Source organism: Homo sapiens (genome assembly GCF_000001405.40).
Source record: "Homo sapiens chromosome 15 unlocalized genomic scaffold, GRCh38.p14 Primary Assembly HSCHR15_RANDOM_CTG1".
NCBI classification, from domain to species: domain Eukaryota; kingdom Metazoa; phylum Chordata; class Mammalia; order Primates; family Hominidae; genus Homo; species Homo sapiens.
In genome coordinates, this window is record NT_187382.1 from 79,663 (window position 1) to 185,420 (window position 105,758).

At 41.4% G+C, this 105,758-nt stretch overlaps 1 protein-coding gene, 1 non-coding gene and 1 pseudogene across 5 annotated transcripts; all 3 read right to left on the reverse strand.

Annotated features, from left to right (window-relative positions):
- Positions 1-20,178: 20,178 nt before the first annotated feature.
- Positions 20,179-52,356, reverse strand: LOC102723478 (coxsackievirus and adenovirus receptor-like; annotated as a pseudogene).
- Positions 52,357-52,934: 578 nt separating this feature from the next.
- LOC102723502 (POTE ankyrin domain family member B-like) lies at positions 52,935-87,685 on the reverse strand. 4 transcript variants are annotated; one of them, NM_001395469.1, is made up of 11 exons: positions 87,018-87,685; positions 82,535-82,649; positions 82,202-82,375; positions 79,287-79,393; positions 77,812-77,949; positions 75,233-75,303; positions 69,668-69,738; positions 68,220-68,264; positions 67,008-67,174; positions 58,414-58,537; positions 52,935-56,729 (listed from the first exon to the last, which is right to left on the reverse strand). In NM_001395469.1, the coding sequence occupies exons 1-11, from the start codon at positions 87,536-87,538 to the stop codon at positions 56,517-56,519; spliced, it is 1,746 nt and encodes a 581-aa protein (NP_001382398.1). In that variant the 5' UTR covers positions 87,539-87,685; the 3' UTR covers positions 52,935-56,516. The 4 variants fall into 4 exon arrangements, with proteins under 4 accessions (NP_001382398.1, XP_006724964.1, XP_011544502.1 ...); XM_006724901.3 differs by lacking the exons at positions 52,935-56,729; positions 58,414-58,537; positions 69,668-69,738 and having other exon boundaries at positions 67,087-67,174; XM_011546200.2 differs by lacking the exons at positions 52,935-56,729; positions 58,414-58,537; positions 68,220-68,264; positions 69,668-69,738 and having other exon boundaries at positions 67,092-67,174.
- Positions 76,427-76,533, reverse strand: LOC124905327 (U6 spliceosomal RNA). Its single transcript, XR_007068542.1, has one exon. It is a non-coding gene; the product is annotated as a U6 spliceosomal RNA (small nuclear RNA).
- Positions 87,686-105,758: the final 18,073 nt, after the last annotated feature.

A 105,758-nucleotide genomic window follows, 5' to 3' on the forward strand; every position in this document is an offset into this window, starting at 1 on the left:
TGGGAGCAGCCCCAACAGCCTCAGTTGTGGGCTCAGCTGCAACTGCCACCTGCCGATGGTGCACGGGAGCAGCAGCGGCAACCCTCGACCCTGTCCCCGCCACCAGCAGCACGGACAGCAGGGCCAGATAGCACCGCGGCGCCTAAGACCTTAGGCCACGCAGCTGCAGGAGGACGTGAAACGGGCGCTGACCGCCCCCCAGAAGCTATGCAATCCCCAGCGCAGGCGAGTCCTCACTCTGGGCGCGGGCCAAAGATCAGACACTACGATGAAAGGACGGTGAACTTGGTGACCCTGAGGCTCGCAATGGGTTTAGCAGCAGCTGCCAACTGCAACCAACCCTGACCCTGCCCGCGTCACCAGCAGCAGTAACCCAGGGCCAGATGCCGCCTCAGCGGCTAATTCAGGTAATCGTCCTCCAGCTGCAGCAGGGCGGAAATCCGCTGCTCAGCCCCACCTCGGCGGCTGCACAGAGCCCAGCGCCCGCACAACCCGCTCTTGGTAAGGGCAAAGGAAGAGCGGACCTAGGGTGGGAGGACCCTGCACTCCCTGACCCTCAGGCCGTCTGGGGCCAGCCCTGCCAGCCTCTGTCTAAAGCTACGCTGCAACTGCTACCTGCTCATGGCGCGCAGCGGTGGCAAACCCGGACTCCGCCCGCCGACACCAGCGGCCTCGAAACCCTAGAGACAGACTCCACCTAGTGGCCAAAATCAGGCAGTCGGCCCACAGCTGTAGGAGAGCGGGAACCTGCCCTTCAGCGGATTCCTGGAGGCTGCACAGTGCCCAGCGCCAGCCACCCGGATCTGGGCGCGGGCAAATGACCCTCAGGCCGTCTGAGACCGGACCAGCCCTGCAGCCTCAGCGGTGGGCTCAGGGGCGACTGCCACGTGCACATGGTGAACTATAGCAGCTGTGGCAGCCCCCGACCCTGTGCAAGCCACCGGCAGTGCGGACCCCATGACCAAAAGCCGCCGCGGCGCATAACTCAGGCGGTCGGCCCCCCAGCAGCCAGAGGGCGGAAACTTGCAGCTTAGCCCATCCCAGCGCCTGCACTGTGCTCAGCGCCTGCAATCCCACTCTCTGGGAGCGGGCAAGGAAGACTGGACCTTAGGGTGGGAGGGCGGTGCATTCGGGGACCCTCAAGGCTTCTGGAATAAGCCCTTCCAGCCTCCGCTGCGGGTTCAGCTGCAGCTGCCAGCTGCACACTCCTGGAAGCAGCAGCGGTGGCAGCTCTGGTCTCTGCCAGCTCCAGCAGCAGCGCGGACCGCCGAGCCAGAGGTCACTGCGGCGCCTGTTAGGAGGTTGGCCTCTCAGCTGCAGGAGGGCGGGAATCTGCACCCAACCAGATCCTCATGGCTGCACAGTGTCCAACGCCCACGACCCTGCAATTTGGGCGCCGGCCTAGGAATAACGGACCCTGGGGTGGAAGGGCGGTGCACTCAGCCACCCTTAGGCAACCTCAGACCAGCCCTGACAGCATCTGCCTGGGACTCAGCTGCAGCTGGCACCTGCGCATGGCGCACGGCAGTAGTAGTGGCAGCCCTGACCCTGCCCTCAGACACCAGCAGCAAAGACCCTAGGGCCGGATGCCTCCAAGGCATCTAAGTCAGGTGGTCGGTCCCATAGCGCTGGGGATTGCAGCGGTCGCCCGCTGCAGCGGGGCGGAAATCGGCTGCTCAGCCCCATAGCAGCTGTGGCAGCCCTCATCTCTGTCCATGCCACCAGTAGCACGTACCCCAGGGTCAGATACTGCGGTGGCGCCTAATTCAGACTGTAGCTGCAGCAGGGCAGGACTCCGCCGCTCAGCCCCATCCTGGAGGCTGCTCAGAGTCTAGCGCTCGTACACCGCGTCCTGGGAGCAGGCTAAGGAAGAGCAGACCCTAGGGTGGTAGGGCGATGCACCCAGAGACCCTCAGGGTGTCTGGGACCAGCCCTGCCGGTCTCTGCCACGCGCTCAGCTGCAGCTACCACCGCCAGGTGGCTCCCGGCAGCAGCGGTGGAAACCCCGCTGACCTTGCCCGCCGCCAACAGCAGTGAGGATACCACGGCTGGATCCCTTGCCAGGGCGGGAACCTGCCGCTCAGCATATTCTGGGCAGCTGCACAGGGCCCAGCGCCTGAAACCCCGGGCTCTGGGCTCGGGCCAAGGAAGAGTGGACCCTAGGCTGGGAGGGCGGTGCACTCGGCGATCCTCACGCTTTCTAGGACCAACCCTGCCGGCGTCTACTGAGAACTCAGCTACAGCTGCCACCTGTACAAGGGCGCCGCAGCAGCAGAGCAACCGGGCACTTTGCCTGCACCACTAAGAGCCAGGACACCGGGGACAACGCCGCCTCAGCGCCTAATTCAGGCACTCAGCCCAGCAGCTGCAGCAGGGCAGCAACCTTTGCCCTCGGCCGAAGCACCTTGGCTGCACAGTTCCCGGTGCCCGCGACCCGGAACTCTGGGCGCAGGCAAAAGAAGAGCGTACACTAGGCTGGGACAGTGGTCCACTCCATGACCCTGAGGCTGTCTGGGCAACTCCTTGTCAGGTGATGGGCCCAGCTGCAGCAGCCAGCTGCACATGGCGCGCGCAGCAGCCTTGGAGGCAACCCCAGACCAGGCTCCTACACCAGCCAGGCGGATCCCAGGGCCAGACGCCGCCCACCGGCTAATTCAGCTGGTCAGACCCCAGCTGCAGGAGGGCGGGAGCCGGCCGCTCAGCCATTTCCTGGCTGCTGCCCTGTACCCAGCGCTTGCACACCCCGCTGTGGGCTCCGGCAAGAAAGAGCTGACTCTAGGGTGAAAGGGCCCTGCACTCAGAGACCCCCAGGCTGTCTGGGACCAGCCCTGCCTGCCTCTGATGTAGGTTCAGCTGCAGTGGTAACCTGCACAAGGCGCGCAGCAGCAGCTGTGGCAAACTCCGACCCTGCCAGTGCCACCAGCAGTGCGGACCCTTGGGCCAGAAGCCTCCACAGCGCCTAAGTCAGGGTGTTGGTCCCCAGCTGCAGGAGGGCAGGAACTGGCACTCAGCCCCACCTCAGAGGCTGCATGATGCCCAGAGCCAGGGCCCAGCTCTTCTAGCGCAGGTTGTGGAGGGGCCAGGGGCCACCCAGACTGGAGGGCAGTGTCATGATCACAGCTCACTGAAGCCTCAACCTCCCAGTTTCAAGCTATCGTCTCACCTCAGCCTCCTGAGTAGCTGGTAGCTGGGACTGCAGGCGGGTGCCATCATGTCTGGCTATTATATTTTATATACATTTTGGAGAGACAGTGTCTCACCATGTTGCCCAGCAGGTCTTGAACGCCTGGAGTTCAAGCGATCCTCCCAACTTGACCTTCCTCAGTGGTGGTGGTGGGATTATATGTGTGAGCCACTGTGCCCTACCTGCCGCTTTTCTTATAAGGATACTTGTCATTGGATTTAGGGCCCATCTTAATCCAAGATGAGATGCCCTCATCTCGAGGTGCTGGATTTAATTACATCTGCAGATTGTTTTCCAAATAAAGGTACATTCACATGTTCCAGGTAGACATATCTTTTGATAGACCACCATGCAATCCACTCTAGGAGTATTAAAGTGCCAGTGTGGACCGAGGCACCAAAGAATCACATTATTATGTCATATAACTTGCCTTATTTGTAGTGACCCGTGGGCTTGGAAACAGAACCATTTGCAGCTGTCAGGGAAGTGCACAGTGCCTGACCTTTCCCGCAGCCTCCTCCCCACTGGGCTTCCATGAGAGGATCACCCCTTGGAGTGTCCAGAGATTCCTGTTAAATGCTAAAGACCACAGGAGAGTTTGGGCGGGGGAAGATGTTTGGGGAGCAACTTAGTTGTCCTGAGGTGCCCATCACCCTTCACCGTTTCAGCAATATGGATCTTCCAAGGATCTGGGAATGGGAACCAGGCATAAGACAGATACATGTGAGTGAGAAGAGGCCAGAGTCTTTCTCTGTGTAGGCACCATCCAGCCCAAGATGAGCATTGTTCCAGAAACACATGCACTCATGATGCTAAACCCAATCTATTGAGGACTTAATACAAACTGTGATTTTTTTAAGCATTTAATTCTTACCACAGTCCTTTGTCATCTTATTATCTCCATTTTACAGATAAAGAAACAGGCACAGAGGGTTTAAGTAACATGTACAAGGTCACACAATCACAACTAGTAAAGCCAGGATTAAAGTCCAGTCAGTCTGCATTCAAAGCCTGTGCTCCTGCCCCAAAATGACAAGTAATGACTTAAAGGCAAGAAAAACACACTCTCCTCTACCCACCATCCTCATACAGACTTCCAGCCCAGGATCTAAACCATTCATTCATTTGCTCTCATATTCATTCATTCATTCATTCAGTTCTTCATCACACATTTAGTGAAGCTCTGTCATGGAATGTCCAAACAGAAGGTACAAAAATGAGGCAGGTATATTTTCTCCCATCTAAAGGGGGATGACCACGTGAAGAGAACCGATGGGCTGTGTGTCCCATGGCCTTACAGGGCAGTGGTGGAGGGTGGCCCAGGTCATCCACTCTCTGGGGAGGCAGAACCAGAAGCACCAGTTGGACAACTGCTAAAGAGATGTTTGTGCAGCCTCATATGTTAAGTCCTATATTTTGAAAGCTTTTTAAATTTTTTCTTTAAGATTTTAGATGCTTACCACTGAGTACCAGAGGGATGTAGCCTGATGCCCTTATCAACAAAGTCAGGGATGGTGGCACACAAGGTTTGACTACTGCATACACGGTCACAGTGCTACCCCCAGATAGCCTGATTTCCCCTGCCTTCTCTGGTGGGGAGAAGGGCTGGCAGAGCCATTAGCATGGGCTTCAGCCAATCCTGGCCACTTTGATGCTCCTGGTGCTGACCCAGGGTCCTGGAGGATGGGCTGAGGCGGCGGGGTAGAGATGTTCAGGGCAGTGGCCCCTTTCCATCCACACTGGAACTATTTCAGTATTTTACCACCAATTCGGCTATTCCCTTATCGGCTGGCTGAACATCGGCCCTGCTCCAGGTCTCAGTTTCCCCTTTGTAAAGGGAAAGCCCTGGATTCAGGGGTGACTAGGTCATCATGGTCTTGAGATTCCAGGCCTGTAGGCAGGGGGAGAGAGGTTCACTAGGAGTGCAGAAGACCAAGGTTGGGGAGAGGCAGAGGAGAGAGTGGCCTCCCTTTGGCCCAGGTGGGAGATTCACAGAGACAACCTTCCTTCTTCTCCAAGGCAGGACTTGTTAACAGTGAGCTTCAGGCAGTCTGGCACTTGGGACTAACTAGGATGTCACCCTCCCTGCAGCCTCCACTCCATAGACAACATGAGAGGAGTGTGTAAGTATAACTAGGAACAGGCTAGTGTCCTGATATTCTCTGTGATAGAGGGGACAGCCCTCCTCAGAGACCCGGGGGAGCCCAGAACCATGGACAGCCTGAACACACTTTACTTTCTCAGCAGTGGCAACCAGAACCCTAGCCTACTAAAGCCGAAATTAAAAGGAGAAAAACCTAAATTCCTGCCTGTACCAGGCTGACTCACATCAAGGCCCTGCTAGGACTAAGCTAACTTTATATACAAGGCCAAGCAGAGCCCAGAAGGAATGGACTCCAGGAACAGGGATGAGAAGAACAAGTTCTTCTTATCAGCTTCCCCCTTTGAGATTCTTTCCTAGGCCAGTATGTCTTTGCTCTGCTCTCATAACTATTTTTGTAACTATTTCTGTAAGTTTGTAAGGATTTTGTAAGTTCCTGTTTTCCATCTGTGCAACACTGAGAAGGTCACAAGACATGTCTGAGCAAGCCTAAAATAGTAACCATCTGCTGAGGGCCTGCTGGACGGCCCAGCAGAGGTCACCAGGCATGTTTGAGTCATACACCTGTCACTGTTTGATTAACTGCCTTTGTTCTGCTTCTGTAAGCTTGCTAAGCCCACCCTGTGAGTTTCACGCAGCTGCATGCTTAAAAACCAGGCCCCATCTTTGTTCCAGGCTCAGCCTTTTGGATGCGAATCTACTAGGCCAGTGGCCACTTTAATAAAATCCTCCTGTCTCATCCATTGGTCTCTCCAGTCTCTTGAATCCCGCAACACTACAATGGCTCCAAGACAGCATGTGGGATCTAAGTAATAACTTTTTATTTTTTTTATTTTTTTTATTTTTGTACAAGACTGGGTCTGGCTTTTTCACCCAGGCTGGAGTGCAGTGGTGCAATCACAGCTCACTGCAGCCACCTCCTGGTCTCAAGCCACCCTCCCACCTTAGCCTCCTAAGTAACTTAGGACTACAGTTGTATACCACTATGGTTGGCTAATTTTTGTATTTTTTGCAGAGACAAGGTCTCACTGTATTGCTCAGGCTGGTTTCAAATTCTTGAGCTCAAGAGATTTACTAGTCTCAGCCTTCCAAAGTGCTAGGATTACAGGCACGAGACACCGTTCCTGGCCAGTAATTTTGTTTTATTATATTAAGGTGAGGTTTATACCACATTCTTCTGGTTACAGAAGTAATACGTGCTCATTGTATACACTGAAAAATGTAAGCAGTATAAAGAAGAAAATAAAAAAGGATATGAAAATCACTAGTGGTCCCATTGCCTACCGTAACATTATGTGCTGCTTCTTAATCTTTACTTCCTCTCCCTCCGTGTGTGTCTTTGTGTGTGTGTGTCTGTCTGTGTGGTTTTTTGTTTGTTTTTTTGGCACATAGTACAATAGCTGACATTTATATCTTCCCGACCAGTGTTGAGCATGGTGTTAAGCAATTGACAAAGTGTATTGTATTTAACTCCTACAGAAAACCTAAAAAGGGGAAGGGCAGTATAATTAATAGAATTTTCCAGATGAAAAGACTGGGGCCTGAGTTGAGGTTACATTTTATATATGGCATTATATTGTACTTCAGACATGTAACATAGTAAGTGTCCTGGAGAATCTTGGTCTGTTAGTCTGTATAATAACATAAGCATCTTTTGTGGGATTAATAGTTTTTCCAAAGCATGCCTGGGATGTTTGCATAATATTCTAGTGTTTAAATATGTTGCTTATTGCCAGGTGTGGTGGCTCATGCCTGTAATCCCAGCATTTTGGGAGTTCGAGACAGATGGATTGCCTGAGCTCAGGAGTTTGAGTCCAGCCTAGGCAACACGGTGAAACCCCATCTCTACTAAAATACAAAAAAATAGTGAGGCGTGGTTGGTGTGCCTGTATTCCCAGCTACTTGGGAGGCTGAAACAGGAGCATTGCTTGAACCTGGGAGAAGGATTTTGCAGTGAGCTGAGATCGTGGCACTGCACCCCAGTCTGAGCAACAGAGTGAGACCCCATCTAAAAAAAATGTTGTTTATCAAACCATTTTCATCTTTGAAACATTTCAGGTCTCTTCTTTGGCTTTTTCGCATTATTAATAATACTGTGATAAACATCCTTCAGCAGAAACCTTCATAGGCTAGCTTCCTAGAAGTAGAGGTATTAGGTCCAAGGTTTTGAATTGTTTTAAAGCTATTGATTTATCTGGATAAAATTGCTTCCAGAGATATTGTCCCATTTTGCTTTCCAATCAGTGGATCTCACCTTCAGTATTTTGTGCAATTAAAAAAAATAATGTTTCTCCTTTTAAAGATTATATTTAAAATAGCTTTTAAATATGAAAAATTTGTATCTACAAATAAGAGATAGTGACAAAAAATAAATAATAAAATAAACACAAGAGCAGAAAGTAGATTGAAACATTAAAATTCAAATCACAGGCCTCTGTTATGGAGAAGACAGCTGCAATAGCTTTTCTGTTCTTTTATCTACATTGGTAGGTTCTTCTTTTAATTAATTTTTACCCCAACTTAAGTGCTGGCTGGTTTGGCAATTTGTTGCTGGGATGGAAAGAAGAAATGTGCACCTTGTCTTTTGCAGGTTATGAGAGCCTTGTCTGTCCTTGTGGTTGTGTGGGTGTCTGTTAGATTATTGTGAATACTGAGCTTTGAAAATAACCTAACAGTCAATCAATTGCTGAGCTTCTATTACCAGTAGTGGGACATAATGTACATCATGTAGATAGGCAGGCTTGTCACTGACAAGGGGGCTGACCCCTGGAAAACCAGCACAGAGCCAGCTCTTCTGTGTGAATCCACTCTCTCCAGAATATACCATAAGTCATGGAAAGAAATAAGAGTCTCAGGAAATGAGACTCTTACCGCGATGAGAGGTGAACCTTGAAATCTATTTTAGCAATTAGGAAGAGAAGTCCCATTTCGCATCCCAAATCAAGTAGAGGCCTGCTAGTCCAAACATAGTTTCTGAATAACCTGAGTCACCTGGGCCCTGAGGAATCCTGGCCTCTTAGTCCACATTTGCAGAAATATCAGGAGGTCAATCAGGAAGCTGGTTAGGCAGCTCAACACAGGGTCAGAAAGCTCCTAGGTATGCAAATAAATGTGCACACTGGAAATTGAGTTCTGTAATTTTTCCATGACCTAGAAAATTACGATGATGAAAATGTTCTACATTCATGCTGCCTAGTTCAGTAGCCACTAGCCACATGTGGCTATTGAGTAATTGAGATGTGGCTAGTACAACTGACCAGCTAATGTTAAATTTTGTTTTATTTGAATTAATTTTAATTTTAATAGTCACCTGTGGCTATTGGCTACTGCACTGGATAGCACAGAGATGAGAAATAATAGAAACCTTTTTTGTTGTTGTTTCAATGGCTAACATTGTCAAAAGTTGAATTCCTGTTTTATGTAAAATTTTGGTTTATATTTTCTCAAAGAAGGGAAGTACAAAAAACAAAACAAAACAAAACAAAACAAAAGGATGATCAAGCAGAACTTTGGTAAGGAAGGGTGAAGCAGAGACACTTAACTCAGAGTGGGGAAAACAGCAATGACCTTGTTTGAAATGCAGCTCCTGTCTATGTGGCTCTCTGTGCTCTGTTGGGGTGTCAGTTCTTTACTTCTTAGTTAAAGCAGTTATTTCGGCGGTGCAATGCTTTTTTGTTCAATAAGCATGACTTTTTACACAGCTGGTTTATCTCCAGTATGGAAACTCTCTGCTTAATCATCTTGATTTCTCTGGGCTTGTTCCTACTCTGCAGATTTAAGCATGACACTTGTATCTCTCTCTCCAGGCTCTGATCTAGGATGACAGCTTCTATGATGTGCCCATCTACAGAAATATGCAAATTGCAACTTTAGGAAGATTAAAAGAGGGCCCTGCAAAAGGCATCTACAGGCCCCATGTGCTGTTCACCTTTCTTATTTATTGGTGAAGTGAGTCCTCATCCATTTATTGGGCAGTTGCAAGCAAAGGAATTAACTATGACAATTCACCTTGATGTACAACAATTTAGTCTGTTTGGAGTTTCCACTGTTGGAAAAAACCTAGTTATCCTAATTAAGAACAGTTACAGATAGTATAGTGATAGCTTTTTTTTTTTTTTTTTTTTGAGACAGGGTCTTGCTCTGTCACTCAGATTGGAGTGGAGTAGCATGATCATGGCTCACTGCAGCCTCAACCTCCCTGGGCTCAGTGATTCTCCCACCTCAGTCTCCTGAGTAACTGGGAATACAAGCACATGCCACCATGCCTGAATATTTTTTCTATTTTGTTTTGTTTTATTTGTTTTGTTTCGTTTTGTAGAGATGGGGTTTTGCCATGTCACCTAGGCTGGTATTGAACTTCTGGACTCAGGTGATCCTCTCTCCTCAGCCTCCCAAAGTACTGGGATTACAGGTGTGAACCAGCATGCCATGCCTATAGTGATACCTTTAAGTAACCCTCTCTTTTCTTCTTTTGGGCAATTTTTCAAAGCAACAGGCACTTTATTAAATAAGAAAGTTGATGTGCTTTCCTAATGCCTGCTAATAAAGTAAAGAACCAAGGAACCTCTGTGATTTCAATGAAATCCCTCCAGATGTTATAGGCTACTTGTTACAGACAGGTATGATAGGAAGTGTGGTCAAGCTGTGATAGGCAAATAGATCTTGCTGAAGAGGAAGAATGATTGGCTAAGATAATGTCCCAGGACAGCTGGCATACCTTTAGACACAGCTAAATTGAATGCTTTCTGAGGATGAGTGTATTAGTCTGTCTCACATGCTATAAAGACATACCTGAGAATGGGTAATTGAAAAAGAAAAGAGATTGAATTGGCTCACAGTTCTGTGGGCTGTACAGACTTATGCTTATAGGGAAGCCTCAGGAAACTTACAATCATGGCAGAAGGTGAAAAGGAAGCAAGCACATATTCACATGGCTGAAACGAGTCAGGGGAGGTGCTTTTTAACTTTTTAAACAAGCAGATCTTAGGATAACTTTATCATCAGACAGCACTAGGGGGATGAGGCTAAACCATTAGAAACCACCTCCATGATGCAAACACCTTCTACTAAGCCTCTCCTCCAACACTGGCAATTACAATTCCACATCAGATTGGGGATGCGGGGGTGCACAAATCCAAACCATATCAAGAAGCATGTTAAAAATTGAGGGAAGTTCTAATCAAATGGCAAGTCAGGACATGGCATTCCATCAACATAACACTCCTCTCAATACATTCCAAAATGGGAGAAAGGAAAAAGTGCAAGGATGAAGAAGGGACACAGCAAAGTGACAAGATGACTAACAAGATGACCCCTGTGGAAAGCATTTACTGATTCAACAACCAAATAATGAAGAAAATAAGAGCAAATTTGCTGAGTTTCTATGCTCTTTATGTTTATTAGGGAAGGGCAAAAGCCAGTCCCTCGACATTGTTACTGTTAATTAACATCATCACTGCCTGCTCTTAAGTGTCTAGATACTTTCAAGAATCTAGTATTATCCTCACTTAAATGTTTTTTGGATGTGCCCTGTCATGCATGTGATATTGCAAAAAGATTCTACATTAACCACAGCAAGATGGCTATGTAATAATTGGGATCACTTTAGGGGAGCATATTTCTACCACATTTTGAGATGGAAAATGAAGTAAAGATATCCATTTGTCAATTTCTTCTACATTATGCCAAACATTCAAAGAGATTATTTTATTTATTTCAAAGATGTACACATGTTGAAATTAAAATTTAAATTAAGAAAATTTATAAACTGAGTCAAAAGAAAAGTAAGCGAGGCAGTTCTGCACGCCCTGAAGTGTCAGGCATATATGACTAAAGTATTCGGCATTTGGCCAGGTGTGGTAGCTCATGCTGTCATTCCAGGATGTTGAGAGGCTGAGGCAGGTGGATTGCTTGAGCTCAGAACTTTGAGACCAAGCAAGGCAACATGGTGGAACCCTATCTCTACGAAAAATATGAAAATTAGCCAAGCATGGTGGTGCTCGCCTTTTTATACCACCTACTGGAAAAGCTAAGGTGAGAGGATCATTTGAACCCAGGAGGTCAAGGCTGCAGTAAGCTCTGGTTGCACCACTGCACTCCAACCTGGGTGCAAGAGGGGGACCCTCTGCCCAGGACTCTTGGGATATGACTATACCCATAGGGACTGCCCGCAGTAACCTCACATTTGAGTGGAAGTGGAGATCATATGTACCTGTACCAATATGTAGTGAAAAAGGAAAACATAAGAAATCATGGCAGAAATGGCACAAAGTATAAAAGAGGCTTGGTGTAATTGAGAGAGGCATTCTGGTGATAAAATTTGAACTGATTTCTGGAGAATGGGTTGAATTCCAATAGAGGGAGATGGACCAAAGTTAATTCTGATGAGGGAAATGTCTTGAGCAAAATCTAGAAAAGGGAAACATGCCCATTTTAAGTGTTAATGAGGGTCCAGTTGGGGTACAGTGCAGGAAGAGAGTTCTAGTGAAAAGGTAGTTGGTCTGATAGGACAGGGTCTTGCAGGCAGAGGCAGATACTATCATTATTCCATTGTTCAGATTGGAAAACAGACACAGAGAGCCCAAGGTCACAAAGCCAGAAAGTGAATCTGGGCAGTCTAGCGGTAGCACCCTCTTCTTAAATGATCTATTAAAGGGCCTCTTCTCCAGGCACTCTAAAACTCTTCTCCATCTTTAGCTCCCCCAGAGTACAGTGAGGCCCCCTGTCTACCTCACATGATGGGGTCTCAGAAAAGCAACAGATCCCAACTCATACTAGCTTTTAAATAAAAAAAAAAAAACCTTGCAAAACAAGAAGTGCAGAGGTTGGGAGAGAGCCAGCACTGGTTAATTCAGCAGCTCAACAATAAATCCAAGACCTGGGTATTGGTTCACCTCTCCACACCACCATCCTCATGGGCCAGCTTCTACCTCCTCCTGAATGCTGTGTCTTTGCCTAGTTTTCTCCCTGATTTTAGCTCAAGTGCTGCTTCCTGGGGGCAACCTTTCCTGCCTCCCTCTTGGGGTCAGTCCACCTTCCCAGGCTCTTGCAGCACCCCTGGGTCTGCTGAACTTTCCCTTGTTACATAATTCTGTGACTAACATCACCTCTTTCTGTTAGACTCTCAGCTCCACTAGAGAAGAAATTCTGTGCATTTTTGCTCACTATTGAACCCTGGAGTCTACTACTCAAATATTTGTCAAATGAGTAAATGGTAGCTCTGTGCAGGGCCGAGGAACACAAGAACCACAAGAAACATGCAATCTGCCAAAATACTCATTACAGCTCACTCTCCTCTGGTGACATTTCCCTGAGGCACATTCCTGTTGGTTTCTTCCCCTCAAGAAGCATTCTTCTTTCTCCTTCCTATAAAAGCCAGGATTTTCTCAGATAGCCACACCATGCCCCATGCAAAGAGATTTGGATTATTCTATCATCTTGAGGCATTTCTGTGGAAACTGCTGTCAGTCCAGGTGGCCCATGACCTAAGCTGACCCAAGCCGACTGAAGGGAGGACGTATTCTATGCACTCTATGCAGTTCCACAAGGTGCTGGTTGTCCCGGCTGCTGCTGGTGGTCTTCATGTAGCCAAGGTATCACTAGTGCATATGGAGAAAACAGAGCAACTGGAGAGAAACCGAGTAGGTAAAAGTGGGCAGGGCTTGGTGATGTTTGGGGATATGATATGAGCGATAAGACAGAGGATGGTCTTAGGAAAATCTCCTGTATTTTCCTTTTGGACAATGGTATAAATGAATAAAAGTTCCAATCACTGGGATAGAAAACACTTGGAAAATATGAGATTCATTCAGGCAAGCCTTTCATACACTATTCCATAATCAGTTTCATAAGTGAAAGGGAGTCAGAACTCATTTCTACCTTGTTTGCTTCTATCATACTGTGTTGTACCCTGTTGGATCTACTTATCACATTCCTCCTGCTAGTGGACTTACCTGCTAATGTTTGCACTTCTGCCTTGCCAGCATGGAACCTCTGAGACAGCAGGAGCAGTGTGTGTGCATGCATGTGTGTGTGCACTTTTGTGTGTGTGTGTGTGTGTGTGTGTAATTGGATTCCCCACAGCACATTATTGTTTTATCCATAGTAAATGGTGGATGAATATTTGCAGGATTTAGCTGGACTGCAGCATTGTGGAGGTCAGATAACCACATTTTGACAGACAAGTTGCATTCTAACCTTGAAGCAGACAAAATGCCCATCTTATCAGCCTCGCTCACATCAGCTGTGCCTTTCCTTTGTGGTTGTATGTTTATGAAGCTCATCCAACAAGCTTCTTAAAAAGGGGATTGGACCTTCGCCAGCCTCAGGCTGCATGGCAGGGTGACTGTGTCTTTGAATATCCCAGATGGAGGCTGGTCACCCTTTTGTCTTTGGGTGAATAGACTACTCAGGAAGGCAGGGATGCAGGCACCCCCATTTCTTGTTAATGAGTTTGCAATTTATTTTGGCAGATCTAAAATAATAATTCAAAGGCAGTGTAGAAGAAGATGGGGACATTACTTTTAATTGTTTAATATTGTTATGACATGACATGTGCTTACAGAAAGAGAGGCAAGCCACCATCTTCAAGGGAGGGCATAGTCATCGACTGTGATCCTGGTGTCCATGTTGGAATATCATGGCAACTGTCTCCCAGCACTGAACTCGATGACTTCTGCTGCATTCCCAGTGTTAGCTGAGTTGCTTAATTTACTTTCTTCAACGCCATGTGTGAAAGGGAAGCTAGAAAACTGCACTATGTATGGCTTCGTGCACTGAAAATTTGACATTATCAAAGGAGGCATGATCTTGTTTCTCTCCATCCCTCTCCAAATGTTTTCTATAATTATATTCAGAGGCTCATGGGTCTTACCATGGGTGATCAAGGAAGGGCTGGTAACTCTTTCAACCACAGGTAAAATATTACAAACATCTGAAATATGCATTTTTACAGGTGAGAGAAATGAGGCCAGAAAAGTTAAGTGCATCATGTTGAGTACAATTTTATTTGGTGATCAGGCAGCCCTGGGTTCAAATCCTGGCTCTATTGCTACCAATTAAGCCACTTAACTCCATCTGAGCCTCAGGTTGCCCATCTGCATAATAAGCAGTAATAGCAGCTGTCCTGCAGGACTACTGTGAGAATTACAACTCAGGCAATGATCATGATATTTCTTGGCACAGAGGTGTTCACTACCTAGGTAGTGTTATTATTATTAGGCCTAAAGTCACAAAGGGAGTTTTTGAGAACGCTGGAATGAAAACTTGTTCCTCTCAGCTCTGAGCTTATTAGAGCCCACCGTTTTGCATGAATAAAGCAGCCCTGGAGTCTCTCAGGGGAGGGTGTTTGTAACATCTGTTCAGGCACGGTTTCATTTGCTATATACCCAGAGACTAGCACGGTACAAGTTGTGGGGAGATACTCATGTGAGTTGGCGGACTTTGGGTCAAATATTTTCCCTAAACCCAGGTCTCTATGGCATTCTACAGTACACTCTGCATCCTTCTAAGGGACACTGGAAGAGCAAATGGATTGTACAGTGAGTTACAAATAAAATGGCCAATCTCAGCATGAAAGGCTGGGGGTGTTACCTGAATGAGGATGCAGACCACTCCATCTACATACAAGCAAACCTAAGTGACCATGAGCCTGCCGGAAAGAAATCACATGCTATGTAAAGGCTTAGTAACAGTGATGAATATTTGAACTTGAACTCCAGCTCCAGAGCAGTTCAGTGGCCTCTCTTCCAGGAACAGAAGCCAAAGCAGCTCAGGATTCTTGAAGGCTCTGAAAGGTCAATGACAATCCTGGTATATGTCAAGACTTTCCCACCAAAGAAGGGCTCCATGTGTAGAGACTTAGAAAGGATTCCCAACTTCCGCCCCTTCAAAACCAGAAACAAAGGTGGGGGACAGCCCAATTAAGTGGCCCTAGAGATTTGCCCAGGAGCTGGAGCCCTCCGGAGAAGTCCAGTTTTCCTATGCAGGGAGAGGACTGGGAGTTCTCTGGTCACAAGCGTTCTGCCTTTGTTTTCATGAAGCTATGTCTCTTACCTGGTAAGAAAAATGGAACTTCATGCAGCTGCTGAAAACTTTAACCAAAACCCAAAGATGCTGGCACAAAGAAAGGAGGCCTGAAGAAAACAAGTGACCATGGAAACACATTTAGCTCTTAATCTGACCAATTTCTCATGGGCCAGGCCTGGTGCCAGGAATGCTGTGATGAATAAGGCCTGAGCTGAGATTGTGAGGATGAGACGGAGTCCACCCTGTGGGGATCTGGGATGATAGAAGGGCTCCGCAGATAGAGGACCCGGTGGCCAGAAGTTCTGCTGAGTGGAAAAGGGCTCGGAGTAACTGAGGTCAGCTGGATTCCTTAAACATTGCCCAGAGCCCTTGAAGCCATCTAAGGGCACACTTCTCAGGCCTGCTCCGAACCACACTCAACTGGGAATCTTTTAAGGACAGCTGCTCTGTTAGGCTTGCCTGAGATGGTGCAGTTTTCCCCCGCGGCGGCAGAGGCACAGACAGTTAAGAATGCAGGAGCGGGGCCTCACAATGCCTTGGACTAGGGCAAAGGAGGACCCCCGCCTCTCCCCTCCCGGGGCTAAGACATGGGAGGACCCCGACCGGTGGATCCATTGACTCTGGCACCAGAGGATCCCCGCTCTCCAGCGCCCTAGACTGAGGCAACAGAAGACCTCAGACCTGCTCCATCCTGAACTAGAGCACAGTGGGACCCGCGACCTGCCGTGGTCTCAGGCACTGGAGGACACCTGCAACGCCGTGCGCTAGACTATGCTACTGAAGGACCTCTACCGCGGCTCAGCCCTGGACTAAGGCACCGGAGGATCCCCGCCCTGCCCCGCCCCGCGGTGTCCTGGACTGTGCACTGCAGAACCCCCACCCTTCCACACCCTGGACTCTGGCTCCCGAGGACCTTGGCCCCGGCTCGCCCTGAACTACTCCTGCCCCTCAGCGCCCTGGACTGTGGTTCCAGAGGACCTGGTCCTGGGGCAACTTGTGCTACCGCGTGGACTCCAGGACCCCAGTCCTTCCACGCCCTAGACCAAGACACGGGAGAACCTCTGACTCGCCGCCCCCGAACTAGGGCACCAGAGGACCCACACCTTGCCGTGCCCCGGACTACAGCACGGAAGGACCCCCGATCCGCCGGGCACTGGGCTCCTGCACAGAGGGACCCCCGCCATGGAGGTCTGGACTACCCCTGCCCCACCGCACCCTGGACTACTGCACGCCAAGACCCTCGCCTGAACACGCCCTACACTCTGGCATGGGGGAACCCGGCCCCGCAGAGCCCTGGACTCTGGCATTGGAGGACTCCTCGGCTAGGTTCTGGACTCCTGCACCAGAGGACTCCTGCCCTGCCACACCCTGGACACCTGCACTAGAGAACCCTGCCCCGTCGCCCCCTAGACTATGGCACGGGAGGACCCCTGCCACCGACTTCGGCACGGTAAGACCCCTGACCCGCCTTGCACTGGATTCCAGCACTGGAGGACCCCCTGCCACGGCGCTCTCTGGACTACCCCTGCGCCACCGCGTCCTGCACTACAGCACAGCAGGACCGCCGTCCCACCGCGCACTGGACTGAGGCACAGCAGCACCCGGGCCTCGTGGTTGGTGGACCGCAGGACGAGGTGACCCCCCGCCCCGCTGCGCGTTGGACTATGGCACAGGAGGACCACCATTCCCGCATGCCCTGGACCACTGCAGGACAGGTCCCCCACTCCGCAGCGGCCTGGAATATGGCACTGCAGGACCCCCGCCCTGCTGCTCCACGGACTCCACCACTGAAGACCCTCGCCCCCCTGCACCCTGGACAAAGGCACGGGAGGACCCGGCTTCACCGCCCAGTGGGCTATCGCATAGGAAAACCCCCAGCCCACCCCCATCGCGCCAGAGACTCTGACAAGAGAGAACCCCTGCCCCCTGCTCCCCGGACTACAGCAAGGCAGGAACCACCCTCCTCCAGGATCCTCACTATGGCAACTGTGGAACCCCGCCCTGGTACGCCCTGGACTAAGTCACCGAAGGACCCCGACCCCACCACACCGTGAACTCCAGCACTGGAGGACCATTGCCTTACTGCGGACTCAAGCACTGGACTATCGCAGGGCTGGATCCCTGTCCCGCCATGCCCTACACTATGGCACGGGAGGACCCAGCCTCACTGAGCTCTGGACTCCAGCACCGGAGGACACCTACACGGAGGACTCCTGCTCCGCCACGTCCTGGACTCCTGCACAAGAGAACCCCCGCCCCGCGGCACCCTGGATATAGCAAGGCAGGAATCCCGCCCTGCAGTGTTCTGGACTGCGGCACCTGAGAATCCATGCCCCACCGCGCCCTGGACTGCTGCTCCACAGGACTCCTGTTCCACTGCACCCTGGACTATGGCACCAGAGGACCCAGCTCCCGGCAGCCTGGACTATGGCACCAGAGGACCCAGCCCCTCGCATCCTGGACTATGGCACCAGAGGACCCAGCCCCCTGGCGTCTTGGACTAAGGCACAGTAGGACCCCGCAGCATCGTGTACTCCTGCACAGGAGGACCCTCGCAGGGCTGCGTCCTGGACTGAGCTACTGAAGGAGCCTCACCCCTGCCTCACCCTGGTCTAAGGCACTGGAGAACTCTTGCTCCGCAGAGCTGCGGACTCTTGCACGAGAGAACCTGCGCCCAGCCGTGCCCTGGACTGTGGCACAGTAGGGCCCACACCGGGCCATGGACTCCTGTACTGGAGGAAGAGTGGTGATAAATGTCCAGGTTTACAAGTTGAAAAGTAGCAGTCAATGTGCTACAATGGATGGATTTGATGTAAAATTACAAATGCTGAAAACATTATGTGTAATTGCCTAGCCAGATCAACTACACAAGACAAAGAAATAAAAGAAATCCATATAGGGAAGGAAGAGGTAAGATTGTTTCTGTTTTCTGAAAATATAATCTTAAGATACAGAAAATCTTTTTTTATTATTAATGTTCTATTTACTTATTTTTATAATATTTTATAAATAAACTTTATTCATATAAAACAGGCCAAACATCTGACATTCAAAAATGGCTACTGTTATAAAATCAGAAACATAGTCAGAGTGTTGGGAATATTGAAATTTCTAAATCTTTATGAATAACACAATCACTTAAGTTATATCCACAAAGAACAGAAAAGAGGCAAGCTTGAAAATATGAGGATAGAAAGATGTCACAGTGATGTGTTTTTAGAAACAGTACCTTCACCTCTAAGCAACTTTCAGGTAGGTGATAGCTAGCTCATAGGCACCAGAAATTCATAACAGAAATTAAATTACCCAAAAGGCACAGAAGAAAATGTTAACACAAGTATAAAAGTAATTTTATGTAAGGTTAAAACCTATTTTTAAAATGCTTCCAAATATGTAAAACTATACACAAGTCCATTACACATTCAGCTTAAGTTTACCATTAAAAAGTGTACACACAATACTGTAACTGTAAATACATGCCACCGTTTATAATGTAGCATTTACCACCACAGCACCCAAAGATATTAACAGAAACCAACTCCCCACTAAAATCTAGGGAAAGGTTTTAGAGCTAGTGAAATAATTTATTGCAGACCGTATTTATTATAAAGAAACTATTGGCTCATTCTACTGTATCCACACTCCCTCACAATCTTAAGGGAGATACAATAAGTCCACTCTCTTCTCCTAAAATGATATTTAGCACATTTGACAAGGAGGAGTGGTTGCTTTATTCCTTTTTCTTATCTTTTTTTCTTTTTCTTTTTTTCTTTCTTTCTTTTTTTTTTTTTTTAAGAATAAATCACTTTCACAAAACTGAGACTCAAACTTTTTTGAAGCTCAGCTTGATTTGCTGGAACTACACAGAGACATGTTTGATCACACAACAGCAACTGTACATCCTCCCAAGTCTGGAATACGGAATTGATGGAGGACACTTACTTGCTTAAAATGTATTTGATTATTCTGCATTTATGATAAAAATATCATCCAGGGATCATATTCAAGAGGGTAAATTTAGGATTACATGTTTCTAGAACATATAACATGTAATGCCATCCAAAACCAACAACAAACAACATAGAGCACTGAAACCGAAGAGCCACTTAAAATTTAGAATTAGGAAATTTCAATCTATAATTGCCAAACAATAAGTGAGTTATAATATTTTTCTAATTAGAAAAATATCACCTAAAGTGGAAAGCCAGCATTTAGTTGGGGACTATGAGATACTACATCCTTGGTCTGGCTGGCCACCATTTTAAAGACCACCACAGATCTCAAGGCATGAGACCTCTCACCAACAAAATCTATCCCTGCTATTGCACCTAGTGCCATCTCAATATGTGGCAGACAGCAAATGTTCTAACTTAATCTGATAGATGCTCCTTTAGCATATAAAAGAGCTTGCTAAGTCCCTATTACCTGTAGCAGTCTATCAACTAAATATTTAAGAAGTCATTTCATAGGCAAGGTTTATGAATGACTTAGAAGTAAAATTAGTAATTTCTAAACCACTGTAGTGTTTTCTATGTTTTTAGAGATATTCCTAACACAGAGTTTTCCGAGGAGCTGTGAAAACAAGTACAAACGTACATAAGTAATTTTGTCAGGGATGTTTCTGTACTAATTTGGGGGAGACTTGTGGGCCATAAATAAATGAGATACACATCCTAAAAATAATGGTAAAAATTATCAAGTACCACTTTCAGATGGTTACTCAAGTATCAACTTGGTATGCAAGTAAGTTCACGGATTTCTTCACCTATGATTTCATACTCAAAGTGCTACATCTTACTTAGGTACTGATAACATTTAGAAACCTTTATAATCAGCCTCTTAAAGAAAATCCAGCCTTTTCAGATGGTAAACTTGTCTTTACTAACTTTAATGCCCGTAACTATTTCGATATAACCAAACAAAAATTTTTAAAAATATATTCCTTACAGCTCCTGATTAACTTATTTTTTGATACATTCTGAGGCTAGTAACAAAATTTAGACCAGAATAGGTTTTCATATATCAAAAAAAGGAAAGGAACACGGAGAGCACAGATGAGACGTATGGAGGCTCTATACTATAGACCCATCCTTGCTCTGTGCGGGAATCATCACAGGAATCGCGCCCATTCGACTTAGATTAGGGGCAGCTACCTTAGCAGGTGGGAGAGTCGGACTCTGAGGAGTGCGTTCAAAGTCTTCACTTGGTACTTGTTTATACTGAGTCTTGGAATATCCTTCCATGTTGGAAGGAGATATGGATCCCAGGGATGAATGATTACTGCCTATGTAGCTTCTGGCAGTGGACGTGCGGCTCTTTGGAGGCGGCACATCTTCCTTGATATCGTGATGAACTTCCTTTTCATATTTTTCTTCTCTGCACTTTTTACGACAGCAAAAGATGATAAGACCAATGAGCACTAGAGCAAGCAAAGTTCCTATAATGGCTCCTGCAATTAGTCCAGCTTTATTTGAAGGAGGGACAACGTTTACACGCAACAGGCACTGATCAGAGCCCACTCTGTTTCTGATGTACAGCTGTATGTCCCAGAGTACTCAGAAGAAGCATTTTTATAGATATAACAGATGAAGTCATTTCTGCTAACCATGAAGTGGGCATTTTCTGTGAGTCAGACAATTTTTGCCACTCATACTGTAATGGAAGTGAACCTTCTTTTGGTTCACATTTTAATTTAAAGTCACTTCCAATTTCTTCTGATCCATCAACGTAACATCTTGTACCTGAAGGCTTACCAAGAACTACCAGCTGAATCTTCCTATTTGCAACACCAGGAGCTCTTTTCACTTTGCACTGATCTGTGCCAATATCTGACAGCTGAAAATTCGTTACATTTATTGATGCATCACCAGATTTGAGATCATTACTCTTAAAATGTACTCGGCCTTTCAGATCTGGATAGTAGTCATCATAAATTTTGTCTCCAGAATATAAAATAATCACTTGATCCACCTTCTGATTATCAGCTGGTGATATCAGCCACTCGATGTCCAGTGGTCCCTGGTCTTCAGGACTAAGCGTAAATTTGCATGGCAGATAGGCAGTTTCCCCTTTGGCTTTTTCAATCATCTGCTCAGGAGTAGTGATACTCCAACCTCTGATGAAATCCGCGACTCTGCACAGGAGCACGAAGCGCAGCAGGAGCGCCATGGTGGCTGCCGTGCCGTGGGCGGCGGCTGCAGGTAGGCGGCTCTCGCTCCAGGTCCTAGGCTCCCCGCGCCTGGCGCACTCAAGGTAGAGAAAATCTTAAAGACTCCACCACAATAAACGGTTAAAGCTGATAAAGAAATTCAATAAAGTTAATAGTTACAAAATCATACAGATAGCATTATTGTTTCTATACATTAATGACAAACTATTACCTGAAAAATAAATTAATAAGGCAATTCAATTTATAATAGAATCAAAACAGATATAAAAATATGTAAAAGACTTAGGAGTAAATTTAATCAAGAATGTGAAAGATTTGCACACTGAAAACTATAGCACATTGATGAAAAAAGTTAAAATGGCATAAATAAATGGAGAAACATCCTTTATTGATTGATTCAAAAATTAGTATTGTAAAAGTGTCAATGCTACCCAAAGCAATCTACAGATTAAATGCAACCACTATCAAATTCCCAGAAATAGAAAAATTACTGCTAAAATTTGTATGAAACCACAAAAGACCCTGACTAACCAAAGCAATCTTGAACAAAAAGAATAAAGCTGGAGGCATCAGACTACCCGATTCCAAACTATATTACAAAGCTATAGTAATTAAAACAACATAGCAGTGGCATAAAAACAGACATGTAGAACAGTGCAAAGGGATATAGAACCCGTAAATAAATCCGTATGTCTGTGGTCAATTGACTTTTTGATAAAATAACTAAAAATACACAATGAAGAAAGAAAATTATTTTCAATAAATGGTGTAGAAAAAACTGACTATCCACATACAGAAGAATAAAATTTGACTTTTCTTTTGCTCTTTATACAAGCATGAAATCAAAATTAAAGACTTAAATGTAAAACTACTACAAGGAAATACAGAAGAAGACTGTATGACATTGGCCTGAGCTATGATTTTCTGTAGATTATTCCAAAAGCACAGGCAACAAAAGCAAAAACACATGAATGAGATTGCATAAAACTAAAAAGCTTTTCCACAGGAAAAGAAGTGATAATAGAATGAAGAGAACCCACAAATGGGATAACATTTTTAAACCATACATCAGATAAGGGGCTCATATAATAATATATAAGTAACTCAACCTACTCAAACATAAGAATAAAACTATGCTTATTAAAAAAAATAAGCAAAGAACCAGAATAGACATTTCGTAAGGCATACAAAAGGCCAACAGGTACATGAAAAAATCATAAACATTTCTAATTATCAGAGAAATGCAAATCAAAGCCACAATGAGATATCACCTCACACATTTTACTAGGGCTATTATAAAAAAAGATGGAAGATAAGTGTTGATGAGGATGTGGAGAAAAAGAAACCCTGTGCACTGTTGGTAAGAATGGAAATTAGCACAGCCATCTTGGAAAACAGTATGAAGCTTCCTCAAGAAATTATAAATATATTTACCCTATGATCCATCAATCCCACTTCTGGATACGTGTCCAAAGGAATTTTAATCAGTATGTCAAAAACAGACATCTGCAATTTCATGTTCATTGCAGCATTATTCATAATACCCATGAATTAGAAACAACCTAAGTGCTTATCAACTGAAGACTAGATAAAAATATGTGGAAAAATTGGAACCCTTCTACACCACTGGTGAGACTTTAAAATGTAAAGCAGTCTCGCAGTTCTTCAAATGGTTAAACATAGAGTTATCACGTGACCCAGCAATTCCACTCCTATGTGTTTACCAAAAAGAAAATAAAACAAATGCTACACAAACAGTAGTACACAAATGTTTATAGCAACACAAAGTAGAAAACAACAGAAATGTTCATCAGCTGAGGAGTGGATAAATAAAATGTGGTGTGTCCATAAAATAGAATCTTATTTAGCAAGAAAAGGTAAAAAACTGTTAATGCATGCTCCAAAATGGATGAACATTAAAAATATGTTAGGTGAAAGATGTGAGTAAAAAGTGACTATGTGTTATTATAATTCCATTTATGTGAAATGTCCAGAATAGGCAAATTCATAGTCAGAAAGTAGACGAGTGGTTGCCTAGACTAGGAGGGGTTTAAAAAAGACTGGAGAAAATGGGGAAAGATTGCTAATGGGCGCAAGTCTCTTTTAAGGAAAATAAAATGTTCTAAAATTATATTATGATGATTATTTGTCCATCCAGTTAATATACTAAAAGAATTTGAAGTTTGTACTTTAAATGAGTGAATTACACAATGTATAAATTATATCTCAATAAAGCTGTGGAAAGTTAAAAGTATATGTAGGATGCATACAAAAATACTACTTATCTTTATAAATGAATGAAAATCTGTCATTTGCAAAAACATGGATGAATTTAGAGGACATTATGCTAAGTAAAATAAGCCAGACACAGAAAGACAAATATCTCATAGTATCACTTATATGTGAAATCCAAAACTGTGCACTCATAGAAGTTAAGAATAGAATGGTGGTTTATCAGAGGCTGAGCAGGGTGGGGAGCAGGGGTGGAAAAAGGGGAAATATTGAATGGGATAATGCTTCAGTTAGGAGAAAGACATTCTGGTGATATGGTGCACAGCAAAGTGACTGCAGTTACTCATAATGTAGTGCATATCTTAAAAGTGCTAAAATAGTACATTTTAAATGTTTCACCATAATGTAATACATATCTGAGGTGAAGGATACGTTATTTAGCCTAATTAGTCCATTTCACAATATCTACATGTATCGTACCACATTGTACCCTATATATATTTATTTATCAATAAAATCAACATTTTAAAAAGTGAGGAACACAGATGTGCTAGATCTTCATCTAAAGACATTTCTGAGAAAAGTGTATCTGTTTTCTTTCAGAAGAAATTTACACTTAATAGATATTATGGTAACTAAAGTAAGGCAGATAATTTTGGCCATCAGCTTTTATTGTGGGATAATCTCTTTTTGCTGACCTTGTAAAAGCTGTGGCATATTAACAAGTAGGAACATTTTTTTTATCATGATCAGGTAAAGATTCTGCAAGTTTCTATTTTGAATATTTCCCCAGGAATCACAAAGTGTGAATGCCTTTTATTTCAGAGGTCTAGCCCTAAATGGTTTAGTCAATTACATCATGCATTCTGAAATAAGTACTGGTGCATTTGGGAAGGTACTATATATAATTGTGTTTTAAATTTAACTATCATATAAATCTACTTTTCTAGTTAACAGTTTATATTTTATAGAGGCCCTCCATATACATAAGAGCTTTTCTGATAGTATATCCATTAGATTTCAAAGATAAGTAAAGGAACAATTTTGCTTTTATTTATTATTATTATTATTTTTTAAGGCTAGTCAAGTGAAGCAGTGGGAGTGGAGAAGGAACTGCTTTAATTTTTATATGTTGGTGTTACAGGCTATATGTGACAGGCTGTATATTTTTCTGCTGAATTTTAGAAACAAAATGAAATATTTATTTCCTATTTCATTAGATTTAGGGATGATGATTACATTGAGGGGTTGGGACTAGACTGAAGGCACCACATCATCAATCACTTGGAAACAATATTTTGCCTATGTGTTATGTTATATTGACAAAAACTTTTATTGTGGCAGGCAATATAGCTCCCTATTGAAATATGTGAAAAATGTAGAGAAAAAAGGACAATATTAGTTATCAAGGGATATTTAGGCCTGAGATGCATGATGCTAATATTCAAAACATACACTTTTTAAAAATTAGATTTAAAATGTAAATTGAAGCAGAACATTTAGAAAAAGACATAATATCTACTATAAAAGTCCTGGGTTAGAAAAGTTAAAATGCTAAATGAAAAAATAATGCTTCTTGGGTGGCTTAAAATCGAATATGAGACAAAAGATTACTCAGAAATTTTTCTAAGATTAAAAACGTGTATACAGTTTCTTTGATATAAAATGAAATAAATGTCTGGATATAACTTTAACAGAATAGAATAGGGAGACAAGGGCAACGAGCAGGTGTATGTAGAATAAAGTGAACATATTATTGTAATAATGAGAGGGACAGAGTTGAATGATTGCTCTTGGAGACAAGGGATTTTGATGTCTAAGTTAATGACAAATCTTTTGTTTGCAAGTTTAAAAATGTAACTTAAACCTGGTGAAGGAATAAAGGGTGGTTGGAGGGATGATTCTTTGTACACTAAACTTATTTTAATGACTAATGAATTAATCATAAGTTCAAATGATTTTATGGAGGCCCTTTCTTTATTTGATATTTCTGGACTCCTTTTTTCTTTGTGTGTGCTCCATTTTTACCTACTTGAACAATTTTTACCCCCAAAGTTTAGGAAACACTGTAACCAAATGTTCCAACATGATATAATCCCTGAAGGCATTTGCAGCTGGGGGAGTAGGGGAAAAGGGGTTTCTCTTTCAACAAATGCATGTTAACCTCGGTGAAAACTCAGAAGTTTAAACATGGTCCCCCTTGCGTCATGTGGCTACCCCAGGACCAATCATTGCACCAGACATAGGAGATAATCTCAAAAGCCAGGTTGGAGTCAAGGTTCTCCAGTGGAATTTCCACTTTAGAAATCAGTTTTGTCAGGCTTTGTGTTTGCATATTACAGACATGATAGCCATATAGCTATCTATTCCAGTAGAGATGAAAACCTAAGAGCATATGCCCATTCAAAGGATTTTACATGAATCTTCATAGCAGCTTTACTTGCAACAGCCAAAACCTGAAAATAGTCCAAATATCCATGGACAGGTGAATTTGTGACTTATAAACTTACTATGGTATCTGTATATAATGAAATAATACTCCCTAGTAAGAACAGAACAATTGATAGATGTAGCAACATGAATAAATCTCAAAAATAGTGATGCTGAGTGATCAGAAAGTATACATACCCTATGATTTTATGTATTTGGAAATAAAAACTCACGGATAGTGACTAGAAGTGGATCAGTGGTTGCCTGTGGATGGAATGGGGATAGGCAGGAAAAAGTGAGTAGAAAAAGCACAAGGAAACTTTGGTGGTAAAGGTAATGGATATGTTTGCTATTTTCATATGTTGTTGGTTTTGTAGAGCTACAAATGCCAAGAATTATCAAAATGTACAATTGAAGTATGTGCAGTTTATTGCATGTAAATAAACCTTTTAAAAATTAACCGATACAAATTGACTTACATGACCAGAAAGCTCTTGAAAAACTCTCCTGTTTTCTCCCCTATTTTTATTCTTGCATGCCCTTATAGCCTGTGTTAACACATTTCTCATCTTACCGTTATTTTGTGTCTACATTTCACCAAGTCAATATAACTATCACCATAATTTCTTGGTTTCTCTTTAGTTCATTAGTAATTATGAGTAATGTATTGAAATGTTAAAGATATGTTCATGCATTCAGAATGCTCTGCTCTCTGATCCACATAATAGTGAATTATGCTCTCAATAATTACACAGTATAGTACTTTTTTTTTTTTTTTTTTTTTTGAGACGGAGTCACACTTGGTTACCCAGGCTGAAGTGCAATGGTGCATTCTGGGCTCACTGCAACCTCCACCTCACGGGTTCAAGTGATTTTCCTGCCTCAGCCTCCTGAGTAGCTGGGATTACAGGCATCTGCCTTCATCCCCGGCTAATTTTTGTATTTTTATTGGAGACAGGGTTTCACCATGTTGGCCAGGCTGGTCTTGAACCTCTGACCTCAGGTGACCTGCCTGTCTTGGCCTCCCAAAGTGCTGGGATTATAGGCATGAGCCACCACCCCTGGCCAGAATATTGCTACTTTTGCAAATAGCTACAATTGACCCTGATCTGGACTTTGAGTTGATCACAGCTTTGTAAAAGAGGATAGCATTGTAAAACTGCAAAATTAGACTAATAATAACATAGAATGCTTTCAGTATAAGAAATAATACTATCCTAAGCAAAAATAAATAAATAAATAAAACTGGAGGAATTATATTATCTAACTTCATATTATACTACAGAATTACAGTAACCAAAAGAGTAGGGTACTGGCATAAAAAGAGGCCCATAGATCAATGAAACACAATAGAGAACCCAGTAACAAATCTACATACCTACAGTGAACTCATTTTTGACAAAGGTGCCAAGAACATACACTGGTGGGAAATGGTGTTGAAAAAACTGGATATCCATATGCAGAAGAATGAAAACAGACTAGTATCTATCACTGAATACAAAAGTAAAATCAAAGTTGATTAAAGATGTAAAGCTAAGACCTCAAACTATAAAACTAGTACAAAAAAACTTTGGGGGAAATCTCCAGGATATTGGTCTGGGCAAAAATATCTTGAGCAATACCCCACAAGCACAGGCAACCAAAGCAAAAATGGACAAATGGATCACATTAAGTTAAAAGCTTCTGCACGGAAAATGATACAAGCAACAAAGTTAAGAGATAATCCACAGAATGAGAGAAAATATTTGCAAACTACTCATCCAACAAAGGATTAATAATCAGAATATATAAAAAGCTCAAACAACTCTTTAAGAAACAATCTAATAACCTGGCTAAAAAAAAGGGGGCAAAAGATTCGAATAGATATTTCTCAAAAGAAGACCTACAAATGGCAAACAGGTATAAGAAAAGGTGCTCAATATCACTGATCATCAGAGAAATGCAAATCAAAACTACAATGAGATATCATCTCACCACAGTTTATATGACTTGTATGCAAAAGACAGGCAGTAACAAATGCTAGCAGGGAAGCAGAGAAAAGGGAACACTTGTACATTGCTCCTGGGAATGTAAATTAATAAAACCACCAAGGTGAACAGTTTGGATGTTTCTCAATAAACTAAAAGTTGAGCTAGCATATGATCTAGCAATCCTACTGCTGGGTCTCTACCAAAAATAAAGGAAATCAGTATGTCAAATACATATCTGCACTCCCATATTTGTTGCAGCACTGTTTACAAAACTAAGATTTGGAAGAAACCTTAGTGTCCATCAACAGATGAATGGATAAAGAAAATGTGGTACATATACACAATGGAGGACTATTCAGCCGTAACAAAGAACAAGATCCAGTCATTGTCAGTAACACTGATGGAACATTATGGATCATTATATTAAGTGAAATAAGCCAGGTGCAGAAAGACAAATGTTACATGTTCTTACTTATTTGTGGGATCTAAAATCAAAACAAACTCATGGACATAGAGAGTATAAGGATGGTTATCAGAGGCTGGGAAAGGTAGTTGGGGGGGGATTTTGTGGGAAGGTGGGGATGGTTAATGGGTATAAAAATAGAGAGTTAATAAGACCTACTATTTTATAGCACAATAGGGTGACTATATCCAATAATAATTTCATTGTACATTTTGAAATAACTAAGACTGTAATTGAATTTTTTATAACTTGAAGGATAAATGCTTGAGGGGAGGGATACCCCATTCCCCAAGATGTGCTTATTTCACCTTGCATGCCTGTATCAAAACATCTCAGGGACCCCACAGATACATACACATACTATGTACCCACAACATTTTTAAACAATCTAATACAATTTTTTAAATGGCTCTTATTTTTTGTTACCTTCAATTATTGTAAAATATATTCTATTATTTATGATTTGCCTTGTTTGAAAACAAATTTTAAAAACACTATTTAAGACCAGATAAATGGACTAGGAGTAACTTGCATAAAAATGACAGAAATTGCTGCTACTTCTTCTAATTATTGAGATGGTATTTCTATATTTGTGAAATTATCTGATAGAAAATTGAATTGTTTCCAACATTATTTTTCATAATTAAACATGTTATATTGCTACTTCTTTAAAAGTAGCCTTTAAAATATTACCAATCTATTTTAAAGTCTACTTGCCAAAACATTAAACTATTCTTAAAAAAAGTAATTTATTTAATTACCTAACATCCTCAAGCAATGTCCTAATTTTCTCAAGCAATTATCTGATTTTCTCAAGCAATTGATATTAGCAAGTTGTGCTAGCTAACTGCTGAGAATCATTGTCTACATATGAGATAAATCATCTATCAATCCTTTAAAGAAGACTTTATGAGCCATAGAGATTGTAGTCCAATCTGTATCACTGACTTTAAACATTGGATAATTGACACTCCGTGTTGTCTGTAAGCCTATTTCACAGCAGCTGAGTGATGTCAATAGGTACCTCTTGGAGTGCCATTTTCCTTGTAACCCTTAGATTAATTCAGATTGACTGAGTTCTGTGTCAGTGGAAATTGCCAGAATTATATCATGCTGCTTTGCATCTAGTTTCACTTTTCCAAAAGCCTACACAGATTTCAGATGTTTAGAAAATAGCTCTTGTTTTCCTTCTGGGTAATCTTTTTCATGTCACCACTCTTGTCAGCATCTGCATTGGGCAAATTTCCTAGGACCTCCCTTCTGCGTCTTTTAAAATATGAAAACAAAATCAATGTAGCGCAGCAAGCCAGGGAAAGTCTGCTTTGATTGACTTACGGCCATAGTCACCCAGCAGTTCCTTCAGATGTGGCTTCCCAGGTCAGCCACTGAGCCCACCGCTGTTCTCCTGCCTGCAGAAGTGGCTCTGTGAGCCGTTTGAGGAGAAAATGGGGGACTTTGGGCTTCAGCCCGAGGAGAACACGGTGGAGATGGAGGAGCCCCTGGGCGTCCGCAGGTTAACTGAAAACATGAGAGGACACAAGCACGGGACCAAGTCTGTCACTAACCTGTAAAGTACTCTCACCAAGCCGACCGGGCACTTTGTCTGAGCGCCTGCCTTTGCCACCACTGTGTGCAGGAATGCCTGGGGCATGACTGGGCCATCCCAGTGTTCTTATTTCTATACATTCCGAGGTTACCCCTCAGCAAAACGCCAGAGGCTGGCAGACACAGCGGAGCATCCTGCAGTAGGGATCCGAAGCCGTGGAATCTCCAAAGGACCACTTGACCGCGTCCCAGAAGCTCCAGCTCAGGCTGGACATTGCCCAGAAAGCCCACATCGTCTTTGGCAAGACCTCCCGGATTGTGGTTTTGATTTGCATTTCTCTGATGGCCAGTGATGATGAACATTTTTTCATGTGTCTGTTGGCTGCATAAATGTCTTCTTTTGAGAAGTGTCTGTTCATATCCTTCGCCCACTTTTTGATGGGATTGTTTGATTTTTTCTGGTACATTTGTTTAAGTTCTTTGTAGATTCTGGATATTAGCCCTTTGTCAGATGGGTAGATTGCAAAATTTTTCTGCCATTCTGTAAGTTGCCTGTTCACTCTGATGGTAGTTTCTTTTGCTGTGCAGAAGGTCTTTAGTTTAGTTAGATCCCATTTGTCAATTTTGGCTTTTGTTGCCATTGTTTTTGGTGATTTAGACATGAAGTCCTTGCCCATGCCTATGTTCTGAATGGTATTGCCTAGGTTTTCTTCTAGGGTTTTTATGGTTTTAGGTCTAACATTTAAGTCTTTAATCCATCTTGAAAAGTTAATAATAATAAAAATAATAATATGGAAGAAATTTAAAAAAAACCTCCCAGAGACCAGGAACTTGGGGCGCGCGGCCTGAGATCACCCCAAGCTCTGGGTGCCTTCCTGTCCTTCTGCTTCTTCCTTGGCCGCTTTAGGGGGCGCGCCTTGCCATGCGTCTCCCTGCGGGCGGCGCGGTGGTGCTCCTGGATGTCACCTCCAGGCGCTTTTGAGACTGCGACCGGCACTGGGCACCAGGCACCTGCGGATTGGCCTCCCCACGCCGGGTTCAGGGACCTCCAGCGCTCCGCGGTGCAGGCTGCAGGCGACCTCAACGTGGAGCTGCTGCCAGCGCCACAGGCCCCAGGGGAGGCCCAGGATGCTGCTTCCCCGCCCCAAGAAGGGCAGTTTGGAGGAAAGTCTTTGGCCTGATGGAAGGCGGCGCCCATCGGGGGCGGGGCTGAGAACTAGGCCGGCGCCGCTGCCTGGTAAGCGGGGACCAAGAGGCCCACGGCCTCCATCAGGAACCAGGTGCTTCTCCAAATCCCGGACGTCCAGGAGGAACAACGGCGTCAAGCTGGCTGACACCAGGAACACCCAGAAGTCCCCGCTCCTGTCTGTCCTTCCGCACTCAGGAGCGGGGATGGCCACAGGGACACCATCTGCCCACAAACCGCTGGCGTTTGCTGCCATGGTGCGCGGAGATGCGGTCCCCGAGGAGGCCACTTTCGGCCAGGACGCCGGGATCGTATCAGCGGCAGCATCCCGCGCTGACACTCAGTATTGACTTTCCCCGGACATTGCTGGATTTTTTCCTTTTTAAAACAATTTTGCAGTGGGAGAACAAAAAAGGGCATCCTCAGAGCTTTTACAAAATTCTCCTGGACCTGTTGTTCTATGGTGTTCACCTCTGCGTTTTACGCACCACTAATGGGCCAGAGCTCCTAAGGCCTATAAAGGCCCCACCCAGCGCTTTAGACACCCCTGAGGGACACTCGCGGCTCAGGAGGATAAATGTTCTCAGGGGCCTGCTGTGAGGAGGACATGCAGCCCCTCAGCCACCACATCTTCCTCCATTCCAGCCTGGAAAGAGAGACCTTGCCCTCCACCTTACAGGCCTTCCTGACCTTGGGACCCACTCTAGAGGCCACGCGCATTTCCACTGCCAAAGCAATGACACAGGAGATGGAAAGAAATTCTTGGCCAGGCGCGGTGGCTCACGCCTGTAGTCCCAGCACTTTGGGAGGCCAAGGCGGGCAGATCACGAGGTCAGGAGATCGAGACCATCCTGGCTAGCAAGGTGAAACCCCGTCTGTATTAAAAACACCCAAAAGGTGGCCGGGCTTGGTGGCGGGCTCCTGTAGTCCCAGCTACTCGGGAGGCTGAGGCGGGAGAGTGGCGTGAACCCGGGAGGCGGAGCTTACAGTGAGCCGAGATTGCACCACTGCAGTCCAGCCTGGGGGACAGAGCGAGACTACGCCTCAGGAAAAAAAAAATTATTTTGCCTTCACTATATGCCTAAGTAATTTCTCTATTAGAGCCCAGAGTCATGGGGCCCACACCGCCAGCTGACACATGAAAGTGTGGCAACGATGTGGTGGTGTCTCTGTGTGGCAGCGTGGTGGTGTGTCTGTGTGGTGGTGTGTCCGCATTTCTGTGTGGTGGTGTGTCCGTGTGGCAGAGTGTCTGTGTGGTGCTATGTCCATGTGGTGGTGTGTTCATGTATCTGCATGGTGATGTCTCCGTGTGACAGTGTGTTTGTGTATCCGTGTGACAGTGTCTGTGTGTCCTTGTTTCCACATGGCAGTGTCTGTGTGGTGGTGTCTGACAGTGTGGAGGTGTGTCCATGTGACAGTGAGGCGGTGTGTGTGTGTGTGGCAGTGTCCATGTGGCAGTGTGTTTTTGTGTTCGTGTGAGTGTGATGGTGTGTCCATGTGACAGTGTAGTGATGTCTCTTGTGTGTGTCCCTGTGATAGTGTGGTGGTGTGTCCATGTGGTGACGTCTCCGTGTGTCTGTGTGTCCCTGTGATAGTGTGGTGGTGTGTCCGTGTGGATTTCTCCGTATGTCTGTGTGTCCGTCCATGTGAATGTGCCAGTGTGTCCATGTGACGGTGTCTCCGTGTGGTAATGTCTCCGTGTGTCTGTACATGTGACAGTGTGGTGGTGTGTGCGTGTAACAATGTGGCGGTGTTCCCTTCCCGGCTTGCGGAGCTGGCGTCTTTCCCTCTCAGCCCAGGACGCCCCAGGAGACCCCCAGCTTGGAGGGCAGGAGGTGGCTTCTGTGGAGGGAGGCGCAGGGAGCCCCAACAGCCGAGTTTTGGGGTCCCCTGCATTGGGTGGGAGTGAGGAGAAAGGTGCCCGGGCAGCCAGGACAAGCCTGGGCCTGCCCTAAGGAGGTGACCCACTCCGGGCCTGCATTTTGGGGCGAGCACTCCAGCTCGGTCATCTTGTCCTAAGTCCTTTGTGTGCCGTGGAGATTGCTGAGTTTTGAAGAAGGGAAGGTCATCTTTGTCGCGGAAAGCCTGATGTGTTTCTCTATTGCTGTCACTTTTCAGCCTCATGGCTGGCGAAACATCAAACATTGGGCACCTTCTGCCAAGAAAACTCCCGGAAGAAAATGTGGGGACTGGCAGTATCCAACCAGAGGAGTCACACACAGATTTCTGTTTGGTTGGAGATCGGCCGTTTTTCCCTGTGGGTGGGGGAAGCGCAGCAGCTCTGCAGCGGGAAGGAAGGGGGGTTCTGTGTGGCCAGGAAGGTCCTGGCCCGGGGCGGAGGGGCCAGAGGTGATGTGCGGCGAAAGGCTGTGCAGGGCAGCGGGCAGTGTGCATCGCCCCTACTGCCGGGCGCCCAGGAGGAGGACAGGTCCCGGCCTGGCAGGAGCAGAGGCGACGGGGCTGGAGTCCCCGCACCAGGCTTGAGGGCCGGCGGAGCCGCAGGCTGTGGCGGAGGGGGACTCCCGGGCACCTGGTGGGTGTCCCCATGACCAGGATGCACACCGGGCTCCGGAGGCCAGGCGGACCAAGCTAGGGGTGCCAGGGGAGGCTCGAGGTTCCCTCGGTGGGAGGTGGGTCCCTGGACCCTGGTCTCCTGCTGCTGTCCCCCCTTCGCTCAGGGGCGCCCCGCCAGGGTCGCCTATCTGGGACCTCAGCGCAGCTCCTAGTGGGCGGGAGGCTGAGGCAGAGGCCTCCGGGCCCAGCTGGGTCTGCAGTTTCCACCACTCGTGATGCAGGGCGAGCTCAAGCTGTGCCACCCAGGCAGGAAACCCTCCGACCTTGCCAGCTTTGGCGCCAGCCTTGGTGACTCTCTCCAGCTCAGCTTCAACACCTTTCAACAGTTCTGTGTTCTCTATTATCACAAGAATTCTTTCTGTATTTCCTATCCTTTATCAAATAGGAATTTAAATATGCATATGGAGTGATTATCACAGTTGAAACATTAAACAATATACAATTTCATGTGTCTTTTTTGTTTAATGTATAATTTTCTAAGAAGTAAAATTATGACTCTACTGCAAATATAAGATAAACACATATCAACAATGTTTTTCAACTCAATAAGCGATGAGGGTTCCAGTAACAGGTTCAAATCATTGCAAGGAACATTAAAGGAGCTTTACAGCCAATGTTAACGTCAGATCGCTGGGTACTTACAGTACTGGTTAGTATCCAACATAGCCAGAAGCTGTCATCTTTGTGAGTTCTCTCTTCCATGGCACAGAAATGATGCGTTTTTCTACTGTACAAAATATTTATCTTTTCTACTACTTCTGCACATAAAAATATTGCTAGTCAGAAAAGACCAGAATTGCACTGAAAGAAAATCTCAGTAATATCTCTCACCTGTATTCTTACTTTTTCTTCCTTTATGAAATATCTTTCAACTGCATTTTCTATCTGAAAGTTTATAGAGAGATGAAAATGAATAAAAGCATAGTAAGTGAATATTTTGATAACATTTTGCAGCTTTATTCATGTCTAACGAACATAAAACACACTTCCAATATTTAAAGTGTAAATGAGATGAATTTGATATGTACATGTGCCCATTAATCACCATGAAGGGGACAATGAGCATATCCAATACTCTCAAAGCTTCCCAGTTCTCTTTTGTAATGCACACTCATACCTCTCAGGTGTGAAGTATTGAGCTTCACACACACACACACACAAATATATACTGGGATATCTAATTGTTTCAGAAGCATTTGTTGAAAATGTTATGTCCATGAATGGTCTAAGAACTTTATCAAAAATTAGCTGATAGATGATATACATGTGTATATCTATATTTGTACTACATTGTCTTAAGTATTACTGTAATGTTATAAGTCTTGAATCCAGGTGCTGTTAATTCTCCAGCAGCACCTGGTTTCAAAGTAACTGTTTCCTTTCAAAGTAATTTGCCATTATAGGTCCTCTACCCATCGATGTACATTTCAGAATTTTAGTTTCTCAATTTCTAAAATAAGAAATCCAGCTGTGATTTGATTGGAATTGTTATAGATCAATGTGGAAAGAGTAGACATCTTAACAATATTGAGATTTATGACTCATAAATTCCATTTATTTAGGTCTCGTTTATTTTAGCAATATTTTGTAGTTTTGTAGTTTTCAAATGTTTCTCTTTTTTGCTGGTTTATCTCTAAGTACTACATATTTTGATATTTACAATAATATCAAAATTATGGTAATATTAATGCAAATGTTGTTTTATTTTTTCCTCCATTAATTGTCAGGTAGTTTTAAATCATAATTTAATTGTATGATAAAACTGAATTTTGCGAGAAATGTATACATATTGTATATATACTTTTTTTCAGTTTGGCAGATTGACTGCATTATCATATCATAATTTAAAATTGCACTAATTACCACTCAGCCTCCTCTCAAGGACAATATATCAAAATATATAGCATGTTTCAGTTTACTTAGCATCATGAAACTCTCATATTGCACTTACTTTTGGAAACCTGGAATAATAAAATAATGTAAATGTCAGTTCACAGGCGACATATGAGTACATGCGACAATTTTCTAAATATCGACCTATCGCTCTTTAATTCTATGTTAATATTGTCAATTTTTTCCTCCTCTTGCAACTCTCTTATGCAGCTTATTGACTTTTGGTTCAATTCCTTCCCTGTTTTCCCCCCAATCTACTTTCTAATATTTTACTGATGTTGTGCTCCTTTTTATTTGGACACTTTTAAAAAGCTGTGTAATTTCTCCTTTGTATTAAAATGCAAATCCATATCCAAAATAAATGAGCGGAGGGACCAAAAAGATGTTTGTGCAGCGTGTCCGTTAGCAATATTATTCACAATAATCAAAGGGAGGGAGCAGCCCATGTGAATATTGATGGATGAGTGGTTAAACAAAATGTGGTATATACGGCAACATAATAATATTCAGCCTTAAAATATATTCTCACACATGCTACAAAATAGATGAAACTTGAAGACATGCTAAGTGAAATAAGCCAGTCAGAAAAATTCAAACATTCTATCATGCCACTTCTATGAGTTACTTAGTGAAATTTGTAGAGACAGAAAGTAGAATGGTGATTGCTAGGGGGAAGGAGAGGGAGAGGAATGGGAAGTTGGTGTTCAATGAGTAAAGCATTTTAGTTGGAGAAGAAGACAAGTTTTGGAGGTCTATGGTGGTGACTGTTGCACAATAGTGCAAATATACTTAATGCCACAAAACTGTGCACTTAAAGTGATTAAAAAGGTAAATTTTATGTTGTGTATATCTTTCCAGAATTATAAACCTGCCATCACAGTATAGAAATAGAATATATTATATAGCGTTAGGTGATGATATTTTACACATTTGCACATAATTAGAATTTCAAAGCCTTAATTTCAGATACGGTAGTCTAAGACATAACAATATTGATGTAAGAAAGCCGTAAGAAATGTTTATTTTCAATCAGATTTACTAAAAAAATTTATTGAACTGGTCAATTTTCTTTGCCAATATTACTGTATTCTTATTTCTAGTAATAGAGGTGTGAGAAAGCATCAAGGAAACTAAAATTGCATTCTCATACTGACTGCATACAATAATTCTGAAAACAGCAGAAGTTATGTATATCCCCCATAAGTAAAACATGAGTAACACAACAGAACAAAAATTAATAGGAGACAATTCAAACAATGGTGACCTGTTATTCTTATCTAGTTAAGTACTATTCTTTTCTAACAGGAATTTGCTATTTCAAATATATTATCTGAGATGTCTATATTTATATTTTGAGATGCCATACAAACTTGAGTCAATGACATAGAATTTTACAAATCAAGAAGCTTATTCTGGGGTCATTTCTTTTGACATTAAACTACTAAAGAGGCATTAATGATCCATAAATTATATTATCTACATTTACAGCATTTAAAATGTGTTCAGCATGAAATATTAGTTACAGGATAAGTGAAATAAATTAAACATGGAATAAAGATTTATCCTTAAATATAAATTACAAGAAGACTTGGTATTAGTTTTTCACAAGTGAAGCATTCTTATAAAATGTCATAACCTTTTTGGGGAAACTCTGGGAAAAATGGAGAAACTCTGAAGGGTTTTAAGTATCTTTCCTGAAGCTACAGACTCCATAATCTCTCTTTACAGGGAGCTCCTGCAGCTCCAACAGAAATGAGTGGCTGAGATTCCTGGTTGCAGAGCAGAGCTTCTCATCCAAACCCTTTCCCTTTTTAGTGTCTGTGTATCAGTATAAAAGTTCTATAAACTGTAGTTACTTATTTTAATCCCAAAGCACAGTAACAATATATTTCATCCAAGGGTTGGCAGTTTCTGTGAGTGTTTTGTCTAATTCTCCAAAACTCTATCTACAGGATTCCAAACAGCCTAAAAAGTAAAATATTTTAAAAAGGGGAAAGGGAGAAAGGGAAAGAAAATAAAATTAATAGCCCATTCTGTCACTGTTATTAAACACCAGAATACCTTTCTGTTAATCTAATTAAAATTAGTGACATCATTTAACATTTATGTCTTCAACAAAAGTTTGGAATCCTGAAAAAGACATTTAATTTCCTAATAAATATATTTGAATTGAATTGAAATCCTTACATATTACTTTAAATAAAGAACACAAGATGATTTATGATGTAGAAAATTCTATCCCTCATTGTCCAAAATCTAATAGTTAAATTGAACTTGTTAAATAATATTTTTGGCCAGGCATGTGGCTTACATCTGGAATCCCAATACTTTGGGAGGCAAAGGCAGGTGGATTGCTTGAGCTGAGTAGTTGCAGACCAGGCTCGGCAACATGGTGAAACCCAATCTTTACCAAAAAAAAAAAAAAATTTTAGCCAGGCGTAGTGGATTGCCTGCCTGTAGTCCCAGCTACTCAGGAGGATGAGGTGGGAGGATCACCGGAGCCTGGGGAAGCTGGGGCTGCAGTGAGCCATGATTGTGCCACTGCACTCCAGCTTGGGCAACAGACTGAGACCCTGTCTCAAAGAAAGACAGAAAGAAAGACAAGAAAGACAAGAAAGACAAGAAAGACAAGAAAGAAAAGAAAGAAAGAAAGAAAGAAAGAAAAGAAAGAAAGAAAGAAAGATAAAGAGAGAAAGGAAGGAAGGAAAATTAATAGTTTTGGTGGCAATAATCTTTATGGAATTTTGCTTTAATGAAATAGATTTAACTAAGTAGTGACATGATCTGCTTAAGTGTATTGACCCTAGCAATCAGAGGCCTCCGTATCCCCACAATGACTTAACAGTTACATTTGACAAGCCTTGATTCTCCTATCCTACGCACAGCATAGTCAGAATTTCAGAATTCCAACTTTCCCCATGCTATTTGGGCACGTTGCTTAACATCTCTAAGACTCGATATTTATACTCTTAAGATACTACTAATAATAGTACCTAGTTTTTATGATATAATGTGCATCAAAAGCATTATACTTTCAGGCAGATGGCAATTCCTCAATAAATATTTGCTAATGTTTTAGTACAAACAGGAAAATTGGATTATGATATTTATGACACTGTTGATTCTCCTTCTAGAAACATTTGTTTCTAAAACTTGTTTTCAAATTAGAGCACTATTTTGTATTCAGATTGAAAATACTATATGTTCAGATTTTTTAAAAAACAGTATTGCATGAATGTTTTAATTAAAATATTCCTAAATGAGCTTGAGCAAGGAGGACAGGGGAGATAAGTAAAATAAGGCTTTGTGGCATAGGAGACATTTGGTGGAAATCTTTCAGCTCAACTAAGATTTGAAAAAAAAAGAGAATTTTTATAAAAAATGTAAAGGCAGGATTTACACTGATGAGCTTGTGGAGAAAATACAGAGTCTAACATAATTCAAAAGAGACTAATCAGTCAAAGTGGTTTTGAAGGAATATCTTGAAGAGAGAGAACATAAAATGAAGATCAGGTATGTAGTTATTTTAATAATCTATCCATGAGATAAAAAGCATTGGGTTTTATTTGTCAAAATGGGACAATAGTTCCAAGAACCATTATTTGCTCAGCCTAAAGAGGTTTTTACATTTTGAACCAGCGACATATTGTGCTAAGTAGGATAATATCCAAATTTGTGTCTATATCAATAATTTTGTTCTCAATTAAAAACACTTTATTCACACAACTGATGATTATCTGCATTTGATTTAGTGCTGAACTGTCAAAGGGGGACTAACAAAAACAAAATATTAGAGTTGCAAGCAGTGTAAGTGGAAAATAATGATCATATTGAACTCATCATTACTGAAATAAGAAAACAAAGCAAAAAATAAATAAGAAAAAAATTGACTACGTGAACATTTGCTTCTCTCCTAAGAATCAAAACCCTTAATTTGCTGTGGCAAAAAAGCATCTGGGTCCATGAACCCATGCAAAAGTCTACTGTTTCTGGGAGATAAGAAGAAGCAAAACACATCAGCTTCCAGAGAAGGTTAAGAAACCTCTCATACCCTACCCTACCCCACCTGACACCAGGCAAAGGATCACTGCTTCTGGGAGAGGGATGCAAGAAAAATACTCCTCCATCAGGAGAGGAACAAGGATTGTTTTGGGGCCCAGGATTTTGCACTAATGCAGAGTCGTGCTACTGTGGTAAAGGTTTGGAAAGTCTCCATCCAGTGACCACAGACAAAGGTACATTGTTCCTATGGAAGGAGAAATAAAAGAGTTTGCCCTTATTGTGGGGTTGAAAACTTGCAATGATATAAATCAGGGGTTTTCTACTACTGAGGTGGGAGGAGGGTAAGGTATTATTTCTTCTGCAAAAAACAACACAGGTAAGTGACAGTTTGACTCCCACTAGAAAAAGAGTCAAGAAGTGTTAAAAATACCCCATCTCTGAGTGTCCAATGATGAAACTGGCTCAAAAACAACACAAACCATCCCTCTGTCCCCAACCTGAATTTTTTGCCTAGTCACACACACACACACACAAAATGATGTTCTACAGTTAGAGAAGAACAAGAAAGTGGAGAGAGACCCTCTCTATAACATAGGTTGTAAGGACTACCGAAAGCTAACTGTGGAACAGGATCATTGGCATATGCTCTCCAGAGTCTAAGGCCCCACACAAGGCACATCATATAGCAGTCTACTGCTGGAGAAATCTGAGTTACATTGTTCACTGAATGTTTCAGACACCGCAGCAAAAAGCAACCTTTGTTCCTGCCCACACTAATAGCACGACACAAACAAAAATGAAACAGAAATATAAAACAATCTCGACATAAATAATTATCTCATGATCTACTGTTTTTCTACATCAGATGATTTGCATTTTTTAGAAATTGGGAGACACATAAAAGCAAGTTAGAAATTTGAGTTATGAGTTATAATATTTTCAAAGGATAAAAAGTCAACAGAATCAAATTCAGAGATAATTCAGATGTTGGAACTAAATGAAAGTAATTTAAAATAATAATGATCAAAATGTTAAAGGATCTAGTTAAAAAAAGACAACATGTATGGAAAAATGAGGAATTTCAGCAAAGATGGGAACAGTAAAAGGCAAAATCTAGAAATAAGTGAAAGCATGAGAACAGAGATGAAGTATTACATCAGCAAGCTGATTAGCAGACTGGTCATCAGAGTTAAAGAAAGAAGCAGTAAATTTTATACTAGGTCAATACAAATCATTTGAATGGTAGCACAAAGGGAGGAAAGAGAAAAACCAAATAAACCAATGAACCAAGCAAATAAAATACTCCAGTGAATCAAAGAATTTTCTGGTAATATGAAATTAACCAAAATACAATTAATTGGAATTACAGAAGGAGAGTAAAAACAGAATGTGAGAGAAGAAAAATTTGAAAAAGATGACTGAGGAGACCAAATAACCTCAAAATATACAAGAAAGATTAATACAAAATTTAAAGAACGCTAGAATAATCACACTAGTGAAACTGCTGAAAACCAACGATTAGCATAAATCTTGAATTCAGTCACAGAAAAAATAAGAACACTGTGTAGAGAGATAAACAGAAACAAACATTGTAATGAACTGCTTGTCAGTAACTCTACAAGTCAGAAACCAATGATACAAAATTCTTAAATAACTGAAGAAAAGTCAACCCCCAATCTTATATCCATTAACTGTAATACAGCAAAAATAACAATTAAATGACATTTGCAGATTAACACTGGAAGAGTCCCTTGCTAACAGGTATGCACTAAAATAAATGTCAAAATCATTTCTTGAGGCAAAAGGAATATGGAAGCAGGTGAAAGTTGAAACTACACAAAGAAATAAATAATGCCAGAGAAGATATAAAGATATATAACCCAATTATTTTACATTGCTCTAAAGATAATTGATTGTCTAATTTTTTAAAAAAAGAGTAACTTTATATTATGGAATTCATAATATTTGAGACTATAATGCATGACATAAATAGTATAAAGGAGAGAGGAAACAGAAATATACATTTTAAGGTTTTTATACCATAGTTGGTATAGTACAAATTATAGGTTACTGTAATAAGCTAGAATAGGTATTGAAATCTCTAGAGAAACCATGAACATTTTTAAAAAATGGTATGTGCATTAATGTTTTCATAGAACTTCCAGCTTTTATTTATTTGTTTGTATTCATTTAATTTTATTTATTTTTTTTGAGATGGAGTCTCGCCCTGTTGCCCAGGCTGCAGTGCAATGGTGTGATCTCAGCTCACTGCAACCACCTCCGCCTCCCAGGTTCCAATGATTCTCCTGCCTCAGCCTCCTGAGTAGCTGGGATTACAGGTGCCCACCACCATGCCCAGCTAATTTTTGTATTTTTAGTAGAGACGGGGTTTCACCATGTTGGCCAGGCTTGTCTCAAACTCCTGGCCTCATGATCGGCCCACCTCAGCTTCCCAAAGTGCTGGGATTACAGACTTGAGACACCGTGCCAGGCCCCAGCTTTTAGTTTTTAAGGTAGTTGTTGTGTTATTACATGTGAAGTAAGGTTATTCTTAAATATCCATGTTTTGAGAATTAATGATAATGACAAGTTAATTTATCTCAATCTAAATGATTTTAATATTAAATATTTAAATATTTTTATTACTTTTCCTTTTTAACAGAAGTCATTCTAACTGGTGTGAGATGGTATTTCACTGATGTTTTGTTTTGCATTTCTCTGATGATTAGTGATGGTATGCATGTGTTAATATGTTTGTTGGCCACATATGTGTTCTTCTGAAAACTGTTCACGTTCTTTGCCCATTTTTTAATGGGGTTATTTATTTTTTGCTCGTTGATTTGCCTAAGTCTCTTATGGCTTCTGGATAATAGGCCTTTGCTGTATGCATAGTGTGTGAATATTTTCTTCCACTCGGTAGGCTGTCTGTTCAATCCCTTGAGAGTTTCTCATGCTGTGCAGAAGAAGCTCTTTAGTTTAATTAAATCATACTTGTCAATTTTTATTTTTCTGGCAATTGCTTTTGAGGACTTACCCATAAATTCATTGCCAAGTGCAATGTCCAGGTGAATATTTCCTAGGTTTTCTTCCAGGATTTTTATAGGCAGAGGATGTAATCTCATGTCAATGGGTCTTAATAATCAAATGACTCCACACTGAGAATCATTACTGTGAAAAATCGATTTTGTTATAATGATAGAAATTTAAACATATAAAAGTAAAAACAGATGCCACCTCTTTGCTAGAACTCTACAAGGCAAATTACTATAAGAGAGCCATTGCAGTGAAATAAGTGAAAGCACATTATAAATAAACTTACCTGATTTTACAAACTAACCTGTAAAGGGATTTGTACTAATTTTTCCATTGCCTGCATTGCCCTTTCTTCTAGATCCAATTTATATTTTTGTACTTCACCAATGTGTCTTCACCAATGTGTACTTTCCATACGTTTTTTAAGATTTAATATTACTTTTTCCAACATCTTTTTAGCCTCCTCAAGATTTTTACATTCCTGTTGTATTTTTTCATACATAATAACTCCTGTTGAATACCTTGATTGTTTTGAGTCAAACAGACATATTTTGAAGATACAGCTTCCAGCTCTGCTGTAAGATCATCAAACTACATTAATAAAATAATATAACTTGAAAATGAAGTAGGCTGAGAATAATCTCATACAAAACCAGTAACAAATTTTGAAATACATTTACTTGCAATAAAATGTTATCTATAATGTAGATTCTTTAAATGTTAACCCTTAAATTACTCAGAAATTCAAGAACAAAGTAAAAGCCACCATAAGTCACATATATTCTTTACTATCATCTTTGCCACAGAACTTTTGCACTTGATCTTTCTTTTACTTTTCTGATAATTTGTGTTTTTTCCTCCTTAAATGGCTCTATGTTAACTCTTATTAGAAAGTTTCAAACCCCTTTCTCTCATCATCGTGCCCCAAAATTTGTCAAAAAAAGTTTCAGAGATATAATATTGAGTTATTTAGGCCAAAGTCAATAAATGGCTCTTAGAATAAGACTTTGAAAATAATGTAATACTCTATGCTAGGCATGGTGGCTCATGCCTGTAATCCCAGCACTATAGGAGGCTGTGGCAGAAAGATTACTTGAGGCCAGGAATTTGAAACCAGCCAGAGCAACATAGTGATAACATAATCTCGACAAAAAATTTTATTTAAAATTAACCAGGCATGGTGACTTATGCTTGTAGATCCAACTAGTTGGGAGACTAAGGCACAAGGATGGCTTGGACTCAGAGTTCATGGCTGCAGTGAATTATGACCAAGCCACTCCACTTCTGCCTGGATGACAGACAGAGACCATATCTCAAAAAAACACAAAATAATCCTATAAATAAGGATTCTAATGCCATAAGCCTTTCCCTAGGCTGTAAATGTTTTATGCTAATTTGAATTGCATTTTTAAAAGTAATGACTCTTGGGGTAGAGGCCATAGAATACAGCACCCAGATATAAATCCACATATTTGCCTTACAAGAAATAAATCCACATTCTTGCCTTACAAGAGCTCCTGAAGGAAGCACTAAACATGGAAAGGGACAAACAGTATGAGCCACTGGGAAAACATACCAAATTGTAACGACCATCGACACTATAAAGAAACTGCATTAACTAATGGGAAAAATAAACAGCTAACAACATCATGACAGGATAAATTTCACATGTAACAATATTAACCTTAAATGTAACTGGGCTAAATGCCCCAGTAAAAAGACACAGACTGGCAAGTTGGAAAAAGACTCAAGACCCATTGGTGTGCTGTATTCAGGAGACCCATCTCACATGCAAAGACACACACAGGCTCAAAATAAAGGGACGGAGGAATATTTACCAAGCAAATGAAAAGCAAAAAAAAAAAAAAAAAAAAAAAAAAGCAGGGGTTGCAATCCTAGTCTCCGATAAAACAGACTTTAAATGGAAAAGATCAAAAGAGACAAAGGGCATTACAAAGCAGTGCCATCTGCTTTTCCTCAGGACTCTGCTCCATCAGCCATCAGGTGGCAGCCATTCAGGCTGTTGGAACCTGGCCATCCATGCTTCTTTGAGTGGGTGAGATTAAAGGCTGGTCCAACTGCACCAGGAGCATGCTTGCAGAGGTGGCTGCTTGCTCTTTGAGCCAGCTTGGCTTTGCCTGGCATGCACAGGCCCCAGCTACTGACAAGCTGCTCTGAGTGAGCTTGTCCTGCCTGGGGCCAAATTCTAAGTCTGGCCAGGGCCACAGAAGGGCAAGTCCCCTGGGTGGTAATCCTGACTTTTTTCTGCACTTGAACATAAAGTCCTCCTCAAGACGGCCTGTGGTCTGCCTCTTGGCAACCAAGAAGCCTGCAGTGCCATATAAGCTCGGAGGCATGGACTAGAGCCCCAAAGGCAGTGAACACCCTGCTCCTGAGCCTGCTGCTCATTTCCTCTGTGTGGCTCCATTTGTAGCACAGTTGTTGTACTGAGGCTTGTGCATGCTGGGCAAGGACAAGCTGGCTCAAAGAGGAACCAGCCACTTCTGCAAGGGTGTGCCAGGAGCAGGTAGACCAGCCACCAACCTCACTCACTGCCTGCCAGACATGGCACATCAGTTCTTCTACCCTAGAGGTAGGGCCCCAGTGCCATCTGCTTTTTCTGAGGCCTCTGCTCCATCAGCCATCAGGTGGCAGCCACACAGGCTGTGGGAACCTGCCTATCCTTGCTTCCTTGAGTAGCAGAGGTTGGTGGCTGCTCTACCTGCTCCCGGTGCACCCCTGCAAAGGTGGCTGGTTGCTCTTTGAGCCAGCTTGGCCTTGCCTGGCATGCAGAGGCCCCAGCTACTGACATGCTCCTCTGAGTGAGCTTGTCCTGCCTTGGCCCAAATTCTAAGTCTGGTCAGGTCCACAGAAGGCAGAGTCCCCTGGGTGGTAATGCTGGCTGCTTTCTGCATTTGAACACAAAGTCCTCCTCCAGACGACCTGTGGTCTGCCCCTTGGCAATGAAGAAGCCCGCAGTGCCATATGAGCCCTGAGGCATGGACTGGAGCCCCAAAGGCAGTGCACACCGTGCTCCTGATCCTGCTGCTCATTTCCTCTCTGTGGCTCCATTTGTAGCACAGTTGTTGCACTGAGGCTTGTGCATGCCGAGCGAAGCCAAGCTGGCTCAAAGAGGAACCAGCCACCTCTGCAAGGGTGTGCCAGGAGCCGGTGGAGCAGACACTAAACTCACTCGCTGCCGGTTGGGGCACATCAGTTCTTCTCCCATAGAGGTCGGGCCCCAGTGCCATCTGCTTTTCCTCAGGCCTCTGCTCCATCAGTCTCCAGGTGGCAGCCACTCAGACTGTTGGAACCTGGCCATCCATGCTTCCTTGTGTGGGTCAGTTTGATGGCTGCTACATCTGCTCCAGGCACACCCTTGCAGAGGTGGCTGGTTGCTCTTTGAGACAGCTTGGCCTTGCCTGGCATGCACAGGCTCCAGCTACCGATACGCTGCTCTGAGTGAGCTTGTCCTGCATTAGGCAAAATTCTAAGTCCGGTCAGGGCCACAGAAGGCAGAGTCCCCTGGGTGGTAATCCTGGCTGCTTTCTGCACTTGAACATAAAGTCCTCCTCAAGATGGCCTGTGGTCTGCCTCTTTGCAACCAAGAAGCCCACAGAGCCATACTAGCCCGGAGGCATTGACTGGAGCCCCAAATGCAGCACACACCCTGCTCCTGAGCCTGCTGCTCTGTTTTCTCTGTGTGGCCCCATTTGTAGCACAGTTGTTGTACTGAGGCTTGTGCATGCTGGGCAAGGCCAAGCTGGCGCAAAGAGAAACCAGCCACCTCTGCAAGGGTGTGCCAGGAGCAGGAGGACCAGCCACCAACCTCGCTCACAGCTGGTCGGTGTACATCACTTCTTCTACCCAAGAGGTAGAGCCCCAGTGCCATCTGCTTTTCCTCAGGCCTCTGCTCCATCAGCCATCAGGACGCAGACATGCAGGCTGTGGGAACCTGGCCATCCCTACTTCCTTGAGTGGGTGAGGTTGGTGGCTGCTCCACCTGCTCCAGGTGCACCCTTGCAGAGGTGGCTGGTTGCTCTTCGAGCCACCTTGGCCTTGCCTGGCATGCACAGGACCCAGCTACTGATACACTGCTCCGAGTGAGCTTGCCCTGCCTGGGGCCAAATTCTAAGTCTGGCCAGGGCCACAGAAGGCAGAGCCCCTGGGTGGTAATACTGGCTGCTTTCTGCATTTGAACATAAAGTCCTCCTCAAGATGGCCTGTGGTCTGCATCTTGGCAACGAAGAAGCCCACAGTGCCACACGAGCCCTGAGGCATGGACTGGAGCCCCAAAGGCAGCGCACACCCTGCTCCTGAGCCTGCTGCTCGTTTCCTCTATGTGGCTCCATATGTAGCACAGTTGTCGCACTGAGGCTTGTGCATGCCAGGCAAGGCCAAGCTGGCTCGAAGAGTAACCAGCCACCTCTGCAAGGGTGTGCCAGGAGCAGATGGACCAGCCACCAACCTCACTCACTGCCGGTCAGGGTACATCACTTCTTCTACCCTAGATGTAGGGTCCCAGTGCCATCTGCTTTTCCTCAGGCCTCTGCTCCATCAGCCATCAGGAGGCAGCCACTCAGGTTGTTGGAATCTGGCCATCCCTGCTTCCTTGAGTGGGTGATGTTGGTGGCTGCTCCACCTGCTCCTGGAGCACCCTTGCAGAGGTGGCTTGTTGCTCTTTGAGACAGCTTGGCCATGCCTTTCATGCACAGGCTCCAGCTACTGACACGCTGCTCTGAGTGTGCTTGTCCTGAGTTAGGCCAAATTCTAAGTCCGGTCAGGGCCACAGAAGGCAGAGTCCCCTGGGTGGTAATCCTGGCTGCTTTCTGCACTTGAACATAAAGTCCTCCTCAAGATGGCCTGTGGTCTGCCTCTTTGCAACCAAGAAGCCCACAGAGCCATACTAGCCCGGAGGCATTGACTGGAGCCCCAAATGCAGCACACACCCTGCTCCTGAGCCTGCTGCTCTGTTTTCTCTGTGTGGCTCCATTTGTAGCACAGCTGTTGCACTGAGGCTTGTGCATGCTGGGCAAGGCCAAGCTGGCGCAAAGAGAAACCAGCCACCTCTGCAAGGGTGTGCCAGGAGCAGGTGGACCAGCCACCAACCTCACTCACAGCTGGTCGGTGTACATCACTTCTTCTACCCAAGAGGTAGAGCCCCAATGCCATCTGCTTTTCCTCAGGCCTCTGCTCCATCAGCCATCAGGATGCAGCCATGCAGGCTGTGGGAACCTGGCCATCCCTACTTCCTTGAGTGGGTGAGGTTGGTGGCTGCTCCACCTGCTCCAGGTGCACCCTTGCAGAGGTGGCTGGTTGCTCTTTGAGCCAGCTTGGCCTTGCCTGGCATACACAGGCCCCAGCTACCGACATGCTGCTCTGAGTGAGCTTGTTCTGCTTTGGCCCAAATTTTATCTCTGTCCAGGGCAGAGTCCCCTGGGTGGTAATCCTGCCTACTTTCTGCACTTGAATATCAAGTCCTCCTCAGGATGGCCTGTGGTCTGCCTCTTTGCAACGAAGAAGCCCGCAGTGCCACACGAGCCCTGAGGCATGGACTGGAGCCCCAAAGGCAGCACACACCCTGCTCCTGAGCCTGCTGCTCATTTCCTCTCTGTGACTCCATACCTAGCACAGATGTTGCACTGAGGCTTGTGTATGCCAGGCAAGGCCAAGCTGGCTCAAAGAGCAACCAGCCACCTCTGCAAGCGTGTGCCAGGAGCCGGTGGAGCAGCCACCAAACTCACTTGTTGCAGGTCAGGGCACATCAGTTCTTCTACCCTAGAGGTAGGGCCCCAGTGCCATCCGCTTTTCCTCAGGCCTTTGCTCCATCAGCCATCAGGAGGCAGCCATTCAGGCTGTGGGAACTTGGCCATCCCTACTTCCTTGAGTAGCTGAGGTTGGTGGCTGCTCCACATGTCCCAGGTGCACCCTTGCAGAGGTGACTGGTTCCTATTTGAGTCAGCTTGGCCTTGCCTGGCATGCATAGTCTCCAGCTACTGACATGCTGCTGTGAGTGAGCTTGTCCTGCCTTGGCCCAAATTCTAAGTCTGGTCAGGGCCACAGAACGCCAAGTCCCCTGGGTGGTAATCCTGCTGCTTTCTATACTCGAACATAAAGTCCTCCTCAAGACAGCCTGTGGTCTGCCTCTTGGCAACCAAGAAGCCCGCAGTGACATATGAGCCCTGAGCCATGGACTGGAGCACCAAAGGCAGTGTACACCCTGCTCCTGAGCCTGCCTCTAATGTCCTCTGTGTGGTTCCATTTGTAGAACAGTTGTTGCACTGAGACTTGTGCATGCTGGGCAAGGCCAAGCTGGCTCAAAGAGCAACCAGCCACCTCTGCAAGGGTGCACCTGGAGCATGTGGACCAGCCACCAACCTCACTTGCTGCCAGACATGGTACCTCAGTTATTCTACCCTAAAGGTAGGGCCCCAGTGCCATCTGCTTTTCCTCAGGCCTCTGCTCCATCAGCCATCAGGTGGCAGCCACTCAGGCTGTGGGAACCTGGCCATCCCGGCTTTGTTGAGGGGGTGAGATTGGTGGCTGGTCCAACTGCTCTAGGCACACCCTTGCAGAGGTGGCTGGTTGCTCTTTGAGCCAGCTTGGCTTTGCCTGGCATGCACAGGCCCCAGGTACTGACACGCTACTCTGAGTGAGCGTGTCATGCCTGGGGCCAAATTCTAAGTCTGGCCAGGGTCACAAAAGGCTGAGTCCCCTAGGTTGTAATCCTGGCTGCTTTCTGCACTTGAACATAAAGTCCTCCACAAGATGGCCTGTGATCTGCCTCTTGGCAACCAAGAAGCCCACGGTGCCTTATGAGCCCTGAGGCATGGACTGGAGCCCCAAAGGCAGTGTACACCCTGCTCCTGAGCCTGCTGGTCATTTTCTGTGTGGCTCCATTTGTAGCACAGTTGTTGCACTGAGGCTTGTGAATGCCAGGCAAGGCCAAGCTGGCTCAAAGAGCAACCAGCCACCTCTGCAAGGATCCACCTGGAGCAGGTGGACCAGCCACCAACCTCACCCACTTAAGGAAGCAGGGAATGTGTGTTTGTACCATGCATTGCACTACAAGTACATTTCTCCTGAGTTTGGTGGCCTAGGTTTTCTTCTAGGTTTTCTATGGTTTTAGGTCTTAAGTTTAACTCTTCAATCCATCGTAAGTTAATTTTTGTATAAAGTGTAAGGAAGTGGCCCAGTTTCAGTTTTCTGCGTATGGCTAGCCAGTTTTCCTAACACCATTTATTGAATAAGGAATCCTTTCCCCATTGCTTGTTTTTGTCAGGTTTGTCAAAGATCAGATGGTTTTAGATGTGTTGTGTCATTTCTGAGGCCTCTGTTCTGTTCCATTTGTCTATATATCTGGTTTGGTACCAGTACCATGCTGTTTTGGTTACTGTAGCCTTGTAGAATAGTTTGAAGTCAGGTACCGTGATGCCTCCAGCTTTATTGTTTTTGCTTAGATTGTCTTGGCTACGCGAGCTCTTTTTTGGCTCCATATGAAATTTAAAGTAGTGTTTCTAATTGTGGGAAGAAAGTCAATGGTAGCTTCATGGAGATAGCACTGATTCTATAAATTACTTTGGGAGATATGGCATTCAGGCACAGAAATGTCCTTGTGTTAGGCAATACCATTCAGGACATAGGCATAGGCGAAGACTTCATCACTAGAACACCAAAAGCGATGGCAACAAAAGCCAAAATTGACAAATGGGATCTAATTAAACTAAAGAGTGTCTGCACAGCAAAAGAAACTATCATCAGAGTGAACAGGCAACCCTCAGAAAGGGAGAAAATTGTTGCAATCTATCCATCTGACAAAGGGCTAATATGCAGAATCTATAAAAACTTAAACAAATTTACAAGAAAAAAACAAACAACCCCATCAAAAAGTGGGCAAAGGATATGAACAGACACTTCCCAAAGGAGACATTTATGCAGCCAATGAACATGTGAAGCAAAGCACTGGTCATTAGAGAAATGGAATTCAAAACCATAATGAGATACAATCTTACGCCACTTGGAATGGCCATCATTAAAAAATCAGGAAACAACAGAAGCTGGAGAGGATGTGGAGAAATAGGAATGCTTTTACACTGTTGGTGGGAGTATAAATCAGTTCAACCATCGTGGAAGACAGTGTGATGATTCCTCAATGATCTACAACTAGAAATACCATTTGACCCAGCAATCCCATTACAGTGTATATACTCAAAAAAATATAAATCATTCCAATATAAAGACACATGCACACGTATGCTTATTGCGGCAGTGTTCACAACAGGAAAGACTTGGAACCAACCCAAATGCCCACCAATGATAGACTGGATAAAGAAAATGTGGCATATATACACCATGGAATACTATGCAGTCATAAAAAAGGATGAGTTCATATCCTTTGCAGGGACATGGATGAAGCTGGAAACTGTCATTCTCAGCAAACTAACACAAGAAGAGAAAACCAAACACCACATGATCTCACTCATAAGTAGGACCTGAACAATGAGAACACATGGACACAGGAAGGGAAACATCACACACAAGGGCCTGTCAGGGTGGGGGGCTAGAAAAGGGATGGCATTAGATCATGGGTTGGTGCATGCAGCAAGCCACCATAGCATGTGTATACGTATGTAACAAACCTGCATGTTCTGCACATGTACCCCAGAACTTAAAGTATAATTAAAAAAAAATAAATTTGCTTTTAATTAAGCTTTTCAACATAGAACTTGTAAAGAAAATACTTCTGAATCTTTTACTACCACATCATAGCTGGGACAAACTGCTGATATTTTAAAAGTAACACAAATATCAAACAGAAAGAACTAGACTTAGGAACCAAACTCAGGTTTCTGTAGTGAACAGGGCAGAATCTTAACTTTGGGTCGCCACCACTACTCCCTCAGTTTGGCCTTGGCTAGCAAAAGATGCAACCACTTATGCAAAAAATAAAAATAAAAAAGTTAAAAAAATCATTTCTGCTAACTGGAATTTTTTTTTTTTTTTTTTGCAGCCACATGAGTTTTAGCCAATTCAGAAGCCTTGTTCCCCACAATTTGGAGCATTCTTTGGATTTGACCAAGTCAGGAAGAGATGGGAGAAAAGTGAAACAACAACAACAAAACCCCAAACATAAACAAACAAAAAGAGTTAAGCAAAACAAACAAATGCACAATTCATATGATTACTGAGTGTTCTAATGGTAACGAGAAATTAAAAGCAGCTGGTGAGTAATCTTAAATTTTAGTCATTAAGGAAAAATTTTAAGACAAAACTCTAATTCAGCTACTTACCTGGAAATAAGTCTCAGGCTGGTGATTGTTCTCTGCCATCTTAGAAGCTGGAAAAAACTTACACTCACCTTCCCTGTCAGAAGCAAGCTGAAACTCAAGAAAGGAGGTGCCTGCTCTCCATCATCACGGAAGCAGGAAAACTTGCCTTGTTGGAAATAAGTAAAACTTCAGAAAAGGAGTTGTATAGCAAAATCAACCTTAGATCTCAACCAAATTTTGGGAGATCAGGGATTCTCTGCAGGGGAGAAGCTCCCTAACCTCAGCACATTATCCTATTGGTTTGGGCAATAAAGATAGCCCAGGTTGGTATCAAGCAATAATGAGATTTATCAAAGGTCAGGACCACCTTTGTAATCTCCTTCTCTCTTTTTTTTTTTTTTTTTTTTTTTTTTGAGACGGAGTCTCACTGTCTCGCCTGGGCTGCAGTGCAGTGGCACGATCTTGGCTCACTGCAAGCTCCACTTCCCAGGTTCACACCATTCTCCTGCCTCAGCCTCCCAAGTAGCTGGGACTACAGGCACCCGCCACCATGCCCAGCTAATTTTTTGTATTTTTCGTAGAGACGGGGTTTCACCGTGTTAGCCAGGATGGTCTCGATCTCCTGACCTTGTGATCCATCTGTCTCAGCCTCCGAAAGTGCTGGGATTACAGGCGTGAACCACCGCGCCCAGCCCTCTGTCTTTTTTTTTTTTTTTAATCTTTATTGGTATAGTCTGCTTTGTCAGAAACTAGGAGTGCAACACCTGCTTTTTTCTATTTTCCATTTCCTTGAAATATTTTTCTCCATTCCTTTATTTTGAGCCTATGTAGGGCACTGCATGTGAGATGGGTTTCTTGAAGACGGCATACTCCAATGGGTCTTGGTTCTTTATCCAGCTTGCCCCCTGTGTCTTTCAATTGGAGCATTTAGCCCATTTCCATTTAAGGTTAGTAATGGTATGTGTGGATTTGATCCTGTCGTCATGCTGTCAGCTGGCTTTTTTGCAGACTTATGTATGTGGTTGGTTTTTAGCATCACTTGTCTGTGTACTTCAGTGTGTTTTTGTAGTGGCTGGTGGTGGTCTTTTCTTTCCATATTTAGTGCTTCCTTCAGGAGCTCTTGTAAGGTAGGTCTGGTGATAATGAATTCCCTCAGCATTTGCTTGTCTGAAAAGGATCTTGTTTCTCCTTCACTTATGATGCTTAATTTTGCTGGACATGAAATTCTGGGTTGAAATTTCTTTTCTTTAAGATGTTGAATATCTTTTCTGGCTTGTACAGTTTCAGTTGAGAGGTCTGCTAAGTCTGATGGAATTCCCTTTGCAGGTGATGTTGCCTTTCTCCCTAGCTGCCTTTAACACTTTTTCTTTTATTTTGACCGCAGAGAATCTGATGATTATGTGTCTTGGGGATGATCTTCTCATGGCATATCTTACTGAGGTTCTCTGGATTTCCTGAAGTTGAGTGTTGGCCTGTCTGGCTAGGTTGGGGACATTCTCATGAATGATATTCTGAAATGTGTTTTCCAAGTTGGTTCCATTCTCCTCATCTCCTTCAGGTACATTAATCAGTCATAGATTTAGTCGTTTATATAATCCCATATTTCTCGGATGTTTTCTTCATTCCCTTTCATTCTTTTTTCCCCCATTCTTGTTTGCCTGTTTTATTTCAGAAAGCCAGTTTCCAGGCTCTGGGATTCTTTCCTCTTCTTGGTCTATTCTGTTGGATGGTCTTGCACATGAGATGGAGCTGGTCTGACCTCAGCCCTCCCTAGTCTGCTTGCCTCTCCCAGGACCCCAGCCTGGCCACATCTGCTTACAGGGCACTCTCATGTGCCCACACATACTACAATAATTTTCATAATGCAATCACACACAATCACCATGTGACTGCATTATGAAAATTCTTCTAGTGTGATTTACAGCTCTGTCAGGTCAGTTATTTTCTTCTTTATACTTGCTATTTTGTCTGTTAGTTCCTGCAATGTTTTACAATGATTTTTAGCTTCCTTGTATTGGATTACAACATACTTCTTTCACTCAGGGAACTTTGTTCCTACCCATATCCTGAACTCTGCTTGTATCATTTCAGACATCTCAGCCTCAGCCCAGTTCTGAACACTTGCTGGAGAGTTGATGCAGTCATTTGGAGAAAAGAAAGCATGCTGAATTTTTGAGTTTTCAGTGTTCTTGCACAGAGTCTTTTTCTCATCTTTATGGGCTTATCCACCTTCAATCTTTGAGGCTGCTGACCTTTGGACAGGGTATTTTTCCTTTATTATATCTGATGACCTTGAGGATTTGATTGTGGTGTAAGGTGGATTCAGCCAACAGGTTTTGTCTTTGGAGGATTTTAAGGGGCCAACATGCAGCTCCCAATTCTTGGACTGTGTGCTTTAACTCTGGGGAACTTGTATTGGGCCACAACTTTGTTCTCTGGCTCCTCGAGGTTTGGAGTCCACCGCACTGAGGGGACCAAAGTGCGGCAGCTGTGGCAGAATGCTAGCAGATGCAAAAGTCCCTGCCTCCCTGTGGGCATTCACCTAGTGGTGGAGGCAAAACAGCTGGGGTGTGGGCCAGGGGGCCCCTGCTGACTGTGTGTGCTGTTGCACTGGAGGTAGTTCTGGTTTGGGGTGGGTGGCTGGCCAGTGAAGGTGCCTTCTCTGATCCCCCCCAAGCAACAGTGGTCACTCAGGGTATAAGAAGGTCCCTTTTCCTCTGCACAGCATTACCTCAAGGGTGAGATGCTAGCAGGGGTGGGGTTTTTGGTTCTGTGCCCACCATGGCTTCATCTTCAGTGGCAGTTGGTGTGGGTTGGGGTGTGTGCTGCATTCCCATATGCTGTTAGGGCAAGTACAACAAAACCCACCTGTGTAAACACACACAGCTAAGTGATGTAGGAAGTTTCCATATAAAGGGCTGCAGTATGGAGAGGTAATGTGTAGGCTGGTACGTGGCTGTAGAGGTCACCTTGCTGCAGCTCTCCACTGATCAGCCACGGTCCGCTTGTACAGAAGCTATGGTGTGGGCACCCAGAAGTGCCCTCTAAGCAGGTGTGGCCTGGCTGGGGTCCTGGGAGAGGCAAGCAGACTAAGGGGTGCTGAGGTCAGACCAGCCCCATCTCATGTGCAAGACTGCCCAGCAGAGATCAGGTCTCAGAGGAGAACTCTCTCAAAAGTGAATCCTCAGCACAGCACAACTGCTCTACACAAACGCGGCCAGACTTCTTTTTTAAGCAAGTCCCCCTTTTTAGGAAGAGAACTCTTAGACCTGATCTGTGCTGGGCAATCTTGCACGTGAGATGGGGCTGGTCTGACCTCAGCACTCCTTAAGTGCTGGGATAAAGTGTCTCATAAGAGCAAGTGGAGCCTAGAGACATAGATGTCCCTGCCCTCCGGGCTCCACATCAGCTGACTTGCTGCTCCACCACTTTCCTTGTCTCCTGGGGGCTACACCCCAGAGAGGTGTAAGTTAGGAGTTACTTAATGTAATCACCCCAGGATGGAGGGTCTGTGCTGTGGGCCCAAGCCAGGGTTCCTTGTCTGGTGATGAGCAGTAAGGAGTGTGTTGTACCCGTGGAAGGTGGACTGACTTGTTCCTTGTGTCAACTGCAGCTTGTTGGAGGTGTCAATATGGCACTTAGGGTCTTTGCTCCCTTGATATTCTGAGGGTAGCAAGGGCAGTTCCACTGCAGAGGCAGTGGCAGAGAGGATTTCTGTTGCTCCTGGAAGCTCTGTCCAGGGAGTTGCTGAGTTGCTACTGGCTTGAAGGCTCAAGTGGGGGGCTGGCTGGAGACCCAGGCCAGGAAGACCTGCCCATCATGGCCCACCCCTCTCTCTGGGAACTCTGTCCCAGGAAGGTTTCAAATCTCCATTGGCCAGGGAACACTGGTGGGTGTAGCTGGAGGCCTCAGGTGGGAGATCCTGTCCAGTGATGAGGAACAGGATCAGGGGCCTGCTTACAGAAGCATTCTGGCCATGATTTGGTAAAGCAGCTGTGCTATGCCACAGGATCTCTTCTGTCCCTGGTGAGTTTGTACTCTCCAAAGCCCGCACGCTGGAATGACTAAGTTGCCCAAACAGGAAAGATGGTGGCCTGCCTCATCTTTTCTCTCAGAATTTATCCTGTGTGATGGAGCTTAATTTTTAGGTTGTTAATTTTACTGTCAGCGTTAGAGTTGTTCAGAAAGAATCTCACTGTTATCTTTTAGGTGAGATATATAAGAATTCATTTTCTCCTGTAAATAAACCTGTTGATGTTTGCTCTCTGGAAAGAAGTCCCTTTCAGCTATCTGACTTTGATCACAATCATGTAGAGCAGTAGTCAGTCTACAATGACATGATTGAATTTCCATTTCCAGTGTTTCCTAGCTGTGTCTTACATTCTCCAGTTCAGAACTGAGCATTCTCAGTTGTCAAAATCCTAAGCTGTCCACTGTACTTAAATACTGGTTTTCGTTAATGCTTCTTCATTCAGTTGTATAGCCTTTAGAAGTTTTTCTTTTACACTTTCAATTTCCTCCAAAATTTTATTTTCCCTTAGCTGGTTCTGATGTTTTGTTTCATCTAGTTCCAGTCTTAGCATGGCAATTTCTTCCCGCAACATGCTGTTTTCACGCAAGAGATCTTCTTCTTTCTTATGACTAAGAGAAAGCTAAGTAAACAAAGGGAACTTTTAGTTAGCACTCAATAGAATGACATATCATGATTTCTTCTAAAATCAAAGAATGACATTTATATTTCTATAATGAAATAATTCCCATAGTGGATATTTAACTGGAAAAAAGTTGGACAAAACTTCAAATCTAGAAGAGTGTAAATTCCAAAAAGTTGAAATATTTATCTAAAGACCATGAAAAATAAATCACTAGAGGATTTTTAAGAATTTCAGAATTGGAAAAGCCTTTCTCTGAATTACAAAAAACCCAGAGGCATAAAATAGAAGATTAATACATTTGGCTACATTTTTTAAATTGGGTTTACACTCTGATATCTAACCTACAAACCACACCATCATAAGAGCCTTAGCTATGCATATATTAGGACAGAAGCAATTCCTCAAAGTTCTTTAAGTTCCTTTTTCTGAGGAATGTTTTATCAATATACTGCTTTTCTAATATTTTTACAGTCAGTTATAAGAATTACATTTATTCATAACTGTTAAATCTAAGCATTGTACCCTTCTACAATGTACACACCGGCATCTAAGCATTGCACTTCTACATACAACACTCAACTCATTTAAGATCACGATTCTTAAAAGGAGAGATCAAAAAATATATGCAGCCAGGACCAGTGGCTCACACCTGTAATCCCAGCACTTCAGGAGGCTGAGGCAGGAGAATCGTGTGAACCTGGGAGGCAGAGGTTGCAGTGAACTGAGTTTGTGCCATTGCACTCCAGCGTGGGTGACAGTGCAAGACTCCATCTAGAATACACACACACACACACACACACACACACATATATATATGCAACGTGCAAGATTTTTGCCAGGTCTTCTGATGCTACTGTTAGTGATCCTCCACAAAATCAGTTGCTTCTGTGGTGTAAATATATAAATACAAAAGAAGCCTTTTATTTCAAAATACAGATGGTAAATAAGATATAACTTACAAGGCTTTTCTTAGAAATCATGAGATTATTTGCCATTGCAATAACTTTTCTTTCCTCTTCATAATGTTTGAAACATTATAGTAGTAAGTGTGAAATACGGGAAACGTACTGAACTATTCATCTGGGAACAAAATACTTATCAATAAATTATCACTAAATGTGTATCATGGCATGTCATTGTTTTCAAAGCTCTTTGCATTGAATTGAGAAACTACTCGGAGCAAACTGTTCCTCTCCTCAAAAGCAAGGATAATGACATCCACAATGTGGCCTCTGACCCAGCTGTACATTTCCTACTTTCCTATTAGTGAAAATAACAAACTGACTTCTCTATTAATATTTTAAAAAGAACTAATGTCCCAAAACTAGCAAATCTGTTGTTAGTAGCAAAACTTATTTTTGATATTGGAAAGATAATCAATTCTTATGAAAAATATCAAATGCTTTTCCTTTGGATTGAGGCCATTGTGAAGGTCACTACTCGACTGTTGCAGGCAAATGCAGTTGAATTAAGAACATGGCTTTATCCTATGTGTACATATATAGATATATGACCAAGGATATACAGGGTGTGTGTGTGTGTGTGTGTGTGTATATACACACACACACACACACACACGTGTGTATATATATGATTTAAAAATCCTTTATACCTTCCAAAATAAAGCTTTTTAAAAATATATACACATATGAAAACATTTGATAATGACTAAAGAAAATACCTCAGAATTCATTTCCTTTTCAGCCACTTCTATCTGCTTTTGTTTATTAGTCAGAATCTCATCTTGTGATATTCCAGTGTTCTGTTCTTCAGAAAGTTGTTTCTGGGTATCATTTTGTTCGTCACTAGAAGAAATTTTAATTTTCATGAAATACTGGAGGTGTCCCTAAAATGATCTACAGGGCAAGATGGCACCATCAGATGTCATTCACACAATGTATATCTGCACATTAATCCAAGACAAGGCAAAGGGGCCTCACATCTGTTAACCCTGCTCTCCCAGTCATGTTGGCACCAGGGACTAGTTTTGTGGAAGATAATTTTTCCATGGACCTGAGGTGGGGGATGGTTCCAGGATGATTCAAGCACATTACATACATTGTGCACTTCATTTCTATTATTACTAATATATAATGAAATAATTATATAACTCACCATCATGTAGAATCAGTGGGAGCCCTCAGCTTATTTTCCTGCAACTAGATGGTCTCATCTAGGGGTGACAGGAGATGGTGACAGATCATAAAGCATTAGATTCTCATCAGGAGTGAACAACCTAGATCCCATGCATGAGCAGCTTGCAATAGGGTTCAAGTCACACTCTTATGAGAATCTAATGTCACCGCTGATCTGACAGGAGGAGGAGCTCAGGTGGTAATGTGACAGAGAGTGGCTGTAAACAGATGAAGCTTCACTTGCTCATCTACCACTAACTTCTTGCTGTGTGGCCCAGGTCCTAACAGGCCAGGGACTGGTACTGGTCTGTGGCCTGGGGATTGGAAACCCCTGTGTTAACTCAAACTTTTTACGTTTATTTTTTGGAAACAGTTTCCACTTATATTCTTGATTCCTCTGTAATTTATAGACAAATTAGAAATTCCCTTTGGAACAAGACAGGGTCTAATATTGTGTTTTTAACATAGAACTTTGAATTAATTTTATCTGTGTATGAGAGAGAGATGTGAAATAAACTGATCATTAATCGCTTTCAATTTCACTTTTATTTCATGCATATTAAGAAGAAAACTGGGAAGCCCTAGGCAGAGCAATTGGGCAAGAGAAATAAAGGGCATCCAAATTGGAAAAGAGAAAGTCAAACTCTCTCTTCACCAATGATATGATCTTATGCCTAGAAAACCCTACAGACTCCTACAAAACACTCCTAGATTTGATAAATGAATTTAGTAAAGTCTCAGAGGTTACAAAATATACAAATACCAATGAATAGTACCACTATACACCAACTACAACCAAGCTGAGAGTCATATCAAGAATCCAATCCTTTTTACAATGGCTGCAAAATAGTAAAATACCTAGGAATATACTTAATGAAGGAGGTGAGTGATCTATCAAAGGATAACTGGAAAACGCCACTGAAGAAAATCATAGATCATACAAATAAATGAACATACATTCTATGTTCCTGGACTGAAAGCATTGATATTGTGAAAATGCCATAGTGCCCAAAGTAGTCTACAGAGTCAATACAGTTTCTACCAAAGTACCAATGTCATTCTTCACAGAGTTATTTTAAAAAGCTGTCATTCATGTAGAACCACAAAAGAGCCTGAATAGCAACAGACATACCAAGAAAAAGGAACAAACATGTTGGCATCAAATTACCTGACTTCAACTCTAAGGCCACAGTAACAAACATCATGGTACTGGTATAAAAGTACATACACAGATCAATGGAACAGAATAGACAACTCAGAAAAAAGGCCACTTACAACCAAATGATCTCTGAGAAAGGATACAAAAACATACACTGGAGAAAGTACACGTTATTCAACAAATGGTGCTGGGAAAAAAAGATAGTCACATATAGAAGAATAAAATTGGATCTCTATCTCTCACCATGTAAAAAATTAATTCAAGATGGATTAATGGCCTAAACCTAAGACCAGAAGACATTAGCCTAGGCAAATAATTTATGATGAGGACCCTGAAAGCAAAAGCAACAAAAATAAAAATAAATAAATAAATAAATAAATAAATAAATAAAGACCTAATTAAACTAAAAAGCTTCAGCACAGCAAAAGAAATAATCATCAAAGTGAGCCAACCACCTATACAATGGGGAAAATATGGGCAAATTATGAATCTAACAAAGGATTAATGTCCATAACCTACCAGAAACTCAAACAAATCAGCAGGAAAAATACAAACAATTCCATTAAAAAGTGGGCACATGACATGAATAGACATTTTTCAAAAGAAGATGTACAAATGGTGAACAAGAATATAAAAACATGCTAAATATTACTAATCATCAGGGAAATGTACAATAAAACAACAGTGAGATATCACCTCACTTCAGCCAGAATGGTCACTACTAAAATAAGAAAAACAGCAGATGTTGGTGTGGATGTGGTGAAAAAAGAAGATTTATACACTGCTGGTGGGGATACAAATTAGTACAAATCTATGGAAAACATTATGGAGAGTTCTGTTAAAGTAGATCTTACCATTCTATCCAGCATTCTCATTTCTGGATACCTACCCAAAATAAAAGAAATCATACTCTCAAAAAGACACCTATATACATATGTTTACTGCAGCACAATTCACATATGCAAAGATATGTTATCAGCCAGTGTCCATCAACTGATGAGTGGAATAAAGAAAATTATATATATATATATATATATATATATATATATATATATATATATATGTATGTATGTATGTATACCTGAGACTGGGTAATTCATAAAGGAAAGAGGCTTAATTGATTCACAGTTACACATGGCTGGGAAGGCCTCAGGAAACTTACAATCATGGCAGAAGGTAAAGGGGAAGCAGGCAACTTCTTCAAAAGGTGGCAGGAGAGAGAGAAGTGAAAGGGAAAGAGCCCATTATAGAATTATCTGCTCTTGTGAGAACTCACTATCAAGAGAACAGCATGGAGGAAACCGACCCCATGATCCAATACCTCCCAGCTGGTCTTTCTCTCAACACCTGGGAATTACAATTTGACATGAGATTTGGGTGGAAACACAAAGCGAAACTATTGGGGGGGGTGTATCCTTACTTTTAAAATATCAAAATGTCATTATTTATATTTCAAAAATAGCAATTTTTATTAGTAATGATTTTGTTTGAAAATAAAATGACCTGGTAAATTTTCTTCAATTTTAGCCTAGTATTTAGTCAAAATATAAAAAGCCGAATTTGCCAGCAGAAAACTGTAATTACTTTTAAATGAGGTAAAGATGTATAAGAATATCACTGTTATTGTACTGAGAAGAAAGTGAATGAGAAAAGGAATTTAAAAAGAGAGTATCACTACCATATACATACATGAACTGACAAAGAGACTAAAATCTCCTACTGGAGATTATGTTAGGACTTAAGCAAAAGCTTCTAAAAATACCAAAAACAGAAAGAAAATAATTAATTTTAACGAATAAATTATACAGAGAAATATGTATTTAAAAAAAAGAAAACAGATCTTCCTGAGAGCTATTATTAACCAATTCATCTTGACCAAAATTTTAAAATGAAGTCTACAATTCTGGAATATAAAATACTTTCATTTTGAACATAGTTAATTGAAGGCAACTTTTATACAGAAAATTTTCGGTTAAAGTTGACTCTAACTTAGGAAAGAAATGACTTGTACCAATGGTAACAACAAGCCACCCAAAAGCCAGTATGAAATCTAGTCAATCAATCAATGACCACTGCTCTTGCTCACCAACCAATATCAATGTGAGCAGCTTGCTTCTGAAATACAGCCACGCAGCAGCACCTGCTCCACCAGAATAGACAGTGCCTGACCAGTATTCCTCTTACTATAGGAAGCAAAAAATTCCAACTCTGTATCTTTATTTCAAATACCAAAGGTTCATAATCCCTTGAAAAGAATTTGTAAGTCCATTAAATGTGCCACCCTAATTTTTTTTTTAAATAAAATACTAGTGGCCAGGCGCAGTGGCTCATGCCTGTAATCCCAGCACTTTGAAAGGCCGAAGTGGGTGGATCACCTGAGGTACAGAGTTTGAGACCAGCCTGACCAACAGGGTGAAACCCCATCTCTATTAAAAATACAAATATTAGCCAGGCGTGGTGGCATGCCCCCGTAATCCCAGCTCCTTGGAAGGCTGAGGGAGGAGAAATACATGAACCAGAAGGCGGAGGTTGCAGTGAACTGAGATCATACCACTGAACTCCAGCCTGGGGGATACAGCAAGACTCCATCTCAAAATAAAATAAAATACTAGTAAAGTTTGCAATTCCTCTGACTCAGTTTACCATAATTACAATTATGTTTACTAGTAAAAGAATAAATAGTGAATAACCACAATATTGGGCTTTTCTCTCTAAATAAAAAAATAATATAAAGAATGTAGCTTATTATAAAGAGCCAAAACAATTTTTAAAATGCATGTAATTACTGGGCAAAACTGTTAGAATGAACCATGTCAAACATTTTTAAAGTGAGAATTAATCAAACAATATATCCAGGATAAACTCCATTCACTCATTTAATAAGTATTTATTAGGTAGCTTCATCCAATATGCTAGGCCTTTTTCTAGGCAGTGAGGATATGGTAGTGAAAAATAAAAACCCCATTCATGAGAGTGAGAAAAACACACAATAACAACAGACAGATAAGGCAAAATATACAGTATGTTAGAGGAGAAAAACTAAAGCAGGAAAATGAAATGTTTATGTGTTTCATGGGGAGGGTGGTGGGAAAGTTGGGGTGGTCAGAAAAGTCCCTGCTGAGAAAGGGGATTTTTTTTTCTAATACAAAAAACCTTTTATTTGTATATCAAAGACTCTAAGAAATGACGACATAAGGTTAACGGCATTGATGTCAAGATACAAATGGGTTTGAAGTTAGAGATGTTAAATCACTTTGTTTCACTGAACCTTCCCTTCATTACGTTAGAGAGCATCCCTGGTAGGCACCCAATTGAACCTCAAGCATGACGCGTCTAGGTAGCATGCTGTTCTTCCTCAGAAAGTGGTTGTTCCTTAATGTCTTTCTTTTTACCCTTTTTCCTCTTCTTCTTAGAAAGGGGGTTTTAAATAAAGAACTGAAGGAATGGAAAGAGAAAGCTAGGAGGATAACTGGGGAAAAAGCATTCCAGACACAGGGAACTGCGAATCACAGAGGTGTGCCTGGCATCTTTAAGCACTAGGGGTAGATAAGGGACGGCAAGAGATCAGTTTGGCTGAAGCAGAGCAAGGGAGATAATTAGGAGGAACTTTGACACATACTCCGGGTGAAATGGGAGATAAACAGAAGGGCTGGGGCAGAGGAATGACACAATTTGACTTATGTTTTAAATACATCCACTGAGTTAAGAATTGATGAAAAGGGAAGTTTTTAAAAACCAGGACTATCAATTCCCAGTCTATGACACTCATCTAGACTGCAGATGAGGGTGGCTCAGATGTACAAGATATGACTGACTTCTGGACATATTCTTCAGGTAGACCTGACAAGATTTACTGAGAGATTAGATGTGAGGTGTCAGAGAGAGAGAGAGATGAGTCAAGAATGACACCGAGATATTTGGCAGAGCAACTGGAAGAGTTGCCCTTAACCAAAAATAGGAAAGACTACATGAGGTGCAGATTTCAGGAAGGACATCAGTAGCCCAATTTTGGATCTGACAAGTGTGTGATACCCAATAACTAACCAAATAGAGACGTCAAGTAGGCAGGCTGATATAGAAATCTGGAATTAAGGAGAAAGATCTGAGCTGGAGACATACATTCAGAAATCACTAGCATATACACAGTAGAAAAAGTCACGAGGGGTCAGGTGCAGTGGCTTACACCTGTAATCCCAACAGTTTGTGAGACCAAGGCAGACAGATCCCCTGAGGTCAGGAGTTTGAGACCAGGGTGGCCAACATGGGGAAATGCTGTGTCTACTAAAAATACAAAAATCAGCTGGGCACGGTGGCATGCACCTGTAATGCCAGCTACTCAGGAGGCCGAAGCAGGAGAATTGCTTGAACCCAGGAGGCAGAGGTTGTAGTGAGCCGAGATCACACCACTGAACTCCAGCCTGGGAGGCAGAGTGAAACTCTGTCTCCAAAAAAGAAAAAGAAAAAGTCACGAGAAAGAAGACTGAGGAGTGAGCCCTGGGAAACAACAATGTCCAAAAGGAGAAAGATGAGGAGGAGCAAGCAAAACAGACCATGATGAATGGACTAGAAAGGCAGGAGGAAAAGCCTGAGGGAGTGAGGTCCTGAAAGCCAAGTGAAGATGCCGTTAGGGAGGAGATGCCCTCCATTGGCTCAAATATTGCTGACAGATTAAATAAAATGAGGTGGAAGAAAAGGGCCTAGATTTATTACAGAAAAAAAAAATAGTGATAATCTTGAGGAAAAACAATGCTGGAGGACTGCTGAAATTGAAGACTTACTGGCATGAGATCAAGAGTGAATGAAAAGAAAATTTGAGTTCGTGAGTGTAGACAGTTCTTTTAAGGACATCATACTTAAGAGTCATGGCTGAGAATGTTGTAATTTTCTTCCACAGTCATGGAAAAGTAATAGACAAATAGTTTCAAATTTTACATAAAAGGTGTAGTTTTCAAATTTTATATAACAATTATATATTTTAAAGCTTATAAAAATTATACACATGTGGCATTAAAAATGCCAGACCAAGGTGTTAAATCTTAAAACTATAGAACTAAAAGTTGCCTTGACCATTTCTAGATTACATAAGCTAATTATCATTTTGTTCATGCTTATACATAAAGACCAAGAAAAACTAAAAGTTTCAAGGAGAGTATTTCTTGCTTGATAAAAATCAGCCAATTCTAGGACAGTTGATGCTCATCGAATATACAAAGTAATTGATCACCATAAAATACTGAATTCTATTAACAGGAATAAAGTGGCAGAAATGCAGAAAATAATCTTATTTTACAAATGAAATTTTTAAAATTATATGAAGTCACTGTGGAAAAATATGGTGAGGTGAATACCAAAATATATCCTTTTCTCAAAGGAAAGATAATGTCACACATGCTGGGCACTTTTATAAATAAGTGTTACTGCATTAGCAGCACCTTCCTTTTAGCACAAGGGTCAGCAAATTAGCACCTGTGGGCCAAATCCAGCCCACTGCCTGTTTTTGTAAGTAAAGAATCTTGGAACACAGCCATGCTTATTCACTTTACAGTCCATAGAGTCAATTAGCTGGGTGTGATGTTGCACACTTGGGGTCCCAGCTAATAGAGAGGCTGAGGTGGGAGGATCACTAGAGCCCAGAAAGTCAAGGCTGTAGTGAGCTGTGATCACACAATTGCACTCCAGCCTGGGCAACAGAGACCCTGTCTCAAAAAAAATAAATATATATAGTCCACAAAGCCTAAAAATTTACTAAATGGCTCTTTGCAGAAAAAGCTGGCCAGCTCCTGGTTTAGCAGATGAAAGATACTTTGATATATTTTAATAAAAGTTTTACCCAATATACTCAAATGTTTATATTAAATATAGATCCCCATGTACAATCCCTTGGCAATATTCAGATTGAAGGTCCAATATTTTGGCACTCAGGCACTGACAACAAAAATTTAATAACTAGCAATCTCGTTGCTAACAAGGTACAGTGTCAATGTAGCGTGTAGCTTCCATTTGCAACACAGCAGATATTACAAGAATTCTAACAAAATTATCTTAAGATGTGTTACCAAACTAAATGCTTTAAATACATTTTAATTGTGAAATAATCAGTATACTCTAGATCTAACCTCATTTGTAAAAAATGTTTGCATACCGTATTATTTTCTGGGTATGAAAATTGAGCCATTTCCTATTGGTAAGGATTTACTTTTGATAATGATAAATTCCTATTGATAAGGATCCATCTTTTTGATATAATAACGCTGTAAGAAATGTCCTTATACATAAGTATATATGTGACAAATCTATACAAATATCCTTAACATACATATATATCCTTACTATGTTATATATGTGTGTGTGCAAATATGCTAATAAATTAATGTTCAAAATATATTTACCAACAGTGTATGAATTGTCTTTTTCAATGAGACCATTTCCTTTGCAGCAACACACATGGAGCTGGAGGCCATTATCCTAAGCAAACTAATGCAGGAACAGAAAATCAAATGCCACATATTCTTACTCATTTGTGGGAACTAAACAATGAAAACTCATGGACACAAAGAGGAGAATAACAGACACCAGGGTCTACTTGAGGGTGGAGTGTGGCAGGAGGGAGATGACCAAAAAACTACCTCTCGAGTATTTTGCTTATTATGTGGCTGATGAAGTAATCTGTAGTCCAAACCTCCATGACACAGTTTACCTATATAATAAACCTACACATGAACTTCTGAAGCTAAAATAAAAGTTCATTAAAAAGAAAAGGAAATGCCTTTTCCCTCACATTTGCCAATGCCGGTTATTTTTCAAATAAATTAATGACTGGAAAAAACGGTAACTCATTGTTTACTGATTTTCATTTTTCTGATTAACAGGCAAGGCTGAATATTCTAGTAAAAGTATAAAATTTGTTCATCATGAAAGCCCAAATTAGGATTAGTTTGACAGCATATAGTTATCTCCTATTAAATGTTGCCATAGGCTTACCTGTGATACTCTTCATTCTCAGTGTCAGGAAATTGCTGATTTTCAGGTTTTCTGCTCTTCCTTTGTGGAATTAATCCATCATCACCATTGCCAGCACTGGCACCATTAGTCAGGTTTTCTGGTAATCCCACAGGATTACTTCCATGCTTCTTTATTTCTTCTTCAACCTTGAGTGGAAGTTTGATATTAAGGATGGTTATCACTTTATTGAATAAAAATAACCTTTTTAATTGATTTTATCAATTGACTCAGTTTGCCATTATTTTAGTCATTAAAAATATTTCACACTTAAATTTGATCATATATACAGAACTATAACCGTATAATTTTAAGATGTAATTATCATGTCATTAGTATATCACTGAAATTTTTGTAAAGTTTGCTTGATTCCAGCTGTTTGACTGAATAAAACAGAATTTTCCAAAATTCAAAAAGGGCCCTCCTTCATTTTGTGCTTTTATTCCCAAAAACTCTTCAGAATCTTATATATGAATTTACCCCATTTGACTCGTGGGAACACAAAAATAAAACGACATAGACACAAAATGTGTCTTCTGTCTTTACCACCTAGATTTTACATTAAACACTCAGATGTAGAGGATGAGACACTGGGGGGCTTCAGGAATAGAAAGGAAGATGGCCCTTTTCTGCACTAAGATATTCTCCTCCCCCACTGCCTTTGATCGTTCTTTTTTCATTTGGTTCCTGGATATCAAAAACATGATGGTGCTCACTGAAACATGAAAACCAAAGTTTGCCACAACACAAGGAGCAGAGTGAAACTGCTGAGGTGCAAGCATGGAATTCCAGAAAATTAGATGCTCCCCAAATTTCACATTCAATAGCTATACAATTTTCCAGCTGGAAATTACAAAGAATAAGTAATTATCTTCTTTAGCCACATTATCTAGTGATAATCAGACTAAAACCAAGAAAGATAAAAGGATTGGTCCAAATCTCCTAAAGTGGCATTACCTAGCATTTTATGGCACCATTCAGGATTGTTCCATAATAATGAAAGAATCTCTCTAGGGTTTGTATCTCTTGAAAACTCAATGTACAGAATTCTTTCTGAGTTAAATATTAAATTTTTCACTGGTGATTTATGCTACTTACATGATAGGATCATGTATGCGTACACTTACTACACTTTGTTAAACAGCATAACATAAAAATCTAATTCCACAGAAACATTTGAACATAAAGGTATACCTCTCTATCACAGTCCTTATTTATTTCTGGTTCTTGAGACATTTTCTGCAGATGCAAAAATAGAAGGTTAATTTGCTTGTTGTATTTCCGTGTATGTCTCCTCTTTTGGAATGCATGTTAAAATAATTTTATTCTTAAGTAATCAAGTATGGACATGAAAAATTAGAAAATAAAATAAAATTTAACTGTTAAAATAATTAAATAAATAAATAATTAAAATTAAGAATTAACTTTTTAATCTATGTTTAGCTACTGCCACATCATTGGCTTCTGACTAACATGGGAAAATAATTCACCTTAGACAAAGGGAGAATAAAAACATGAACCAGCAAACTTAACTTTGTCACCATTTGTTTGGACTAAACTTAATTTGTTATGTGTTAAATCTACCAAAAATGAATTAGCAGATGATTTGTAGTGTTCCAAGGGCTTCCTCACTTGAAAAGAGTATATCTCATGAAACCCTAACTAGTGAGCCCCTATAGTGCACTGAAGTGCTTTTTAAAAAGATTCCTAATTGGATTGTAGGCACGCTTTAAATTATTAGGAGCTGAAATCAACACCAAACAGGAAGAAATGCAAATTCTTAAATTTTAATTGAAATTATATGCTGTAATATGATAGTGTTATGTATCTAGATGATCTGCTTAAGTCCAGTTCTAATATATTCTAAGGTGTACTAATTACAGTGGATAAAAATTTTTTAATAATCTGTACTGATTTTCTGCAACTAAAATAAGGTAGAAGGTTATTGTGTTTGTGCACTAACACCAAATGTCCCATTCTGCAAGATGTGATTCTTGTAATAGGCAGTTGGGTTGCTTTTATGACCTGGTTCCCTCCCTGAACAGAAATGCTGAGGTCAGTGAGAGACCACAAGGCAGAATATGTCTTTAACCTTGGTATCTGTGACTGACAATATAAAACTGCAGATTTTCAATCACTGGCCGTGATTATTCTTTAACCATGAATCCAGCTCAGGGACCTTCAGTGTTACATTGTTCACAGTTCTATTGCTTAATAATATAATCCAATAATTGATGGTACTTTATCATGTTAGGGTGTTGTAAAAATAAAAGAACAAACAAAGGTCTGGAATATGTTTTTGCCTCTATTCCAAAAGGAAAGATTAGCTATAAGCTAATCAAAAAGGCAGATAAGAATATTTTAAATAAGAATACCATAAAATAAGAGTATTTTAAATTTTATAGTGGTTATGTTTTTAAGCTAAATATCAAATGTTAAGTTAGAATTTATTAATTCTTCTGTTAATGAGATTGCTGAATTTATTAAAATAAATTTTAAGAATCTATTAAAAAATTCTTAAAAAAAGAATCTATTGATTCTTAAAACCTAGTCTGAAAGGTAATTTCATTTGGACTATCTAATATTATTCAAGCAAAGAAAACAACGTTAAATCAAAAATTTAAACTTAAAATTTTCCATGCCTCTGGCTGGCTATTTTCACTGACTTTAAGCCTTTGTGACTCTTCCTCTGATGTCAGCTTTAAGTCTTGTTCTGTTGAGAAATCCATATATTCAGTTAAAATGAACCACTTAGAACAGTTAAAAACTATTGCCTTTATAAAAATAGATTGAAGACAACATTTTATTTTATTTCATAAACTGAGTGTTTAGTCTTTCATGAAATAGTTACTTAGGAAATAATTCTCCAAAACTTCAACAAACCACTTGGGGAGACACCTGATGTGATTCACTCACAAATTCATCCACCCAACATAAATGAACAAAACCACCAGAAACACAACTTTAAAATACAGTAGAAACATATAAGGTAACTCAGTATGTTGTTCACTTCCTAATAGTGAAGCAGTAAATGTAAAGAAAAGGAAATTTAGTTTTAAAGAGAAACAAGTTTTCCTGCACTTAGCTAGTCTGACTCTAAGGATAGTAACAAGCAGGCCCAGGAAAGGTCATGGTGACCCTGTCTGAGAAGCCAGAGCCCACAGGTATGGGCTCCAGACATCCCAGAGCAAGGTTAAGAAAACAAATTCCTTTACCATCTCCCCTCCCCCTCAGCATTTATTCATAGCTATTTTTACAAATGCATATATTTTGCAAATTCTTGTTTTCCTTCAATGCAGCTGCAAGGTCACAAGCTATGCAGTGGTTGCAAAACTGTCACTATATGATTAACTGCCTTTGTTCTGCTTCTATAAGTTTGCCTATATAAGCCAAGCCCTGTCTTTGTTCAGGGCTCAGCTTTTTGATGCAAATCCGCTGAGCTGGTGTGCACCTAAACAAAATCCTCTTGTTTGACCCACTGGGTCTCTCCTGCCTCCTGTTTTCTGCAAAAATAGTACCTTACAAACGATTTCCAAAATTACTACTGACACCTTTATTAGTGTACAATGTCTTCTTAACATCTAAAATGTTTCCATCCACTATTATGACAAATTTATTTTCATTTTTCTTTTTTTTTGTTTTAGCTGGGGTCTTGCTCTGTCACCAGGCTGGAGTGCAGTGGCACAATCTCAGCTCACTGCAACCTCTGACTCCCTGGTTCAAATGATTCTCCTGTCTCAGTCTCCTGAGAAGCTGTGATTACAGGCACACACCATCATGCCCAGCTAATTTTTGTATTTTTAGTAGAGATGGGGTTTCACCATTGGCCAGGATGGTCTTGATCTTTTGACCTTGTGATCCACCTGCTCCAGCCTCCCAAAATGCTGCAATTACAGGTGTGAGCCACCACACCCAGCCTTGTTTTCATCTTTTAAAACAATGCTATGGGAAGTCTTCCTTGATTCTGCAGATCTTTCCCCAGATAAACAGGTAACTCCTTCCTTGAGGTTGCCTTAGGACCTCACTGATTTTTCTACTGCACCTTTACCACCTGAACTGTACACTATTCCTCCACATGTCTGTCCCCTCTGCTCCAAGACTGCAGAGGACAGTCTTGCACATCATCTTTGTAAAAACAGTCTTTATTTTACTCAGAAATTTCTTATTGAGTCCTGCTACATACATGCTAGGTGTTAGGGTTTAAAAAGAATGAAAATAAAGCCTGTCAGGGATGGCTTTTCTAGAACACCTGCCCAAGCAGAGACTTAAATATTGAGGCTAGCTAGATTAAAAGTGGTAGAGGGCAAGAAAGGGTGACAGCATGCCACACAGCAGCAAGAGCAGGAGCGAGGCCTGAAAGAGTGAAAGTATTTGCCTGCAATAGAAGGAGGAGTGAGTAGGGCATTAAGAGCCACTCAGTAATGCCAGAGAAAGGGCACACAGGGAAAAGGGCTAAAGATGTAGAATAGGGCAGAAGTCAGATTATGAAAGCCTTATGTGTACCTTTAAGATGCTTAGACATTAACGTTCAAGAGTGGTCCCTGGTCCTATCTGTATTAAGATGTAGATCATTTTAATGCCAAAACCAATATTCCTAGTGAGCCATTATTCATTAAGACAAGGTGACAGCTAGCTCATGTGGACACAGCTGAGATGATACTATGTAGCAAATTCCCAATAATTCTCATGAACACTTGGAAAGTCAATTCTATAATAAGTCATAGAAATTATAATAAATCACTTAATATTTGTTTGGGAAGGTGCTTTATAAAGTTATAGTGTATATGAATATAACTAATAGTTGTGAATTCAGAGCTGTGAGAATAAAGCAAAAAAAATCACACTGTGTTTGAGTCAGCAATCTTTAGATTTCTATCTAGTCTTCCTACCCAGTCCATAAATTCTAAGTATAATCCTAGTACTCGCTCTCAAGTTTAAGTTAAATGCTAGCCTATACAAAAAATACTCTTTCTCTTACTTCTTTTTTGTTATTTATATGTTGCTTTGTTTAAAGGAAGAACACAAAAATGCCCTGCTAAAGGGATTCTGTTTGGCTGCAGGCTGCAAGAGGGGAAAAACACAAAGCACATTTTGCAGAAAATGATTTTTTAGAAGTCAGAACTATGACATGAAGTCAAGCAGGGCACTCTAGGACTGACTTTGCTGTGCTTCCTTAATATGCTCCTTGCTCTCTTTCTTTTCTGGAAGCTGTGACTCACACAGGTCATGGAGAAAATTTCATACTCCTTCCTCATGCCCAGCTTAAATACTAGTGTACAACGTGGAAACCTGTAAATTATCTGACATTTCTCTCTGTCCTCCAAACCTTTCTCATTCAATTATCACTAAATCATATTGACTATACCTCTCTTCTGCCTCTGCTTTATATTACCACTTCCACTGAGAACATAAACATTTACAAAATGGCTTTTATTACAAAAAAGCCTTCCAACTATTAATGTTATTTCTTACATGAAAAAAATTAAGCAAAACAAATGAAAAAAGCATAACACCAAAAAAAGGCCAACACATTAAAATGAGTAACGGAGATTCCAAACTTTATTTCACCATGGGCAGGTGAAAACCTTAGAATACATTGATACTAGTCCAAGGATGTGTGACATGGAAACTATAGCTGACTACTGCAAAAGCTTCCTTTGTCTCCTGGTTTCTTTACATGGTTATCTTCCATCAATCCCAGCAAACTATAGGCCACAGGACAAATCCAATCTGCCTTTTGGCTTTGTAAATAAAGTTTTATAGGAGCTCAGTCATGCCTGTTTGCTTACATATAATCATGGTGGCTTTCACACTACAACAACAGACAACAGCCTGGTTAAGTAGATATGACAGAGACCACATAGTCTAAAATATTTCCCACCTGGTCCTTTACAGAAAAAGCTTGCTAACCCATTTTACACCATAAGCAGAATATGCCTTAATATTCAAATTTAATCTTGTAACTCCCCTGCTCAAATTTCTCCAATGAGCCCCTGCAGCACACATTGTTGGCTCCTATCAATAGCCATTCCTTATTCTTTCTTGCAGAAGAAACACAAGTCTATTGGGATATTTATTATCCCAATCCCCCTCCTCAGCCTCAGAAAGAGAAATGTTTATTCTAAGCTAATCATGTATTTGCCATCCCATTGCCTGGTTTGGGAATGAGCATGTGGTGTGACCCAGCCAATGAAATGTTACAGGAAGCCCCTTGCATGCTTCTAAGTTTTCTCCCTGTTTAAAAGACACATGTGAAGAAAAGCAGCCCTTGAAATGTTGTGTTGTGAGAACAAGATGTTTGGAGCTGCTGCGGATTAGCCAACCACAAAAGGAAACATGAAGAAAACACTGCCAACAGCACAGCTGAAAGAGGGACAAATGGGATCCTAGGATATCACTGAACAACCAAAACAACTCTGGTTCCTACTGTTTTAGCCACTGCTCATCTAGTATTTACAGTCCAAAGCATTCTACCTGGTAAATTTCCCATGGCCCACAGGGTAAGACCTACTCATTTCTATAGTATTAAAAAAGTCTATCATAAACTTGCCTTAGCTAAGTATTCACCTCATTCCCAAACTCTGGTGTCTCACACTTTTGGTACTAGCAAAAGTGAACTGCTCAGAAACCCTGCAAAGTTCACTCGGCATCTTGTCTTTTGCAGTTGTTGCTCTTCCTGCCAAACAGGCAATCTCATCAGATGTTCTTCTGGCAAACACACAAACTTGTTGCATGTTCCTCCTGCCAAAAATTATTCTTCTGCTTCTTTACCTAGAAAAATTCTTCTCACTCTGCAGGCTTACTTTGAATCATACCTACTTTTTTTCAAAACTTTCATTCCTCATCACGTATGTCTGGCACATAATTAATACATAATAAATCATAATTTTAAGCTTCCAGTTGGCAACTAGCACACAGTAAGCACTGAATAAAGTAGTAAAATAATAAAAATGACAATGATAATAACAAGCTCCTGTCTGTATTTTTAATTGTGTGTGTTCTGTAGCATTAGAAAAATGATTAGTATCTAAAAGACATTTGATAGTTATTTGTTAAGTGGACAAGTGAAAACATAGAAATGTTTTCTTTGTAAATTCTGTTGAAAAAGCACAGAAATGAAATAGAGACACCTCTATTATGAGCACCTTAAAGATCAAAACTACATCTATTCCATCTTTGTCTTCTGCAACTTATAAAACCTAACTTACAGAAGCTTTTTGATAAATAGATGGCTAAATTAAAGGTGTCCTCATCCAGTTTGGATTATACAATGTATTAGGTGTCCACAACCAGGTGGCATACTAGTATTTTTGTTAATGTGAAGCATTTTTCTACTTTTATTATAATCTGCTGAGCCTAGAGTTGGGCAATTTGTATATTTATTATGACAATCTTTTGGTAAATGGTAGCAGAGCATCTTGTTCTAACAAAATTACTGTTATCAAGACAATTGACCAGCAGGTAGAGAACACATCTTGTTCAAACAAAGTAAATGTATCTCTTTCCAACTTCAAATGAGGAGGAATCAAGTCAGTAAGAGTGAGACCTTGTTGGGACAAGGATATGTAACATGACTTGTGCTTTGGCGTTCTTTTGTGATCAAAAATTCCTTACTTTTATTTTTTTATCTATGGTAGGACCACCCAGAGCAGGGGTCCACAACTCCCAGGTCACAGACTGGTACCAGTCCATGGACTATTATGAACCACACCACACAGGAGGAGGTGAGCAGCAGGCAAACCAGGGAAGCTTCACCTGTACTTACAGCCACACCCCATGGCTCATATTACCGCCTGAACTCTGCCTCCAGTCAGATCAGTGATAGCACTAGATACTCATTGGAGCATGAACCCTATTGTGAACTGCTCATCTGAGGGATCTAGGTTGTGTGCTTCATATGAGAAACTAATGCCTGATGATCTGTCACTGTCTCACTTTGCCCCCAGATGAGACCATCTAGTTGCAGAAAAATAAGCTCAGAGTTTCCACGGATTCTACATTATGGTAAGTTGTATAATTATTTCATTATATATTACAATGTAATAATAATATAAAGTAGCACAATAAATGAAACATGGCTGAATAATCCTGAAACCATCCCCACCTTCCCCCAGCCCATGGAAAGACTGTCTTCCACAAAACCGGTCCCTGATGCCAAAAACATTGTGGACAACTGACCTAAAGTAATTCATTATCACAAGTCTTACCTGGATTGCTGTTTTCAGAAGAGATTTTTAGCATCTGTTTTTCTTTATAGTCAGAAAGTAATTCACAAATTCTATGTATAAAAATGTAATAAACCAAATTACTATTTTAATACTGATATAAAAAATACTTACCAAATGTAAAATTCTTAGAGTATTTCAAACAATATCATAATATCAGAATTTAACAGTATTATCCCATACACTTATGAGTACATTCTACAAACTTTTCTTTAAGCTTCTAATTAAAGAAGAAAAAAAATTAGGTGAAATGCTCATAAATCAAGGGCACTGTGACCCAGTAAATCAGCATGCATTAGCATGACATAATAGAAAGTGTCCCAACTCTGCATAAGTCCTAGCTCCATAATGAACAGCTATTTGTTCTTGGACAACTTTCTTCTCTTAGGCTCAATGTCTTCTTCTACAAAGTGAGGACTTTGCTGCCTTATTTCACTAGGTTGTTATAAAGATTTAACAAGGTAACATTTTTTAAATGCTCAGAGAAATAGTAAAGCAATGGAATAATCTGTTCCTAAACTTTATGACTAAAATTATCTTGGAATCCCAAATAAAACCCCATGTGTATTTTGTTCATAGGTTCTAATATGCAAATGCTGTAGTTTTCAGAAAATGTTATTAAGTCCTAATTTTGCTTCTTAGTTGTCCTACTCCTTATGGCTTATCATTCAGGGCATCTCAACTGTGTCATAGTTTGTAACTAAATTTTTTCATAAATCTCTCATTAAAGTAGATAATGTGATTGTCCACTATTACGGAGTTGACCAATTTGTTGTGCTAAGGGCAGAAAAACCAATGGATGTTAAGACCTGGCTTGGAGCAATGATCCTTCTCTACAGACTCAAACTCTGAGCCAGCAGATGTTTGTTAGGATAATGCTTTATGTTGATGTTCAATTCCAGCTGACATGGGAGACCAAAACTCTACTTTTATTTTTTTTCAGTTTTCATGAAGAAGTTGCAAATTGACATTCTCTAATTTTTGACGTACATACTTATAATATATTTTGCACTGAACACATTATTGAGCTCTAAATCATCTCACAGACCATCTTCCATGACTATTTTTGCAGCACAAATCACATTTCGATATTTTGGTGGCACCCATTTTGCTTTGATTCACACTGTTTCCTTAGAGCTAGTCAGCAAATAGTGAAATGATCTTCCAGTGACTGCACAAAATATGGAATGCTTCAAAGAGTTGTGCTGCCTCCTTATGCAGAAGCCGTGCTAACTTTCTCTGTATTGTTCCAATTTTAGGATATGTGCCGCCAAAGCAGGCACAAAGCCCTACTTTTACACATGATTTGTGATGAGTCATGGGCAAGGCTTGGCTCTTGTCCATGACTCATCACTACTTACTTAACCCACTTGAGATTCTGAGAATTCTCTTCAATGGCTTCCTGTGAGGTACAATTTGAAAATATTTTAAAATCTTGAGCTAGAGATGGAAGTAGCTTGGACGATTTTCATTATCATGTAAATCAGATCACTCAAGGGGCCAACCACAGCTGGGAGCCACTGCTTGGGGAAGGCTCATATGGGACTTTCTACTGCCTAAGGTTCTACACAGGATATAAAGGTGCCTCACAGTGTAGATCTGGTAGCAAAGAAGAAGAAACAAACACTGATCTCTTTCTGCCACATTATTTGAACCCCTCTGACCCTTTATAACAAGCCCACCTCATATCTGCTAGAGAAAAGACCAACAACGGCCTGAAAGGATCTCTTACCATGAAGGTCTCAGCTAATTCTTAGCTAAGATGTGGGTTCCACATTAGGTTCTGAATACAGGAGGAAGGGTCAATTTGCTCACTTTGTGTGCGGATAAAGTCAGGATGCCCAGCGGCCAGAGCAGGGTGCTGGTGCTTTGGGAACAATGGCTGAGCATATAAGCATAGGTAAGGGAACTAAAAAATGTTGTAACTTCAAAGTCACTGTGTGAATCCCCATGAAGACTTGAGGGATCTGAATCAGTAAGGGCACCTTGGTGTCAAAGGTCAACAATTACCAGGCAGCAGAAGCAGTTTGAGTGGCAACAATGCAGCAACAGAAACAATGGAAACAACAGAATGATTGGAATGTCCTTTTTTCTCTCCTCCTTCTGACTTGATAAAAGGGACTGTCTTCCTTGGATTTAGTGAACCCCTTTGGTTCTTGAAAAATTCAAGGAGTATGTAGGAGACAGTCCCCAGAAGACAGTACAAGGCTTTCTGCTAAACTGGACATTTCAAGACCCAAATAACTAATCAGAAAAATCAAAGATGTGATACTCTTTTTTATGCCATGCATAGGTGTTATACTTGGATGAAATGAACAATATTGGGATCTCTAAGGATAAAGGTCTTAAAAGTCCTGAGGTAAAGAATCCTGCACCCATTGGTACTTCTAACTTGTCTTGCTTTTTGTCTGATTTCTGGCTGATGCAGGGGACTAACTCACTGCCACTCTAAAACTACCTGAACCAAACTATGACATCTCACCTGATATGTAAGATGCAATTGTTATAATTATTTTAAACCTCAATTTAGCATTAACTAGCCTTTTCATGTAAACACTTACACATGATGATGACTAGAAACAGCATACTCTCTGGCCGTCTGTCCAGATAGATCTTGAGAAGATACATCAACATTTTGCTCAAGTAGAAGATTGACTATACTTGCTGATCCACAACATACAGCAAGTATGAGGGCAGTTCTAAAATTACAGAGATAATTTCTCCTTTAGGAACTGTAATAAAGTTATTTTAAAAGCTAATTTGATATACTTTACCAATTTGACATCTTGCCTGTCCATGCAGAATCAAACATTTACATGCGCTAAAAGACATAAGCATCTTGGGTGCTCAAGAGTTCATCTTTGTAAAATACCACCAAGGTTAAAAGGAAGGGACAAAAAGGAAACCTCTTATCTCAGTGGGGTATTGCATAGCAGAAGCTACTAATTTAAAGTCCTTTGATGGGCAAGAAACAATGCTAGGGCCACTTATCTGAAGTGGACAAAGATTTAAGTGAAGATTTTGTCACAGCTTCCCTAGACTGATATGCTGTAATAGAAAATTAGCTAGGGGCTAAGATAAATAAGAGCTCTCTGCATGCTGAAAGCAGTAATATTAATAATAATGGTAAGAATAGTAGTCACAGGAGTTTCAGTTAATGATGCCAATAAGCATGTGCTACGCACTGAATTAAATGCCACACGTATCTTTCTTGCTTATGCACAGCCAACTTTGAAGGATATATTCTCCTACTTTTCACATATGACAACATATTGGGTGGTAAATCACGTTCCCAATGTCACACACGTAGCAAGTAAGAAAGTTAGGAATTAAACCCAGTCTTGTGTGAATCCAAAGCGTAGCTCTTTTCTCTTTATCACCCACCTACAGCTTGCCTTCATTAAAGGAAAAGTGTATCCACTTAAAACTATCTTCACTCCCTCTCTCCATACCAACTAAAAATAAAAACATCAAAATACACTGGAAATAAAAAAGGAAAAAAGCTGTTGAACCCACAGTATGTGGGAATAGCAATTAATTGTCATGTAGGGATAAGCTAACATTAATATTCTTCAAAGAAAGCAACTTAAAGCAGAGTCATTGAAAAGACAAAAGGATTTTCAACTCCTATTTATGTTTAATACAGCATATTTAGTGGAAAAGCATATAAGATACAGAGGTTAAAACCTACTAGAAAGGGTTAAAAAGTTCAATACTGAGTCATAAAGTAAACTGAAAGTTAAAGTTCAAACTTCATAAAATTAATATGAAATCCCTTTAGCTAACATAAGATCATGTAACCAAAAACATCATACAACAAATAACATCAGTCAATATAATAAGAGAAGATGAATCCTACTAAAACAGTTCTTTATGTTGCCCAGTCCAAATAATTGCTTTTCTACTTAACTGATTTGTGTTGATACTGATCACTATGTCCCAATAAGTATAATTTGATCTTATTAATTTATTATTTATGACTTGAGTGACTGCTATCAATCTAGAACAACACACAGATTAAAAGAAATAACCATACCTTCCATATCTATCAAGTGCATTTAAATTAGCTTTTTTCTTGATTAAAAATTTCACCACTTCCTGTTTTTGTTCATGTACGCCAAGCAAAAGTGGTGTGAGGCCACACTGTAAAACAATATAAAACAAAAACAATATGTAATTCAAAAAATTATGTATCTCTCAACTGAACTGGAAGCTTATGGACTTACACTCACAGAAAGTAAATAAAATTTGGTCGCTTCCTTCTCACTCTTCTGTACTTTCCCACGTGCCACTCCTTCCCTTGGAAACATCCCTTCTCTGCCTCACCACATTAAATCTGATCATCTCAAAAACTCACTTTAAACATTTACTGTTTCCAAGACTCTTTGTTTCTAAATGAGCATTTGGCATGGCACTTTTGGATGATTTTTTTTTCATTTAAACAAAAAGCTTCTTGAGGGCAGGGGCTGTATCTTTTATCTCTATTATTATCCAATCCTAAGACAAAATTGTTGTGTATAAAGCAAGAATTTGAATGTAAAATATTTCTTTAGTTTCACATGTTTTACCAAAGTTCAAGCTCCAACATGCAATAAATATTGCTATTAATACTCACACTGCCCATTTCAAGAATTTTTTCCAACATTTATTCATTTAAAATCTATTTGTATTTAATTTTTCCAGATTGTTAACTAGATAGATAATCAGTTCATAGGATTACTGAAACTAAGAGATTTCCTATCTGTATTCTTAATAACTCCATGGTTTTGAGTGTTTAAACCTGCCATCCTGATTAAGCCAAAGCTCTACAAACTTAAGAGACATACTGGATAGCCCACAATATAGCTTCAATTGACAAAAAAGGTTTAGAATTTGCTACAATTCTGAGAAAACTCTGCTCTTAAAAACGACTTACTGACCTAAGCACTTGAATGATTGAACAAAGGGACACAAAGTCCTGAGAGAGCCATCCTCTACTTATTGGAAGACTACTCACTGCAAATTTCTAAAGACCTTCTGAATGGCAGTGAATAACTGATGGTAGAAAGGAAAAGGTATTATTCTGTAAGCTGATAGATAGTGCCAATAATATTTATTTTAATGTCCCAACGACAGAGATAAGTCAGACTAGGCCAGGAATGGTGGCTCACACCTGTAATCTTAGCATTTTGGGAGCCTGAGGTGGGTGATTCACTTGAGCCCAGGAGTTCAAGATCAGCCTGAGAAACATGGCAAAAACCTCATCTCTACTAAAAAAAAAAAAAAATACAAAAACAGATTGGAGGACCACCAGAGCTTAGGGACGTCAAGGCTGTGGTGATCTGTGACCGCACCACTGCACTCCAGCCTGGGGAACAGAGTGAGACCCCATCTCAAAAACAAACAAACAAAAATTTAGATTAATGTTATTGGAAAGGAAAGATTTAAAGGAATTAGCACATATCCAACTCCAACTCTTCTAGAAATATCTGAAGTTTCTGAGATATAAGAATTTACATATTACACTTATGTATTCAGTGGTTAAGCAGGAGTGTATCCGGATTTTGAGAAATTTGTTGTTGTTGTTGTTAGAGACAGGGTCTCATTATGTTGACCAGGCTAGACTAGAACTCCTAAGCTCAGGCAATCCTCCCACCTCAGCCTCCCTAGCAGCTGGGACTACAGCCATGCACCACCATGCCTGGCTTCAAGGAAACATTTTTAAACATACATATCCAGGCTTTATTAGACTTACTCTATCAAAATCTTCAGGGGAAAACCTAGACTTGAAGATTATTTAAAAATTTTCCTGAGGTAACTGGAATGCACAACTCTAGCTGGAAGCTAGTGCAATAGACAATTATTTCAGTCTCATCTCTCATCACATAAACAATTCCCTTTATCATTTGAGGATTTGGCCAAAAAGAGGAAAGAGTAGGAGAGAGACTCATTTGCTGAAAACACCACAAAATTTTCCCCGGTAAGAGTAGAACAAGGTCTAGTAAACTCAAAATCCAACCTGATCTTTTTACTTATAAGCCCCTTATCTCCCACCTTCCCATCAAGACATTCTAGAATTGAAAGCAGAGTTGAGACTCTAATTGGCCATTTCTACCAGAATAGTATACTAAGTTGGTTAATTACTTGTTATTCCTTCTACTCAAGGGTTTCCCACTACATTACCACATATTCACTGCCAGTCTGGTTCCTCAGAGGCCTCCTAAAATTGATCTCTAGGCAGTTTACAACCCACTAACTCCCTCTCCCAAACTGAAAACTGTCATTCTCTAAAATGGAAAAGAACCCTGTCTCACCATATAAAGGAAACAAATGAATGAACAACAATAACAACACACACACACACACACACACACACACAAACAAAAACAAAAACAAAAAAAAACCTCTTCATGGTCTTTTCCCCCATTACCTAATTTCCAAGTTGGCCTTGGTATTTCTGATTGCTGCATTTTTCCCTTTCCAATTCTGCCTCATGAGCAATCAGAAATATCTTAAGCCTTGCCACTGAGAGATACATCACCTCATATCTATTAGTGTTTTTTTAGGAATTTGCCAAAGTAGCAGGATTACTATTCACTGAAACATGTTTAAGTTTTCTTGGAGTTTTAATGTAAAACCTATTTCCAGGGCAAATTTTGTCATTTTACATTTGTTAGGGGAAAAAAAACTTGACAGGGAAAAATTGAAAAAAAAAAAGTATTACCTTTTACAAATTCAGTGTTTTTTTTTTAAAAAGCATTAACCACAAGTGCACTGAAAAAAACTGTACCCTCTAATGCTTCTTTAAAAGTAACAATATTTAAAATAAAGTCTTAGATAATTAAGTCATTTCAAAATATTTTCATTCAGGTTATGCTTGAGCTTCCAAATACGGAAAACTGGCCCTTACACAGGTCAATGTTAACACGAATGCATTTCAGTATTTTGAAGATAAAATTGGTAGATCTATACCTTGTTTTTTGATTCAATATCAGCACCATATAAGAGCAGTGCTTTGGCCATTAATTTATCTTCATTGTAGATAGCATAGTGTAGAGCGGTATTTCCATACTCATCTTGAATATTTCCATCAGCGCCATGTTCCAGCAACATTAACACACATTCATCTTCCTGGCATTGTACGGCCTGTCAGTATTAGACCAAAAACAAATTATAAGTCCTAGGAATTCAAAATAACATTCCACAGCTTTCACCAACTAGTTATATTTAAATGAGAAAACTCATTTTTATGCTATCTATTGAAATCAAACCCATCTCACGCTGATATAGTTGACTACTGCATACCTTTATCAGAGCTGTCCTTTTTTTGTTGTCAAGGACGTTAAGTTGACATCGTCTGTCCAGCAGGAGTTGTACTACTTCTGAATTTCCATTGGCAGAGGCCAAATGTAGAGCAGTCCTATGAGAGTGAGAAGACTTCAGGAAATTGTAGTGCACTAGCTAATGCCACATTAATGATTCATGTAGTTGCAAACACTGAATAGCCTATTACTCTGCCTTCAAAACAAACTCAATTTTCCTTTGAAGAAAGCACACTACTTATTACCTCTCATTAGTCACTGTATTAATGAAAGAGCAGCCTATTTGAATAGAAAGAGCATAGCTCTTGGATGACATTCAACTTGGGCTGGAATCCTACTTGAAGCTCTGTCGCTTCCTAGCTGTTGCTTAGCCTTTTTGTGTCTCAATTTCCTCATCAATAAAATGGGAATGAAAATAGTCAGTTTCTCAGAGGAAACCACTGTAATGCTTAAATAAGACTCTACACAAAATATAGAATAGTTCCTAACACAAATAACAGCTCAAAACTTGTAAGATATTATAATTTTTACTAATACCACTAAAGACAACATTTGAATTAAGTGAAACGATACAATTATACCTACACTTTCAGGTACATTTTAAAGATTACAGGTAGCGTTGTACTGTATTTTATTGAGTCTAAGATGATCATTGTCTCCATGTTTTAACATTTCTTACACTGAAATACCACTTATTAATTCATGATTTACTATAATTATAATTGGCAGCATTTAAATAATTTTCTTAGTGAGACATAAAATAATGGGGCATCATACAATCCCTGGTGCCTTACATTAAGTAGAATATGTTATAATATAACAGGTCTGGGGCAGTTCCAGTCAGATGACTAGCATTTAGATAAATTTTAGTTCTTAAAAGAACTATGGAATAAGAGGGCTGAGGTGAAAACAAAAACAATTTTCTAAAATAATCTATTTCTTACTTTGGTTTTCAAAAACTTTAAGCCAAAGAAATCTTGAAATTCAAATGAATAGCATGGGCTCATTTTTTTCAATACTTAGATTTATACAACGTATGTACATCAGATATTTCCAATCATTCATATTAGGATTTAAGACTGTTATAAATTTTCTCTTTTTAAAATGGATTTATGAAACTATTTGTGGAGCTTTTTTCAACTTTTACATTCGGGGATACAGGTGCAGGATGTGCAGGTTGGTTAACATAGGTAAACGTGTTCCAAGAGGGTTGGCTGTACAGATTATTTCATTACTCAGGTGTTAAGCCTAGTACCCATTAGTTCTATTTCCTGCTTCTTTCCTTCCTCCCACCCTCCACCCTCTGATAGGCCCCAGTGTGTGTTGCTTCCCTCTAGGTGTCTGTGTGTTCTCCTCATTTAGCTCCCACCTATAAGTGAGACCATGCAGTATTTGGTTTTCTCTTCCTATGTTAGTTTGCTAAGGATAATGGCCTTCAACACCATCCATGTCCCTGCAAAGGACAGGCTCTTGTTCTTTCTTTTATGGCTACATAGTATTCCATGCTGTTTATGTACCACATTTAAGTTCTTAAAACAGCTAAAACAGTGTTTACCCAAGTCTTATACATTTTCAAAAGGGCAGTTAAGGGTTATCTTTTACTATTTTCCACCTTCAGAAGTGCTTTTGTTTGAAAGGAGGGAGGAAAAGCTTCAATTGAGATTAAGTCCTAATGCCCCAATTTTGATTCTCTCAGCTTGCTCAGGTGCAGCAGGTAAACATGAAGTTTTCAAAGGTGGAAGGATCCTGAGAGATAGCAGAATATGCCTGCCATATAATAGGTGTCTGGCTTATGTTTGATGACTAAACGGATTGAAAGAATGGATAAACATAGGTTGGAAGTTCAATATTTTTTAAAGAAAACTCCTGTTGAGTAGAGCAATACATTTGCGATAGTAACGATCATTTATATTTGCTATTTTAGTTTTCATAAATATATAACTAAACTAAAATAATTAATCCATACTATTTACACATCAATCTATATATAATAAGATGTATACACAATAAAATCTACCAGAAGAGGTAAACAGAAGCCCTCTACTTCTGAAGAGGGTAAAAGTTCACAGAAGATAGCCATCCACAGGTATAAAAATAAATAATAGAATGTAAGAAATTATTTGTATCTATGCAAGTAGCATATTCCTTCTCTTCCCAAGGATTATTTCATTACTAATGAAACTTAACTAAAACTTTGCAGATGTTCATTGCAGAAATCACAGATAAGAGAAAGGGAAAAACTTCACTTACAAATCCCCAGAAATAAGTTTGATTATATTTTCCACATATTTCCAGCTAACACAAGAGCAGATTCTATTTGTGTATATGTATAACAAACTGATTTTTTCTCACTTGATACAGCAAAGTACATCTCTGCATGCCGACATATCTCTGTATCTACTGACACCCTCAATGGTTACATATTATTCCATCCTATGGATGCACTGAAATTTGTTCATAAAATCTTTATATGAGTTCTTCTAAATACATGGCTATTTTAAGCAATACTAAGAAAAACAGCTGTGTCTGTTTCATATAGATATTTCAGTATAATGGAACAGATGGGTAAAAGGCATACACATTTTAAAAATGTGGTTCTTACCATCAAAGTGTCTATTTGAAAAGCCGCAGCAACTTAAACTTTCAGCAGGTATATAAGTACCACTGTTCTTCACCCTCACAAACTTTGTGGACACAAAACAGTATTTCATTCCTTTATATTTATTTATTTATTTTTTTGAGATGGAGTCTCACTCCATCACCCAGGCTGGAGTGTAGTGGTGCAATCTCAGCTCACTGCAACCTCCGTCTCCCTGGTTCAAGCAATTCTCCTGCCTCAGCCTCCTGAGTAGCTAGGATTACAGGTGCATGCCACCATGCCCAGCTAATTCTTTGTATTTTTAGTAGAAACGGGTTTCACCATGCTGGCCAGGCTAGTATCAAACTCCTGACCTCGTGATCCACCTGCCTTGGCCTCCCAAAGTGCTGGGATTACAGGCATGAGCCACCATGGCTGGCCTTTCATTCCTCTTCTAACTTAAACAGAAAATAGTCTTTCATTCCTCTTCTAACTTAAATTCCTTCTCTTAGCAGGAATGCTATGTTTTCCTATGTACACAGGTCACTGGTAGACATGCAAAAAAGTACCTTGCCCAATTTTAAATTGAGCTTATTTTATTATATCTGCATATATATGCCGGTTTCAGTGGCTCATGACTGTAATCTCAGCACTTTGGGAGGCTGAGGTGGGTGGATCACAAGGACAGGAGTTCAAGACCAGCCTGGCAAAGATGGTGAAATCCCGTCTTGATTAAGAACACAAAAAATTAGCCAGGCATGGTGGTGGGTGCCTGTAATCCCAGCTACTTGGTAGGCTGAGGCAAAGAATTACTTGAACCAGGAACCAGAGGTTGTAGTGAGCTGATATTGCACCACTGCACTCCAGCCTGGGCTATGGAGTGAGAGTCTGTCTCAGAAAAATAAATAAATATTTGCACATATAAATAGGCATTTGTGTTTTCTTCTGGTACTTTTCTCCTTTTGTATCTTTAAAATTTTTAATCTATACTCCAGGAACTTATTTTTGTGACATAAAAATCTAGGTAGTTTTCTCCAAACAGCATGCATTTAATTTATGAATAATTCACCTTGTTTTACCAATATGAAACATCACCATTATCAAGTGCTAAATTCTTACATATATTTGGGTATTTCTGGATTTCCTATTCTGTTCTGTTCACTTATGTCTTTTCAGCTGTTAGTAAACAATTTGTGGAAATAACACACGCACATTTTGATATCTGGAAAAGCAAGTCTTTTTCCATTCTGTTACAAAAAATCAATTTATCACAATGATAAAATACATCATGTGCAATTTAAAGACACTAAGACTTTGCTATTTTTATTTGGCTTATGTAAAAGTGATAAACACAGAAAAAGCTCACATCTTAAGAAAAACGAACCTTCCTATTCAAAGATATGAACCATACTTCCCATTTCAGTTTCCTTTTAAGGTTACTCAGTAAAGAACGTGTTTACATAGGGTACACATCGATATAAAATCCATATTGGATTTTATTTGAAAAATATTTAGCCCAGAAGTTGATATATTATGGGACTTAGTTCTCAATATACACCTTTCTATAGTGTATAGAACATTGTTTTAAAATGTGTACATTAAAAATAATCTGCTGCATCGACTTAATTTTGCGAGTTAAATCACTTTAAAACCGTCTATTAGTGTTCTATAAGGGAAATTATAATTGGATTGGAAATCAGCTAAAGTTTTGTTTTTGTGTTGCTGTTTATAAAGGGACCTGGGCCCTGACATCTCTGAGGTTTCCACACCCAGGGTGGTGTGGGGCCTGCGGAGGAAGAGAAAGCCTGGCTCCTCCCTCCCTGTGCCAGGAGGGTATGTCCCCATCATCCCCCCATGTCCCGCCTCTTCCCATCCCAGGCCCGGTTACCTCTTTTGCTTGTCCCTCTTGTTCATGTCAGTGTCCCTGAGCATGACGATGAGATCCTTTCTGGGGACTTTACCCCACCAGGCAGCTCTGTGGAGCTTGTCCAGATCTTCTCGACGGACGTGGTACCTCGGCTCCATGAAGGCGCTGTCGTCGTAGTCTCCCCAAGTGCCCACGTTGCTCTTGCCGCTCCCCCTGCAGCAGGGGAAGCAGTGACAGCACCACTTGCCCATCTTGCTCCTGAGTGTCTTCATAAAGGAGTTGTCATGGTCTCCAGAAGTGCCCACATTGCTCGTGCCGCTCCCCCTGCAGCAGGGGAAGCAGTGATGGCAACACTTGCCCATCTTGCTCCTGAGCGTCTTCATAAAGGAGTCGTCGTGGTCTCCAGAAGTGCCCATGTTGCTCTTGCCGCTCCCCCTGCAGCAGGGGAAGCGGTGGTGGCACCACTTGCCCATCTTGCTTCTGAGATCAAATGGCTTCTTCACAGCAGAGGCAGCGGGCATTGAACAAACCTCAGCCACCATCTGCTTTTAACAGCCAGGGGAGGCCGGTAGTAGCGAACAGATCGCGTCTACCAACCAGTTTCACCAACTAGCAGGAAACCCTGGGTTTCCAATCTGTTTGAAGAGAAAGGTCAATCCCAGCCAAAACTTGCCAAGCCCAGCAAGGGAGCCCAGCCCACCCCACCCAGGGAAAACCCACACCCACCCGGGGAAAGCCCACGCCCACCAGGGGGACCCCACGCCCACCCCAGGAAAGGCCAAGCCCCCCCTCCCAAGGAAACACCCAGCCCAGTCAAGGGAATGCCAAACCCAGCAGAGAAAAGGTCAAGTCCAGCAAAGGAATGCGAGGGAGGAAACGCCAATCCAAGCAAGAAACACCAGGCAAAGCTACTAACAGCCAAGCCAAGCTAGGAACGCAAGGCCAAGGGAGGAACGCCAAGCGAAGCGTACCCGTTACAGGTAAGCCAAGCCGTTATGCGCGTGCGGGGCGCGCGTGCGGGGCGCGCGCCTCAGACGTTATGCGGCGTGTGCGTGAGGCGTGCGCGTGTCATTGCACGTGGTCCAGGAAGTGGCCGATGTGTGCAATCCGCGTGCGCAAGTCTTGGCGCCACAAATGTCAGTGACAGCCTTGCGTTACTGGCAAAGTTCATGGGAGTTGGCCCAGCTTTCTGGCCACTGAGGAGAGAAGCCTGTGGTGGGAAAAAGCCTCTTGAAGCAGGACTGGGGCTAGAGCGCCTGGAACTCGAGGATGCTGACAGCCTCCTCTGAGGAAAGCCCCCAAGACACTAGTGGTGGCGCTGTTGCGGGTGGCCGCCGCTGCAGCTTAGAGCTCTGGTTGGCGGAGCTGGATGCAAATGGCCTCAAAATCTCCGAGCACAAGACGCCCACGGAGCCCAGGGCCTGCCTGAGGCGCCTTCCACACCTGCTCCTCCTTGGTCCGCACCCAGAACACAGGGCCATCAGCAACGGGGCACTCGGGGCCACAGAATCGGGGCTGGGCTGCTAGCTCCTGCTGTGGTGCCCCCTGCCTGGTGTCCAAACCAGGGCCAACAGCTGTGGGGCTTCTGGCCCGGGGTGCTTCGCTTCACTGGCATGCAGTAGGGTTGAGGTGCAGGCCGCTGTCTCCAGGCCTGCAAGAGGGGGCTGGGAGGAGCACCTACCACTGATGGGGAGATGCAGGAAGGCACCCCCACGTGCAGATCCTGGGAACAGGACACTGCCAGCACCAGGGAGCCAGATCGGAGCCTCCCTGGCAGCCTGTGAGCTGGACCCAGGCAGTGGCACCTCTACCCTCCTGCTGGGACCCTCCTGCTGTGCAGGCTTATGCAGCCAGGCTCCAGGCTGCTTCACCCATACTGCAGGTGCTTTGGTGTGGGAGGAAAAATGCATTCTGGCCGGGCACTGTGGCTCACGCGTGTAATCCCAGCACTTTGGGAGGCTGAGGCGGGCGGATCATAAGGTCAGGAGATAAAGACCATCCTGGCTAACACGGTGAAACCTCATCTCTACTAAAAATACAAAATACTAGCGGGCATGGTGGTGGGCGCCTGTAGTCCCAGCTACTCGGGAGGCAGGAGAATGGCGTGAACCTGGGAGGCGGAGCTTGCAGTGAGCCCAAGATCGCATCACTGCAACCTGGGTGACAAAGCAAGACTCTGTCAAAAAAAGAAAGAGAGAGAGAGAGAGACAGAGACAAAGACAGAGACGGAGACAGAGAGACAGACGGAGAGAGAGAAAAATGGATTCTAAGCCTGGGACACCGACCTGCTCCTGCCAACAAAAGCAGAGGGGAAGCCAATTGCAAGTGCAAAAAAAAAGTTTTTATTTCAGTGGGATGAATGTCTAGGTGTGCAGTCACTGGAGTAAACGTCACTGGGACATGCTGTGTAATTCTTTGTGTACATTGCTGAGTTCTACTGCTAATGTTAGCCCATTTCATTCATGAAATTGGTAATTTATGACATCCCTTTTTTCTTTATCATTATTAGTTAAGGTTTGTCAATTTTATAGATATTTTCAAAGAACCAGCTTTATTTCTTTGCTTTTCTTTGTTGTTTTCTTTTGGCTGTTTCATTTATTTCTGCTCTTATCCTTATTATATTCTTTCTTATATTTGTTTTGATTTTATTTTGCTACTATTTTCTACTTTCTTGATGTGATAGCTTGAATTTTTATTTGAGAGATTTCTACTTTTCTATTATATATATTTAGTGAAATACATTTTCCTCTCAACACTGACGTCAACTGTGTTAAATCAAGTTTGATATGTTGTATTTTTATTTTTATTCAGTTTAATATATTTAATTGTTTCCCTTGAGACGTTCTCCTTAGAAGTGTGCTTGCTGTTTAGCACTATTCACAATAGCAAAGACATGGAATCAACCTAAATGCCCATTGGTAATAGACTGGATGAAGAAAATGCAGTACCCATACAACATGGAATACTATGCAGCCATAAAAATGAAGGAGATCATGTCCATTGCAGGGACATGGATGGAACAGGAAGCCATTATCCTCAGGAAACTAATGCAGAAGCAGAAAGCCAAACATCTAATGTTCTCACTTATAAGTAGGAGCTGAACAATGAGAACACATGGACACAGGGAAGTAAGCAACACACACTGGGGCCTGTGGATGGGGGAGGGAGAGGGAGAGCATTGGGAAAAATCTCTAATGCATGCTGGGCTTAAACCGAGGTGATGGGTTGATAGGTAGGGAAAACCACCATGGCACAAATTTACCTATGTAACAAACCTGCACATCCTTCACACCTACCCCAGAACTTAAAATAAATAAAAATGTAAAAAAAAGAACTAAAAAAGTATGCTGTTTATTTTTCAAGTATTTAAGATTCTGCTGTTATTTTACTTTTTTATTTTTAATTTGATGCCATTTTGGCTGGAGGATACATTCTACAGGATTTCAGTTTTTAAAAAATTCTTAATGTTTGTTAAAATCCAGGATACAGTCCATTTTGGTTTATGTTCTGTGGGTACCTAAATGTTCTGCTGTATTCTGCTGCTAGGGGGTGGAGCCTGTTTTTTTCTTCTTTTTTTTATCTCCAGGTACAATTTGCCCTATGAGACACCTGATACAGTAAGTAGCCCATCAGGTATCCAGCAGTAAAAACTAAATTAGTGGAAGGAAGTCCTGTCCCAACTGGTTTGACATATTGTGGCTGAATTTTTAGGTTTTAGTGAAAATAATAATGATGGCTTGATCTTCAAAGTTGTTTTTTTTTTTTTTACCATTTCCCAAATAGCTGGGGATTATTGTGGTGTAACCACTTAAAACTCTGATGAAATGTGGAAAGAATTTCTTTTTCTAATTGATACTTTGTGAGTGCAACTACTTTGCATTGTGCAGAGAGAAAAAAATATATTCCAGGCATTCGCCAAATCAAAAGTGCATGAACAAGTCCCTAAATTTCTTCCTGTCCTCAGATTTCCACCATAAAGTTTCAGACCAAATAAAAAATTGTTTTTTCACTAATTTTCTTTGAGGAAATGTAAGAGAAAAAAAAGAAAGAAACAAGTGTTTTGAAGGGTAGAATTTTGGCAATTATATGAGATTGTAAAATCCGAATGTGGATTAGCTTCAACTCATCAAAGATTCAAGAACAGCTACAGTTCTAAGAATGAGCCAAAAAAAAATGGGTATGCATTGAGGGGAGGGAATTAGGAAGGGAATTTATAGCCATTCAGACATTTCCCAACATTAAGCCTTCATGAATTTTGCATTGGAAAGAAATATTTATAAATTAAGAAACTCAGTATCCAGTCCACCCTGTGATAAATACTGCAATGTGCCCAAGCATTCCAATTTGAGTATGGCTTTGTGCTTTGCCAATCATAACAATGGGAGATAGAAGTAATAAGAGCCTGCATGAAGCACTGTGCTAATGATAATTTTCCCAGTAAGAACAAAAGAGAGGCCATTACTTTTAAACATCATTGAATATAATCAAACACTGGGTAGGCTTGTCTGTATTTAGATTTTATAACTCTACGGTTATAGCTATAAAGTAAAAAAGACATATTATAAAATTTCTGTCATTAAGAAAAGTATTTATTATTACAAATGTGAATTTCTCTAGACGGTAAATTCTTTGGAATTAGTTGACTTCATGTAAGTTGATTTGTTCAGTAACACAGAGTAGACTTCTTGTAAATAGGAACAAGTGTGCATCTGATCAAGATCCACTATTTTCTTATATGTATATCCCTTTTCTGCCTTCCCTCAGAATACTATCTTTCACAAAACAACACACATCTCTTCCACCAACTTCTCCCCAGAATATCGCATATTCGATCAGTGTCCACAAATGTTAGATACAGAATGTTAAATTACTATTAGGTTTGCGCAAATGTAGTTGTGATTAATGGCAAAAATCGCAATTATTTTTGCACCAACCTAATAGTAACATTGAAACACAATATTAGTTATTCAACATCAGAAAGATCTTCCAGAACAGTCATCACCACAGATGGGCCAAACTATTATTTGTAGGGCACTGCAGTAAGTTAGAATTTTATCAAATTCATAAATTAATGGATATTTTGTTAAGGGATATGAACAGCCTGTAGTATAAATTTGAGCTATACATTGTTGGGAGAACAAAATAATAAAACGATATAATAGTAGCAATCAAGTGGTGACCTTTCTGTCACACTTACAATTTTCAATGCACTTGTCTACTTATTATTTCATGTGTGGATGGGTTAGCTGAGTGGCGGGGCCATCAGATGTCATATATACAGATGACTCCCTTCTATACACCATTCTGCCATTAGTTGATGTATATTTTACTTTTGCTTTTCCCTTCCCATTTCACTACTAGATAAAAATCCTAATCTTGACTTCTAAATCACACCTAGTTTTACTCATGTGTAGTTGTACCTGACAAAGAATTACACTACATAAATTCCATCCATTAGAGGTGTGGCCGAATGGACAGAAAACCATTAACATTGATTACTTCAGTGCATGTGGGATTGCAAATGCAGATGAGAAGGAGAAGATTTTTATTTTTTCTTTATATAAGTTTACCTTATGTATTCTAATGCAAGGCTCAAGTATCATTTATAGTGAAACATTAAAATGTTCTTAAAAGTTCATGTCCTTAATGTTCTGTAAAGGAAGCATAAACTCATTTATTGCAACAAATGCAACAATTTATTTCACTCCTCAGATTATTGATCCTGATATAAATAAAACTGTTCAGAACTTGCACAGAGATATTTAAACGAACAAAGAAACAAAAAATCTAGGGAAGAAGTGAAGAAAAGAATGCTTTTTAAATTACTTAATCATTGTTGATGGACTGACAACATCCAACTTACATCTCCTGAATTAAACCTGATATTTTCTTGGAGAGTAGTGAGGAGTAGTTGAGGGTAGATAGGAAAGAGAGTGTATTTTGAGAAATGTAAAATTTAGAGAAGCTTAATTTAAACACTCCCTGTGTGTCAAAGAGCTATTAAATAAAATTTTCATGATTTTAATATAAGTGAATCTGAACTAGCATATGGTCTAAGTTTCTTTTAAGTTGCACATGGATTTAAAATATAGGGGAAAAAGATCACTTGGCAAATATGTTTTTGGTTTTGAAAAACTTCCAAATGTTTAAAAAGTACTTTTCAAATCAACCATACCCATATGCATCCAGGTTTTCTCATCCTCACCAGTGAAGGATAAAAAGAAATAGAATTAAGGCAAAATGGATGGAGAGGTGATACATATGCTGTAAAACTATGTCAGAAATATCAGTTGATTCTTTAGGGAATTGGTTAAAAAAATAAATTTAGTCCTTATGGCAATTTAACCCAAAGAATCTAACACTTATTCTTAGTGGCTTAGGATCATGGATGATATTAATCTGTCACAAGATGATTCTATGACTATTTCCAGAAGTGGAAAAGTGCAGAAATAGAAAATGCATATGATATTGCTATTTTATTTTGTTCCAAGTCTTGTCACTATTGGTGGAAAACAGTTTTCCAAAGGAATGAACATTTAGATAAATTATGGAATGAAGAATCATTTTCAATCCTTTATGCATAGATGCATTGATAATAACTGAACATCTTTGGCATCTGGCTTCCAGATACAGTGACGATTCCTTCAAGACATCTAGAAATTAAATAGATGTGCGTGAACACTTTAAAAAATGTAAATACATTAAATGTCAGTTATTTTGAAATAAGTTATTTTTTTAAACAGGAAGCATTTTTAATTAAAAATTAGAAAATAGCTATATTTGGACAATTAGTTACTCAATGTTTTTTCCAAATAACAGATGAAATATACTTTGATGTTTTTTGTTTTAAATAAATGCAAATATATGGATGCAAAACAAATCAAACATTGCTACAAATGAAATATATGTGCTGTCAGTAATTCTCAAACATTGAATAATATTCAGTGAACTTCAACACATACCTTTGGTGGCCCGTTAAAATTCATTATAATGAATTTTGAATTAGATTCCAAAATGAACACACTATTTTCTTAGCTTTTAGCGTCTGTCGTTTTTTTCTATATTCATTTTTCTTTTTTTTTTTTGACTGAGGTGGCGTCTCACTCTGTCACCCAGGCTGGAGTGCAGTAGCACAATCTCGGCTTACTGCAAGCACCGCCTCCCAGGTTCAAGAGATTCTCTTACCTGAGCTTCTCAAGTAGCTGGTTACAGGTGCGTGCCACCACGCCCAGCTAATTTTTGTATTGTTGGTAGAGATGAGGTTTCACCATGTTGGCCAGGCTGGTCTCGAACTCCCGACCTCAGGCGATCCACCCACCTTGGCCTCCCAGAGTGCTGGGATTACAGGCGTGAGCCACTGCACCTGGCTGGTTTTTTTTTTTCTATTTTCATTACTAAGACTAAACAATAGTTATGTGACTGAATACAGCTGATCATTTTACCAACTCCTTTCAGCAAATTAATTTTGTCATTTTAATTAAGTTCAAATTTAAGAAGTGAATAAATATAGATACTATAGCACATATATTTCCCAAAACATAATATAATATGTGTGTGTGTGTGTGTGTGTGTGTGTGTGTGTGCATTTGGGAAATAAAAGAGTATTATATTTTACTCAAACAACATCAAACATGCAGTCAAGTAAGTTTGATGAAGAAGATAATATTTTAGCCTAAGAATGAGAATTCTGTAAGACAATGTGTTACTTTATAGTATCAGTTATGTGACCCTTCCACACTGATATTTTGGGTGCAATTGCACCCTCTTTGCCATATACTCTTGGGAGAATAGAAGGTTCTTCACATTTTTCCATTCATTGTAACTTCTCCTGTAGGACAGCCCACAGATACATTTCCTAGACTATATTAAGGAAACAAAAGCAAACAAATATGAGAAAATAATAAAGGTAAGTGTCTGGGAGGGTGAGAAATCAAATTCAGTGGGGTTTAAACTATATCTCATACAAGTGTCCCAAAGTTGTGCTTTTGGAGAAATTCACCTTGGATAGAGACATGGTCAAGTGACCATGTCTCTTTACCTTTACCTTTTTTAAAAAACAATACATAGCTGTATCCTTGGAAGAGAGGCAAGGAGTGCTGTAGGGTGACTATCTTTGATTTCTGTTGTGGTTCAGAGGAAGTGTAACTTTCTTAAAAGATACCTTGACTTTTGTCACATTTAGCTATTCGTTCCTTTTTATTTAGGAAAAAAAGGCTGAGCCTGCTGTGGCTTGGGCTCTTATTATCTTTTCTTGGGCTTCTTGGATCTCATAAATGATAACTCTACTTTTATTGTTGCCTTCTCCAAAGGAACCTGAATACCAGCATCACCTTCATTTACCCTAAAGCATGATTCTCTGCCTAAGAAAACCCCTATGGTTGACATTTACATTTACTTTATACCTCTCTTAATCTTTTGAGGAATGCCTCTCTACCTATTCTGCATGGTAAAGTTCTAATTAATTACAACTATGAAACAGATATTTCCTTCTTTTCTTATGTTTCAGATATTGAATTACTTTATTATTGCCAAGCACAATCTGCTTTGCTAAATTATTCAGTATAAGCTTGCTTCTTCCATTAGACTTTGGAATTCCTGAGATAAGAAATTACGCTTTATTCTGAAAGTGTGCTTAAATCAATGGAAAGTTGGTTTGTCCAAACTGGATATAGAGGAATAGAGTTATTCTGTACACAGCCACTTTTAGTTGCAAGAGCAGCTAGAAATAGGAGTTATGCTACCTTTTCAAAGACATGTCCTCAGCCAGGTGCAGTGGCTAGTGCCTGTAATCCCAGCAATTTGGGAGGCTGAGGCGGGCGGATCATGAGGTCAGGAGATCGAGACCGTCCTGGCTAACACGGTGAAACCCAACTCTACTAAAAATAAAAATAAAAATAAAAATAAAATAAAATAAAATAAAATAAATTAGCTGGGCATGGTGGTGAGTGCCTGTAGTCCCAGCCACTGGGGAGGCTGAGGGGGAGAATGGCTTGAACTCAGCAGGCGGAGCTTGCAGTGAGCCGAGATCGCACCACTGCACTCCAGCCTGGGTGACAGAGCAAGACTCTTTCTCAAAAATAAATAAATAAATAAATAAACAAAATAAAGGTAGGCTATACTAAGTTAAAGATGCTGGCTGTAACCCTAGAGCCATCACAAAATAAAATAAGGTAAAATACAGATACAGTAAATAAGCCACTAGTGAAGACAAAATAGATACAATGAAATTAGAAAAAAATTAAAATCCTTTAAAAAGCCCCATTTGCCTCGATTTTCCTAATTACACAAAGGAGGCAAAGTGTGAAAAAGGATAGATCACGTTCCTCTAAGGACCCATGTCAGGTATCTGTGGAATGCAGGCGGTGCAGGAGGGTGGGAATGGGTGGGTGCCCAGCGTTGCTAAAGCTATGGAGTGTCTTCCCGTTTTTAAAGAAATCCAGAAGTGCAGATCTATTCATTCAACCATTCATTGATGTAAAATCTGGTTTCTAAGGTGTTCAGTTTGATGACTAATATATGTATACTTTGCCATCAAAATCAAACTCATTCACATTCCCATCACCTCGCAGAGCTGCCCTCTTTCATGTGTGTGGTGAGAACAATAAGATCTACCTCCTCAGCAAATGTCAAGTATACATCGCAGTGTTGTTAGCTATATTCACAATGTTGAACAGTGGATCTCCAGAACTTATTCATCTTGCATAACTGAAATTTTATACCCTTTGACCAACATCTGCCCATCTCTCCTTCCCCCAGCCCCTGGCAACCACTCTATACCCAGCAATCCCATTTCTTTGGGGATATAGCCAAAGGAAATAAAATCAATATCTGGAAAACATACCTGCACTGTTATGTCCATTTGGGCATTTTTAACAATAGCCAAGTAATAGAAACAACCTAAATGTCTGTCAATGGATAAATGGATAAAGAAATGAAAAAAAATACACACACACACACACACACACACACACAGTGGGATATTATTTAGCATTAATGAATAAAAAAATCCTGCCATTTTTGACAGCATGGATGGACTTGGAGAACATGCTTGGTGAAATAAGCCAAGCACAGAAAGACGAATAACACATTGTCTCACTTATAGGATGACACTGCATTCACGTTTCAGCCACCTCTGCCACACCCACCCATGCAAACACACCCACCCATCTCAGTTCCTGCCCCTGACTGGGGGACAGGGTGGGCGCTCTCTGGCACATGTTCCACTCATGCTTCTCCACCTCCAGCTATTTTAGGCTCTGACACTGAAAATGAAATTCTTACCAAGATGATATGTGTTGTGTTGACATAAAACTGATAGAAAGTGTACCAAAAAACATGGAAGTTTTAAACATAATCCACCAAAAGAACATACTCACAGTCGACGTTTCTTTCATTATTAAGAATGAATGTCCATAACCCTCACTAAGACAAAAGTCATCCCATTTGTCTACATTTTTTTTCTTTGCAAACACACACTGAATGACTTTGTGTGACAAGCTGTGAAGTTTTACCAATTCTTCAAACTCTTTGATTTGCATTATGCTGTTTAATCCTGAGAGGCGAGCAGCTGTCGCTGGTAATTCTAAGCCTAGAATTCCACCACCTAATAGGTGAAAATTATAGTAGGCTGATCATAAAACCATGTTGTTAACTTTTTAAAATTTAATGACTACCAAGGAATTTCACCTTAGTGATACATCTTTTGAGAGATTAGAAAATGAAGAAATGCACGTGTTCAATGATCCATTTTAGAATTTAAAAAGTCTTTCAAATGAGCAACTTATTCATATATTGTGAAGAACCCCTGGAAACAGTTATTTAATAATGTGGCTAAACGCGTATTCAGAGTAATGCTTCCTGTATATTTGCACATTTATACACTTATGTCCCGCTCCTGGAATAGACTTACCAGTTTCCTTTTCAGAAAATTTCAGAATTTCTGGAATGTGCCGAAGTACTAGTGGGTAACTTAGATTTGGAATACACTGTATTAGGTGTAACTGGAAAACTGAGAGGCTTCCTACACTGGAAGGTCAAAGATCTTTCCTGGAGGAGAGTTAAGAATTTGCCTTTTCTTACCATGACTCTGTTAAAAGAGAATATAAACAATGCAGTTTCACAAAAGGAAGGGGACAGTGGTGTAAATAAACCTCCCCATCATGTTCTGGTGGCTTTCCTGTAAGTCTTGAACGTTTTCCACTGGGTGTTACAGTCGAGAGGCCCCCACCTCCTGAGGAAGCAAGACCCCGAAACCCCGAGACGATGGGCTGTGCTGCTTTGGCCCCATCTTGCTTGTGTTGTTTGAAGGGGCCCTGCTGCCACCCAGCTGTCATTAACGCCACCCTCACCTCCCAGGAACTGCATCACTCGGACGGACAAGACACCTATGTAATGACCATAGTAAGACCCCATGTGCGTGGCTAATGAGGCAGTGCCCAACGTGGCGTGGAAGCCCTGCTAGGGAAATCCCGCCCTGCCACCCCAGATGCGCCACCCCAGACCTGCTCTCGGACCTGCGGCCCCTGGCCCCTGGCCCTTTCCCGTTGTCACCGAGGCTTCTTGCTAAGAAATGGAACTTCAGAAAACCCCCAAATATATACTGCATTAGGTAAGGGTTTCATTCTAATGGAGTCCCATGTGACCCTGGCTTTCCGTCCGGCAGCAATGCACTCCTGTCTATGAATGAGATGAAAAGAGTGCCCACAACAAGCCAATTTCTTTCAGGAGCGACTAAGACATGCGCATGTCCGGGGGTGCCTCAGAGCACCCGGGAGGGACCCAGGCCTGGGCAGGGAGAGGGGGCCGGCCCTAGGGGAGCAAAGCTCTTGAAACTGGCCTCTGTTGCCGGGCTCCTGACCCTGCCCTCCCATCCCTGCACTACAAGAGGACAGCGGCGACTACAGGAGGCGCCGAAGACGCTGCTGAAGGCCCTAAAGAAACTTCAGCAGAACCGGAACTCCCCTTGCAGGTCCAGCCGCGGGCCCTGCGCCCTCCCGCTCAGCCGAGCGGGGCCGAGGGCGCGTTTGCTGAGTGTCTGGTGGCCTCTACCCAAGCGCCTCTTCAGAGGGCTGTTCCTGCGGCCCAGAGACTGCTTGAGGCGCTCGGGGAAGGAAAAGCAGGCGCTGGTGCGCCGGGGGCTCTGCGGGGGACGGCGCGGAGCTGACTGAAGGGCCGCTGCGGTAGCGCAGGGCGCAGGAGCTGCTCCGCCCCGGAGCGCCGGGAAGGTTGGCGCTGGCAGCCTCCAGCCCCTGCCAGCCGGGCGAGAGCAGGCGGAGAAGGAGGATGCACCGTCACCTATGGCTCGCCTCCACCGGCCGGCACGCAAGGTGAGCTCTGCGTGCGCCCGGCGGGACAGTGAGGTAAAAGGGCGGGAGCGCGGGAGAGGACTCGTGGCCCCGGCTCAGCCCGCACCCCTCTCCTCTGGGATCCCGAATCGCGGGCTGCGTGGTGGGCCAGGAGAGGTGCAGAGCAGGCGGGGCGCCGCGGCCAGTCCGGAGCGCAAACTTTCCCTGGCGACTGCAGCGCTGAATCTGGGCGCAGGAGAGCGCGGGGTCCGGGCTGCTCAGCCCTGCCCGGCGGGGTACCTGGGCGCAGCGCACATGGGTCAGCCGGTAGGAATTGCGGGATGGGGGACACCCAGCGCCACCGTCGGGAGCCGTAGGAGCGAGATGGACCACCTGGAAGGCCCGGGTCAGCCCTTGGGCTCTGAGGCACGCGGCGTCCCGGCGCTGGTGGCAGGGTGGACTCGGATCCCGCGAGGGTGTCGCGCTAGTCGCGGGGGCTGCTTGAGGCCGGGGGACTTCGAGCCGCCGCTGCACCACTCGCTCCCAGCCCAGGAGGAAGGCGCCGGCTGGCGTTGCGCTCTGCTCGGACTCAGGGCAGGAGCGGGGGAGGTCTGCGAAAGCCGGGAGCGAGCCGGGGAGGGCCCGCGAACTGGAGAGGCTCAGCGCGCTGCTGCGGACGCGGCGGATGGCCGACCACGGGTGCCAGGGGAGGCCCAGGCTGCGGCGCCGCAGGGCAGCCCCCGCGCCCACCTGCCCCTGCGCGCCGGCCCTGGCGAGCCTCTGTGGAGGTCAGGGGACCGTAGCCTCTCCTGGGGTTCCTGCCTAGCGACTGAGGGGCGGCAGGAGGCGCAGCTCCGGTTTTCCGCATGCAGCGCCGCGTGCTCGCCGCCTGGTTTTGTCCGGGTCAGGCAGACCAGCCCCAGGACGCGCCCAGCCGACCCACGCATGGCAACCTGCCCTTCTTGGCAGGAGTCGCAGAGGGCTTTGGCTTCTGAGGTGGAAGTACCTGTTATGTCTCCTAATTCCGGAGTTTGCGGGGGTTTGGGCTGGCGGGGGGCTCATTGGGAAAATGCTTTTCAAAGCATTCTGTTTGGCTGCCGTGAGCACCTATTTGCCTTATGTGCATATTGAGAAATGTGTGCTTCTACTAAGGTTAGTCGCTGAGCCCAGGGACAGTGTAGGCCTGGATTTCAAATGCATTAATTAGGGTCCAGCACCCAGCCTAGAGACTTCCACAAATGCAGTAGTTATTTAGTCACGGGGACTGAATGCGGAGAAAGTAGCCACACCGTTATAGGCAATTGTTATACCCTTGTGATCCTGCAGAAAACCTGTTTCTTAAATGTGCTTCCCCCCTCTTTCTTTCTATGTACTTTCAGTGCCTTGCAGAACTAGGAGTAGCGTGCTGACTTTGAACACGTGGTAGATATTTCAGAAAGGTAAAATTGTTAGGCTTGTGGATTTGACAGATACAAAATACAGTTGCTCAGACAACTAAAGCATTTATTTTAATAATTGGACTAATGTTTCATTTGATAACATACTAAAAAATAAAACAGAGGTTGGGCGCAGTGCTCAGGCCTGTAATCCCAGCACTTTGGGAGGCCAAGGCGGCGGATTACGAGATCAAGAGATCGAGACCATCCTGGCCAACATGTTGAAACCCCATCTCTACTAAAAATGCCAAAATTAGCTGGACGTGCTGGTGTGCGCCTGTAGTCCCAGCTACTCGGGAGGCTGAGGCAGAATTGCTTGAACCCGGGAGGCGGAGGCTGCAGTGAGCTGAGATTGCACCATTGCACTCCAGCCTGGCAACAGAACGAGACTCCATCTCAAAAATAAAATAAAATAAAATAAAATAAAGCAGAGTATTTGAGACATAGAAAACAATAAATTACGATGACTCTGCACTCTGAGTAGAAGTAAAAATAAGCCAACTTGTTAATCTTTTTATGTTTCAACTTACTGCCCGGTGAGCGTGGTGGAAAATTCCTTGCGTGCAGCTGTGCCAGGGAAGGACAGCCAGCTTCCTTTCTCTAGGTTACAGCAGGGAAGGACAGCCGGCTCCTTTCTCCAGGTCACAGGATCTGCTCTGCTTGGATTTGATACGGTGGTTAGTGCAGCCCATAGTCCAGTTGCTGCAGCAAAAGTTGCTTGAGTCTTTGATAGGAGAGGACACTTGAAAGCAGGAAATGAGAAACACATTTTGATCTTTATGTAGGAACTCATTGTTCCTGACTCTCTCCTGGGATAAAGGACAGGGAAGAGTGGACTTTTTTGCACTTCTAGTTCCTTCTCCCTGTAGCTGTAGTCGTAGCAAGTAAAGGGGTTGTACTGATGCTTTTTAAGGCATATTATCAACATACAGCCATGACTTGTCCAGAGAATCTCACCTGACAAAAACTCAGAGAAGAAAGAGAAAGAAGATGAAATGGCTGGTTTTCAGGTAAATGTGTCCCAGTTCAAGGGCTGTGACATGGATAGACTGCATGGTGGTGAAGTCAGGGCTTTTAGGGTATCCATCATCAGAATAACATACATGTCTCTGAATTTTGATATTAGCCATCCTAACAAGTGTGAAATGATATGTCATCATTGTTTCTATTTGTATTTGCCTCATGATTGAAGATGTTGAGCAGCTTTTCAAATACTCTTAGTTTACGTCTTCACTAAAAAAATATTTCTTTACCTGTCTTTTAATCATGTTATCATTACTGTCATTATTATTGTTGTTTTGGTTTTTTATTTGTATGAGTTCCTTACATATTTTGGATATTAACCACTTAACAGTGGTTTGCAGATATTTTCTCCCAACCTGTAAGTTTTCTTATTGTTTTCTGTTTATAAGTTTTTTAGTTTGATGTAGTCCAACTTTTTTATATTTGCCTTTGTGGCGCACTTTTTGTGTCAGATCCAAAAAAATACTGTCAAGACCAATATAAAGGAGGTTGACCACATTTTGTTTTCTTTTAGGATTTTTAAGAATTCATGTGTTTTATTTGTCCTTATTTTGAGTTAATTTTGGGATATGATGTAAGAAAAATCATCTAATTTTATTCTTTTGCTTGTGGATACCCAATTTTCTTAGCTCCAAATAATAAAGGGATTTCACTTACTGCATTGTGCATTTTCAATATCCTTGTTCAAGATTAATTGATTTTATAGGCATAGGTTTTTTTTTTTCTAGGCTCTCTACTTTGTTCTGTAGGTTTTCGTGTTCATTTTTATGCACATGCTGTCTTGTTTTTATTACTATAGTATTGAATATAATTTAAAATCAGAAACTATAGGGGCGGGTGCGGTGGCTCACACACCTGTAATCCCAGTACTTTGGGAGGCCGAGGTGGGTGGATCATGAGGTCAGGAGTTCGAGACCAGCCTGACCAACATGGTGAAATCTCGTCTCTACTAAAAATATAAAAATTAGCCGGGCATGGTGGCGAGCACCTGTAATCCCAGCTACTCAGGAGACTGATGTAGGAAAATCACTTGAACCTGGGAGGCAGAGGTTGCAGTGAGCTGAGATCGTACCATTGCACTCCAACCTGGGTGACAGAGTGAGACTCCATCTCAAAAAAAAAAAAAAAAAAGATCAGAAACTATAATATCCTTAGCTTTCTTCTTCCTCAAGATTGCTTTAGCTATTCAAAGTCTGTTGTAATTTCACATAAATTTTAAGCTTGTATTTTCTATTACTGTGAAACAAGTTATTGGAATTTTTATAGGGAGTTTATTAAATCTATAGATCATTTTGGATAATGTAGAATTTTAACAATATTTACTCCTCCAATCTATGATAGCTTTACATTTTTTGTCTTCTCCAGTTTCCTTTATCAATATTTTATTTTTCAGCATAAAGATCTTTCACCTTAGTTGTTAAATTTGTTCCTAAGAAATTTATTGTTTTTTATTTTATTTTAAATGAAATCATTTTCTTCCTTTTAATTGGATAGTTTGTTGTTAGGGTATAAAAACACAATTGAGATTTGTATGCTGTTTTTATATTCTGAAAATTCATTGAGTGCATTTATTAGTTTAAATAGGTTTTTGGTGTACTATTTATGGTTTTTGTATATAAGATCATGTCATCTACAAAAAGTGACATTTTTTCAATTTAGATGGCTTTAAAATATTTTTCCCCAAATTCTTCTACTTAGGACTACTAGTATGTTAAAATAGAAGCATTAAAATTGGGCACAAGGTGGCTTCATTGTGACTCCTCTTATTTCGAGCAGACTCAACTGCTTTCAGAACTTTGATCTGTAGGGCAGATGCCAGGGCCAGGGTTCTGAAGCTGGGTTTGCATATGGCGGCCCTGATAGTAGGTGTGTGGATGAAGTGTGACTTCTGCTGAGTACCTGAGAGGGTTTTCTCTCCCTTTGTGGGTCTCTAGGTGGGCAGAACTGTCTATAAACTATGGTGAAGAGGGCTGAAACTGAGTCACAGACCTGCTTCAGAGGCCACAGTAAAGGTGAAAGGTTAAATTCTGTAGGTCTGCCTCCATTATCATGAATGTCTCTCCCCAGTTCTCTGTATGGGAAGGACTAATTCCAGACCATAACTGGGAGGCATTGGAGATGGTTACAGAGTCACTTCAGGATTCTCAGTGTGACTGAGTAGGATGGGTCAATTCCTAGTCTGTAGACAAGATCAGGGGTTCTCAGATTTGCCCCCTGAATGAGGGCCTGCCTTCCCAAAACAGCCCTCCTCAGTCTTTGTTTTTCACAGGGTATCATAATGCCCTCTCTAATCCCAAAGCTCCCATAAAGGCACTTTTGTCCATGGATGGCTGCAAAAGTATTGTAGCTGTGGGAAGATAAACAAGAGTGATCCCCTTATTCCAACATCCTTGCTGATGTCACTCTCCTTATATGGTTTCACTTTGTATTTTGCTGTATTACAAATTTGTCTGTTATTTTAGATTCATTCAGAACAATATGCTATAATTTCCACACCATGTAAGAAGTAAATCAGACAGGCACTCCCTATTTATTAAAATGTTCATTTGTACGTTACAGTTAACTGAAATCATATAGGAATCATTAACATTTTTGTTTTCTCAACCTATATCTAAATGATAAATTACAAAAAATTATTTCAAAATATTTGCATTGTATATAACTCATATTTTACAACATACATGGTTTTACTTTATTTCAAAGTCTAATGCTTTTCTTTGCTTCTAAAGAGTGAATTGCAGCCTTTTTATTTTCTGTGAAAATAGCATCAATATATTAATAGTAACACATTATCTTTACTGTCTTTACATAATCATTAAAAAAATTTTACTAGAGCATTTTCTTAATGTCTGTAGTGCATTTTCTGTAAAATTTTACTGCCATACAGTAGACATCAATGATTCCAAGTATGTGCGCTCCATAGGTGCACAATCACAGGTGAACTCGGTAGTTACCTAGAAAAAGGTGTTATAATGATATATCAATGTTGCATACAGAATTTTATAGGTAAATGTTTATCTTGTCTTGCAATTCCTAATTACTGTGTTTTTAGTAAGGATACATTTATAGGCAGTTTATTGTGTTTCTGTTTTACCTATGTATTATAATTTTGAATGACAATTTGCAACTCTGTATATATACTTTAAATCAAGGTGGGGTTTAATTCAAAGATGAATTAACCAGCTGTCTATCACTGTTAAATTATACATATGTATGTGCATGGTTGTCTCTATAAATATAACACCAACTTTGTTTATGGTTCATCTTGTGTATTTCTCCTCTTGGCTGATTTTTTTTTTTTTTTTTTTTCGACGGAGTCTGGCTCTGTTGTCAGGCTGGAGTGCAGTGGTATGATCTCGGCTCACTGCAACCTCTGCCTCCCAGGTTCAAGCGATTCTCCTGCCATAGCCTCCCAAGTAGCTGGGATTTCAGGCGTGCACCACCATGCCCAGCTAATTTTTAAATTTTTAGTAGACAGGGTTTCACCATGTTGGCCAGGCCTGGGTCTTGAACTCCTGACCTCAGGTGATTGGCCTGCCTCAGCCTCCCAAAGTGCTGGGATTACAGGCGTGAGCCACCGCGCCCAGCCCGTCAAATATAGTATTATTTTTTGTTTCTAGATATCCCATATAAGTGTATTCAGACAACCTGTCTTGTTGTGACTGCCTTTATTTAGCATGTTAAGATTTTGATTTTATATGTTACATATGCTGATTTTGCAAAGCTGAGCAATATTCTATTTTTATATTCCAAATTTTATTTATTCATTTAAGAAAGTTTAAGCTGCTTTAGCCTATCAGCTTTTGTCAATAATGCTGCATGGGTGTGCAAACAACTCATTTGACCACACATGTGTAGCTGTATTTCTAAGTTTTCTATTGTTTTATTGTTCTTGTTGTGTGCATTTATGCCAGCACCAAATTCCTTTAGCTACTGTAGCTTCACAATGTATTCCAAAATCAGGAGGTGTGACACCCCCGATATTGTTCTTGATATTTCAAGATTGTTGAGTCTTCTTG

Bases quoted from the DNA above. Each gene is read 5' to 3' on its own strand.
- LOC102723502 (NM_001395469.1), bottom strand. From the start codon at position 87,538: ATGGTGGCTGAGGTTTGTTCAATGCCCGCTGCCTCTGCTGTGAAGAAG. The intron at 75,304-77,811 runs GTAAGTGTTTAC...TTTTATACATAG, and splicing joins GTTTCTAGTCATCATCATGT to AATTTGTGAATTACTTTCTG. The intron at 67,175-68,219 runs GTATACCTTTAT...CTTCCACTCAAG, and splicing joins ATAAGGACTGTGATAGAGAG to GTTGAAGAAGAAATAAAGAA.